General features: G+C 37.1%; 1 protein-coding gene across 6 annotated transcripts; it reads left to right on the top strand.

Annotated features, from left to right (window-relative positions):
• Positions 1-30,836: 30,836 nt before the first annotated feature.
• Positions 30,837-106,573, top strand: GABRA4 (gamma-aminobutyric acid type A receptor subunit alpha4; the record flags this gene model as incomplete). Of its 6 annotated transcripts, none has more annotated exons than XM_080918119.1 (9): positions 30,837-30,865; positions 31,368-31,486; positions 44,153-44,220; positions 45,961-46,181; positions 46,339-46,421; positions 48,815-48,958; positions 53,165-53,317; positions 61,052-61,311; positions 106,049-106,573. In XM_080918119.1, the coding sequence occupies 9 exons, from the start codon at positions 30,837-30,839 to the stop codon at positions 106,571-106,573; spliced, it is 1,602 nt and encodes a 533-aa protein (XP_080774245.1). The 6 variants fall into 6 exon arrangements, with proteins under 6 accessions (XP_080774245.1, XP_080774247.1, XP_080774244.1 ...); XM_080918118.1 differs by having other exon boundaries at positions 30,848-30,933; XM_080918117.1 differs by having other exon boundaries at positions 30,848-30,933; positions 31,368-31,567.
• Positions 106,574-144,179: the final 37,606 nt, after the last annotated feature.

Below are 144,179 nucleotides of genomic sequence, written 5' to 3'. Positions count from 1 at the left end.
TTTAGTAGAGGCAGGTATGTGCAATGAGGAAGGACTGGGAGAGGGTACCGTGATGAGAAATAACACACTCACGGGTGCTTGGCCCTGACCCTGAGCTGAGTGTCTGGATGCCAACCAAACCTCTAGGATTTTCTTCTTGTGCCTCAATATGCATCTCAAATATACACTTCCAATTCCTTGCCATTTCTATCTGGTTGACATTTAACTTCTCCCATTTTTAAAAATAGAGAATTAGAAATCTATCCATTTGTACTGATCCCTGAAATGATATAGCAAAAGTGTTACTACTTGAATAATTACCTAGGTATTTTTAAGGGATGAAATCAAAACTCAGAAACCATTGTTTCTTTAGATATTAAAGAATGATCGAACATTTCAAATAGCACTGCATTTTTTTTCAGTCACGTGCCACTTTTATTTTATTACATACTAATGCTGAATACACATTGGATGGAAGATTTGGTAAGATGCCCTTCTTGGATTTGTAAGTATATTAAGCATGGGCATAGGAAGGTTTAAAATTTGCCTTAAAAGGGGTAAATTCTATTTAATATGAACTCTCAAAGAAAAACGTAGATATGTAATAAAAATCACCAAGAAACAAGGACAGTGACCACAAAGAAGAGGAAATAAACGACATAAAAATAAAAACAAAGCCATTACAGAAAAGTGAGGCTACTTAAATGTGAGTATAATTGAGTTAAATAATGCATAATAAACAGAACACATAGCTGGGAGCAGACATGCACAAAACAAACAGGGGTCAGTGACACTAAGATGCAATGCTAAGTCTGACAGAAGAGTTTCCTATAGAAAGGAAGTGGTAAAGTTAGAGAGCTTATTAGTAAACTACATAATAAATAAAATCAAATATCTATTCAAGTGTCATTGGGGAAAGAGGCAGAAAGAGGAGGAAGAAGAGGAAGACGAAGGAAAAAGGAGGAAGGAGAGTGAGAAAGGAAAAAGAGGAAAAAGAGGAGGAAGAATAGAAGGAGGAAAAGGGAATGGAGGAGAAAAGGGAGGAAGAAGAAGAAAGAAGGTGGAGGACTAGGAGGTGTAGAAAGAAGAGGAGGATAGAGAGGAGGAGGAAAATAAAAAGGAGGAACAAGAAAGATACATCAAACATGGAAAAGTGAGGGGAAACAAAGTTATGAAAGAAGTTACATAACAAGAAAGCAGGGGGGAAAGGGGTGCAGAAATAGTTTAAAACTCAAAAATGCCCCAGAAACAGCAAAAAGTTTTAGTTTTATGATTGAATGGGTTCACTGAGTGTTAAACAGCATTAATTAGTCATAGTCTAGTGAAATTTCAGAGCATCTTGGATACAGAAAAATCCAAGATACTGAGAAAAATAAATCATCTCCATAGGAAAGGAAATAACTTGGCATTTTTCTTATCAGTGAAGTTAGCACCAGAAGACAGCAAAAAGTCTTAAAAATCACAGCAAGTATTCAAGTGTGAACTCTGTGCTCTAACCAACTAGCATTCCAGTGTGTTGACACCATAAACTCACTTCTAAACATAGAAGAACTGAGAAAGTGTTGGCCCAACAGATTCTTCCAGCAGAAAAGTTGATTCTTGTAAAAAAAAAAAAACCCCACAAATATGAACTAAATTTTTTGACACAAAGTGAAATGATAAGAAAATAGACGCTCAAGGCGTTATCTTGTGACGCAGCAGGAAGTGTGGAGCATAAATCAAGAATTACTCTGATCAGATAAGGCAGAGGTAAAGGTCAGAATATTGTCACTTGGAGAAAATGCCGTGAAACTGACAGGTTGTGAAGAAGGAAGGAACAGATAATTTGAGAAACATACATACACACTTCTTAAGTGCACGTTGCATTTACTGAGCATTTGTCACAAGCCAAGAACTGCTTGAAGTTTTCTTCATGTATATTACGGCATTTATGCCTAACATCTCTAAATCTTAACACATCACTTTGAGTACCTTTCACTTTACAATAAAATGGTTATTTTATTTATTTACATGGCAGATGTTGTCCCCCTTTTTGGTTTCCCCTCTGCAAATCCATCATTTCATCCCTCCTCCCCTTTGCCTCGAAGAGGGTGCTCCCCCACCTACCTCCCCACCCACTCCCACCTCACCACTCTATCCCTACACAGAGTCATCAAACCTCCCAAGGACATAGGGTCAAACACTATGAGGAGGAAGGCTAAAATGAACCAGAGAAGTCAAGGACACCATAAGAAAACATACAAAATCAACTAACCCAAGCCCAAAGGGACTCACTGTGGCTAAAGTACCCACCAGGAGCATGCATGTGGTGGAGCACGCATATGGCAGACCTAGGCTCCTACACACATGTAGCAGATGTGCAGAGCGGTTTCCATATGGAGCAGAGGTTGTCTTAAACTCTCTCTACTGCTTGCCTTTGCAACCTTTTCCCTAGGCAAGCTGTTGTGACTAGCCTCAGTAGGAGAAGATGTGCCTAGTTATAGTTAAACTTAAGATGCAAAGGCTGCTTGATATCCATGAGAAGCCTCCCCTACTTTGAAGAGAAAAAGAGGAGGGAGGGGAGAAGAGAGTGAGGGACTAGAAGGACAGAAAAGAGGGGAAGCTGTGAGAGAGATATTAAATAAATAAATTGATAAGGAAAGAAAGAAAGAAAGGAAGAAAGAAAAAAAGAAAGAAAGAAAGAAAGAAAGAAAGAAAGAAAATACAGTGATAAAAATAGACTTGTTTTGTCAGCGACATGGCTTTTGTGGGACCAAGAATAAAAAGAGCAGTATTTTGTAAATAATTTTTCCTTTTTTTCTTTTAGGAGGATAAACTTATAGCTCATGGTTAGAGAAGTAGTTTAGCATGTGGAGCAATAGAGCTTGACCCTAGTTCTACAAAACCCTAAGAATGTTTGGTTTTGCAGTTTGGTTTTATTTGGTTTAAAATACCATGCTGTGTCTTTATCTGTAGAAAACTATGTATGCTCTTTGACCTTTGTGCATTTATGATTTTTTGTGTGTGTTATGAATTGCTTCCCTCTTGCCATGTGCTTGCTATCTAATTAGCATTAGGTTACTCTGATATACATAAACACACCACACACACACACACACACACACACACACACACACACACACACACACACACACATATATATGGAGAGAGAAGAAGCAATATATAATTTTCCCACTTCATATAATCCCTACAAATAATGTCTATGATAGCATCTAACAAAAATATGACACACTGTGGAAGCTCAGATATGTTTTAAGTAAAATAAGAATGGAATACACAAAAACATCCCTGGTACAATGAAATAGAAAAGCCTCAATAAGTTCTATTATTAAACACAGGAATTCAGCATGTTTCAAAACTCTCATTTGTCTGTTGATAACAAACAAATCTTTACAAATTAGAAGAAGCAGTTGCTATACAACCTTTGTCATCAATGTCTATGAAAATGTATACTATTCATGTTGAATGTTACTGATGAAAAATGCATACTGAAATATTCTTTACACCTGTATATAATTCAGAGACTGTACAATTTAGAATTCTCTCATGATTTTGCTTTCAACCTGAAAAGTTCCTGAAAACAAAGATTTGTTTGGACTAATTCATTTGGCCCCTTTATTGAGTTCAGTTGCTATTGTAGAGCAAGTATGTGTTGTGTGTATATGTGTATCTCTGTAAGTGTCTCTCTGTATGTAGGTGCAGGCACACATTTGTAATGTTTTCAATTTTAAAAAAAAGTTCAAGAATTACTAAATCTCTTAGACTCTCTAAAGGGATTTGCACTTTATATACTACTGAGATAATTTATGGCCCGAGCTCCTGGATAGCTTCATGAAAGTGGCTGGTTTCCAGGGGAACCAATTTTTAATTAGAGGGTTGAAAAGTTCAGTCTGGCTTCTCACTTCCTTCCATTAGGAAAGAAGGCCAAATGTTCAGGTGATCACCAATGTTTATTGATTAAATCAGTCTTAGGACTTTTCAAGAAATTCTACAAAGGACAGTTGCATAGCTTATGGATTGATTACCAAATGGAGGTGCTGGTAAGTGCCTAAACAAGCTTTGGAAACATTGGTGCCTTTTTCTATAGCATGCTCCAAACCCATTTCTAACCTCTTTAACATTTTTGTAGTCTACAATCAATAGTTGGTAATTAAAAAAAAAAAATCACTCTCCAGAGTTGTATGGTCCATTTTAGTCAATCTAGAAAAGTTAGTTATAGAAAGTAGGAAGGTTAGTTATGGAAAGATCTGATGTATATCTCTTGGGTTAGAAGGACAGAAAATGACCTGGACTTTCCATTGGTATCTGAATGGATACTGATTATTCTGTTTTGCAAGCCTTTATAACTCATGGGAGCAATTTCTACTCTAAATAAATTGTTGTAGACTTAAGTCACAAAAATTCAACTGGTATCTATTGAGGAGGCTGACTTGGGATGTGTGGAATAAGGACATTCAAGAACAGAGATGAATATTTTCTCTAAATATAAGAATTTGTAGAGAGAAAGCCACAAATTTTTATTACTGATAGAAAGTCAATATAACACACTTTTCTGTCTAAGTAGCAATGCAATTCCATTAAAATACAAACAGCTTCTTTGAAAACTTGTAATGTTAAAAAATAATGACAATTGTGCAACAAAGAACAGCTAAAAGAATATATAGAAGAGCAGAAAAGGATGGATATGAGAGACACAGCCTGGTCACAGCCATCAGAACTCAGGGCCTAACTGTAACTGCTGAGCACCCAGGAGAGCCTCAGAAGCACCTGAGCCCACAGGTGAGCACCCACTCCCCTCCCCCACTGACTATGTGAGGAGAGACAACAAGCTGTCTTGAGACATAGGTGGCACAGTGCTCTCTGGGAATAATCTGTTCCATCCCAGAGACAGAACCAGATCACCGGCATCAGAACTCACTGCCTGCTCAAAGAGAGCCAATCACCCAGGAGCAAACTTCTTCCTGAGCCCATGAGCCCTCAGACCCACAGGAGAGAAAAGTGACAGTCAGAAACAAAAAGAACACCTAACATCACAGATAACAAGATGGCAAGGGGCAAGCACAAGAACGTAAGCAATGGAAACCAAGACAACCTGGCAACAACAGAATCCAGTGCTTCCACCCCAGCAAGTAGTGGATATCCCAATACACCAGAAAAACCAGATATGGACTTAAAATCATACTTCATAATGATGATTGAGGTCCTCAAGAAGTGCATAAATACTTCCTTAAAAAATTACAGGACAACACACATAAACAAAAAGAAGCCTCTCAAGAGGAAAAACAAAAATCACTTAAAGAAGTACAGGAAAGCACAACCAAACAGGTGAAGGAATTGAAGTAGAAAGAGAAGCAATAAAGAAACCACAAAAGGAGACAACCCTGGAAATAGAAAACCTAGGAAAGAAATCAGGAGTCATAGATTCAAGCACCACCAACAAACTACAAAAGGTAGAAACAGAGGATCTCAGGGGCAGAAGACAACATAGAAATTATTGACACGAGAGTCAGAGAAAATGCAAAAATAAAAAAGTTCCTAACCCAAAACATCCAGGATATCCAGGACACAATGGGAATACCAAACCTAAGTATAATAACTACAGAAGAGAGAGAAAACTCCCAACTAAAAGGTCCACTAAATATATTCAATAAAAATATAGAAGAAAACTTCTCTAAACCTAAAGAACAAGATGACTATGAACATAAAAGGAGACTACAGAATTCCAAATAGATTGGACCAGAAAAGAAACACCTCCTGACACATAATAGTCAAAACACCGAATGTTCAAAACAATGAAAGGATACTAAAAGCAGTAACGGAACAAGTAACATATAAAGGCAGACCAGTCAGACTTACACCAGACTCCTCAACAGAGACTGTAAAAACGAAAAGATCCTGGACAGATTTCATACAGAACCTAAAAGAACACAAAAGCCAAGCCAGGCTACCATATCCAGCAAAACTCCCAATTACCATAGATGGAGAATCCAAGATATTCCAGGACAAAACCAAAATTACACAATATCTGTCCACAAATCCATGCCTATAAAAAATAATAGATGGAAGACTCTGACACAAGGAGGGAAGCTACACCCAAGGCTAAGCAGGAAAATAATCTTGCAACAAAACTAAAAGAAGAAAAGCACAAAAACATAATTTTACCTATAACATCAAAAATAACAGGATATAACAATCACTATTTCTTAATATCTATTAACCTCAAGGAACTCAGTTCCCTAATAAAAAGACATAGATAATCAGATTGGATAGATAAACAGGATCCAGCTTTTTGCTGCATACAAGAAACTCATCACAGTGACAAAGACAGACATTACCTCTGAGGAAAAGGCTGGGAAAAAAACTTTCCAAGCAAATGGTCCCAAGCAACAATCTGGAGGAGCCATTCTAATATCGATTAAAACTGATTTTCAACCAAAAGTTATTAAAAAGGATAAGGAAGAACACGTTTTACTCATCACAGAAAAAAATTGAGAGGATGAACTCTCAATTCTGAACATCTATGCTCCAAATACAAGGGCACCCACATTCATAAAAAAAACCCTACTAAATTTCAAAGCATATATCATACCACATATAATAATAGTGGGAGACTTCATCATCCCACTCTCATCAACAGAGAGACCATGGAAGCAAAAACTGAAAAGAGGCACAGTGAAACTAACAGAGGTTATGAACCAAGTGGATTTAACAGACATCTATAGACTATTTCATGCTAAAACAAAAGAATATACCTTCTTCTCAGCACCTCACAGTACCTTCTCCAAGGTGTCAACTAATATAAGAAGGCTGAAATATTTCCATGCAACCTATCAGATCATAATGGACTAAGGTTGCTCTTTAGTAACAACAAAAACAACAAAAAAGGGCACAAGCAAATGGAAGCTGAACAATGCTCTGCTCAATGATAACATGGCCAAAAAAGAAATAAGTAAAGAAATTAAGGACTTTTTAGAATTAAACAAAAATGAAGGCACAACATACTCAAACTTATGGGGCGCAATGAAAGCAGTACTAGGAGAAAACTCATACCTCTGAGTGCCTTCGAAGAGAAACCAGAGAAGGCATACACTAGCAGCTTGACAGCACACCTGAAAGTTCTAGAAAAAAAAAATGGAAGAGGAGGACACAGCAGGAAATAATCAAACTCAGAGCTGAAATTAACCAAATAGAAACAAAAAGAACTATACAAAGAATCAACAAAACCAGAAGCTGGTTCTTTGAGAAAATCAACAAGATAGATAAACCCTTAGCTAGACTAACTAGAGGGCATTGAAGTGGTGACATAACAATTAAAACTGAGGAAATTCAAGAAATTATCAGATTCTACTACAAAAGCCTATACTCAACAAAATTTGAAAATCTAAAGGAAATGGACAACTTCATAGACTGATACCATGTACCAAAGTTAAATCAGGCTCTGATTAACTATCTAAGCAGTTCCATAACCCCCTAAGAAACAGAAGCAGTCATCAAAAGCCTCCCAACAACAACAACAACAAAATCCCAGGACAAAATGGATTCAGTGCAGAATTCTATCAGAATTACATAGAAGACATAATACCAATAGTCCCCAATCTATTCCACAAAATAGACACAGAGGGAATATTACCCAACTCATTCGTTGAAGCCACAATTATTCTCATTCCTAAACCACACAAAGACCCTACAAAGAAACAGAACTTTAGACCAATTTCTATCAGTAACATAGGTGCAAAATTACTCAATAAAATTCTTGCAAACCAAATCCAAGAACACATCAAAACAGTCATTCATCTTGATCAAGTAGGCTTCATTTCAGGTATGCAGGGATGGGTCAATATACAGAAATACATCCACATAATCCACTATATAAACAAAAATCAAAGAAAAAAAAAACACATGATTATCTCTTTAGATGCTGAGAAAGCATTTGACAAAATTCAAGACTCTTTCATGTTAAATGTCTTGGAAAGATCAGGAATTCAAGGCCAATATCTAAACATCGTAAAAGCAATATACAGACAACCAGTAGCCAACGTCAACCTAAATGATAAGAAACTTGAAGCAATCCCACTAAAATCATTACTGTCTATTGCCAATTTGTATTGTTCCATCCTAGAATGTAACAGGAAGACATCATTGTTGAAGATAGCATATGCTTGATTGAATATGTAACATAAAGAGTATTGACTCACTTGGTTTCCTCAACTTTTCTGGGTAGCTTTCATAGTGCTGAAAATGTAACTGTCAATTTTGCCCAGGAGTGAACTCTGAGAACTACAATGATGACTGGCCTGGCAAAATATGGCCACTGGTTTAATAGTGGCATGAATGTCATTGGAGTAACCAACCCTTCTCTGATTAGATGTATGCCTGTTCCACAAGATAAAACCTGTGCTTACCTTCATTTCTCAGTCCATGAACCTGTGACTAAACAATTCATTGCCCCAGAGAAGAACCTATTATTATTTTCCTGCTAAGTTGACGAAGTGTTAAACTTACTCCTAGTGACTTCTCATTATACGCCCAGATTACTGTATCTTTCAACTCTTGTCTGGAAAACCTTTTTTTTTTTTAATAGTTGGTTATTAACACAGAACCTACAACTGGTCAAGGTTCAGAAAATAAAGAAACTTGGGAATTCTCAGCCCTACCTAGGACATTGGTATAACACTCCTTCCTGGAAGAAGAGGAAGTAAGATTAGAAGAGTCAGAGGCGTTCAGTGACTACAAATAAGCAACATTTTCTAAACACAGCAGGGCATTTACATATATATAAACGTATAGAACAGTGGTTACCATCACTCCCAGTACTGTAACCCTTCAATAAAGTTCCTCATGTTGTGGTGGCCCAAAATATAAAATTATTTTTGTTGCTACTTCATTACTGTAATTTTGCTACTGTTAGGAATCATAATGTAAATATCTGTGTTTTCCAATGTACTTAGCCTCTGTGAATGTGTTCTTTGACCTCCAAGGAGCCCCTGTTATAGCCATTCTTACAGTGTGCACCAGACCTATACAAGTTCAATCCAGACAAGATTTCAATAAGCCAGGGGAGGTGGACAGGATAGCCCACTCCTATTGAGAAGCTATTGGTAATTGATAGTATCTGAGAGAGGAAGAGTCAGTGTTCTTTAATGGTGTGGCCTTTGGAAGCCAACTATTCTCAAATGAACACTTGCACATGCTAGGACAGAGGGGAAACCAAAATTGAACTCGATGAACTTTTTTCATTATTGTTATTATTTAAATAATTTTAAAAAGGATACAAAGTTGGATAAAAAAAAAGAGGGTATGAATTGGAAAGGAGTGAGGGGAGGGAGGAAATATGATAAAAATGCACTATAAATTCTCAAAGAACTATTGTTTTTAACTTCAAACATTAAAAGAATCAAATCTAAAATATGTTTAAAGATTAATTTTTAATGACTAGCATGGTTTTGGTTAATTTTGAAATATTAGATGGAAGATTAAGCACTGTTCATTTGACAGACCTAGGCATTAGCTGTAAGATTGTAAAAAGGCCATCTTCCTTCCTCTTTGCTCAGAAGATGTATCTTACTTGTAGACTATGAATGTATGAGCTGCTTTGGTATTGAAATCTCTTAAAAAATGCAATTAAGTACATAGTTTAGACAAACCATTCACAAGTCCCCCACCTCCTGGCAGGAGTTTTGAGACACATTCAACCCAGAGAACAGCTGTGTGTGCTCAGAAATCATTTACTTGGGAACAATATGCTCCTGATGGCTTTTAGTTTCCTAGTCGACCATGACCAGTTGCCTCACCTTGAACCTGTTCTCATGTTTTTTTTTTTTTTTTTTTTTTGGTCTAGTTTTCAGCTCCAGGCAAGCAGTATATGAGTACAAAGCTCTTGGATCGGCCCACAAGCTTCTTGGTGCCAGGTTTTCATAGTAACTCCTGCCCAGACAGTTCACAGCTGGGTTGGGTGTCTACTAGAGGCCTTGCATTCTGAAGCAGGATGACAGATTGGGGACCAGCTATACTGCTGGGCTCAATTTTTTTTTCAGCAATGATAATTGAGAGCCTTGAGCAAAATTAGAGACTTTGAAGTTTGTCTCTGAACTTCCAACTCCTTTGTTGTTAATATTTCTCATTCAGGCACATTTCTACTCATAGTTTAAGTACCGTGACCTCTGGACTATACACTGTAGAAGCTATATACTTTTATGTCCTTATTTTTACTTTAACTAAAAATTAATCACATCCAGTGTGTTAATGTCCTAATGGTTAAATATATTTAAGCATTTTATCTCTAACTTATGAAGGACTCTCCATTAGTGGCAATGATTTAAAAAAAGTGTCAGTTCTAACAAAACAACAGTCCAATGTGTTAGTTATTAATACAGCTAACACTTTGCTAGTATTTGATATATTTTGAACACTCTTCAAAATCTCTTAACATGCATTAGCACATCTCATCCTTGCTAACAATCATAAAAAATAGGTGCTTATCATTGTCCCTACTTTGCAAATGATGACACCTAGTCTCACAGTAAGAAGACATCATCACTCCTAGGGTTCCTAAGACCCTACGTAAGTTAGAATGTGTATGAAGCATTAATATCCCAGCTTTTGGGGAGATTTTGTGGGGTAAGTTGGCTAAGTTAATGCAATACACAGTGATAACCTGATCCCCCAGCAATAAATGGTAGCAAAGAATGTGACAAAATTTCAATTGATCATATTTATATGTACTAATAGAATAAGGACATTTCTACTTCTCTTACCAAATTTCTTTCATTAGCATTTAAGAGAATAATCACTGTACAGCCATTTCTCAGACAGCCTTGGAAGAGGAGCTGAGTACTTTCTCTGCTGGTCACTGGGTATGGGTGTGACCTTCAGCTTATACTTAAGCTCTTGGGGCTTTAGTTTTTTTGCATGTAAATCAAGACAGAAAATTCATGTTTTTAAATGTTCATTTGTCTTTTGCAATAAACTTGCTATATCAGAAACATACACAACTTTGTTTGTATCTTTTCACAATGTCAGAATTTATTAAATAACGAATTCCCAAGGTACAGCAGGGCTCAACTTTCCAGATAGTCTTCCTTTCCTTGATAACCCTGCTCAAGGCAAATACAGAGTCTTTTATGCCAATCTTAATTACTAATATTAAATTTTAAATATTAAGTATATATCATGCATTAAATCTGTCTACCTATCCATCTATCATCTATCAATGTATCTATGTATCCACACGTGTATGTATGTATGTAATATGTATGTATGTATTTACCTATTTACATATATATGTATGATCGTGTGTATGTATGTATGTATGCATGTATGTATATATGTATGTATCTATTTATCTATCTATTGTGAATGTGTGTGTTTTTAAAAAAATAACCTGAATGGAATTTAAGAGGTAAGGAGTTTCTGAATGGCCAAAGATATTAAAATGATAAAGATAAAAGGTTCTCGGCATTGACAACAAAAAGCTGACCAGACAGTCATGGACATATCTGATGTGGCTGTTGGCCTTAGAGTTAGGCTGCAACTGTTGCTGCTGTGGCATGGATTTAAGTAGAGCTGCTGGGTGGAATTCAAAGGAGAAAGGGTAGGAGTGACTGGATCCACACAAATAAATAAGCAAAGGATAAAGGGCATGTCAGATGGCCATGCAGGACAATGGCAAGTGGCAATTAATGTAGGCCACATCAACAGTAATGATCATGCCAAGGTGAAGACTCTAAGAAATGCAAGAGATCTCTGCCTGTTGGTCCTTGATACAGTGGGGGTTGTCACTATAACAGTGTATGATATCTGCCTCTTTATGTAGTCTAGGTGAAGAAGTGTGTGCTGGTTAGTTTCGGTCAACTTGATACAAACCAGAGTCACCTTGAAAGAAGTAGTGTCAATCGTTAATCGAAGAATTACCTCTACCAGCTTGGACTGTATGCATAGGTGTGCAACATTTTCTTGATGAATGAATGAAGTAAGATATCCCATCCCACTGGTGAGTGGTGCTATCCCAAGCAGGTGTCCCTAGTTTGTTAAAATATATATAAGCAAGGCATGGAGTGCAAGTCATTAAGGAGGATTCCTTTAGGTTCTTGCTTGAGTTCTTGTCCTGACTTCCCTCATTTATAGACTGTGATTAAGAGGTGCAAGCCAAATAAACCCCATCTCCTAGTTGCTTTTTGGTCAAGATGTTTATTGTTGTAATAAAAAACAAAGAAGAACAAAGTTGCAGCCCTTTCTTCATCTGGTGGGTCTTTGTGCCTGGCTTCTCTGATAGGATTTTAATATGTTAGTATATCCTTACTGTCCCAATTTACCTCAATGACTTAGTATGTTGACAGATGGTACAATTTACATGTCAAACCCAAGCACAGCCTTTCTCCAGCCTCACAAATGTCAAAACTTGTAGGACCAGCAGCCTGCCCACAGGTGGCTAGGCACTCAGAAGAGCTACAGGAGGGCTCTCTTCTGAGCCCAGATGTGAGTCTGCACTCCCTTCCCACTATCTATTTCAGGAGAGGCCACCCAGAACTCACAGGCTATGGGTAGCAGTATTGCCTGGGAACAGATATATCCTGCCTGAGGCCAGACCTGGCCCAGTTGCATCAGGACCCAGCACCACCATCTGAGCTCACAGCCTACCCAGACATCCAAACACACAGGAGCAATCTTCATCCAAAGGCCAGGGGCCCAAAGACTGACAGGGGAGACAAGCTCCAGTCAGAGACAATAAGATCACCTAGGAGCACTGATAATAAGATGGCAAGAGGCAAGCACAAGAACCTAAGAAATAAAAACCAAGACAAACTGGTAACATCAGAACCCAGTTCTCCCACCACAGCAAATAGTGGATACCCCATCACACCAGAAGAACAAGATTTAGACTTAAAATCGTATTTCATGATGATGATGGGACCCTCCAGAAGCACATAAATAACACATGTAAAGAAGTACAGGAAAGCAAGGAGAACACTCGAAAACAACTTTTAGCCCTTAAAGATGAAACACAGAAGACACAAAAATCACATAAAGAACTACAGGAAAGCACAGCCAAACAGGTGAAGGAATTGAAAACAGAAATAGAAACAATGATGAAATCACAAAAGGAGACAACCCTGAAATTGGAAAACCTAGGAAAAATATCGGGAGTCATAGATGCTAACATCAAAAAGAGAATACAAGAGATGGAAGAGAGAATATCAGAAGCAGAAGATACCATATAAATCATTGACACAACAGTCAGAGAAAATGCAAAAATTAAAAAAGCTTCCAAACCAAAAACATCCAAAAAATCTAGGACAAAATGAGAAGACCAAACCTAAGGATAATAGGTATAGAAGAGAGAGAAGACTTCCAACTAAAAGGCCCAGTAAATATCTTCAACAAAATTATAGAAGAAAACTTTCTTAACATAAAGAAATGACCATGAATATACAAGAAGCATACAGAAACCCAAATAAATTGGACCAGAAAAGAAATTCTTCCAGATACATGATAGTTTTGAACAAATATTCAAAACAAAGAAAGAATACTAAAAACAGTAGGGGAAAAATTTACAGGTAAGATTTACAATCAGAATTACACTAGCCTTTTCAACAGAGACTATGAAAGCAAGGAGAACCTGGACTTATGTTATACAGACTGTAAGAGAACACAAATGCCATCTCAGGTTACTATATCCAGCAAAACTCTCAGTTTCCATAGATGGGGAAATCAAGATATTCCAGGACAAGAGAAAATTTACACAATATCTGTCCACAAATCCAGCCCTACAAAGAATAATAGAAGGAAAACTCCATCACAAAGAGGGAAACTTCACTATAGGAAAAGTAAGAAATTCTTCTTGCAACAAATCTCAAAGAAAAGCATACAAACATAATTCTACCTCTACCAACAACAACATCAGGAAACAACAATCATTATTTCTTAACATCAATGGACTCAATTCCTCAATAAAAAGACATAAACTATCAGACTGGATACACAAACATAATCCAGCATTTTGCTGCATACAGGAAACTCATTTCAGCAACAAAGACAGACATTACCTCAGAGTAAAAGGTTGAGAAAAAAAACCTCCCAAGCAAATGGTCCCAAGAAACAAGCTGGAGAATCGACCCTAATAAAAAATAAAATAGATTTTCAACCAAAACTCATCAAAAAAGACAAGGAAGGTGTGATGGTTTATATATGCTTGGGCCAAGGAATGGCACTATTAGGAGGTGTGGCCTTGTTGGAATAAGTGTGTCACTGTGGGCATGGTCTTAAGACCCTAATCCTTGCTGCTTGGTAGTTAGTCTTATACTAGCAGCCTTCAGATGAAGATGTAGAACTCTCAGCTCCTCCTGCACCATGCCTGCCTGGATTCTTCCATGCTCTCATCTTGATAATACTGAACTGAACCTCTGAATTTGTAAGCCAGCCCCAATTAAATGTTGTTTTTCATAAGACTTGCCATGGTCATGGATCTCTTCACAGCAGTAAGACCCTAACTAAGACAGAAGAACACTTTTTATTCATCAAAGGAAACATCTATCAAGATGAACTCTCAATTCTGAACATCTATGCTCCAAATACAAGGTGCCCACATTCATAAAAGAAATTCTACTAAAGCTCAGAGCATATATTGCACCCCACACAATAATAGTGGGAGACTTCAACATCCCACTCTCATCAACAGACAGATTATGGAAGCAGAAATTGAACAGAGACACAGTGAAACTAACAGAAATAATGAACCAAATTGATTTAACAGACATCTATAGAATATTTCATCCTAAAACAAAAGGGTATACCTTCGTCTCAGCACCTCATGCAACCTTCTCCAAAACTGACCATATAGTTGGTCATAAAAAGACTGAAGGAGCTAACAGGGTCTGCAACCCTATGGGAAAAACAAAATCATCAACTAACCAAATGCACCACAGCTCCCAGGGACTAAAACACCAACCAATGAGTTCTCATGGAAAGACCCATAGCCTCAGGTGCAGCAGAGGATAACATTCTCTGGCATCAATGGAAGGAGAGGCCTTTGGTCCAGTGAAGGCTCGTTTTCCCAGTGTAGAGGAACACCAAAGTGCTGAAATGGGAGAGGGCAGTTGGGAGAGAGAGCACCCTCATGGAGGCAATGGGAGGGGGGAGGAATGGGATTGGGGAAAGGGGATAACATCTGAAATGTAAATGCAGATAATATCAAATAAAATGGGGAGAAATAATAATGATATTTCAAAAAGTCAAAAGCTGCTTGTAAAATGGAGCCTCTAAGAACAAGAGGAGGTCCAAGAAGAGGCTGTTTTATGTGATATGGAGTAACCTGAGGACATAGACAAGGTGATCTCAGATCCTTTCTCTTTCCTGTCCCCACCTCTGCATCACTTCTATGCCATTCAGTCTTCCTTCTCTTGCTATTTATTTTTGTTAGGGTCTCTTTCTGTAGTCCAAGGTGGCCTTGAACTCATGTTCCTACTGTTCAGCCTTTGGGGTGTTACAACTATAGTCACAAGTCATTATTTCCATCACTAAAGATTCTTCCTACTATAATATTCAGTGAATGTTCTTGGTTTGGTTTTGTTGATTTGGGTGAGCATTATATTTTGTTAGAACTACCAGCAGTTGAAAGTTCTTACTGTTCTTGTGGAAGACCTGAGATCAGTTCCCAACACCCACACCAGACTAACAACCAACTCTAACTGTACTTACAGGATGTCTGACATTTTCAAGGGCACCTGAACATATGTGGTACAAATAAACCTAGACAACCACACACAGATGTATAGATGGTATATAGAGAGATGATATATAAATATCATACGATATGTAGATCATATATAGATAAATGACATATAGTTAAATAATGGATGGTAGATGATATATAAATAGATGGGTGATAGTAAATCTTTTATAATTTGCTGCTCAGAAAGATTTCTTTTTAAAAGTGGGAGAAGGCTAACCTAAATGTCTATGTATACTATTCCTTTTCAGGTTTTTATAACAACTTCTGAGTCGTAATCCATGGTAACCAGCCATTCATGACACCGCTGCTGATTCAGATGTGAAAATAGTATTATACTATTTAGACGAATGCAAGATGGGCACTTGTGGAAATGGCTGAAGATTTCCAAGTTAGCAGCAGAGAGTGGAAAGGAGAAGTGGGCATGGAGGCAGACATGAATGATAAAAACTCAGATGTAAAGTGGAAGACATAGATGATGATAGGTGAAGGGAACAGCAAATTGGACACTGGGACCTATGAAACTCAAAGAGAAGAAAGGCCCAAAGGTGGATGCCCCAGTCCTTAGATGGAAGAACAAACGAAATGTTCATGGGAAGAAATAAAGGAACAAATAGAGGAGCAGGGATTGGAGAAAAGACCATCCAGAGAAGACTCACTCCCAATGTGCAATTCTAACATTAAAGTTCACTGCAATTTGAACAAGGATCAGGACAAATTCCAGTAAAGGTAAGGAGTAACATGAATCAGTAAGCAAGAAGTCACATGAGAATCTGTATGGGAAACTGCAACCTAGGACACTATGTGTGGAGAGATGCCACTCTCTGGGCAAGAACAAAGAGAAGATCCAGATCCAAATCTTGGTTGTGAGTGAGATTCTGAAGCTCAGCTTATAAAGTTAGACTGAGGCTGGTTCATCCTAGGAGAGAGCAGCAGCATTTGATTTGTGCAGGGTACACATGCCCATTTCATGCTAGTGGACTTCTGCATTGGGAAATTGTCCCGCAGCTCCTGCTTCACTGATCTCTTCCCTGCGCAAAGGAGGCCATGGTAGGGTAGGCCACGAATTATGAGAGTGTCCTTGATACTCACCAAAGGTGAGACTGAATCCATGTTTGAAATACAACAACCCAATTCACTTAGAGTCCAGCAGGAACCTGATGAGATGGCAACTGTGGTAGGGGAAGAATTAGATTACCTGCATGGATGTACACAGCCCATACCAATATCTTGTGTGAACTGCTTGGCAATGATACTGGAAATTTACGATGCATAAATATATCTTTTCTTTTCAAAATTTACTATTTTTTTAAAAAAATGTACACATAGTTATAAAGTAGTGACCATTATACTCTTTTCTGCTTTCTTTTATTTTCTCTGCCACCCCTCCACTACCCCCTTCCCCTGGCCGCCCTTTCTAGCCTTTTCCCACTGTTGCTCAATGTGATGGTCTGCATAGGCTCATTTCAGTTAGTGGCACTATTAGATGGCATGGCCTAGTTAGAAGAAATGTGTCACTGTGGGGGTGGGCTTGGAAGATGCCCACTCTGTTCCTGGCTTCCTTCAAATGAAGATGTAAAACTCTTAGCTCCTCCTGAATCATGCCTTCCTGGACACTGCCATGCTCCCACCTTGATGACAATAGACCGAAACTCTGACCCTGTAAGCGAGCCCCAATTAAATGTCATTTATAAGACTTGCCTTGGTCATGATATCTGTTCACAGCAGTCAAACCCTAATGAAGACACTCATTATGTTCTGTAATTCCATCTGGAAGATGAAAATGTTCTTTTTCCCCTCCTATCTTTATTACTGAATAAGATCTGAAATCCTCCAACTGGAATGACAACTTCTCTACGTGAATGGTCAAGCTGTAAATCATGATTTTGTGGGCTAGCTTCTTAACATAATCGAAACTCCAGGAGCCTTTTGTCAGTTGCCGTAATCAAGGGGCTACAATTAGACTCACTACCAAGAGCATATTTCTTTTCACTTGCCAATTTTGAACGAGAGAGATAGTAAGTACAAGCTAAGGCTGATCTTCACCTGGGGGCAATTATCCAGCCTCAGGCTCCCAAGGGCTCTGATGATAAGAGTACCTGGCATCTTCTTTTAGAAAAATAAGAAAATAAAATAAATTAAGCCTTATTTGAGCATACACATTAAACTTAGTAGGTGGCTATTTGCCATTAACAGTGAAAGTATTAATATTTTATTCATTTAAAGTACATGAATTTAAACTGTAGAGTACATATGTCACAATTGTGGTATTCTTAAAAAATACAAGTAATACTATACAAGCTGAGAAAGTTATATTTAGGAAAAACTAAATATATACCTATATGAATGTGTAAAAGTTAAAAAAAAAAAAAAAAAAAAAAAAAAAGGCCAAGCATTTGAAAGAGAGCAAAGAAAACCATATGAGAGGGTTTGAAGGGAGGAAAGAGAAGAGGCAAACTATATAATTAAACCATAATCTCAAAAAGAAAAAAAATACCTCCTCAAAATATTCCCTTATTACTTTGTGATTGGAGATTTTTTAATTTTCTGGGGATTTTATTGATTATAAATTATAAAGTGATAAGGAAAAGCATTTTATTTTTCTGAAATGATAACACTCATAACTAGGCATATCTTTAATTCTATAACCCCCGTGTGTGTCCTGCATGTGCCAAGCATGACCACAGAGCTACATCCTCAACCATCTTCTAATTTGTATTTTGTTGTTGCTTTACTTTTCTGAGACAGAACTTCACATATTCCAGGCTGACCTCAAACTGGCTGTGCATCCAAAAGGAGCCTGGCCTTGAACTCTCGATCATCCTCCTCTGAGGTCTTCCCAGGTTTGGAGATTATAAATAAGTACCACCCCCACACCCAGCATTTAATGAAGATGAATAACAAAACAAAAGAATACGGAACTGGGCAGTCATTTTGTTGTTACCAAATCCCAGCTATTCCTTCCATGCTGCATGAATAATTTTCTTCTAAGTCTTTCAGTTGCATGCACCACTACTGCCACTGGACTAAAAACCTGCAGTTCGGGAACTTTATAGTTTAGGCAGCCCTTCCTATCAACAATATTACAAAGGCTAACTGGCCTCCTGGGCTCCATGATTTTACACACACACACACACACACACACACACACACACACAAAACTCAACATTCTTGTTTTCATCATCACAGCTGCAACAACTTAGAATTGTACACTTGATGGATAATGGCATATATATCAATTCCATACCATATATATATGGTATATATATATATATATATATATATATGATATATATAATCATTTTGCTAATGTATAAATATCTTAAGTGCTAAGCCTCCTCAAATTGGATCACACCTTTCTGGCTCCTTGCTCCAATTTTTCTCCATTCCCTGGAAGTTTTGTTCTGACTTTTTTGCTACTGACGTCAGTCTTAATTTAATAGTAGTAAAAGTACAGGTTTGTTATTATCTCATCCTCTTGAAATTTACTTGGTACCCCAGATGTGGTCAGCTTAGTGATGTTCTGTATCAATCCAGAGCATTATATGCCACACTTATTAGGTCCAGTATCCCTCCATATTAGTAATGAGTTTATTACCAGTGCTGTTGATTATTTTCAATATGTTCACAACAGCTTATCTATTTCTTCATTAGACACTGAGAAGTGTGTGTTAAGATCTCTCAGTGTGATTAAGGATCTCATTTTTTTGTTAGTTTTGTGACATGATTACAGGTGTCACACAAAAGTTCATGTCCTTGGAAGTCTGTCCCCCATTTGGAGTTGTAGAAATGTGTAGATGCTTGAAAGGAGAAGTCTTCTGTGAGGTCCTCAGTACGAGTCTGAGATGGTGTGCATGGAAGGGGCTGGGGGGGAGGTAATGATGTAATCATATTTTAGTTCGTTTAAAAGACAAATCCTGTCATTTCCTCTTGTGATGACTCTTGGTTGCCAACTGGGGATATTAAGTTTACATCTCAGGATGTGGCTATGTAGTTCTCTCAGATGTGGCGCGACAAAGCCATGTATTGGTTTTTTTTCCAAATTGAAACATTGCTTCTAGAAAGAAATTCAATGACTATTCCTGGTTGTCCGCTTCACTATATCTGGAATGAATTACAATCCAGAAATGGAGGGCTCACCTGGGATCCAGATCTCAAGGTTGGAAGACACAAGTTTTTGACCTGGATATTGAGACATCTTGGCATGGAGATCTTGAGACAAAGTGGCCAGGACAAGCCTAGTCTCAGGTGAGGTAGTATACACCTTTAAGCACAGGATATTGAGGCAAAGAGATCTCTGCATTGAAGGCCAGCCTGGGACAAAGCAAGTCCCAGATCTAGGTGTGGAAGTACACCCCTTTGATCTGGACCACATCTTCTGCTGGAGGCCTGCACAAAGACATTGGAAGAAGGAAGATTCGCTCTTCTTTGCCTGCTTGCACTTACTTGCCAGCAGGTTTGTTAGAACCTACTTCTACAGCAGACCAAATGAAAGAACTAGCCTCGTGGGACTGAGCAACAACTAGATTCTTGGGCGTTCCATCCATAACTGCCCATTGTGAGGTTAGTTGGACTACACATTGTAAGTCATCACAATAAATTACCTCAATATAGAGAGACATTACAGAAGGTCTGAGACTCTAGAGAACCCTGATGCATACAGGGAGAAAAACTCTCATTAGGCTGAGGCAATATATGAAATCCATAAGTCTCTGCAGAGTTGAAACTTAAAGAACTCACAGTCAGGAAATGTGAATGTCCCACCAGTCACCTTCCTGAGATGAGAGTCTTGCACGGGACTCTAGAGGGATGCCCAAGGCCAATCTGACCTTCTGGTGTTGCATTCTTTGCATCAGCCACTGTCTTGTAAATGATTTTCAGTCACACCAGTGTAAGAAACCCCAACAACCCCATTTCTTCTTCAAAGTACTGTATGGTGGAACCTTTACTTTGGCCTGTCATGGGTCCCCTACCTGGAGGAAGTAGACATTTGTTCCTGTCTACCCAGGGGAAGCCACTCAAAAATAATCACACTGAATATAGATGCTGCTCTCTGTCCTTACACTGGGGCCCACATAAAGGGTAAAAGGAGTGCACCTGTTAAAATGGACATTCTTTGTTGGATTCATGAGCTGACAGACTCTGCCATTCATTTCCTGCCATGACGGATTGAAGCCAGGAACTTATGCAAGTTAACATCTAACTAATGCATTTTTACCCTTGGAATATACACTTATTAAAGATGAATTTGCAAAATAAATAATTATAACTTGCTGAGCATATCTCTTTATCAATATAAAATATCCCTGTTTATTACTCATATGTTTTACAGATAAACTACTCCCTAATATTAATACAGGAAGAACCTGGTAGATATTCTACCTTAAAGTTTTGTGTCTTTACATTTAAAGTTTATTTTTAGTGACAGATACGTGAGCTTTGTTTTCTTCCTCAGAGCAGCCAGTTTGCTTTAAGTTGCATTATTTATATACAATGTGAGAATTGACACATTTGGGTTAAATCTGACACTTTTTAAAACTTTTTAGCTATTCTCCTTATTCTATGCTATTTGGATTTGCTCATTGTAGAATTCTGAGTTTTCAAGCAAGAGCAAAATAGTGAGTGAATTCATATACCTCTATATTCATGGCCCAAGACATATTACTGCTCTCCTAAAGCTTCTGTCTTTATTATTTTATGTGGTAAATTTACACCTTTTTTCTGATATTATTCCTGTGACTTTTGTGGGCTATGTCAGCCTGTCCAAATTAAATGACAATATAAAATGTCAAATGCCTTCTCCAAAACTCAGAACAACAGACTTATGAAATCTCTGCAACTGAAGATTAAAATCTATGGTCATAACTTGATAAGCCAAAAAAAAAAAAAAAGAGAGAGAGAGAGAGAGAGAGAGAGAAAGAAAGAAAGAAAAAAAGAAAGAAAGAAAAAAGAAAAGGAAAGAAAAAAAAAACCACTTTGCATTGAAAATATCTTGTAAACCACCCAACATAAGGCATTCCATTCATAAAAGATGTTGAAACAAGTTGGGAGACTGGAAATTCATCTCACCCATCTATGCAAAATTAGGAGATGTGATCACTCTATGGGTCAATTTGAAAACACAGGATTACACTCCAAATCCAAATATGCAGCTTTTAAGTACATTATTTTCAAAGGCTTAAGTGAAAGAACTAAAAACATTTTTTTTTTTTTTTTTTTTTTTTTTAGTAAAAGAAGGAAAGACTGAAAGTTCTGTAAGTTGGCTGTCAAAAAACCAGAACAGACAGGAATGAAAATTAACCTAGGGCATGGTTAGACTTGGGAGGGCTAGCAGAAGAAGCAGCTCTGAACTGAAACCTGGCAGAGGGAAACAACATTTACCTTGATTAGCCAACCAGTTCCCCAGCCATGGGCTTTTGACTTTGTGTTGGACCAAAATTCCAGATAGAAAGCTGCTAATGCGTCTGTGCTTCTCTAGTGACCACATCTTCCCCAGCAGGTCATTACTACAGCTCACAGGGCTACTGTGCAAAGACAGTTGATGCCCTTTGTACCCCAGCAGCCAACACATCATTGCCAATATTAGAGTTTAGCTGTTACTGAGGCACTTTCCAGTCCACTTTCTGCTTGAATATCTATGTTTTACGGCCAAAGGATACAAGGCCTTTAGTCATAGGGTCTGGAACTTCACAGTAAGACCTTCTTACTGAATTAAAATCTCTCAATAGACATGTAATTTTAAGGACAAACTTATTCTTAGAACTAAGCTCATTCCTAAATCAGAGAAAATCAAAACAGCAGAATAAAACCTTCAAAAATTATCATTACATTTATTTTGGTGATTTTATGTCTATGTTGATGTGTGTGTGTGGGGGGGGGGGGTTATGACACTGTATGTATGTAGAGGCCAAAAGACAACCTGTAGGATTAGATTCTCTGCTTCTACTACGCAAGGTCCAGGCATGAAATTCAGGTCACTTCAGGTTTGTTAGCAAGTCCTTTACCTGGCAAGCCATTTCTCCTTTCCATCCTTTTCAAAAAAAGATCTTAAATCTGGTTATTTTGGCACACACCTTAATCGTAACATCTAAGAGGCTAAAACAGGAGAATTGCCATGATTATAAATATTATTTCCTGTCTGGTAAAACAGAATGTCATGATAGAGAGTTGAAAACTGGGATTCAAAACTTCAAATTGTTTTTAATTTTAGAAACTTGGGGAAAATCAGGTTTTCCATTTCGGTTTCAGTTCCCCTTCCAAGTGATGCAATGCAGCCGGGTGGTTTCTATGGTTACATTTGGCTCTGAAGTTGCAAGACGCCAGCAGACGTGGTATATGCAAGGTCAATATGGCTATTTCCCCTCTCTGGCATCTAATGCTAAAGTTGCTTTGGTATCTGATAAGCCAGCACTGTGACAAGTTGCGTTTGGTTTAAGCTCTACATAACAGAAGGCTCCTCCTTGATTCATTCCTTATATAAATAAACACAAAATATTTAGGACTCGAACCCTGGGGGAATAAACAAACTACCATTTTCATTGTTGGGAACCTCACCAGGAAACTGTTATGCAAATGAGTGACACATGTTCAACATGACAGATGTTCAACAACTGTCTATAAGCAAAAAAATTAGGAAACCCTTACCTGGTAGTCAGAAATTCTTAAATGCAGTGCTGTGTGAAATATAATTTAAAGACAAATCATAGTTTACGAGTAGATAAAACAATAGGGCATGTCTATGACAAATGACACAGGAGTTTGTGTGTATGACTAAAAAATGTAATAGATTCTGAACATAGTCGCTAAAAGAAAAAAAACATTACTGGTCTTATCTTTTTGTGTTATAAAACAAATAAAAGTGACTTACAATCTCATTTTTTTTCTGTATCCTACTTATTAGACTTTGAACTTTTACTCATTACATCATTGCTTCCAGTGAATAAGATTTTTCAGCATTGAATTTTCATGGTAAAGGAAATTTATAAATGAAATGTATTATGCCCATCCTGCCCCATTTTTAAAATATTGTCAATTGTGCTAACGTTCCCTCTGTTCTTAGGCATGACACTCAACCTCTTTAACCCCGTTTTAAAATTATGGTAATGTCTCTCCGTGCAGTAGCCACCAGATGGTGATGAAGAGCAATTTGGCTTCACACATTACCACTGGGCTCTGTTCAGGCATCACACGTTTGGGTAGAAGATTAGTTTTGATCCCTGTGCTCACTTGATAGCAGGCTGTGTATACCTACGTTGCTCAGATTGATTAATCAAAGTGCCTTAACTCATGTGACAACTTCTGAGAGAGAGAGAGAGAGAGAGAGAGAGAGACAGAGAGACAGAGAGACAGAGAGACAGAGACAGACAGACAGACAGAGACAGTCTGAGAGAGAGGGAGAGAGAGAGAGAGATAGAGAGAGAGAGAGAGAGAGAGAGAGGGAGGGAGGGAGGGAGGGAGGGAGGGGGGAGGAAGGGAGGGAGGGAGGGAGGGAGGGAGGGAGGGAGAAAAAGAGGGAAGGAGGGAGGAAGGGGGGAAATGAAAGCAGAGAAAATGGCATAAAATAACCCACCACTTCTTTTCCTTAAGAGTTATTTTTATTTAAACATTTGAAATGCCCAATGTTTGTGTATAGAACAAGGAGTGGAAATACACAAAAACATCAGGCTGAACTGCTGTTTCATTCTAATTATGAGCATTTCCGAAGTATTAATGATTCTTTCATTCACAGTTTAAGCGAACTGATAGAGAAGCATATACTATGTAAACGCTTTAATGTGATTGCAGAAAATAGAGTAATTTCTATGTTTTTGCCTTTCGGACCTATTTATTTGCTAAATATTCTCAGCCATGGCTGTTCTCCCAAAGTTCATAAGGCGGGCCTTTAAGGTTTGTATGGGTATCTTTATTTTATTGGTGTGTGTGTGTGTGTGTGTGTGTGTGTGTGTGTGTGTGTGTGTATGTGTGTGTGTGTGTGTGTGTGTGTGTGTGTGTGTGTATGTGTGTGTGTGTACCAATGCCTTGATTTGGAGTTACAGGTGGCCATAACTCTCCAGGGGGTTCTTGGAACCAAGCTTAGTTCCTTTGCAAAACAGGCAAACATTCTTAAATACTGAGCCATCTCTCAAGCCCCTGCGGTAGTATTTCTTTGGGAAAGGATTAGACCATTTGTTGCTTATAATATACATTTTTAAATTGTGGTAATTAAATAATTATGTTAAAAATAATTTGCTCCTATTTGCTAGAAGTTTTTATTTTCCAGTGATTTATAATTACAGGTGCAGTACTTGGAAAAAATATTTAAAGAGACCAAAGAAAAATATGGTGACTAATTTAGCATATTTCATATCTATGCATACTTCTGTCACATATAAATATGTCATGAGTGACTGTCTGTTTCAAAAAATTCATTATTTAAAGATAAATAAGAAGATAATCTGTTAGAAGTGTGTAGGATCTTTAGAAACTTCACATCATCTTTGGAACAAGTCATTGGCACTTGGAAAGCAGAAAAATGTAATTTAACTCAAATATCAAAATATTAGCAGAGCCTAAGGGGTTAGAGGAATATTTAGCCTAATATTCCTGTATTATCTATGCTATCTTTCTCCAAAGAAATGACGCAGTAGAATATAGATAATCTATTACTTACCGTCGTCCACTTATCCATGCACATTTCAAGTTACTTAATTAGTTTTTATGAATGTCATGAGTCAGGGCATGCTGGGGCGCAAACAGGACAGCAGACATTAGACCCCTCAGATGGCAAGTATTTGCAAGCCACCCAATGTGGATTATGGGAAGAAAATCCAGGTTCTTGGCAAGAACAGTAGTGTTCTTAACCACTGGACCACCTCTCCAGCATCATGCATCTTCACTTTGAAGAACTAATATTCCTGTCAGACCCATAGGTGCACATCTTCAATCACAGCATGCAAAAGACGGAGCAGGTGGGTTTCTAGGAATCCAAGGCAATTGTGTTCCAGGCCCAACCAGCCACACCTACACAGTGAGATCCTGTCTCAAAAACAACAGAACTAACCCATGATCTGGAAAAGCCTACCATAAGCTAAATGTGCTGGATGCTTGGTCATCTAAGAAAAAATAGTGATATTGGAACTCAAGACCACAGCAGAATCCTTTTTCCAGGGCAGTTCGTCATTGTCTGCAGAAGTCTCCAAACCATGGAATGAAGTACAGTCACGGTTTGGAACGTAATCTATTTATTTGGTGTCTCATAGTTTAGTTTGAATCTTAGCATATGAGACTGGGTTCACTGGTGATGTTTGCCATCTCAGCACCCATTAAATATTTTTTAGGGTTTGTTTTTCTCTCCTATGGAATGATGTGAGCATCTAAAACATGTGTATGGTCATAGCTACAATTCAAAGACAGTCAACAAATATCCCTCAGTATTTTTATCTTTATAAATCCTCTTAGACCTTATAATCTGTTTTGGCCAGTAGAAAGATCCTCTGTAGTTTGAAGATTTTTGTTGAGGAGTCTCTTGCTTCAGCTTGGCTGTGTGGGAAGGGCAGACAGATCTAAGGAGTCTCACTATCTTTAGACTACCATCTTGTGAGGAGCAGAGAAAGAGGTGTGACTAGCAGCCAACTCCTCCCCAGTTGTTTCAGATAGGCCAGCTAGGTGTCTATCAGATAAAGGTATAGCAGTGTCTTATACCAGGAACAGGTATAGATCAATCTCACTGTTTGACTCTAGTCATATTATGGACCTTCATGGAGAATTGCTGTAGCCAGACTACAAATCATTGTTTTAACATATCAAGTTTGCTGCATACGAACAGTTGTTCAAGCCAAAGAGTAACACAAGCAATAACAACAAACAAAATGTGAAACAGATAACAGCAGAAAGTTCCAGGAAATCTTCAACATCCACATCCTTCCCCCTACATCTGGAAAATGTTGACATGTTCCTTGTTTCCTTCAGAATTTTTTTTTTCACTGAAAGAAGGCATTCCGTAGTCTAAGGCAACAATCCTCACTTTTGCTTCATCATTCTTTTATTTCACAGACACTATCTAAAATTTTGTGGTTTCTCTTTATGAAAATTTGCTGAAGTGGCTAGATTTATGCCGGTGCATAAATCACCGAGTTACCTACCACTTTATTCATTTTAAATGGATATTTTCCTGAAAGTATTTTTTTCTGCCTTTTACTTTGCATATATTTTGGCAAATACCTCTAGACAGATGAATGTGTAGATAGGCAGGTAGATGAATCTTATTTCATTTTAATTGCTGCAGAAGTATAATATTTGGTTTGAGCATGCTCCCCAAGAGTTATCAGTGCAAAAGTTGTCCCTCAGTGTTGTGAGCATGGCAGAGCCTTTAAAAGGTTGGATCCATAAACATGACATTGCTATTTGAGGCATCATCTTCTAAAGAGTTCAGGGGGTTCTTCTATGAACCTGGTAAATTATTATGATAGGATAGTGAGAAAAAACAGAGTAAGTCTGGCTTGTCCTTGCTTTGCTTTGGCTTCCTGTCTCAATATGTGACCTGCTCCTCTCATAAACTCCCATCAAGAAATTTGGAAACTTGGACATATATATCTATACCATATGAATTTATTAACACAGTTAATGGAGAATTTATTCTAACACTTAAAGCACAATAGTAACTTTATAGAATATTTGCACAGCAAATCATTATGGATGTTTTGCGGGAATTTCTGTGGTGGTTTTAATGAGAATTTCCCCCATGGACTTTAGCATTTGAACATGTGGTAATCACTTGGATGTGCTTGTGATGTTTAGGAAGAGGTATGTCACTGGAGGTGACTCTAAGAGTCTAAAGACGTATAATTTTCAGGTGTTCTATTTCTCCCTGCTTCTTACTTAAGGTCTTGGCTCTAGGTGACATACCTCTGCTTTGCCACCACAGACTCTAAGCTCTGGACTTGTACTTCAAATAAACTCAACCTTCTGTAAATTGCTCTGGTCATGGTGTTTTAGAAGGGTAATCATTAGGACTTCCGTACTCAATGTGAAGCCATTTAATTACTCAAATTCTAAGAAAATAATTGTTCTCTGTTATTAACTATTTACAAAGCAGCAGATTACTTACAATTTGGTGATTACTTGTGTCTTAGTCAGGGTTTCTATTCCTGAACAAAGCATCATGACTAAGAAGCAAGTTGGGGAGGAAAGGGTTTATTCAGTTCACACTTCCACATTGCTGTTCATCACCAAAGGAAGTCAGGACTGGAACTCACACAGGGCAGGATCTTGGAGGCAGGAGCTGATGCAGAGGACATGCATGGAGGCGTGCTTTTCCCTGGTTTGCTCAGCCTGGTTTCTTATAGAACCCAGGACTACTAGACCAGGGATGGCATCACCCACAATGGATGCTCCCCACCCCTTTATCATTACTTGAGAAAATGCCTTACAGCTGGATCTCATGAATGCATTTTCTCAAGGAAGACTCCTTTCTCTGTGATAACTCCATCTTCTGTATAGTTAATACACAAAACCAGCCAGTATGACTAGCTTTAAATTTTATTCTTTCTTTTCCTTAGAAAACATCAGATTTTTAAATAAATCAAAGGTTTGTATTGGAATCAGAGTATTTCCCACATTATCGTGGGACCTTAGAAACGATTAAGTACAAAATCAAAGTGTCAGTGACAAACTCAATTATAGATAAATATATGAACAAATTAGTGATTCAAAAACCCTAAGAATGTTAACTTTGTAAATTTCATGAATAGGTTTATTATTAAAATAAGATGCCAATACTATCCAAAATTTTAATTTCTCTTTCAAATAATCATACTAAAACAACTAAGTCTGTCATAAAAATAACTGCTTGGACAATAGTAACATCATGAAATTTGGTTAAAATCTCCAGATTAGTGGAAGGTCCTACACTGTGTCTGAGACTGAACACAACCATTATAGAAACCACCAGGGACTGAGCTAGTATATAATCTAGGAATCCCAATGCTGGCCAGTAACTACTACAGCAATCACACAGTCTACTGTGAGCATTGTATCTCTTAGCTACAATGGATGGAAAATGCACACAATGTTTTCAGGGCATGTTTCATGTTTGCTGTGTAGAGGGATTCTTCAGCTGTTTTCCCAGAGGAGAGAGGATGCCATTCACCAGAATCAGTCAGAAAGATCTCTGACTATGGAAGTCACTGATTATTAGTCCATAGTTACTGATATTCTCTACACCCTGTGCTATATAACAAGAGTCAAACGCAGGAATGGCAAATGAGACTCCAGATTACAGTCAGTAGGAGAAGAGCATCAGAGATAGAACTATGGTGTGTGTGTGGGGTGGGGGTAATAAATTCCACAAGGCAGCAGTTCAGAATCCAGATTACAGTCAATAGGAGAAAATCAGAGATGGAACTATGGTGTGTGTGTGTGGGGGGGGTTGGGGGTAATAAATTCCACAAGGCAGCAGTTCAGAACCCAGATTATAGTCAATAGGAGAAGAGCATCAGAGATGGAACTATGGTGTGTGTGGGGAAGGTGGGGGGTGGCGTTAATAAATTCCACAAGGCAGCAGTTCAGAATCCAGACTGCCATAGCTCTTCACTTTATAGACACTATATGCCTTCTTTTGGAAAGAAAAACAATTAAGAAATTGAATAAAGGAACACCCCCACACCCCCAGAACACTTTTCTAAATTTTCCATATGTTAGCACCCCACTAGTCATAAAATTTGAGCAACACATTAGTGTTCTAAACAGAACACAATAGTATGGAAATTACTTATGCCACTGACACATATATCGAAACAGTACTTTGCATCACATTAAAGTAAAGGACACTCCCCCCAATAATTAGTAATTAGTGTTCTTTCTAAAGGCTTGTTCCATGTATTTGTTTTTATTCCATAAATCATTAAAGGTATCCTGCTTAGGGTTCTCTTTCAAGTTGTGAAAGAAACCACCTCTCTGTCTTTGTCTCTGTTTCTGTCTGTCTCTGCTTCTGACTCCCTCCCTTTCTCCCTCTTTCCCTTCCTCACTTTCACATCCTTTTTTCTTCCATCCCTCTCACCCTCTCTCATCCTCTTCCTCGCCTCCCCCTTCCCTCCATCCTTCTACACCTCTCAACCTCCTCTTTCTCTTTTCTCCCCTGCCAACCCAGCCACCTTTGCCTCCTTCATTAAGCTGCCAACTTCTGGAATTCAATCAGTTCCATTCCGAAACAGAAGGGTTTCAAGAGGTAGCAGGTCTGTATGCCCATAGTTCCTGGGTAGAGTTGCAAAAGGAAGTGGTGGGGGTGGGGGGTGGGTAGGACCTAGTGTGCGTTGATCTGGGTAGAGCAAAGTAAGAAAATCTGTTATCTTTAAAACGCTATCTCCACAGATGCACAGTATTCTCCTTATCTGTCCAACAGTTTGGCAAAAGTTCTCCCAGGTTAGTAGAAAGAATCTCCCCTTCCCATAGTTGCCAGGCCTCCTAGAGTTCCCCCTCCCTTACCCCTTCCCCGCCCCGAACGGGAGGTCCCAGAGGCTGTGGTACCCACGTGGGTTCTCTTCTTGTCCCCTAACCTCCCACCGCCCCGCCCCGCATTGCCTCTCATCCCGCCCTTTCTCCACCTACATCCTCCGCAGTGGGCACAGGCAAGTCCTCAAACAACCTATGAGAAAGGCGCTTCCTTGTTTCCAACCAAAACCCTGGTGAAGGGAGGGAGACCAGCAGAAAGAAGGGAAGTCTGGCCAGGCCAGTGGCGAGGAACCCACTTGGGGTTGGGGTTGTGGAATCGCTGACCCTGAGCAGGGACCAAGGACCTTGGGTAGCATCCCCTGAGTTACAGGTTGGAACAAACTTGCCTAGCTTCGCGTGGCAGGAGCTCCCAAGTTCACTGGTGAGCAGCGCTTGCAGGCTGGACAAGGTACGGAGCTGAGCGCCCAGCTCCAGCTCGCCCTGGGCTCGAGCAGCGAGGGAGGGGGCGGGCGCGCAGGTCCCGCCTCCCTTGGCCGCGTGCACACACACGCCCACCGCAGCTAGGCTGGAGGAGCGCGGGCGAGTGTGAGCGCGGGCGAGTGTGAGCGCGAGTGTGCGCACGCCGCGGGAGCCACTCTGCCCTCTCCTCGCACCCTGCACAGGGCATCTTGAGAGGCTGGAAACGTGAACAGGCTTAAAGTATGGCATGTTGCGAAGATGGTTTCTGTCCAGAAGGTACCCGCGATCGCGCTGTGCTCCGGGGTCAGTCTCGCCCTCCTGCACTTCCTGTGCCTGGCGGCTTGGTGAGTTCTGAGAGGGGGTCAAAGCATGGGGTGGGGGTGCATGGGGAAGGTGGACAAGTGTCCACATCCAAAATACCCTTCTGGCCATTCTTCCTTTCCCAGAGAACCAGATCTTCCCGTCTTCAGTGCCATCTGGGCTGAAGCCAAGCTTTCCTTTAACCGAGTAGACTCAGAGACCCCTGGGAAGTCTGGTACAGGAAGCGCGGGTGATGGGCTACTTGCTGCCTGGGGGTGCCTGCTGCCTAGGGATGCTCTTTTCCTGACCATTTTGGTTCTCCACATCCCAACCCCCCCAACCCCCCTTTAGCTTAAGGCCAGCGACTCTTTCCCTAGAAGGTACCCCGTTTCCACCTGTTCTCAGCTCCATTCTTAAAATAGTCTTTCCCACCCCCTGTTTTTTTTTTTTTTTTTTTTTTTTTTTTTTGCGCTTGCAGTTTAAACGAATCTCCAGGACAGAATTCAAAGGACGAGAAATTGTGCCCGGAAAATTTTACCCGTATCCTGGACAGTTTGCTGGATGGTTATGACAACAGGCTGCGTCCTGGATTTGGGGGTACGGATTGTTTCAAAACATGCGAGTGTGCTCTGTCTGTCCGTCTCTGGTCTGCCTGTCTATTTGTGGAAATATCATTAGGTACGCCTCACGTGCAAAAAATGAAAACCAGTCATTCTCTAGAGCGCCTCCCCCCCCCCCCTTTCTCTCTTCCTCTCCTCAGTGAGACCTATGACAAGAAGACCGCCTCCACCGTACTTTCCTATCTCCCTGCCCCCTCAGGAGCTTGGCCTCCCCCACACTAATTACCTCTAGAGACCTGACTGCAGGATGGGGGAGGCTGGGAAGTCAAAAATGAACTCAGAGCTGCTGTCCCATGGCTGCTTGGCTTCTCTGAGACCGAGCACGGATTTTCCTTGAATCTGCACACTTTGCCCAGGTACACTGTTGCTCCAGCAGCAGCTAGCCCCAGGTCTCTTCCTCCCACGTGTCCCTGTCTCTGCCAAAGGTTCACCCTGTGTTCTACCTAGGACAGGAATCTGGGGCACAGCAATGAAGCTGGCTGCTCTGCTGGGGAGCCCAGTCCTTTCCAGCTATCTTCTTGCTTTCATTGAGGATCAGGTCTTTGGTCTTTCTCCTCCTCCTGGAAGGCTTCAGAAGTGATTAGCTTTATTTCCTCCTTCAGTCAATACCCATAAAAGGCGTAGTTAGAGAGACACACATTCACAGCACTTTGGTTCTCATACCAGGTTTCCTTTGCATATTCAACGGGTTTCTGTAGGGCAAGCTTGCTGCTAGACTCTGAATCCAGAAAGAACTCAACCTCAATCTAGCCAAGCAGTCTTGTTCATCAGAGAGACGTAACTGGCTAAGAAAGACACCACTTGGCTTGGTTCACTCTTCTGAATGCAAAGCCCTGCTCTTTCTTCTGTGATCCAGTTAAACCAGAGAGCCTCAGACTTAAAGTAACCCAAAGTCTAGAACTGATAGGAATTCTAACAATGACAACCATTGCTAATGTGATTGTTTAATTAGGTTCAACAAGATTGGCATTTTGTGTCCTTTACCCTTAACTCAGGACAGCTTCAAGAAAAAGCTGTTGCTGACCCCATTTGACCGGCTCGGAAAGTTAAACTTGAGTTTATGGACTTGAACTCCGGGTGGCATTTTGTACTTCCAGGACAAAGATAGTAGATTGACTGGATGTCCTACACTGGGTGGTGTAATGAGTAAAAGGTGAGCCTACAGCATGGGGGCAGGGCTCTGTGCCTCCAGCTGAGGCTGTGGAGGAGGGAAGGAGTGGGAGAACAGATAAAATAGGATCCCGGAGTGGGGAGCACATGGGCTATGAGTTAGAAGGAGTGTGGACTGAGAAAGGATCATGGGGTAAAGCAGACTTGGATAGACTGGGGCGAGGACAGGGCAGAGGAGGACATTAAAGGAGAAAGTTCCACGGGACACATAACACATTAGTTAAAGGCTGAAATCTGGTCTCCAGCATTCAAATCCATCAGTCCATTTCTTTGCATTTTTTTTTTTTGTGGGTGGGAGGAGTCTATAAAGTAGTGAGGTGATGTCTTTGGTGTCTGTGTATTGCCAGTGGTAAAGAAGGTTGGGAAAGATGGAAGTTTCTCCCGCTCTTGTTCCCGTTGTTTCTCCAGGTATAGTTTGCCCACACTACCTTTGCCTTCATGCATATCTGAAGAGAGACTTCATTAGAGAAATGAATCATTTGTCAAAGTATGAGCTCTCCTAAGTGACTAGAAAATTATCATTTTAGATCAAAAATAGTTTTGTGGAGAATGTTCCAGATCATGCGATACCACTTGAATCTGTAGAATGTCAGTAAAAGAGGCTTTATCTTCCCAGAAAGGTTTTTAAGCTCACATTTTAAATACAAAAGTAAGGAAAATATAACTCATGTACCTTAAATATTCATAAACGAAAGCACAATTTATAGCTGGTTCTAGATGTCTTTATTAGTAAGTGTTGAAAGTAAAAATATGCTCTCTTGGCTGTAAGACAACTTATTAAAAAAGCAAAGAAAGGGATCTGCTGTAGAGGAGCATTTTTACCATGTACTCTCTCCCATAACACTGGGTAGACCAGAATATGAGTGTTAGAGTCAGGTCAACTGTAATGTGCCTAAGTAGCTCAAGGCCATTATCATTTTACTGAATATTGCTGAGACATCATCCTTATTCATCTGGCCATCACTGTAAACCATCGTCATACTTTGAGTGTTAGCTGATAATTACTAATGAAGTTACCAGAAGAAACACCATCTAAGGGATATCCATGGTGAAAGCTGTCCTGATATGGGCCATTCTCTGTAAGCACATAGTGTCCCCATGTGACAGCAGGATAATTATCACCTGCAGGACATGGATTATCTGTTAACATGAAGGTTCTGTTGTAAACTATGGAAAATAAAATGAAACATTACTGTTCCTACATACATTTTTATATGCCAAACTTTTATCCTTTTTGTGACTTGACATTTAATACTTTGCCGAAAGTTTGGCATTTAAAAATAAGATAAAAACCATTCAGATTTTGACCACAGTACACTATAAATATGGATTCGCTTCCTGCTTCCTTTAATCCCATTTCTGCTCTTTGTGGGACATTTACTTTTTATCTGTTTATACAACTTAGCTGGGTTCAATTTCAAATAAAGCTAAAAGCAAAGATGTGAATTGTAACCGGGATGGTTTGTGACTACACAGTCGGCCAGGCAGAGGTTGAAATAGATTTGGAAACCAAATTATGTATTTTTAACTCAGCAGCACAGCTTGCTGTGGGGAGATAAAGGGAGCTGAAATGATTCTCTTCTCTTCATCCCTCCAGGAACTCCTCTCTCTGATCTTCACATTCGCCTGTTGGGGAGGCAAAGGGGAGAGGTGAACAGAGCAGGGACAGTGGAGAGAACCTTCTGAAGGGCACAAGTCTTTCAGCTTCTGATGAGTCAGTTCCTATCTTGCTGATATAGCTTGTTCCTGCTTAGAAGTGGCACCCACATTGACTTTGTCATAGAGGAACTAGAAAGTCGTCCTTTCTGTCTCTTGTCCACTTTGACCACAGTTGTATGGATTCATAAAATGAAGTAGCTGACCACAAGGAGATAGTTTAGGAATTCTGCCTTTCTCTAGTTTCTACTTCTCTAAGGCACCCGTAGAGCCTTGGGGAATCTAATCTCAAGAAATCAATACTAAAAATATAGGCGGTTGCTTTAGATGCTCTTCCATAACCTTACATTGATATGGAAACAAGACAGCCATTAATTTCACAAGGTTGCTCACTAGTATAGTAGTGTTTCTTATATCATGGTCATAAATAATAAGATTGTTTCAGAAACACCGAGATGCTCCAGACAGGCATTATCCCTCTGCTAGAAAAGAGGCTGAGAGAGCATCTATAAAATTGTCCATAATAGCTAAGGTTAATAATGTACAAAGTCATAGGTCACATCCCATCTTCCACCTTTAGTCAAGACGGCTGATGTGTATGTCCATTTTCAAGGCATTCTCACACAATACTGTGTACCAAGAGTCAGTTGTCCTGAACATAACTCTCCTTACTTGGTTAAGGTAAAATAAGCAATTATAACTTCCAAAAGAGAAAAATAATAGTATTTAAAATGGAGAAGAAAGCATAGAAACTTGTATTCATTTGGGTGAACTTGGTCTATTTCTCTGACACGAACTGAATTGTTCTTATGAAGGTTTCAGATGACCTGTGTCTGAATCTGAAAGTCCCTGTGTCATGTGCTAGCTTAATTAATTGAATGTCAAACCATGATTAATAATCATAAACCAAATGAATATTTCAAAGTAGAGGAACAGAAAGAGATAGTGACATTCTCAGAGTCGCCGATTGGCATATTTGTTCATTTGTTATACCAGTGGGCAGATACTGTATCAAGTAGAAGGAGTAATCTCAGGCCAATGTAGTAGCATCAAAAAAAAAAAAAAAAAGAATGTGGAAAAGGAATCTAATCTACATAGAGATGATGATCAAACAAATCTTTCAAATTAATAGTAAAGGGTGCCAGGAAGGAAAGGGTAAGAGAAAAGTTATCCCTGGGCAAGTAGACAACCATCAAAGCCAAAGCAACTCAACAAGCAGACAAACAAAACAAATGAAATATGAATAAATGGAAAATAGGTTGGTGTGATTATGAGAATGAATGATTTCTGAAGCCCTTCTTGTTCGAATGTAGGGCCAGGATTATTATGGTGTTAGATGGGAATTGCAAGCAGAAGCCACGTTAATAAAAGACCAATGGTGAATTTTATGAAGTACTCTGGATGATTTTCTTAGTAAACCTGTGATCCACTGGAGGTAAAGCATTAACTTCCCATGACCTACTCGTGAAAGGACCCGTCTAGGTGACAACTGAAGAAAGGTTTAGAAGCAGAGGAAACCACGCGACACATGAAAGCAGTGTTTGTGCTGCAGGGTTGTATTGTTATTGTTGTTCTTCATCGTTATGTAGATGATGAAGATGTAGGAAAGATGGACATAAATGGACAAAGATGAGATATTTTGGGGATTTTAATTCAACAAAATGATGACATATTTAATATGAATGATCAAGGGAAGTAAAAATAGCTCCATGATTTCTATTCTGAGAAACTGAGCAAGTGTGGTGTTTGAAGTTATAGGGGACAGTCCAGGTTTCCTCCCTGGCTCACTTGCTAGTAGAAGAGACAGAAAATTAAAACACAAAATGAACTAAGTAGTGTAAGTAGAGTCGGTGAATGGAAAACGTGGCAGGGGATGTGGGTTTAATTCTACAGTTAGGAAGTCTTTGTTGATAAAGTGGTACCTGAACCCTGGTCACAGAGGCATGAGAACATGGGGCACATTTCTGGTAAGCAAGGGCTCTTGGAACAATCCTGGGAAGCCTGAAAGTCAGAGCTGGTGCTGTGCACATAAAAGTTCTCAGGAAGAAAGGGTCATAACAAAGAAGAGGTCTGTAAAGCTCTGTAGGCAGGCATGTCAACTTTGTTTTTATTCTAAGTCATACTAGATTCAATTGGCTTGGCAGGATTATATCAGGGCCACATTCTGAATTTGTGAGGTTTGAAAAGGCTCATTAGGGAGGTTGTGTCAAGAACAGAAAGAAGAGGGAATGGATGGGAACTTTTTACAATCACTCAGGCACGGGATGGTTAACACTTGAACCAACCTAGTAGCAGAGTAAGATTACTAAGACTTGGTTGTCTTCCACCTGTTTTGTCTTTTAAGATGGAGAATGACAGTTATAATGCAGGATTTGTGAGAAATGGAAGAAATGAGACTGAGTAAAGTTTTGGCTTAAATAGCTAAAGGAATACCTTTAGGTGTTATAGTAGAAGCCCTTGCATGTGCATACAATAAAGTCATGGTTACTTAATTCCAAAGAGAATATCCTGCATGTGTGTCAACACACATGGTATTTGCTATCTTAAGACAAAAGAGGTTGCAAGAGATTAAAGATGATACAGAAATGCACAAATACTTATATTTGAGCTCTGATGGCTCCAGTGTTAAGAGGCACAGAACTAGAAGGGAGTCTGAGCAGAGAGAGGTATTCTATGATGTGTTAGTAGGAGAATAAGGCTTTAGGAGTGTAATTTAGGAGAAATGATAGTTGCTAACAAACAGACCAATAGAGACATTGGCTTAAAATGACCACTAGATTTCACGATTTGTATGAGGTAGATGACTTGGACAAAAGCAGTTTTGTGGCATAATGTGCATTGGTGAAGTATGTGTGTGTGTGTGTGTGTGTGTGTGTGAGAGAGAGAGAGAGAGAGAGAGAGAGAGAGAGAGAGAGAGAGAGAGAGAGAGAGACAGACAGAGAGAGACAGAGACAGAGAGAGACAGAGAGACAGAGAGACAGACAGAGACAGACACAGAGACACAGAGACAGACAGAGATCACTTGGGGACACAGGCATCTGTACTAATGAGTAGAGAAATGGTGTAGATAGAATCAACTGACCATTTTTGAAATAATCTTTTTTTATAGTTTATTTTTGGCAAAAGATATACATGCTGATTGTCACTTTGAGATTGTAGCCTAAGTATAGAACATTACATAGTGTGTTTCACGAACTAGAACTTTGTATTTAAAATGGGAGAGAAAGCATAGCTTTTAAAGTTGGTGAGAACAATGGAGTTGCTAGGGGAAAACTCATGGTTCCGAGAGAAATTTCAGTGAATCAGAATACAGCAGAGAGGGGGGAAGGGACAGGAAGGAAGATTTGGGGCAGTTTGTACTGATGTTTTTTCCCAGAAATATAAATGGGAGAAGGATATTTTTAAATAATATGGAAATAAATATTTGGAATACTTTGAAAGTATTTTTTAAGGTTAGAAATATAAATTGTATAACTGATAATGAAAAATGCTTACTGGAACAGAATGAAGGAGCATGTGGAAGAAAGATGACTTTACCCAAGTTTATAAGAAAACAAGCATTTTAATGCTATCAGATATAAAATTTTTTTGGAATACAAACATATTAATACTAATACATCTGGTATATCCTGAAATAAACTATGTCAAATATAGATCATAGGATATTGATCAATTGGTGCGGTTCTAGGTAAAGCTTCAGTGAGTCTTCAGATTGTATATAAAAACATTTTAGCTTATATTTATACATTGTTAAATAGTGTTGCTTTGTATTCTAGACATTTTGAATATATTTAAAGATGTCTTAGGTACATAATGTTTGTTTAATAATATATTTCTACTATAATCTATACGTAACTATAATCTATATGTAACTTGTTTTCATCCCTCCACTCATTGATTCATTAAATAAAGTAACCATACTCATTCAACAGCATCCAGCCCAAAGAGCAGACCCTAATATGAACTTTAGTTTGCTACCCATCTCCTCAAACCTCTCCTCATGTTTCTCCTCTTCCCCTCTCTATTTTCTCATTACTTTATTCCCAGCCTTTCTCTAATCGGTGTTTTAGGTTATCCTTATTTTTTTTTTTACAGTGTACTTAAAGCATGTGACTGTCTTTAATTAATTTGCTATACATAAGCTTTTGCCATGCCTTAGACCTAATGGTGCCTTGCTAAGATTCATTCTTTTTGGTTGCCTAGTGCTATTGATTCTTTCTTTGCTTGTTATGTGATGTGATGTTTGCATTGCATAAGAACTGTCTTATTCGTCTGCTCTGTTGGCAGTGAGGTTTTTTTTTTTTTTTTTTGCTTGTTTCCCAGATTGTATTGCTGTGAATATTCTGGCCCAAATTTCCTGCTGTAAATGTGCAAGAGTTTCTTTTGCGTGTATATCAAAGAGTGGATTATTCTGGCTCTTAGTGTAAGTGGGAGTTCAACTTGACGATACAATGCCAAACTGTTTCTCTATGGTGCATTTACAAAATTAATCTCTGTCTTACAATGAACATAAATTCTAGATCCACATATAATTTGGTACTGGGAGAAAAAGGTGGGGGGTTGAAAATGTTTGAAATAGCGTTATATTTTGAGATAATTTTAATATTTATTGTTTTCATCATGTTCAAATAACAACGAACATCTTTTAAAATCTTTATTGCATACAGGAATGTTTATTTTATAAATTTGCTTTAATGTTTTATTCGTACTGCATAGAGTCTTTTGCTTCTGTTATTGAAAATGTTTACTGCTTGCACCGTAAAGAATATTGTTAGAAGGGTGATAAAATATAGAAAGCACTGATTTTTAATGTCTTCTAAGAGCAAGGAATCTTCTAGAACCCTGAGCTATTTTTTGCTTTGTTGATGAAATCAATGGGTATCTGTTGTCTTTCTAATCTCCAGTAACTACCCTATTTTCATACCTTGTTAATGTGAAGAAAAAATTGGAAACATATTTATAATCTCTCTGCAAATTTTGTGTTGTTGCTGGTTTTTTTTCTGCCTAAGTTTATAAAGTTTCATTAGTTTGGGGTATCCCTTGAGCTTTGTAAGATGCTGGTATACTTGTGGTGTTGATGGCTGAAAAGTAGGAATGTTTTCTCAGGGGCATTGCTGGCAAGATAAAATGGAAAAGTAGGACTGACAAATCCTTATGATGTGACAGCAAATGTTACAGAATTATTGGAGATGAAATCAGGTGTTGATAGCTTTAACTAGGCCTCCCAGTGTTGAGTAAATTGTTGGAGATTATCTTATACTTTCTTAATCACCTCCCCAGCCAGTTAAATAGGACCATTTTCCTAAACCTAATATTAACAGTCTTGTCTGATTGACACTTGGTGAAGATCACTCTCTTTGCCTAACAGACATGCAGGGTCAACATGCCACCTCACCGAAAGATTTAAAAGGTATTTTAATATATCTCCTGTATAAATGAAGTAGGATTTTTGTGTGTGGGGGGGTTGGTGTCTTTGATGTTCTCCAAATACGTCTACAATCATAGGAAGAAATCTTTCTAATCTCAAATTGTGTAGTTTCTATGCACTTAAGCACTTTGCGAGGTTGCTTTGAACATCTTAACTAGTAGTATTAGAGGAAGCGTCTCTAAAAGTTATTCTTAATTACATAGCTAACATTATTCGATGACAACTGATTTAACAGAGACCTATAGCACTTCAAGTGGCAGATTATTTTTTTTGTGAGAATAGAAATATAAACCAGACAGTTTCTGCTTTAATTGGGAAATGTTTTTAGCTTATGCAGCGTCTAAGTCTTACTTTTTTTTTTTTTTTTTTTGCTCTGGAAGCATTGGAAAATTATTACTGATGATATTAGCAACATAAGTAAACAATTGTTCAGCACCTCATTTCTACATATTTGGGACTTGAAAGGGACTGAGATTTCATCTCAGTCATTAATGTTGAAAAGGCAGATTCTAAGGGTCTAAAGTAAAACACCAAAGGATCTCAAGAAGATTGAGAGACTATTTTGAATAAAGAGAATGTACAGATAGCCATCAGCCTCTGGGAAGCCAGTTTCTATACATATACAGTTCTCATAGTTATGATAGCAGTTTGGGAGGGTTGAATAACGATTAAAATATCAGATTAAAAAATCTAGATTTTTTTGTGGTGTAAAAATAGAGTTTAAATACATAATTATTTTTTTTTTTTGCTCTTTATATCTTGGTTAAGTAAAGCACCCTCTGTAAGCTACTGTACACAACACATGCCCTGTGATTTGTCCACATTCTATCCCCATTCTGGACTCTGGCCCTGATGACTTGAGTAGGTTAACGACCTCTTATATGGACCTTTTCCTGCTCTTTGCCTCCCTATAAATCATTTTCCACCCTGAGCCTATGTGTTTCTTTTAAAAACTATATAAATAATTTGATCATATATCTCCTTCTTACTTTGATGGTCTGCCAGTAGTTATGGGGTCCATGTCCTTACTGCAGTCTGCATTCATGTTAGAGTGAAACTGAACAGCAGACAAAAACCCCAGAGAGAGACAAGAAGGAAAATGACATCTTAGATGCTCATTTTTGCAGGACTTCCTTAAGAAAATATGACAGAGCAGTTAGCTAAAACTGCAGAGGCTCATTTCTTTACAAGCCTGAAGGCATCAGCAAGCTCGGTTTGTTTGTCTGGAGAAAGTGTCTTCTGTGTATCTGTGTTGCTTCTCACTTGGTGGGTTTCTATGTTCTCATCTCTCCTTTTTATAAAGCCACCAGTCGATCATATTGAATTGGGTGCCAAGACCTCCTTTTAATGCAATTACATTATTAGAGCACTGTCTCCAAAAGTAGTTGTTAGAAGTCACTGAGAGTTAGGACTCTGACATGTGAATGTGAGGGGAACATAACTTAAGTCCACAGAATTCTTGTTTTTCATCTCCAGACCATCCCTTGGCAGTCTGTAAGCCATATTGCTTGTGGTTTAAACAGTAGTCAGTGTAACATGTGTGATAAATGTGTTACTTAAAATATGCCAATTTTTAAAAAAGGGCTCAGGAGTAGGTAGTTGGCTCCATCTATGGCACCCTGGTTTTATTTCTTGGTGGCTTCGATTCCTTAGCAGTGTCCCACTCTGTTTTGTCCCGCTGGCCCCTTGTTTAGTCCTTGAAAACAGTAATACCTTTTTTTCTTTTTTTTGCTTGCTATTGCCCCAGCCCTTTCCAGCATATATATATATATATATATATATATGCTCCAGGACTTATCTGAAGTTCAACGTTCTGAAGCAGCAGTTCTGAACACAACCGTAAACTTACTTTCAATGTCTCTGCTTTTCCTCCATGTCTGGACTCCATCCTCCAGTAACTACGTCCTCATATCGTTTATTGCTTTGCCGCTTAATCTCTGACTCTCGCAGCTGCATGGTGTGTTCTTGAAACAAAGAACTCCTCTAGAATCTGGAAGGTAGCTGCTGCTCATGCAAAAATGTATTGAGTGCATGTCCTAAGATGTTTCTTTACTAGTCACATGCATTTTGAATCTCACTCTATCTCAAAGCACAGCATAATCAATTAACAAATGTCAGATAATGTCACACACAAAAACTAAGATTGTGATTCTGAATGGAGAACAGTATTTTGGAACTATTGCAAAGTAGTAGAAATTAGGGAGATAATGTATAATGTGTTTTCTTATCATGGGCTGATTACAGCCCCCAGATTAGCAGAAACTCACACAAGTGACAAGCTGATAATAAGGAAAATAAACTATTGTCCCTGTTCTTCTCCCGAAGGCTCCTGTCACACTCACTGTCTGCACATCTGTGAGGTCAGCGTTTCATAGGAAACTTTGTAAACACAGTATGGAAAACATCTGGAGTGGTTGTAAACAAAAGAAAACTGGACAGTTGCTTTTTATAAATTGCAAATTCTTAGGTCCAACCTTCTCCCTACCATGTCACCAGATCCAGGGTTTTGTCTAGCAATTTGTCCTTAACCATCTATCCAGGTGATTCTCAGGTGATGTTGGAGGAACAGTAAGTCAAATCTATCCCAGAAATAACTTTCACTTTACCAAAATTGGTAAAGCAGACATCTGTCAGGATATTGTCCATTTTTAATTGTTTGTGTGAGCTGGCCTCCCACGGCCCCCATTTTGCAAGGAAAGATTTTTGCCTTTTGATACCTTTGACATTGTTGCTAAAGAAATGACAGTGGTTCTGAGCCAATTTGAATGAAATTTCAGTCTTCTGTGGTTCAAAAGTTATAAATTCCTTGGTTCGTGAATTACCTGTTCGAGTTTAATGAGCTTATTTATCACCATTGGTGGTTGATTCCAGTTTCCCAATGAAAGAGAAGCTTAATTAATGTCTATGCTTTCTAAGGGGCTGCACTTTATATAATGTAAAAATAAAAGCATGCACCATGCTACATCTTGTTCTCATTATACTTCCAAAAGCTGTGTGTTTCTTAGGATATTTATTCCATAAATAATTTTCTCGTTCTCCCTAGATCTGCCTTTCTGCGGCCAAGCCCTCCATTTGTAGAGGGAAGGAATAGATTCAGTTTCATGAGGCTGACTTCAAACCTACAGCTTCATGGGCCAAAATTGTTCTTTGCCTTTTTCTTTTCATTATTCCAATTTCCCAACAGCGTTCAAGTGATATTCTACTTTAATTGCGGATGTTATAATATCTTGTTATCTAGCCAGGCAGCATTATCAACCATCATTTAAGGAAACAATGTTTGGGAGGTCAACAATTTACATATTTTTATTGGTGGTAAAAAGCTGAATTATCTGTAATAACTACTGTCACAATTTTAGCTAATATGTCTGATACTTGCTAAAATCTTTGCACTTGAAAATTGGACTAAATTTGTCCAACTGGAAAAAACCATGAGTTAGATTCCGAACTACAGATACTCCCAGATTGGAAGCATATTTTTAAATCCATAGAGTGATGGTATTCTTTTATTATGTGTGTCAGCAATATTGGCATCCTGACCTTTCCCTCTGGGCTAAACATTCACATACTTGCTCTCAGTGGAGATTTATTTAGTTAGTGGAGAATCAGTAGCATCTGAGGGAAACTGATATGAAATGTGCTTTGCTCCATTCCATACAAGTGAGCTGCTACACTCAGCATTCCGTGTGATTGCTGTAAAAACTCTGAGAGACAGGTGTGGGTGCTGCAATGGTGCCAGTGAGTAGCTTGCTGAAGATGGAGAAGCCTACAGGTGGTACAGCCCGCATGGTTATAACTGACAAAGGACCTTGTCTCAGATCCCACTCACCAGTGGATGATGCGCCTATTGTTAAAGGTGACATTAATCATTTTGGAAGTCATTTAGGAGGATCCTCAGCTCCCCAAAGACACACTGCTTTCAAATGCCACTTCTCAGCACAGTGTTGCTTCTCTTCACACCTGCACCCTGCTGTTTCTTCCTCTGAACAGCTCACTTCTTTTTAGAGGCCAATCAGATGATGGACTCTTAAAAAGAAAAAAAAATCACTAAGGCTAAAAAGCTTTTGTGTCTGTGCTGCCTGTCATAATAGTGCTCAGGGGTGATGTATCTTTGTAGATACATGTTCTTGGTAAGTAATGGGGTGTCTATTTGCCTTTTATGCAAACACTGTTTTTCTTTCTCTTTTTCTTTTGGATTGATTTGGTTGCATTTTAAACTAAACTTTACACTTTTTATTTTATATAAAAACAGATTCGTTGTCTCAATGGAAAGTCAAAATGCATGCAAAAACATGACATTTCTTATTTGTATTCACTTTTTAATTATCTAATCCTCCAAGGCTGTAATGTTGGTAATTATTTTTTCACACCTATTTACTTCATACTTACTAGGTCCTGTTACAGAAGTGAAAACTGATATATATGTCACCAGCTTTGGACCCGTGTCTGATGTGGAAATGGTAGGTATTTGCGGTTTGAAGAAAAATAAGCCAGAAAAGAGGCAATTAATATTTATTGTCAACCACACAAAGCCAATGCTTGGTTAGAAGTCTATAAAGAGCAAGATTTCCCATCTGCATTGCAAAGCTATAAGTTCGAGCATCTATTGAGTTGGAATCTTTCTCAGTAGAGAGAGCCTTTCCTTGACCTGTTTTCACAGCCAGTTAATGGAAGTTAACGTGGAGGAGACACTGAGAGGTCACCAGTAGTTTAGATGAGAATTAGTTGTGTGCACAATAGTATACTTCTAACTGCCCTGATATCGTCCTCACTGGCCCAGTTGATCTCTTCCTACACTCTGCTTCTATTTCTCTCTCGTTTAAAGAAGTCAAAAGGGCCAGTGATGGTCGGGAAGACTTCTTCCCTTTAGTTGTGCTTACATTGAATACACTTAATAAGTAATGATGAGTCTGCTTTATATTTTTTCTTTACTTTAGGACTCATTTTTTTCCTCTTTGAATTGTTTTTCAACAACTTTATTTTAAAAGAACAAAGATAAATGTACAGATTTTAAAGGCATTTTTGCATAAAACTGTATGAATATGTTTTTGTCAGTACTTGATTTTTTAAAGGTTTTAAAGTATTACTTGAAAGCTTACAAGTTATAATGAGCATAAAGTAGATATAAAACAAAAAGTAACATGGAACTAGTCAAAGTTCTCTTGGTGTGTAAAGATTAAACACAATGATTTTTCAATATCAAGGATTGCCACAAGACTGCATCCTTAGCTCTTGCATTATGAATGATTTAAGGCCTAGGTTTACCCCACTCTAAGAGGATGCTATACACTTTTTTCTAAGACGGGCTAAGGGTTTCAAATTTTGGCCTTCCTTCTTTTTGAGCTTCATATACTCTGTGAGTTGTTTCTTGGGTATTCAGAGCTTTCTGGGGCTAGTATCCAATTATCAGTAACTGCATATCATGTTTGTTCTTTTGTGACTGGGTACTTCACCCAGGATGATATTCTCTAGTTCCAACCATTTGCCTAGGAATTACGTCAAGTCATTGTTTCTAGTAGCTGAGTAGTACTCTATTGTGTAAATATACCAACCACACTTTTTGTATCTATTCCTCTACTGAAGGATATCTGGTACTTTCCAGCTTCTGGCTATTACAAATAGGGCTGCTATGAACATGGTGGAGCATGTGTCCTTGTTATATGTTGGAGTATCTTTGGGGTATATGCCCAGAAGTGGAATAGCTGGGTCTTCGGGTAGTTCTATGTCGAATTTTCTGAGGAACAGACTGATTTCCAGAGTAACTATTGGACTCCTAATGGGTTGAAACCATGGGTTCTTTGGATAACTTTTAATATACTCATGAAAAAAACTTTATCCTTTAAAAAGAAAATTGGCTTCATCTTAAAGAAATACCTGTAATTTTATGAACAATTATATAATGGGACTTGTTACATGTTAAGTGGTTTTCCTCTCTGATATAATGTAATGCACAGCCATAATTATCTGGTGTTGGCAGTTTTGATTTAGTTGCAGTAATTAGTCCTTGGTTACTAATATATATGATGACTTTCTTCTTATTAATGCAGAAGAAGCTGAAGGGACGAGATGTATGCTACAGAGTATAGTTGCTGTGAATCTATTGTTTTATCTCTGCTTCTGGTAGTTTCTTCTGGTGCATTTTTCATATAACTATGTGTAGTCACCTGTGACTTCACTGTGTCTCACACTAATTCCCCTAGGAATACACAATGGATGTGTTCTTCAGACAGACATGGATTGACAAAAGACTAAAATATGATGGCCCCATTGAAATCTTGAGGTTGAACAATATGATGGTCACCAAGGTTTGGACTCCTGATACCTTCTTCAGGAATGGAAAGAAATCTGTCTCACATAATATGACCGCTCCAAATAAGCTCTTCAGAATTATGAGAAATGGCACAATTTTATACACAATGAGGTAACAGACTTTTCTTTTTATTCTTCACCCCAATACTCTCTTCCTTCCTGTACTCTTCTTCCATTCCTCCTTGCTTTCAATCTCTTTGTTTTAGCAATATGTAATATTAGTTTTAAAAAAGGTTGACTTTACTTCCTTGCATTTTTTTTCATAACAGGCTCACCATAAGTGCGGAGTGTCCCATGAGACTGGTGGACTTTCCTATGGATGGACATGCCTGCCCATTGAAATTTGGGAGCTGTAAGTTATCGTCAAAGGGTTGTTCACATGCCGGATTGTACTGTTTATTCTTATGTTTATGCGTCTGTGCAATGTCAACTATCCAGCATTGAACTCCTCTGTTCGAGAAGTTGTACAAAGCTGGAGTTTTAGGAAACTAATAAAGTAACAAACTAAGTTACTTTTTTAAAAACAGGCAGCTGTGGAAGACTGGGAATAACTAATAAGTGTGTGGACACATTTAAAACTTAGGGATACAGGGACAGTTGGTCAGGTACATGGCACAGGTAGTTTGCTGTGAAGGGGTATGATTTAATAGTTTCTACAGCAAATATAATCATTTAAAGAACGCTTGGGAAAGGGTAGGTAGTGTTAGTGACTTAGTAACTGGGCTCTCATAAATCTCTAGTTGAGGTGTGAAATGAATTCGGTGGTTGATATACCTTTGACTATGCTAAGGAGTGTGACTCCATCTTGATGCTGAACCGGGATGATTTAGAAAGTTCTTACAAAGAGATGCAGCCTCATTGACAGATTATTTTTAGTAAGAGTGGCCTAAAGAGGTCTCCGAATAGAGCATGGGAGAGCTAGTGCCTGCTGTCATGTGATCAAAGCTTGCAGTGGGTCAGGCACAAAAGGAGCAAATGTGGAATGGCTGTGCTTGGAACCCTTAGTAGAGATGGGGGCACCAGGGGGACATAAGTGGGTAGTAAAGAAGAAGCAGCTTCTTTTCCTCAAGCTCCTTTCTCTGAGATAACAACACAGTGCGATTGCTCTTGTGAGGTCAGCTTTCAACATCCGAGTCAATCAGATCCTACCAAAAATAGATGGCAGTCTTACTACTGCTCCAGACTTCCTTCCACTGATTGGGAAACCAGTGTTCTTGCTCGTTGCTCGACTTAATGAGGATCGGCAGTCATCACTCTTTTTATAACCCTAGTAATCACCACACTCAGTGGTGCAAACTTGAGGCTGGAGAAAGTCGTTTGCTCTCTGACCAGTCATTTAATGAGACAAATGAGAAACAGAAAAAAACATAGAGTGATTTTCCTGGGGTCAGAAAGTCTTCTCTCCAGACCTCTCTAATTCTCACTGAAGCATGCTCTTCCAAAGACTACAGCAAAGCTGCTGCTCTCTGGCTTTGAATATGATTAAGGAACCACAGGTTGGAAAGGATTTTGGTTTTCTAGACTAAGAATTTAAAGGGAGGTATGCCATACCAGAAAGTGATGTTTTTTTCGGAGTAAGTTAATTCTTAACTTTTTTGGAAAGAGAAAAATCTTTATTAAATTAAGCCTAAAATAAAAGGAATATGAAAGACAATGCAAGAAAAAGGTTATTCTGTCAACATGGTGCATTTGATAGATGATTCCCAATGCAAAAAAAAAATCATAAATAAGAATACAGTCTGCAAAAGTTTAAATCTGTAAAACTGAATACACTTTCAGAGATAAATGCTGATATGATGCTATGTGGTGCTGGATGATAACTCAAGGCTCATAGTTTGTTTGTCAAGGTCATCTGTAAGGAAAACCTCTGTGGGTACAGATTCCTTTTGTAGAATTAAACAAGTTCACAGAGGACCTTCTACGTTCCAGCCATTTTAAGGATGCTTGTAGAGGAGGATGACACCTAATTTGTTCTGGTTCTTTTGAACTTATTTGTGCATGAACGAAGCCATCTCTTCTGGGTAGAGTGGTATGCAAACAGCTGTTCTCCCTTTGCACTGAACAGGGAATAACAGAAAATGTACTGGAATTGCCACTGGGGAGGGTTCTTTGAAGATAGCAGGGAAAGTGCCTTAATTGCAGGATTCAGATGGTACTGGAACTGGTTGTGTAACTCTGCACCCTGGAGAGCTTTGCAGCCAGCATAGTCTGAACTCTGCAGAATGCTTTTCAAATGGCCTCAGCACTGGCCAGAAGCAGAGTCTAGAAGAGGTGAGCCCTGGAGAGCACTCTCACAAGGAACTTTGTTTTGGTTCTGTTTGTGTTACTGGAGGCAGCATTATCCATTTCTAGAAGACAGAACTGTATGGTGTGAAAGAAGTCAGGTCTTCTCAAGTACAGACAGATAAGACTTGAAAGACACAGGAGTCTGGCTACAGTTTAGGGGATTTGCTCAGTCTGCTTTTCAAACTATCTGCCTTATTGGAATAAAAACAGGACCAGATGCACCGATACAAAAGTAGCTTTACAGTTGTTTAAGGTTTTGTCACCTCATCAGCCATAAAAACAACACACCCTGTAATTTGATTAAGATCTGCAGTTTCCTAAATTACAAACATGATTGAAAAAATCCTGATGAGCATTGTTTTCCAGTTGTTTATTGTTTGAGCATTTATGACACTGTTATTTTTTATTATATGCAAGGGAGGAGTCCTGACGGTCAGCATACTCTCTGCTCTTATTTAGATGCATATCCCAAGAGTGAGATGATCTACACCTGGACCAAAGGCCCTGAGAAGTCAGTGGAGGTGCCCAAAGAGTCGTCAAGCCTAGTTCAGTATGACCTCATTGGGCAGACTGTATCAAGTGAGACAATCAAATCCATTACAGGTGAGATTGCATGCACATATGCATGTGTGTGTTTGTGTGTGTGTGTGTTCATACTTATGTGTGCATCCATGTGTATGGGGACATGTCTGTGCATAGGAAAAGAAGACTCAAAGAGAGTTATTACACAGGGTCCACCCATGTCCTAATTTGGTCTTCTACTTCTTTGGAGCTTGCTGAGAAAAGTAGACAGACAGGTTACTGAGCCAGAGTATCTAATCTCTGCTTCCCCAGTCGGGTATTACAAGCCTCTTGCCTCCTCAGGCTGTTTTTTTTTTTTAAATGGTTTCAACTTAGATATTTATGTTTTTATGGCAATAACTCCTTGTTCTCCCGTCTCTCTCCCTGTGAGATTCTTAATGGCAAAAGTCAATGGGCTACTTGGAATCAGCAATAGAGTTTTATACTATCGCTTTCATTGAAATATTCAGTGTTTTCCAGAAATAGAGCTGATATATTTATAATCTTACTTCAGTTTAAAATAAACTCTGAGTTGGTGAGACAGGAAGAATGAATAGATTATTCTTACTTAGAAACAAAAGCCAATTATTAAATATATTAAGACTATTTTCAACAAAATATGAGCAAACAAGTTGAGCTTAGATTTGGTGGTGCTTTTCAACAACTGTTTTAATACTGCCCGATTTTATGGTGCCGTTTTTGCTCAAAGTAAAAGCAAAACCAAAAGAATACTTGCGAATTATATTTAGAGTATATATTAAAATCGTCAAACAAGTGGGTTGGAGACTAGAGTGTTGATTTTTGAATTTTGAAATACGAATAGACTGAACCTTAAGATTTAGCTTCTCATCTAATGATAAAATTGGCTACTTGCACCTTCTTCCAAAATGATGTTCCTTCCATGCACAATATTTCCAGGAAAAAAATTAATGGTAATTATCTTAATGTACTTAAAATGTGGTACGAAAATATCACAAATTTGGTATTCATATAAAGAACAGCAGTTTGTTTCTTAAGTCTAGGATCTGGAAACATCAAAGTTAGGGTGCCAGAGGACTCAGAATTGCTGAGAGCTTTTTTTCCTGTTACACAGAAGAGTCCTTTCTCACGTAGTCCTTACATGGTTTGATTAAAATGGTGATGCTGTCCTTGAGTTCTTTACCCTCCTACCCTAACTGCCTATGAAAGACTAGTTCCTACTGGAAGAACATTGAAGAATAGGTTTGAATAGTGATTCCCTACCTTTCTTTTGTTAACAGAATGTCAATATATAGTCCAGGTTATCTTGAAACTTACTAGGTAGCAGAGGCTAGCCTTAAACTGGAGTTTCTTTATCTTCAGCCTGTGGAGTGCTGGAATTCCAGGTGTGCCTTTGTGCCAGACAGAGTATGATCTTTTAAACCAATATTTAGAGAATGGGGGTGTTTAAAATGTATTCATCAGTTATCATCTTACTGGGATCACTTCTAATCCCTCCCTTGTATTAAATTCTGATGGAAATGGTAGCCATGGAAATGGTACCAAGGCCGTCTCAATTTTCCTACTGGGAGATATGTAAATATAATGCATTTAAGTGCATTGATAAATATATTTTCTTGCTCATTCAGTTATTCAATATCAAAGGCCAAAATTCATAGATCTTGTCTGCTCTGTAAACTTTTTCAGAAGCCTTGGGATGTCATTGTATCAGTAAAGCAAGCAAAAGTAGAGTACTTATGGAAGGATCTTGAACAATGCTGTGAAGCAAAGAAAAATATTTTTTCTTTGTTCATTTTAAGATATATACTGATAAAATGCTCATGTGAAGGGGTTTTCTAAAAGGTCAAGTTCACAATTTCATCCATGCAAAGTTAGTAATCTTGGGAGTTACTGGCCACTTGGTGCATATTGTTAATAATTTGTAAAGAAGACAGATAACCAGTGTTTCTATCACAAACATACAGAAGCAAGGTGCTCAAGGTAAAACCTTTTGCAGATGGTGGATGTCTTTATGAGAGGCTGGCAAGCTGTGGTCTGCCATTTTTACTGATGAATACTTGTCTCCAAAATATGTTAAAATGTACAGTATTTTAAACACAATTATTTATATTCCCAAGGAAAATGAATTAGAAGTAAGTGACAAGAAATGAGAAGAATTTAATTCTTTTTCTAAAGTATAGAATATTTTATTCAGGGCATGGGGAGGGGAGCTGAGGGAGTAAGGTCAGAGAAAGGAATGGGGGGGGAGTAGAGGTAGGCCATGAGCAAGTGGAGAGAGGGTGGAGGGGAATGTGGAGAGAAGGGAGCAGGAGCAAGGAGGCTAGGACAAATTTGCTTCTTAAAATGTAAAATTAAGTCATGAGAATGCTCATGGTGAAATATTTTATCTTATTATCCAGTGGTTTGGAATTGCTTTGTAGAAAACCAGACACCCTGTTAAAAAATTACTAACACTGTTTCTCTCCCTGAAACGCCCATATTTGTTCTTGTTTTCATTTTTTAATTTTCGAAATCATAATTACATTTATCCTGTCTACTTCATCCCTTCAAAACCATACCATATACCTGTCCATATTCTTCAAATTCATGGCCTCTGCTTTGGCTCATTGTTCTTAGGTGCATATGGGTGTGTGTGTGTGTGTGTGCTTATTCCTGAATACAAATTTTTTAGTTATGTTTCTATAATGTTATGTATGTGCACATATGTGTTCAGGGCTGTGTACTTGGCACTGAACAAGGAGTTGGTGAGTTCCTCCAGGGGACGACCTCCCCTTCTACTCCTCACTCTCCTCACTGGCTGACAGTTCTATGTGTAGGGTTGAGGTCTCATGAGGCTTCCATCTTTCAGTGTGTTGCATCCACTAGGATTGTCCTTGTTCAGTACATGTATGGGCAGCCATGATGGTAAGACATTAAGGGCTTGGCCTCAGTTAATATTACGAGACAAAATGTCACAGCTTTTACAGTCTTACTGCTTCTTTGACAATGTTCACAAATTCCAGTACCTTGGGTCTTTCTAATGCCCATCTCATGCATCATCATTTTGGGGAGATCATCTTTACATTAATTATTAAACAACACTTTGGTCTCCTAACAGAGTGCTTTGTGCTGACTTTTACCATCTGTGCATTTGAAAAACACATCTGAAAGTAGAGATTTGTAAATTTTTTATGTAGTTGTGAATGTTCACTTGATTCCATTGTCTATGTATTCCTTCAAGTAAGACTGCTTATTGAAAAGTTTATTGTTTATTTACTTGCTGGCTTTTAAAGTTATCTCTCTGTTAAACCTATTTGTACTTTTACTCCTGTATGCTGCATTTAGAAAGGCAGTTAACCTAGCTTCTCTCTATACTTATTATGTACATGTACAGGTATAAATTATGTTTGAAAAAATATTCATATTTATTTAGAATTTTTAAAATGCTGTGCATTCCATGTCCTTCCAAACTTAAGTTCTTCATTTTATATGTATATATGTTTGTGTTTTTACATTTTTAAGTTTTATCTCCTATTAATAACAAACCTAAGTTTTGCTTTTAAAATGGTGAAGATTGCAATTGGATAGATTGCTCAGTGGACTAATATGTCGGGGTAGAAGCATAGGGACTTGAGTTCAGTTCCCCAGAATCCACATGGATAGACATCATCAGTGACACAATCATGAGACCCTAGCACTGTGTAAGCAGAGACAGATCACAGATGTTCCTTGGCCAACCAGTCTTAAGAACTGCTGCTGATCTCAAGGTTCACTGACAGAAATCAATCAATCAATTAATCAATCAATCAATCGAGTGAACAGCTACAGAATAAATAACACAATGTCTAAGGACTGGCCTCTGGCTTCCACATTAAAGTGAACATTCAGTATGCACAAAAACACATGCACACACACACATACACACACACTCACATGGACATGGACATCAGCAATATATATATATATACATGTGTATATATATATATAAATGCATATGCAAATGCTAAACATGAAAGCTAATTGCTTTGGCATATTAAACCTTAAAACACTGGTATTTTTCTGTAATCATAGCTTAAGTATTAAATTGCTAAATGTAAACATAGGGAAGCATCATCTTTCTAAATATTAATGATCTTCAAAGCCATCCTTACTTTTGTTCTCCCACCCGTACTATGGATGCATTTAATTCTCATTGAAATATGCATGGTAGATAGTATATCATAATGATCATGAAGTGATTAAATAATTGCCCACAGGACCAGTAATCTATTTTCTTCATTTTTATGACAGGTGAATACATTGTTATGACAGTTTACTTCCACCTCAGACGGAAGATGGGATATTTTATGATTCAGACATATATCCCATGCATCATGACAGTGATCCTTTCTCAAGTTTCCTTCTGGATCAATAAGGAGTCTGTTCCAGCTAGAACTGTATTTGGTAATTTCCATTTATTTTATGGGAGGGGGATATTTTTGTCCACATTACAGTTTTGATGATGATTCATGGAAAGAACCCTTTGATACTTCTAAGAAAATATTATATACTAGTTCACCAAACTAAACCGAATAAGGAACTATTTATGCTTTCACTTCTATGTCAACATAACACACTGCTGCTTAGGGAAAAGGGCAGTCTGTCCCTTCTGATGGCTTCGCAGATTTCCCTTTTGAGAACCAGATGGAAATGTGGGTATAATTTCACCCTCAGTGACATCCTTGGGCTTCTAGCATAATGCTGTGTAATTGAATTAAAATTATGTCTAGGTGTTAAAATGGAATGCACAGACAGCTTAAAACAAAACAAATCAAAGACACGGCCGACTGCACATGAAAGCCTTAGAGCAACTTAGGTTTTAGTGAAGAGAAGCAAAATCCCAATGGCTTAAGTAGATGGAAAGGGAAGGTATTCTTTGTATAGTCTGTCTGCTCTACTGCAATCTGTGAGCAGGACTTCCATTGTTTGCTAAACCAGTATTTATTTTCTTATTGTGGTTCCTCTACAGTATTTCATATGTTAAGCCACTTGAAACGTATAGGTCTAACACTTTTGTGTTAAGTCTATTTTGTGTAAGTTTTTGCATCAGGGTTACATTTATATCATGATAGTTATAGTTAAATCTATTTTGATACAGTTATCTGTTTTTTTATGCTTTATCAATTTTATCAACATTATCCAGTGTTGAGAAAAGAAGAAAATGATCAGACGTTTTCCAGGATAGAGATAGGTCTCCCAAGATATTCTGATTTTTTTTTCAGTTATTAGAATTTAATTGTGGGCACAACGTTTATAATAATATAACTGTGGAAAGGCTGGTGAGGAGCTTGTGTGAACCTTCGATCTTACTTGGCTATGACCACAATACCCAACCAAAAGCCCAGCAGGCAAAGGTTTGTTATGGCTCATTGTTTAAGACAATACAAAGCAGCAGAGCTGACCCAAAAAGGAGAATAAAACACCTGTTGTCATGGTGATGGAGAAAATGCATTCCGCCCAACACCAGGATTCAGGTATCTCTCACAAGCTCTCTAATGATGGACTCCATCAGCCTCCTAATGTTTCCTCAGCCTTCACCACAGCACTATGAGCTGAGGATAGAAAATTCAAAAATGATCCTCTGGGAACATTTCAGACTCAACCACATCATTTGCTATCTTCAGAATGTTGGGGTGTCCTTTAGAAACTTGCAGTACTCCTACAAATGTATTTCTTCCACATCTATCAGTGTGTATGTAAATTTGAAAGTATTTGAATTATTATCAAAACTTATACATTGAGCTGGTGTTAGAGACAGGGTTTGATCTAAGGCAGATAGTGAGCAGGAATGGATGTTCTAGCTACTTCATAATGTTATGAAAATTTAATTAAATAATTGCAAATTGCAACTGTAAAATTCCCTGCTAAATATATATGTAAAATGAAATGTTCATCTAAGGATTAGATAATAACATTGAAAGGATAGAATTTAAAATGTAAATATTTCACATATTTTCCATGAATTATGTTAATATATTTTCCATTAGGAAGTAGTGAAGATTTTAAAAATATTTTATTACATTTTTTAAAAAAAATTCCAATACTATCCTTTGGTAAAAATCACCACTACCAACAATTCCATCTCACTCCTCCCACAGTGAGCCTTTGCCATTTTTCCTCTTTCAAATTTATGTCCTTTGTCATTTTAGAAATAATAACCCACAAAGTTCAACCACACTTATTACCCGGGCCACACTCTTAGAGAAAACAAACACTTCCTCATCAAGGAACCATCAACTGTCAGTGAACATCAGTGAGGGTGTGGGACATGTGATCCTCTTCCTACTAGAATATTGACTGCCTTGATCCATGCAAGCAACCAGAATTGTGGTGAGCTCATGTCATGTCCAGAAGACACTGTATTGAGCCAGCACTCAACATATTGCTTAATGTTTCTTATCTATCTATCTATCTATCTATCTATCTATCTATCTATCTATCTATTTATCTATCTACCTATCTATCTATCTATCTTTCTATCTACCTATCTGCCTATCTATCTATTAGGCTTTCTGCTTATCCTCTCCTCTGTTATCTATCTATCTATCTATCTATCTATCTATCTATCTATCTATCCATCCACCCATTTATCCATCCATCCATCCATCCATCCATCCATCCATCCATCCATCTATCATCTATCTATCTTCATACAACAGAATTCAGTAGGCACTAATTACACAGAGGAAAATGTGCCTCCTCCCACCCCCAAAGCAGAAACCATATATTGTCAAATAAAAAGTGCTGTGCCAGATGTGGGATAACACCCCTCAAATTGTTGCTTAGGTATGTTTCGGAAACTCTCCCAAGTAATACAGGTTGTTGATACAGAACACAATAGTAAGAACCTGACCCTATCAATAAAAATAGAGGATACTTTAGTCACCCAACATGGAGGAATCAGGTTGGTATTGAGAAGAAGTTTTCTTTTTGCCAGCAAGCTTTTATAGTACTGGAGGTGGTGTTGTAGCTGGGGAGGAATGTCATCAGCAGTCTCACCCAGCTGTGAACTCTATGAACTACAACAATGGTGAAAATGGCAAGATATTTCTATGGGTATAATAGTGGCATGAACATTGTGGGGGCAACAAAGCACTTTCTGATCGCATTTCAGGCCTGCTCTCTAGGAGAAAGCTCCAGGGGTGAACCTACTACTATGATTACGCTAAGTGCATATAATATTAAACTGCCTCTAAGTTTGTATTTCCATAGCCATGAATTAGTGTAGCTTTCAAACACTATCAGAGTGATTTCATTGTGCAGTGGACATCGTAAATACTCACATTTGAACAAACAGCAGTTAATAATATAGACGGAAGAATCATTCACAAATGGGACATCAATATTAATCATATCCTCAAAAACCTCAGAGACAATCACAGAAGCAGGGGTTGTCGTATTCAAAGAACTCAACTCCTGAGGGTTTAAAGAATGCTTAATATAGCATACTTCTTCTATATTCTCTCCCTTGCATACCTGGCAAAGAGGAGAGTCCTTTTCTTCTATTTCCATAGTTGTAAAGAAATTGTTTTTCTGTGTGCACCTCAATATAGTCTCTAGTTCTTAGCATTCTTCATCTTATTTAATTATTTGGAGCCTTTACAAACCATGTTCAGAGGCTGCCTGACTGGTCAAACAGGGCTAAGAACAATATGCAAGTCCTTTAGCTTGCTTGTTCTGGTATAGAATAGTCAAGGGGTCAGGAAAATGGTTCTCTTCCTGAGTTTGGATCCTCAGCATCCATGTGACATTATGGACAGTGGCAAGTTGTGTAAAAGGCTTGCACTATTGAGGGTGGTTGACCAGATAAGCAAATCCTTGGAGCTCTCTGGCCAGACTGCATAGTCAAGACCTCGAGGTTCAGGCTAAGTGGCAGTCTGTCACAGAAATTAAGGTCATAAGAAAAACAACAACCATTTTCCTTGGCCTCAATGAGTAAGCTCACATGCAGACATATACCACATTCTCACACAAAACTTAAACTTTCTGCACCTGACATCATGAAAATGTTTAAATTCTGTATTTCTACTAAAATTTACCAATAAATTCACTAGGATATATATCACACTTATGTGCCCTTGAGAGTTTAGCAGGAAATCATGGCCTCCCATTGATATCCATGAAGGTCAGGAAGTGATGTTACACATACCGATGTTTGATTCTGACCCTGGTGCCAGCTAGTCACTATGCTGTTCGGTAGGTTACTTCTGCCTGCTTACTCACATGTTCCTACAGGCTGAATTGCTTCAGCTCTTGGTGTTACTGTAAAGATTAAATGCATTCATCTCAGTAAAACATTTGAAAAATTTTAGCCAATAATATATATATAATTTCATTATAGCTGGTTGATAAATTTACTTGTCTGTAGGTAACAGAAATATCCAATGATGTGGGAGGAGAGCATCAGAGAGAAGCTGAAACAGCAGACCTCAGCCATTTCCTGTAAACACAGGACAAGAAATTAAGCAGTGTAGAAAAATACTAATAGTACTGGCTTCAATAGTGAGCCAATGAACACTGTGGGGTCCTATTTCTTTACATTCACAATAGTTCAGCAAGATGGGTATCCTCAAACTTTATAGATAATGGAAGGAATACAAGGATAATAGAAATGTTTATCAAGCCATGTACTTGTCAGTGGTACACCTAAGAGATTATGGACCACAGAGAAGTCAGTCATACTATACTCACAGCAGGTATGAGCATGTAGAATTGAAGAAGGGGCTTGTGAAGAATTCCAGAACTTCCAACTGAGAATAATTTGCCAGTAGAATTTTTCATTTTGAATCTGAAATCTGCCTGCTTGCCTTAGCCTAGATCAATAATAGTTTTGATCAATCAGGAAAATCACAGCAATAATTAAGTCTTCCAAAACATAGGTTATCACAATTGTAATTATTAGACTGTTCATTGACATAGAAGTAAAGCCCTATGTGGTTGGGATCATTGACCATTTACTCTGTATAAGATACAGCTGGCTGTGAACTCAAGGTTAGCACTGAGTCACTCGCCATTTACTCTGTATGTGAGACAAGTGACTGTGAACTCCAGGTGAGCACTGTTCTTCATCTCTAGACAAACCACCTTTTCGCTCACAGACTCAGTGAGCTGGGTCACAGATAACACCAGGGAGAATGAAACTCCAAAACAGCAAAAATCTGAGAAACAGGATATGTGGAATTCTTTCCAAAGGCCTTCTATCTTGAAATTTGTCTGACTCTAAGGTTTTTTTTTTTAATTATTCCAATATGGTTAAACATTAAACGCAAGTAGAAGCCAGCTGGCATATTGAAATCATTGCTATTTCATTTTCTAGGAATGGCCAGCCAAAAATTCACTCTTGTGTACAGTCTTAGCCTACTCCTTCATTTCCTCTCTCAGCTCCTGGGCCAGCCAATATGGTGCCTATTCAGCATTCTAAATTCACAGATTGGCATCAATAGTTGAACACACAAAAATAATTATGCCTTTGAAATATCTTCAGGGTGAGATTCTTACCCAGAGAGTTGGCGTCTGTGTGCTGCTCCATCCGTGTTTATTTTGCTGAGAGCTCTACCTGAAATTAAAGGGGATAAGCACATGCCTACATTTCTACTATTTGCTTCATATCTGAACACAAGATGGAGGACATTTTAATATCTAAAATGATTGCATGTTTTAAAGCAATTTTGAGACACCTTATCTTGTTGTCAACCAACATTCCTAACTTTCCCAACATTTATATGACAACCATACTATCTAGAGGGTCATTCCATAAACAAAACAACAGTGAAAGAGAAAATGAGGACAGCAATACATTGCATGCTTTTATATTGGCATAAGCAATATGATTTAATGTAAGCTATCATCCTGATTCTGAGAAGTTGGATGTTATTACTAAAATCGTAACTCAGGAATGACCTTAGTCTTTTCCTTCTCCACTATCACCTAGGAAGTTTTTCATATTGGCAGTAGCAGGAGAATTCTTAAGCTTCTCATATTTCAGTGTCTTTTATGGTCAGCCCAGTGTGGTTTCCGGAGGCTTTTCTGAGCACAGAGTAGTGCTTTTATTCAGAACATATTCATGTTTCTACTTGCAAGTGCTTTTAACATCATTTCTGTGGCATTAGAAGAAATCCACTGCTTACACTTAGCAGAATTTGTGGAAAGATTTTATACATTTTTATGATTCTATTTCCATTATTTTCATGTGTATTACTCTTTGGCCTATGTGTATGTCTGTGTGAGGGTGTCAGATCCCTTTGAACTTGAGTTACACACCATTGTATTCTGCCATGTGGGTGCTGGGAATTGAACCCAGGTACTCTGGACACATAACCAGTGCTCTTTTGAAACATCTCTCCAGACCCCACTTTTGAAATATTGATGGTCCATTATAGACAAATTGTTATTAATGGGAGGAAATAAAATCATTATAATTTGAAAATTTATACAGTTACGTTGGTAGTTATCTATTTCACAGTCTTCTGGAGAATTGTGCCTTTCCTGTGACATTTATTTTAATTTTATTAGATACTCTCTGCATTTACATTTGAATGATATCCCCCACCCTGCTCCCATCTTTCCTCCCCCTCCTCTTGTCTTCACGAAGGTTCCCTCTCTCCTAATCACCCTCTCCACTTCAGTGCCTTGGCATTCCCCTACATTGGGAAAACATGCCCTCCTTGGACCAAAAGCCTCTTCTCACATTGAGGCCTATAGGCTTTTTCTTCTGGAAAAAGACCAACAAAGTCATTATGAGCTAGTGTGCCATTAGAGAAGACATAGAGTCAATCTACCTGTATAAATGGAACAATGTCTTTAAAAATATACTTCAGGGGCTGAAGAGATAGATGACTTAGGTGTTAAAAGTACTTCCTGCTATGCTAGAGGACTCACATGTTTTCCAGCATCCACATCAAGAAGTTTATAATAGATTGTCACTCTAGCTCCAGGGGATCCAATAGGCCAGTGTGGCCTTTGGTCATCTGCACATATGGCTGACACATCATATATACCCATTTGTGTATATATGCATACACATATGCATATTATAAACATATATATATATATATATATATATATATATATATATATATACACATAATTCTCACAATTTACTTTAGGCTAAAAGATGCTTAAGATCGCCAAAGAACTTATGTAATATACATTTATGTATACATTTATAATGTGCTTCAAAATTTTGTAGCTCACGTGATATACAGAGGCTCTGAATTTTCATCTTCTAGGAACCAATAGCTTAGGAAGGGACTGGAACTGGCGAAAAGATTGGGCACAATCCAAACAGCCATTTTTGCTCATTGCCCATTTGAGATGCATCTGGCATGACTGATGATTCCTCAAGCAGTATTCAACATGGTGTCTCTTAAGTACACTCCACCCAATCAAACTGGAAGCAGGCTGTGTAGATATTTTTCCCCAAAGACCTTCTAACTTGAAATTTGTCTATGTCTGCTAATTATTCCAGCATGGCTAAGCCTTAAACATGAATGGAGCATATTGAAACCATTGCTTTCATCTCCTTGGAACGGTCTTAGGCTAGTCCCACATTCCTATCTAAGCTCACATGTGAGAAATAGTAAAGAAGACAGTACAGGGTAGAATATGATCAGAGCCTAAGTTCAAGACACAGTATTGATTCTTGGAATCAAAATAGAAATATTCCTTTACTTCTGGAAAGTTTTTCTATATATCCAGTGTGCCCAGTTTTCCATTCCTATCTGAGAGTCACTGTTTCAATTAATCAACGTTCTTGGGAGGCATAAATTCTTCAGGTATACTGTTTCAGATTCCAATATACAATCAATGTAGTCTATATGGCTTACGTATGTCTATTCCCATAGAACACTTAGAATGTACAAAGAAGTCCCAGTGAATTTTCCAATCTTGAGTCAGTTTACATTAAACTGATGATTACAGGATCCAGGCATTGAGCATATCTGTCTCTTATTCCAAAATCTGTGCTAATTTCACTGAAACAGAAGAACCCAATTCCTCTCTCAAAGGTGGTGGGTTTCAGTCAATAATTTTGACAACTCCATCCCACCTCTTCCTTTTGGGTTAGCCTTTTTTTTCCCTCACTCTCTCTCATAAAACCAGCAATCCAATGTTTTATCTCTTTGCTTTTTTGCATTAAAGGAATAACTACAGTCCTCACGATGACCACCCTAAGCATCAGTGCGCGGCATTCTTTGCCCAAAGTGTCCTATGCGACTGCCATGGATTGGTTCATAGCTGTCTGTTTTGCTTTTGTATTTTCGGCTCTTATTGAGTTTGCTGCTGTCAACTATTTCACCAACATTCAAATGCAAAAAGCCAAAAAGAAGATCTCAAAGCCTCCTCCAGAAGTCCCTGCTGCTCCAGTGCTGAGGGAAAAACATACAGAAACAGCTCTTCAGGTATTTGACTTTATTTCCTTTTTTTCTGAGGTCTTGTCTGCTTGGTCGAATTTTTTGTTGCCAAAGGAGGCAGAGAGCATGAAAATATCAAAGACAATTTCAAAGAACGGTTGAGGTTTAGGAAAGTATAAAGTGATAATATGTACATTGATATTTTATTTTTGCAATTGTTCTAGTTATTCGAGGTTATGATATACTATATTTTGATAACATTTACCCTGATTCTAATTCGTCCCAAGGTCCAACTCTCTTTCTGTACACACCCAAATTTGTGTACTTTTATTTTTTAAAAAATCAAATATAATTTGTGCTGGTTATATATTCTTTGATGTATGACTTTCTTTGACACCTGGCCTACTTACCAGGGTACACAGTTTAAAAAGAAAGCTAACTTTCACTCTCCCAGAAGCTATCGGTTGCAAATCTTCTCTCCACGCTGGGATTTTATCCAATTTGAGCTGCAACAGGTCTTGTTGTGTGTTTTCATAACAACTCTATTTTCTTATGTGATGTCTGTACTTCTAAATTCACAACAGTGTTTCCTGGTAGTCATTCATCACCTTGGGAGCTTATATTCTTTCTGTTCCCTAAGCCATAATGATCCCTGGGTCTTGGGAACAAGGGAATGTTAATATCGATATTACGTTTAAGGCTGAGTATTTTGCTCTTATTCTTTGTACCTTAATGTGTCTCAGTGTGTCAATCACCATCTACAGGAAGAAGAAATTTAGTCTGAACAGGGTTGAAAGATTCAGTGTGAATTTAAGGAGTTACAAAGAGTCTATCCAACACTATGGCCAGTTAGTAGACTATAACGTTTATAACTTACCTAGGTCAAGGTTCTTGACTCCCGTAATGGAGCCAGGTACATGTTTTATCTTGTGGGCTGGACCTTAAGTCTAATCAGAAACTGAGTAGTACTACTATGCTATTATGGCCATTATTGAGTGGATGGGTTTATCCTGTCAGGCCAGGTATTGTAACTCTCAGACTTCATAGCTGCAAACACTGGTAAATCTCTTTCTTCTGAACTACCATTAAAAGTACCTTCTAAAATGATGGAACCTAATCCATAGGGACGAAACAACCATCTCATTACTAGTTTGATTTCTTCATGTTCTATGAGTTAAGTATCTGATGTTCCTAGCAACAGGGTCTTACTGTCAAGTCCTGAAGAGTAACCAAGAAAAATATCAATACCCTCTAATGTTTGGGGTCAGTGGGACCCTGCTGACCAGGAACCCTGAAAGAAATAGACCATTCTTTCATAAAAGCTTTTACAAAATAATTTGTTAACGTGTGGTGTCTTTTTTTTTTTCATTTTCTTTTTTTTTAATTTATTTAAAAAAAACAAATATAAAAGACCAAATTTTAAGCATTTTTGCATAAATGTATACGAATACATTTTTGTCAGTGATTGGCTTTTTTTTTTTTAAAGGATTGATATTCTGCATTAAGGTCTTACTAGTTACAATGAGCAAAAAGTACATGTAAGACAGGATGTAATTCAAAATTAGTCAAAGTATTCTTGGTGTGTAAGGACTGAGTATAATTTTTTTTTCTCTTGAACTTCACACAGTCTCTGAGTTGTTTCTGGGGTAGGCTGAGCTTTCTGGGGTTAGTATCCCATTATCAGTGACTGCATATTATGTCTGTTCTTTTGTGACTGGGTTATCTCACTCAGGATGATATTCTCTAGATGCAACCATTTTCTTAAGAATTTGGTTAAGTCATTGTTTCTGATAGCTGAGTTGTACTCCATTGTGTAAATGTACCACAATTTTTTTATCCATTCATCTACTGAAGGACATCTGGGTTCTTTCCAGCTTCTGGCTATTATAAATAGAGCTGCTATGAACATTGTGGTGCATGCGTCTTTGTTGTATATTGGAGTGTCTCGGGGTATATGCCTAGTAGTGGAATAGCTGGATCTTCAGGTAGTACTATGTCCAATTTTCTGAGGAATCTCCAGACTGATTTCCAGAGTGGTTGTATCAGTTTACAACCCCACCAACAGTGGAGAAGTGTTCCTCTTTCTCCACAACCTCATCAGCATCTGCTGTCATCTGAGTTTTGGATCTTGGCCAATCTGACTGGTGTGAGGTGGAATCTCAGGGTTGTTTTGATTTGCATTTCCCTGGTGGCTAAGGATGCTGAGCACTTCCTTAGATGTTTCTCAGCCATTCGATATTCCTCAATTGAGAACGTTTTGTTTAGCTCTGTACCCCAATTTTAATAGGGTTGTTTGATGCTCTGGTGTTTAGCTTTTTGAGTTTTTTGTATACCTTGGATATTAGGCCTCTATCTAATGTGGAGTTGGTAAAGATCTTTTCCCATTCTGTTGGCTGCCGTTTTGTTTTCTTGACAGTGTCCTTAGCCTTACAGAAACTTGGTAATCTCATTAAGTCCCATTTGTTAATCTTTGACCTTAGAACACGAGCCATTGGTGTTTTGTTCAGAAAATTTTCTCCTGTGCCTATGTGTTCTAAGGTTTCCCCTACTTTCTCATATAGTTTCAGTGTATCTTAACCTGTGGTGTCTTGTAGATGCTTTATCAACCCATTATAGAATAACTCTATTCATTCATTTATTTATTTATTTATTTATTTATTTATTTATTCATATTTTAGAAATCTTCTATGGTGGTAAGCTTCCATATGACTTTTTGAAAGGTATTTATAATAAATTATTTTTCTGATACCTCACCCCTACCTTGCACTCCAAACCTCAACCCGGAACTTGAACAGTTGTTTCTAATATATTGGTATTTTAAAGCAGTGGTCATAGATGATGTATATGTGACCATGATAGGTCACTCAAGGATATTTTATATGTTTGTTTGTATGAAAGATATTTTGATTTTTTACAGAAATGGGTAAAATGGAACACACCCTGTTAGGGAGAACCTGTGATGATGTTGAGAGAGCTGCAAAGGCCGTGTTTTGTAGATTTTATTGGCCAAAGTAAAATGGTGATCCTTTATTACTGTGTCCCTGCATTTCCTATGGGACTGCTTGAATGTATTAAAGAAGAAGAAGAATTCTAGCAACAAAGGATCCATAGTTATAGCTGATCTATATACAAATAAGTAGCTCATTCTCCAAGGGACATACAAATCTAAGAGAATGTAGAAAACACAACAAAACCAACTGTGTTTTTTTTTTTCATCTTACTTATCAAAGATTCATTTTTTAATTGAATACTTTTGCACATGGATCTTATTGTATAGAAGCGACAAGATGTACAAGGACATGGATAATCAGGCAGGAAGAATCTTCTCCCCTTTCCTTCCTCTCAAACTACTCTGCTTTGTCTCTATGGCTGTCTTTAATTTCCTTCTATCTGTCTTCTTTTTCGGATAAACAGACAGATCTCAGAGGTAAACTACACCTAGGCAATTGTAATGTCCACAAATAGCACCATAAAGCCGCTTGGGTTGCACTGACCCAACCCAAAATGTACTAGCAATCATCAACTGTTTTTCCTTTGGAAAGTGATAGCTCTTTTGTGCACTTTTTGATAGCACCCTGCGTTTGTACACTTACTCATTATACACATAGGTCTTTAAGGGCAGCGATGGTCCAGACTACAAATCAGGAATCAGGAATGTATATCTTAAAGCCAGCAAACATTCTACCCTATGGAAATTCCATTTATTTCTAAGTGGCAAGGGAGTGGAGACACATGGTTCATTTTAATGTGAGCAATGAAACATTTGGAATATTAAACACAGAGCTATGAAGGGTCAGAAGTGGTTCGAGATTGTTGACTCTACATTTTCAATGTTAACTCTTCTGTAGGACACCCTGCACAGAGGGGGTTTCCTTTACAGAGACATCGTTAATTGGGCCAAGAAGAAGGTTAAGGTGACAACTTCCTGACTCAGACAGGAAAATGGCAGAAGCTGACCTTGCAAGTTTAACTTGTGAGAAAAGTGGTAGGGCTGTCTTAGAATCTGTATATGTTGCTCAAACATGTTAATTGGGTGAGTCAAAGAGGGGCTTTTGGTTGCTGGATTTCAATACTTTGATAGCTGAACCTTGGTAGTCAACTTCAGGAGACAAAATGGCCAAATAAAGGAACCCTCGTGGGTAGCTTTAGCAATGTAATATAATGGTTTTATTAAGGCAGAGAGAATGGGAGAGTAGGGCAAGACCTGCCAGAATCATGTTGGCCAGAGTTCCTTCAACCATTGCAGGATCAGTTTACTCAGATTTCCCCACATGCAGATGCCTTCCTCTAAGAATAAAACAAAGAACAGCTAAGAAACTGAATGCTTTACCTTAAGTTGTTTAAATAGTTTAGATTTTCATCTAAATAAACTCAAGATTTTCAGTAGGTTAGAATGTATTTGGCACACTGTTTTTCGCTTTAAAAATTACCTTTCAAGCTTTTTTCACTTGCTCTGGTAAACTCACAGCCTCCGTCTTTTGTTGATGTTCTATTATGATTCAATCTGCCATATTGAAACTACATAATCTATTTCTTGCTTCTTTTGGGTCACCAAATCTTGGGTATAGTTTACTGTTTATTATTTTTCTTTTTCTTTGCAAATATTCTATTTCTTTTATTAACTTTTATCTATTTATTAAGATAAGATTTCTCTGTGTAGTTCCAGCTATCTCAAAATTTGCTCTGTAGACCAGGCTGGCTTTGAACTCAGAGATACATCTGTATTTGCCTCAGTCCTTTACATACTGGGATTAAAGGCATGCACCACCACTGCCCAGCCCATGTGTGTTATTTTCTAATGATTGATTCATGAGTTAATTCAATTATATCTTTCTACAGATTAAATTTGTTACATTTTCAAGATATTTGTACATAAATCATATTAACTCATTTCCATTATTATTTATGAATAAAATTTCTTTTACTGAATTCACATCTATTCTAGATAGAATCCTATGATTCAAAATTTTGTGATTAATATCAGAAATATTTGCTATGTATTCTGGAGTAAAAGTTATTTGCCCCTTTGTGATAAGAATATAGAGATAATATTGAAATTTCTAGGTGTGATTTTTATTTAACTCTGCTAATTCTTTTATTGTATGCCTTCAGAAATATTTTTATTTTCTCCTGATTTAAGTTAAAAGTTATTAAAATTTAATTTTACTTAAATCACTCTTTCTTCACTTTACAAAATCCCTCATAGCCTTGACAATTTCTGAAATATGTCAAAAATTTTCCTCATAAATATTTACAGTTGCTGGTTTTTTTTTTAAATTGGACTATTTTTCACATGTGTTGAAATCAATGATTTCCAGCAGGCAAAGGTTCATAATTGCTTTACTACTGTATCAGTTTATGAATGGAGTCATAAAATAAAATGTTTTTTCCTTCCACATTAATGACTTTCCCTTGAATCCTGTTTGATTTTTAATTCTAACATCCCTCCTTCCCTCCCATCTTCTCTCCTTCCTTCTATCCTATGATCTGAGCATCAGATCTAGGCCTGTGAACATTGGGCAGGTGCTGCTGCTGAGCTAGACTCTTAGAATCCATCTTGACATTTCCGATAACATTTTCCTTCTCGATATTAACTCTTCTAATGTTTTCTGCTATTAAAGTTGTCATTTTCTCCTTTTCCTTCTGAACTCGGGAAACTCTGTCACGTTTTTATGCTGCTAGTAGTTGACTTTAAGGCCTAACGCAATGTTTTATTTGTTTTTTCCCCCAAAAGTAATTTCTTACATCTTGTCATTTTCTAACAGTATTAAAATTATAAAATAGAATAAATGTCCAGTTTAAATATTAGCTCCCCTAGCTCCAAAATGGCTTTATTCTAAGGCTCTGAAGGTTTTGAAATATATTTCATGCAACACAGGCATAGTGCTGTACACCTAAATTCATGCAACATGAAAGACTGGGGGCAAATCACATGTTTGATTTGGATACAGGCTATGCAATAAGATCTTATCTTTAAAAACTCCATTTATAATGAATTGATTCTGTTCCTTTTTGTATTTGCACCTGATGAGATTCACTGCACTGATGTAACATGGAAATATCAATGATTTAAAGTACCAGGTACTTCAACTAATCTCCCATTTGCTTTCTGCAAAATAGCTCTTGACTACAGTCCTTGCCATCTGTAGTAAAGCTTGGCTGAACTCATCAGCTTGGCTCAGTTATGATTCAGAAACTTCTCTGTGGCACAGCACACATATGTGTGCTTATAACATAAGCAGGGAACAAGAAGAAATGTATTTGAAAAAAGTTGAAGACTCAAACCACCTTAGGCTTGACAAAGATTTTAAAATAAACCCAGTCAAAGTAGTCATCCTATGTTTTCTGTCCTCTATAATGAGCACCTTGCAATCACTTAGATCTTTATGGCAATTTACTTCAAAGTGCCTGTGCTTCAGAGGCAGTGACAAATGACTTAATGCAACTAAGTTTGGCTCCCTGCTTGGCCTCAGTGACAAGTACAGCTTCCTAGGTCAAGAATATGTCAAATGGGAAATGAAATTGAGGGACAGATTCATAGAGAGAAGAAAGTACAGAAATGAAGTGGATGTGTTAGGAAAAAAAAACAAAATTTAATGTATTCCTGAAATGAAATATCCTAAGAACCCATATTGGATTAGTTTTGGACTGCCAGTAGACATTCTAATCAGACAGCCCAAACTTGTTTATTCAAACATGTTTTCTAAAACATATCATCAATTACTTCTTTGATACAAACTCTGCTTAAAACATGGTCGAGCACCTCCTTTGTAAGACCTTTTTGTTTAATGACATTTAGTTCAATGGTCCTTTTGGAGTTCTCTAGCAGTTTGGTTTATTTGACCTATAGGCTGTTAGTGGCTAGGCAGAGGCTTATGGTGACTATTTTTTTCCTCTAAGTATTGAAAAGATTATAGCTTAAAGGAATATTCATAAAAAGTAGAAAACTTTTTCTAGCAGGCAAGAGTACCTCTCAGTATCTCAATATACCTTTGGATATTTTAAGTGGCACAAATCATCTGTTCTGTTTCTGCTCATCTTTATCTTAACCCCTGACTTGAATTGATACATGAGTACCCACCATCCCTGTGACTTTTTCTCCTATATACTTACATATCTTCTTAACATAATCACTTTCTCATGGATACAGACAATTAGGATGGATGGAATGATTTGAAAGGTAATTACATATAGAATTCAAACCATCAAAGCTTTCTTAACAATGTTATATATGAATTGTTAAAGTTGGGGATTGGAGATGTGACCTAGAGGTTGAAAGGTATGAGATAGTACCTCAGGTTAGTTCGTAGCATTCACACTAGGCATTTTACAATTCCCTTTAATTCACATCCAAGGATCTATTCCTTCATCTGGCCCTTTTGGATATCTTCTCACTCATACACCCATACATATACATTTACACAGATGCATACATGGATTTTATTGGAAGTTATATCCTTTAGCCATTTTAATCTATTAAAGATGCATTAATGTTAACATGCTATATCTTATGTAAAACTGACCAGTGATGCAATTAGGATGGCAAATACTAACTGAGCTTGTAAGTCAGGTTTTACATGATGTACTCTACATGTCTTACATACCTGCAAGCACACAAGAGCTATTTTACGAAAGAAGAAACAATTATTATTCACTAACTAAGTTATATGGTCATCATAACACAGATCCAGTGTGGTAAATACAATACTAAAATTGTTCTAAATGTGTTTTATTGAAGACCTTGCATTAGAAATGTGTGTGTGTGTGGCATTTAGCAAATAAAACATAGGTATTAGAATGTTGGTGTATACATATACATATTTATATATATTCAAATATTTTATACAAGAATATACATGTATATAAATGTACATACAGAAAGAGACAGAGACAGTGATAAGCCTATGCTAGTCTTTTGTTCATAATTTTTAAATTTTCATCATTCTTTGACTCAGTTATAATGTATTTTGATAAATTTTACTTCTATTAACACGTCTCATCATTTTCCAGCTCTCACAGAACCTGTACTTACTTTCAAAAAGTTCCTCTCAATGTCATGACTTCTTAAAATGGTTTTCTCTTCATGTTTTTGTGACTCACTGAAGTCAAATTAGAGTTGCTTACATGAGAATAGGTGGGACTTCATTCAGTAGAACATGGTAACTTATCACCAGCTAAACCACTGAAGAAACGTCACCCTCCCAGTCAACAACCACTGTCAGTTGTCCCTGGGGAAAGGTTGTGCTTATAAGCACTCCCTCCATTAGCTGTGTGGTGTTAGCAGGTCATCTGTGCAGGTCTTATGCAAGTAATTGTTGCTGCAGTGACTTCATGCAATGCAACGGTCCTGTTTTACTCATACTTTTTATGAATACTTGATAATTGTATAGTATTATATATCTTTTCATTTCACACCTGATGATTTCATTGTATTGTGAGTCCTTCTGACAATAAAAGAAACTGGTATAAATAATTGAATTTACTTCTAATCATCTACAAAACAGTCACTAATTTTATCCATGTTTCACCAAAGAGGAAGTTATAAGAGTCAAGTATTCTGCCTCTCTATCCGGTAAGTGGCAAGGCTGAGATGACTGGCTGCGGTGACTGATTAGATGGGTTGGATCAGGGACATTGAGGATGGATGGATGGTGTTGACATCACTTACTAGGCAAGTGATGGGGAATGAAGTACACCTGCTGAAAAAACTAATCAGTTCAGGTTTTCACAGCAGAGCTTCATCCTTTATCACCATAGTGATGACTTTCTTTGTCTCTTCCTCAATGCATACCTCTCCCCTACATACACATCCTTCCCCATCCACCTCACTCATTTTCTCTCCTTACTTTCATTTCACTATTCTATAGTGAATGCTTTTCAGTTTTAAAGATTGGAGTCTTGCAGAGCTATTTTAAAACCAAAGAATTGTTTCTTCTGCTAGAGTCTTAAATAAAAAGATTATGTAAATAATCCAAGATGTACCCTGCATGCCCTTCTGAGACCTAAAATTTATTCTTTAGAGTCAAGCTCTAACTTTATTTCCTACATGGACTCCATTCTGTGTCGGGTTTTGAATCTCAAAGACATGGTCTTAAATGTCTTTATAAAGCTGGGGCAAGGAAAGGGCTTACTAGAGAGGCAAATACTGAGTCTCATTACATTATGTAGGTAAAATATTCAACATGGCGTTCAGTGCCTAGCAGATCATGCCCATGGTCAGTTCCTCCTTAAACTTCTCAGGCACTCTCAATGTTTAAAGTATGGCTGACCTCATTTATCACTTTATCATGTTCTGTGGAATTTTGTTTCCATTGGTTCCTATATGATTGCTGTTTACTTTGGCAGATGTAAATTCACTTATAAGTAGAGAATGGGTTCATTGTATTTTCTATGAATCAGTTGGGATACTATTATATGAACTTGTGTTTTTAAGAAAAGAAATCAATGTATTTATCACTAGTTTTCAATGTGTGTCTTTTACATAAAATTCATTTTACTTGGAATAAATGTGAACAGAAGGCAGTATTGAGTTAAAACATTGCCATCGTAAGCTTCTGAGAGAATAGAAACTTATTTTTCATGTATCTTCACTTATTCTTCTTGGTTTTTAAATGTTGAAATGCTCTAAAATTTACTTTTTTATCATTATAAAAATTATTTGTATATGTGGCTGAAGATTCTGGCAGAGGCTGGAGGCAGCTGTTCCTACTGTAGCTGTGATTGGGTTGATTGTGATCTGCCTGACTTGGTTCTTGTGATCTGAGTTTGTGTTCTAAAACTATGAGCCATCTCTTTTGTCCCTTTTCATGTGACTGCTCATAAGAATTGTACTCACTTATGTACCACACCATGTAACTCTAGTTCATGCAAAACTGTGCAGTAATCAAATTTGCGGCACATTTGTCAACAGTTATAATTAGCTAATGGACAGCAATAGAGTTCTGATAAAGGACACTTAGAAAAGTAGCCAAAGACATAACAACCACACAGGGCTCTTCAGGATGAAGAAAGAAGAGCCAGTGTCTTTGATTACTTTAGTCATTTTACTTTCACAAGTGTCAGAACCTATGATGTGCTAAATGCAGCTACTTCCTGGTGGTAGGTAATATGCAAGCCTCATTCCATTCCTAAAAGTTGCAGAAATGGGTCAGCTTCAAATTTAACTTGAATCATCCTCAAAGAAGTGCTGTTTAAAAGCCCCTCTTAGAAGTGTTCTTTAAATAGTTTCAACTAAATGCCACAAAGCAGCACAGAGCAACTCTCCCTTTGTTCTTATGCCTTTCATAACTTAACTTCTTTCAACATTTCCTACCTTGGCTGCTTAAAAAAGGACATAGATTAGTGCTGTCATTTCATTTGACATTTAGGCATGTTTGTAACAAGAATTTAATGATATCTTTAAATCTTGTTTAGCTACATACTTCCCAATCTCAAAGCTTTTTAAGTACGAAATGTTCTATAATTAGTAATATTTTTTTAGTCCATTAATGTTTTGTTTTTAATTTTACACATATTAAACCCAGCCATTTATATAAAGAAACCAGAATTCTATTTCATGTTGCACCTTGTTTTGTGTGTGCAGACGTATCTTCCTAATGTTCGCAGCTTATGAGTTATAAGCATAAATCAGCCACCTATTGCAGCCAATCACTGAGGATCTGAAGACAAAAATTCACAGCATTACTTCAGTAATATAACATAAATTGTTATATATTTTAAAAGTCAAGCATGCTGATAGTAATGTAAATTTACTCTTAGATATTTACAGTCTATCCTAGATAGACTGTAATAGTGGAGAAGTAACTACATTCAATTACAAACTGTAAATCTGTTACAATTATGCATATGTTTATAGAAAAAATATTCAAATTGCTAAGTTGGGAATATTGTGGGTTTTCTATAGGTATGAAGATGCTGAGAATGCTAGCTGTTGAACCAGTAAAACTTAGCAATCTACTGTGGAGCTGCAGAAAGAGGCAAATAAAGAATCACATCAGAGAAGGTTAAGCTGAGATACCAACTTAGTTCTGGAAATGCAAAAAGTTATAAATTACTGGATTGCATTCAGGTGATGAAGGGGAGAGAGTAATCACTCTTTGAAGATTACTGAAGCAATATTCTGCATATTTTGATAATGGTTGTTAATCATGTTACATAGAGCTAAAAATAACCCGTACTCTCATCCTACCTGAAGATTCTTCTTCAGAGATAAATATGCCATAAATTTAACAGTTCAGGAGGAAGCCACATATATTAGCTAGTGTTTAGGGAAGAAGGGAATACACCATCACAATGTAGCACAGTGAGCAGAGGGTATGTGAGCTGACTTGGGCTCATAGCATAGTTGTTCATTTCTTCCATATCCTCAGGTTTTAGAGATCACATGATAGAAGAAGTAGCAGCAGAGTTACTACCTATAGAGTCTGAGAAATCAGAATTAGTAAAGTATCATGCTGGTGATGGCTATCAATGTCATTATTCTTAAAAGAGATATATGTATGAGTCAAGTCCTTTGCCTATGTTTATGTATGTGTACCACATGCGTGCTGGTCTCTGAGGAGGTCAGAAGAGGTCATTAGATCCCCTGAAACTGGAGTTAAAGATGGTTGCCAGTCATCATGTGGGTGCTGGAGGTGAACCTGGGTCATCTGCAGAAGCAGCCAAGAGTCTTAACCACCAAACGATCTTTCCAGCCTTTATGGCAGTTTCTCGAGCTCCTTGTTGTGTGTAACACATTGTGTGAGTTGCCACACACATGTCTAAGCTTAGCATCAGAAAGCTAGATAATTCCAGGTCATGTTGCTGTCCCTTCCTAAGAATCACCAAACAAGATGTTGTCTCACCTTCAAGTTTCCTATTTTTGGCTTGGCCAGATAACTCAGTACTTAGATTTCCATGTTTCTGTTAGCTTGTTCACGTAAACTAGAATATATCTCAATCTGTTTTAATTGAGATGTCTGTGTCACTACATGCTTTCTGATCTCTGAGTTAATGCACTATCTACTCTGTACTCTTTGACATGGAAGTATTTCATTACATATGACATGTTAAGAGCTGATTAAATGGAGGATAGTTTCCTGGAATTATTGATTCGGCTACAATTAAATATTCGGGTTATATTTTATTCCCCCATACACCCATAATCTTCCACCTGTAATAAAAACACCACTTATATTGCACTTTTCTTGTGCCATAAAGTATTTGAAGATATATATATATATATATATATATATATATATATATATATATATATATATATATATATATATATATATATATATATGTATATATATATCTTCATGGCCATAGAGCATTTTAAGATATATATATTTCTTCACAGCAGTCCTTTTTATAGATGAGAAAATTGAAATGACAACAGGTCTAAGTGATTCACCCAAAGTCACACAGCTGCTATGTAACAGAGCCAAGATTTAAAGCCAGATACACTGTGTTCAAATATATGTTCAGAAGCTGGTACAGACTGTTGCCCTTCACTTTTAACCCTCTGATGGTCTCCATTCTGTCTCTGCTCTGACACAGTCTCCCACCTCATTTCTCGTTTCTCTGAAAGTTATGTCAATGTTCACATCATTAAAAATGTCAATCTTTAGTTAAAATTCTATCTCACTTATGAATAAGTTATTACTTAGCATAGTTCAGCAATGTCACAGAAATGTAATGTACCTTCCCAAGCTCTAGCATTGCATGAAATATGTGTAGATTGTTAAAGCCCTAAGTCATCAATTAATTTGACAGGAAATTTAATCTCATAAATTAATTCACAATTTGTTGTGAGTTTTTCAATTTTAAACATTAAGGAACAAACTGGAGCAACTACTTTTCTGAACTTTTACTTGAAATGTACTATTTTATATGTATTCATTTATCCAATAAGGGTTATTTATTTCTAACATATGATCAAGGGAGTGTTGTGAGGATATCTTTACAGAATCACTGTTTGCTCTTACAGAATGTGTGCTATATTGGGTGAGAGAATATTGGTATATAAAGATGAGAGAGAGAAACAGTTATTCTACAGGAACAAAGGGCTCTCTCAAAAATGCACTAAACCTTAGGGTATGATGGGTGTCAGCAGAATTTAGGTGATTAATCTTGCATTCTACTGGTATTCAACAGATGAAATTAAACATCACAGAAATGAGTCAGATCATCACTGTAATTATCAATAGTCAGTTTATGGTGTTCACAGTGTAGAGAAAGAATCATTTTAGAATTGCCATATAATTGATAAAGAATTAGTATGTTGTTAGGGTTTTTATTTCTCAGCTTACCATACTTCTTTTGAATGATTTTTTTCATAGCTTCTGAGAAAAAAACCTCTTGATTGATTTCATTGCTTATATAGAGTAGATCCTACAAATGGCAGCACATGTGAGACCCTCACATTCTCACTGGGAAAAGTCTGTATTAGTTTAAATTAACGTTTATTTGACCTTTCCCCATCTGTGTTAACAGTATGGGTGGATCAACATTTCTTTATCTGATAGAAAAATAAACAGATTTCAGATACACAATGCTACAAACGAACTTCTCTCAGTGTTTAGATATATTTTGGAGCAACTTCTAGTCTGTAAGCTACTGAGTAAAATTATTCATTCCTTCTGGTTTATTTGACTAAGCTGCCAATTTTCTCCTTGCTATTTTGAGGAGCTAATTTTCCCACAACATAATATACAGCTCTAAATTTCCAGATTTTTGCTCAGCCTCAGATGATTTAGCAGTTTCAAGATGCATCAGTTTGGGTATGACTTATTTCATTTTGCTTAAGTGAATTAGAGCATTTTATGTAAGGAAAAATGTCTTTTGTAATATATATATATATGTGTGTGTGTGTGTGTGTGTGTATTAAGAATGTGTTTGTGTTTTGGTTAATTTCCCATTAGTTTTAAGAAGGCAGAACTTTTCACTTAACTTGTTTATGAGACACTTACTTAATATTTTCTTATAGCTGAATCCACAAGACATTTGCCCCACCCAGGTTTCCATTATGGACGGTACATGATAGGCTCCCCCAACGTGCCTTTCTTGTCCTTTTCAGTGATCTTAAATGCTCACATCTCACATTTGGCCACTTTTGCACCTTCTGTCTATTCAGATGCTTGGTGCTTTGCTTGTGAATTAACAACTGTCAAAGGATAGTGGAAATTCTGTAATACAAGAAGTAGAAAGCCAAATTTTGTATACAAAATGGGTATGCTATTATCATTAGTTCAAAAAAACTGTGAGTCCATGTGAATAAATGGTGTTGGTATATTGGATGTAGTTTCAAAAGATTATTACTATTAAGACTAATATTTAGCCTAGATCCTAACACTTTAATATTCATTGACCAATGAGTGAAAACCATGAAGAAATCAACTGCTGTCTCTTTAAACTATTAATCATAACAGACATCTTGGGTCAAAACAATATCACATAAGATTCCAATTAATCTATCCCAACATTGTTATTTTATTTTCTTTCATTTTGAGTTTCGAGACCTATGTAAGGATCTGGAGTAACTGAAGGAAATTTAGATGACTCCTTATTAACATCAAACAACCTGCCTTTTTGTTTTTGTTTTCGTTTTTTAACTCTCCTTTATGAGGCAAGTGTTGTCCTTGCTCTCCTGTTGGATATAGCATTGAGTTTTATTTTGGAGTGTGTGGGTTATATATCCTCTCCATGACAGAAGGGCACTAGCTAGAAAGACAGCTAGAGATACTGAATTATTCGGGTTATGTTATTCCTGGAACATACAGACATGCTCTTTGCATGCAGAAAGATCTTGGTGCTGGATCTTCTGAAGACTGGTTTAGAGAGTCTCTGACATGGGTGTTCTGTTTGGAGGGTGGCCAATCTGGATTTTGTATGGTCTTTTTCTAAAATAGAAATAAGGACCTGGCAACCACTGAGTAACCTGAAAGTTACTTACCTCCAGCAGCTCTTTAGCTAAAAAGCAGGGAGGGCTGTGGGTGGCCAGTGTGTACAGCCAGTTGTGTGTGAGACTCCCAGTGGTTCATGAGTCAGTGAAAATGATGACCTGTTGGGATTGTGTTTTCCTGTATAAAAGCCTGAGTTTATAGGTTGAAGCTCTATGGTAGTGTCACCATTTCCTGGCTGCGTGGTTACAGAAGGCTGGGTGCTGATAATCTTTTGAAATATAGATGAGGCAGATATGACTGATAATTTTTTCCCATATTCTCAACTGTGATAGTAAATTAATTAATTAATTAATAAGGCTTTTTCTCAGTGATTACAATTGCTAACACTTATAAGTTTGCTTTGGTTTTTTCACTGAGTCTTGTTTTTACAACTGGAATGTTATAAATTTGGAGTGTGCCAGAGCTAGAGGAGAGTAAGCCATTTGTGGACATCTCACTGTTCTCCACAGGGCTGTCTGTAGTTTGACTTGCAGCAGCAGAGGTTTGTATAAATTTCAAGCTTCAACAGGCACGCTCCCATGTGCTCAGCTCAGCATTTGCTGCTTCTGCGAGAAACCCCCTGTGCTTCAGCAGATCCTGAAAAATGCTCACATGCTGTCTGCCTAATGTCTGCTAATGGGGCTGTTCTAAAAATGGCACCAAGGAGGTTACCTATTATCCACAGAACAAGAATACATTTTGGGACTTAAATAGATTATAGTCAATGGGGACCTGAGCTGCTGAGAGAAAGTTATTTTAGTATCCTCCTGCAATTCATAAGAAACAGAATGAGAGTTTTGTATAGGGATTCCTGTTTGTTTGCTGTTCATTAAAAATAAGTTCTGTAGAATGCTTAATATTTCATTTGTATTACTTAAACTTATTTTCCCACTTTTTATTTATTAATTATATTCATCTTTCAAAATTCACCAATCATTCAGTATTCTATTTCTGTAATGAGTGATATTCAATGTAGCACAGCAAATTCTTTTTATCTAATACATTACTATAAATGCATGTACTAAATATATCAGGAACAAAAAAGAAGTACAGCAATACATCATTGAGCTAGAATATAGATAGGCATATTCAAACCACTTTTTTTATTGATAAGAATAGTTTTATACAAGAGACTCAGTTATAGCATATAAGAAAAAATTCTCAAATAGCATGTAATGAATATGCTAATATTTTAATGTGTGCCTGATAGTGTTTACATTTATGACTTTTGTCTTTAAGGTCAAACAAGTTTAGCATTTTTTTTCTGGCAGAAGTGCCTTGCCTTGACCACTGAAATTGGCAAAAAATTTAATCTCAGATAGTAATATAGATATATGTGACTATAATTGTTATGTTATAATAGAGGGAATCGCAAAAATTCATTTGATAGAGGATTCCAGAAACCCACAAGACAATTTCAAAAAATTATGATACACAACTAATTTTCTGATTGCTATACAGTTATAGCAGTTTCTGCGTTCCTTCTAAGAGAAGGACACACACACACACACACACACACACACACCCTCACAAACAGGTAGACAGATGGTCACACTCACACGCAGAGAGGAGTGATGGCCGGAGGGGAGAAAGATGAAACTCTCAAAGCCTTTTACCGTGCTACAGTGATTATATAAAACACTAGAAAATTGTTTTAGGAGACAGAACACATCAGCATTTCATTCTCAGGAATTTTGTTGGACTGTTTTCCTCATCTAAAACAAATCTACAAAGTGGATTTTTGGCCATTACAGAGGCAAGACAAGAACAGTGAAGTAAAAATTATGAATGTGAGAAGAGGAATCTTGAGGCCCACTGTCTGGTCTTTTCCTTCTGAGAGATGCCTTGTTCACTAAATGCTTTCATTTGGGGGGATGTTTTATGGAGCATGTAGGAGGTCCTAAAAGGGTTAATCCTGGTTGTTGGTCTGAATAAGATTATACCATGGACTCACATTAGAAAGGGATTGGTATGAGCTCAAGTATGCCATTCCGGGAAGAGCACTCTTGCTTGGATTGTGGTTTTACTGATAGACCTGATTTAGCACAGTGTTCAGTGCAGCTCACCTCTGAAATTGCTACCTGAAATAAAGCATCATGAATGTTTATTCAGGGCCAATCTGCAGGCACAGTAGAGTGTTCACCGTCACATACTCCCAGTAATGCAAGCAATGAGACGTGATTCCGCTCCTTTCTTACTAGCTCACCATAATGTTCCTCTCTAGTTGGCATGCTCTTTACAGCCTGATGACTGGGTTCACTCCTCTGTGTTCTTGCATCGTGGCGTGAAGATCCTATTTGCTCTAGCTGAGGGTCTCTGTCTTTACTGTAATGGTTTGATAGATTTCCAAAAGATAAAAACAGTGGTTGTTTGTGGTTAAAGTGATTGGATGCTCAGTGCAAGTCTTAATCTTGAGCAGACTCATGATTCAGGCCCATTTAGATTCACAGGCAGAATATTTTGGAATTCTGAAAACTTTCATTCTCTAGCAATACTGAGCAAAGGTAATGGAATAAAAAGATAAGGAGACAACTTCAAGCGGCTGTACACAGCACCCTTGCAATAACCATTCACTGGCTGTTCCTAGCTTCAATATATTGTCGGATAGGCAGGCTGGCAAAGCAAGAATCAGTTGTGAGGCATTGGGGTAAAGATATGTTCAGGGTGATTTGGACCCCAGCCACTTTACAGCCATCAAGCAAGAGGCTGTTAAAGTTCTATAGTTGAGTGCTAGGATCTCGGGGGCTGCTGATTTTCTGCACTGTTCTGGGGCCGGTGCTTATGCTGCAGCACGTCATAAGAAAACCCCTCGTTTCAACTCACCTGTATCCAGGCGCACAGGTTTCTGCCTTTTGCTAATTAGCATGTCTCCCAATATCTTCAATTTTACTAATTCTTTTTTTTTTCATTTGAGAGACGCTCAAGCTGTATCACAGCAGGTGTCCTGTGTTTCCTTATTTTCCTTCCTTTCACCCTGCCTTTTCATCTTCTGTCCTTCTAACACTCTTCCTTCCTCTCCCTTTGCTTCCCTTCTTTCCCACTGACATTCAACTGCGTGCAGCTGCTTTGGTGGTAGGCCATTTCAAACTGGAATATGTTAGTGCCAGGTGTGGATTTAATTGGACTTTTACTTAGCACACAGGCAGACAGTATTCAGGATGCCCACCCCGAACCCCCAGTGAAAACTGCTGAATCACCGGTTCCAAAATCAGCATAAAATATGTTCAGACCTTCTAGAAGCTGTGTATGTAATGAGATCGGGTGCCTTGGGGGACTGGGGTAAACAACATTTTGAAAAAGGAATGTTTTCATCGGTTTGAGTTGAATGGGATCATACTGCATTCCGCTCAGGCGAAAAATATCTTAAAAAGCTAGATAAAGGAAAGGAAGGCATGAGCAACATGTTATTTGTAGGAATGACACACATTATCCCCTTGGCAACTGCAGGGTGGCATGCAATTTGGAAATCTGTGTTGTGTCCTCTTGGATCCCTGGAAGTCACTGTTTCCTACGGAAACAAAGGAAAGAACAACATGAGAAAAAAAAAAAGAGTGCTGATTTCAGTCTGCTGGAGAGGTATTTTTAAACCAAGGAACCAGCAGGATTTCACAGTATACAAGAGCTCAAAATGCCATTGCATTTTCATTTACTAATTCCACAAGGCTTTATAATATGAATAAATTTGATTTAATCCAATGGCTCTTTAATCACGCTATGATGAGATGAGGCCTTATGACATCTGTGTGGACTTTTCAGTGCCCTCAAAGGAATCTTGGTCTCACACTTGTGCACATGCATTTGTCTGGACTTTCAAGAAATGTTTGTTAAATGCTTTGTTCGTGACAGGTGCCACGCAAGGCACCAGACTGTGTGGACTTCTGTTTATATATCATAAGCCATCCTGTCGAGCCCACAGGATGCTGGCCATTTCTTCATCTGATGTGAATCAACACTTCACCAAGTATCCACTTAGTTCCAGCTTCGAGACACGGTTATGTAAGAAGCTAAAATTTAGCAAAACATGAACCATAGGACTTTCATAACACTCAGTGGAATACAAAACAGTTCTCATGATGCTCTTTCTTTGGCCAGTGATTTCTGGGATCTTCCAAGGATACAATCAGCTAGATTTTATCAATAGCTTCAGAATAAAGAGCTTCAAAATAAAAAATAATAGTGACTGCTATTCAATATAATTTCACGGGTTAAGTCATTTGTCAGGACTGAGATAGAATATTTTAAGCAAGCAGAACGTGAGTTGCAATGCAGAAGGCCACAGTCTGAAAGTTCTCACCTCCACAGTCCAAGGAAGTATTGACAGTGTACATTGAAGCAAAGAGATCCTAAAGGACTCTAGTGGGATGGCTTGATCACAGCAGGAAGACAATACCCCTGCTTGCAGAAAATTAAAGCATCCTATAATTGTCACTAGAATCATCTGTACATTAGTGGAATTCTTTAGGTCCCCACTTAAAATTCTGGGGGAAAATGATGGGTTCGGGTTGACTAGTATAACCAGTGGGGTTCTCTCTTCAACTCTCCACAGTGATGACTATACATCTCTCCATCTGCCTAGTATCTAGCAAATTGCTTTGAGGGCTTATTCCCCATCTATTTCCAATTTTATCCTAACAGAAAGTGAGACATTTCTTCACATTTCCAGAGCCTATTAAAAACAATGACTTAAAAACAGTATGCAAAGAATCTACCAGAGTCTTAGGAAGTTGCCTTAAGGTTGACTTTCCTAGTAATTTCAGGTGTTTTTCTACCTCTGAGGAAAAGTCATATGTCTGATTTTATGATTTCCACATTAAATTAACAACTATATATCATTTCCTATATTTTTCTCTCATGGGGTCATATTTTACTATGTCCTTCCTGAGAGCATGATTTCAGTTTAATTTTTTCTTGGTTTTGTTGAGATATTCATGGAAGTTTTAAATAGCATTGCAGCTGTTCAGAAAAGCTGTTCTAGTGTGTGCTTTGAAAGTCAGCTTTTCAATAAACGATAGCTTCAGATGATTGAAAAGCGGAGAAATAGTCTTGTTAAACAAGCTTCTGCAGCCACTGGCTACATGTGTCAAAGCATCCTGGAAGAGACGTTCTCCTGTATCTCTCCATTTTGCTACTGGAAAAGCAGGTTAGTCTCATGAGTCTCACACCTCTCTGGAGTGACACCAAACAACAGGAGGATGGGGACATGGTCATAGTTTCTAAGGCAGATGTTCAAACCAAGAGAGGAAAAGCTTTATGTTTGGTTATCATTTAATATCCAGGATTGGCTCATTAACTAATTCATTAACTACTATACTATCTCAGGAAGTGTAATCTGTATAGAATAAACGGCTGTCATCTGGTTTTCAAAGAGACTTAAATGTGCTGCTTTTGAGCTGTATTCTTTGCCAGCTACCTATCTCCTGAGACTTGTGAGTGAACTAATTTCTGCTATTTTGTGTGCGCAGAAGTTGATTTTGCTGCTAATTATTTTAGTACAATTACTCACCATTTTTTTAATATCCACTCAACTTACCTTTATAGAAGAATTTTTAGAGTCGGGTACTGCTTGTTGATGAAGGAAGGTAAATAGTAAGGCACCATGTAGACCTAAGAAACAGTGCAGAAAGATGTTTACACAAGCATGCTAAGTATTAGTCTAGAAAAGGCATTTGGTGTTATGTAAAGGTACCATAGCTTTCGTTTAAATTTCTGTGGTGAAGGATTTTTGTGAAGGTGGTCACAATGCCACATTAAACATGTCAGGGAAATCAGTGTTTAGATCTGTCTTAAAAGTGGGTTGGGGGGAGCGAAGTAGAGGGAAGAAAGAAGTCAGAAGAGAATGTGCAAAGATACTGAAACAAGAGAACATGGCCTGTGTTGCGAGAATTTAAGTAAGGCATAGTACCTAGACATCTAATGTTTTAATCTGAGTTTCTCCATGAGTTAACTCTCTTGTAAACATTTACTAGATTCCGATTTACTTTTAGACATGATCCTGTACTAATTTACTTCTCTGTTCCTATGATAAAACACTGACCAGAACCAAGTCACCAGAGGAGAGTTTATTTGGTTTGTAGGCTACAGTCAATCATCACGGAACGCCAGGGCAGGAGCTCCAGGCAGACCGTGAAGCAGAGATTATAGACACTAGAATCTAGTGGAATGCTGCTTCCTAGTTTGCTTCCCCAGGCTTGCTCAACTACCTTCCTCGTTTAGCGTAGCCCCACCAGCCTAGGGATTGCACTATTTGTGGTGGACTGGGCCCTGATACATCAATTGGCAATTAAGAAAATGTATTACATGAGCTAATCTATTCCAGGTGATCCTTCAGGTAAGGTCTCCTTTCCCATGTTTGTGTCAAGTTGATATCTAGTGTTAACTGGGGAGATCTCAATATAACAATGAGACAGGACAGGTGGAAGGGAAGGAAAAGGCAACTTGGTAACATTAATAGGTTGAATCTCCAATATGCCCTACATGCTAGAGACCCATATAGAGTATATATGTTGAACAAGCTTCAGAACTGTCCCACTTGGTGGCAAAGAAGCTGGCCTACTTACTTTCTAACTCTTTACTCTTGTTGTTTGGTCCACTCAGATATAGATTATTCTTTAAAATGATATATTGAAGGTCTATGATATTTTGTTGTATGTAGATAGTAAAATTTGTACAAATTGACTATATCAAATTATCCTATTCTTTATATGGTGGGAACAATAAAGGCCTGCTGTCTTTGTGTTTTAGATATGTACAATAGAGCTAAAAAGTAGAGTTCTACAGATATGCATTTGATTTTTAGAATTTATTTAGCTTGCACAACTCAAACCTTTTCTTTTTGAGAATTAAGTACCTCCCTACTTCTTCACTCTGTGTTCTGTTCCAGCAACTAGCACTCTGCTCTTTCCTTTCATGAATTCAGCATTTTAAGAATCCACATAAGAAACTTAGGAGCAGTTAGGAGCACATGCTCCTCTTATAGAAGACCTCTATTCAGTTCCCAGGACAGACATTGGGTAGACCACAACCACATGCAACTCTGACACCCATTTCTAGTCTCTCTGGTCAGTTACACAGATGTGTTACTCACACAGATGACCCCCCACACACATTAAAATAGTGGGCCCACATGTATGTGAGATCACAAACTGACTTTCCTTCTCACCTTTCTTGCCAAAGCATTTTCTCTACCCTAGTCTCAGAGCACCCTACAGCAAGAAAGACAGGAAAGGACCAATAAATGTATGAGACACTGATAGAATATATCATATCAGATTACCCGGGCATCTGAGAGAGGGCTTGGTGGTTGAGGGTCAAGGTGTGAGTGGACTGTGGTCAGAATCATGTTGAATATATATATGCATATAGATATATATACACATATGCATTTTCCACTAGGAAACAAAATGGTTTCATTTCAGTAGAGAGTGGAGAGAGGGAAAGTATACAAAGATGCTTGTTCAGAGAATGTTAACTGCCCATGCAGTAGCCACATGAGAAATGATCAGATTTTTATAATAACTATGGATAAACAGTTTGAAAAGATATTGAGGAGGTTGGGTAGAAGTTATAGAACAGAAAAAGTTTTGTCTTTTGGAAAAATGGCAGAATATGGAATATAGCAGTAGAAATGTATTAGCTTAAACAAATTTTTTTTTTCATTTGATGTCAATAACCCTATACATAGGTTAGACTTTAGAAATGAGAAAGCAATAAAAATTCCATAATAGCAGGATTTACTGTTCTTGAACATACATCACAGTTGCCAAAACACATAAATATTTATTGCATAATTGAATGAAATTCGTAGATAGATGAATAAGCTATGACATAGTGTATCTAAAGTATATGGTTGGGTTATTTCTTTAAATATATGCCTAGAAGCTAGAGGAAATTTGAGGTAATAAATTTTAATCTGATGATATTGATATTAAAATTATAACAAAGGCTATTGGACAGACTTCATTTTATGAAATTGGGCACACTAAATTATCTGAGAATTGTAAATTGGAGAAAAATTATTTCAGAAATAGATGAGAAGAATTCTTCCTCTGGAAGCCAAGAAATGTAAGTATAATTTTCTTCTTCACTAAAATATACAGTTATAAAGAAACAAGGAGAGACTAATAGTGTTACATATAACTAAGACAGTTTGTGATGCAGAATTTAAAAAGTCCTCACTGTGATAAGCTGAAACTTTCAAAGGAATATGAGAGACGAATCCCATAAGGCTGACAGGTAGAGCAAAGACTGATGGAGCAGTAAAAGCAGTAGTTGTCGATGATAGTAGATCAGTAGGTACAACTACTAGTTGGATTGAAATGTGAGGAGTCTTCAAAGCTCACATTTGTCTCTGCTTATTTATGAAGAGTGTGAAATTTTAACATACTATAGCATCAAAGAAATATTTAAAATATATGCTAACCATATTAAATAAAACGAGATTCACAGAATGTAGGCCTGTCTTGAAGCATCTGCTAACCCAATGGGCATTTTAAAATGAGTCCTTTATTATTTATTCTGTCAACTAGCAAATCAGGACTAGTTTGGTTTTAACTAGTTCTTAGCCTCGCCCTAAGGAATAATGCTGAATGACTCCACCAATAAATAACAGCAAAGATTAATTCTGAGCAGGGGATAGCTGTCGAAATTCCCTCAGTTGTGTGTTTCCTGCTCTAACTGGCAGTGCAAACTTGAGAGCTGGGGCCTGAAAATTAAGCAGACTAAAATCTCATGGAACACCCAACTTTATTTAGAGAATCAGAAAATTTATACTCTGAGGGTTAAGAAGAGTAACTTGAATAAAATATACAACCGCAAGGACAATCCATCCCTAGCAGAACCATGTCTTTTCCATAAAGGCCAAAGGAGAAAAAACATAAAAATAAACTCAGTCCTGTGTGCTACACCCGGAAGGAGCAAAAGAACATTCCAAAAACAATTCTATGTTTTTGAAGAAACCCATGACAAAAGACTTGTTATTTTGGAGTTTTCCCCAAGCACTCAGAATTCTCACAGGACTTTATTCTTGGACTGTGTACCAAGAACAGTATTCATTCACCATCCAGTTCTTTGGAGAAAAGTAGAGCGAATATAAAATAAAAAGAATAGAATCCTCTATATTAATATTTTACTCCATAAGAAGAATCTATGTATCTGTCTCTAATCAGAAATGTAGCCAATATAATAGCATTTGAGTTTGTATCATCGACTCAGTGATTGCATACTTCACTAATATTTTCCCATGAAAAACTCAAAGAGTCCTACTTATTACTCTCTTCAGTATATGCAGAACACGTGTCAAACCTAGACATGCTAAGTTCTAGTAGTATCTAGTAGATTCAAAGGGTGTCTAGCTAGTTTTTTAATCTGTGGTTAACATTATTATTTTTTTTTGTAGCCAATATACTATCATGTAAAAATGACAATGATGCTTGATACCTTTGAAGTTTAGGATTTGTTCCGTAGAAGTTGGTAGAGTCTTATTTCCCTTGCTGCCTAAGTAATGTTTGTGTTTTCTACTTTCCTGCTTGCCTCACTGAAGGGGTTATCTTGGTAGTAAACATTAATGCACTGATGAGCCATTTGCCAGAAATTGAAACTCAGCTACTGGTTCAATTCATGCTAAATTTACAATCTGACTGTGCCAAAGTGCAAAATTGCCTTTCTTGTCACAAAGTGATAGAACATGCAAAATGCACTAATACCTTATTTTCTAGCTGAAGTGAAATTAGCTTAGGATCATACAAAGTTGTTTTAGAATGTTTTTCCTTTCAGATGAACAGCTGTTCTGGCATCAGAGGCTTATTAAGTGCTGAATGATTTTGATAATGCTCTATTGGAAACAGCAGCTGATACCATGGGGGCTTACCCCTTAGGACAAAAAAGGTTATGTACTTGATAATGTAAGCGCTGTGAGATGTCATGGAACCATGCAAATTTGTTATGCCTAATTAATATACTATTTAACTGTAGGTAGAGTAGATTTGGACCATATTTCGGTAGCACGAGAATTTAACATATGCCTTCTGAAAACCTTACCAGGCTTCAGTGTATACATTGTAATGGATTTAAAGTATAGAGGTTGTGTGCATCCTGTGTTGTGGCATCTGCTTGTCACTGTGACGGTTGAGTCAGGAGGATCTAAGTTTAAAGGCTAACTTCAGTTGTAGAGATAGCTCAAGGCTAGTCTGGGGATATGGTAAGATCTTGTTCTTAAAAAGAGATAATTTATACAATTATTTTTTAACTCATCTTCTGCTACATATGCCAGTGTCTATGGAATTAACTTACCTATAAATTGTTTCATGTGTTGCTGAATTTCATTGGCTTCTCATATGGAACTAAGATGTTTTGAGACTCATTCTCCAGTTTGAAACTAAGGATATTACTGATTTAAAGCTATCTGTGGGCTCCAGACAGAGTTGAATATCTGTCAAGCACAGACGTGCTAAGTTCCTCCAATGTACACAAGTCGTATCTAGTAGATTCAAAGTGTGTCAACCTGGTTTTATAATCTGGGGTTCTAATGTTAATTTCTTTAGCAGCTAACATATTATCATATAAAAATTGTAATAAGGCTTGATAGCTTTGAAGTTTAGGATTTATTTTGTAGTTGTCACTTGCCAGAGTGAACAGTCTCTTGCACCAGCTTTATTGTGTATTTTGAATAGTGAACTTATAAACAGATATTTTAAGTGCTGTGATGAAGTGTAAGAATTTGTTAAAGCACATTTGGGAAAAGCTTCTCTTAGGAGTAACGTGCAAAAATTTTATTAGATATAGAAAATGCAGATTTTGAGTGGCAAATTCAATTTACTTTTTCATCAAATCAAAACTTTCTTCAATTAAGAAAAGAAAATTCTATTTGTTTATGGTGCTCTTGTCTTCAATCTCAATACTTATGAGACTAGGATATTGAATTTGAGGTCAGCTAGGACCATATAGCAAGATCTGTCTCTAGAAACCAAATAGCAGAACAGAAAACAGAAGAGAAAAAAATTCTTAACAAAGTTGCATTTGTTGCTAAGATAAAACTTTCTGCAAAACACATTATGTGAGTGTAGTCCTATTTATAAGCATGTAGGCTGGAGCCTAGGCAGTATTTGTTATATGGAATCGGTAAACATTTTATGATAATCAAGTAACAAAGACAGCATATTTTGTGTAGGTATAAGACAAGGAAGCAGTTTTCTACACACTGGAAAGACATATTGTCAACCTGAAGAGGTAATTATCTGGCAAACAAAGTCTTAGAATTGGTGTTTAGTCTTTAGTCAAACCACATACTGTTGAATTCTGATCTGAAAACATGTTGTTTACTAACTTCACAGATTTAGCTGGATTGTTGTAGATATAGTTCAGTAAAATGCACTTGTGCTTTAAAAGGCTCCCAAACATATGAGTTTACAGTTTCTAACAGACTCCAAGAGTGGTTAAGAGTATCATCTGGAATTCAAATTACGGCTCTAAATATTTTAACTGAGTGACTCTGGAAGATCTCACCATTATCCTGACTCAGAGAATAAAAGCACTAATACAATTTCTTGAGTCATAGCAACAAGCTGAAGTTTCTCGTAACTTTGTTTAGTGTATCTTGACCCTGTATGTGCTCAGTACATTGTAGAGATATAGGTAATGATTCAATATTTCTGACTGCTGTTTGTAGATATAATTTTGAGTAAAATGTACACAGTTGCCCAAAGTAATTATTTCATGGAAAAATAAGACAGAAAGGAGAAAGGGGAGATTTTTAGAAAGTCAAGAGAGCTGAAATTTTTATTCTCAAGTAGAGGCTTCCTTCTTTCTCATCTTTGTATTACTGAAACAAGTCTTTAGAAATTGTTCCTGGCATGTCCAGGTGCCTTCTTCCCTTGTCCCTGAGCCTCTTTCAACTTCCTTCTTTAATATCCTAGCATAGTTGTCACATTGACCAGGACACTATCTCAGCTCAAAGGCTAATCCATGTACCTCTGATTGACACCTGGTGTTTATCTATAGTATTTACTTATTATCACGATGTTTAATAAATCCTGGGTAAATTTTTTAAGACATAAACATTTCTACCCTTTGTTCCTCCAAAGCTCAGAGAAATAGCTTGAAGGAAAATTAGACTCTCAGTACAAACTTTTTGACTTAGTAAATACATGCTTTTAGTCGATGCCTTCAATAAAGCATTTAGAATATTACATTAATTATAGATTTTTTTATAAAATTTTTCTAGACAGCAATATCCAAGAGTGGATGAAACATGAAGTTTGTCAATTTTCCCCTAAAAAATAATCTTTGTTAAAAGTATATAAATATTTAGAGTCTTTAGATTAAAATGACAGAGATTTCAAAGCAATTCAGTATGCATAACTCATGAAAAACATCTTTATATGCCTTTATATGTCATAACTATTCTGTTCTAAAGGGATATGCCAGGTTATAGGGGGTGTTTTTTTGTTTGTTCGATTGTTTGTTTTATTTTGTTTTCTGTCTATGTGTGCTGGGGATCTGGTCTTGATGAATAACTGTTTTGTAGACAGTGCTCCTAGTATCTGTTAATACAGATAAAATTGTGACTCAGACTATTGCTACAACAACTTCCTAAAGGGTTGGCATAGACCCGAATCTTCCTGAATAACTACTTGTTATAGCACAATTTTATTATGGTCAAATTATATCAACTGTACATGAAGAATAAAATTGCACCTTGCTTTTGGTGTAATTTGGTAAATGTTCTGAGGCTGAAACAAATCATTTACATAAGGCAATGTTAGATTAAAAGAGTGAGTTTAGTGAACCTTTCAATTTTGTCGAAAACTTAGAATCCACATTTTCAGATTAAATACTTAATTTGTATATGAAAGTATAGATATTTATGGGGCTGGGGTATGGTGATAATTTTTATTTCTTTCAAAAACACAGAAATACTATGGGAATATGTGTTTACCTTAATCCTAGGTGTAGGATATTGAGCATCTTCAGGTTTCCCACGTAGCTGACAATAATTTTCCCCATGCAGGGGCATGAATTTGCCAGCTGCAAATGGTTTTATGTGATTGTTTGATGCTCAGAGGGTGTGTAAATGCTAGGTCCCCAGTAGGCCGCATTGTTGTTGGCTGTTGGTTGGCTGTTGGTTGGTTGTTGGTTAGTTACAGTTTGGTAAGTGGTTATGTACAAAGAAAAAAGAAGAAGAGATTAGATAACCTTCCAGCAAAGATCAAAGTTGCCAGGAGGAACTTGACTCCCCTAATCAACAGGAAGTAGTCTAATAATAGATAATGTTGCCATCTTTCCCCCCTCTATCCTACTCTCTCTTCTATCTAGGTTTAGGGGGTTGAAAAGGTGGGAAAAAACAGGTGGAGGAATTTGGAAAAAGGAGGAATTCACAAAGTATTTAAAGTCTGGTTAAAGATGAATAAACACATGAGAGCACTTGATGTTCAAGCAAGAAGACCTGAGTTGGAATTCGTAATACTCACATAAAATCTGCCTGTGGTTATATATACATGTAACCCCAAGTTTGGAGTGTGGAAACAGATCCTGGAATCTCACTGACTAGCCTGTTCCCAAACATCATGCTTTAGGTTCAGTGAGAGACCTTGTCCCATCAAACATGGCAGAGAAAGACAGAAGAAGACACCAAACATTCTCCTCTGGCCCCAAAATACACACACATGTGCACATAGCATACCACCGCACACACACAGAGTTATACATATTTCAGGTTTATTATTTGTTGTGTGCATTGTTTAACCCCCACATGAGGAAAGACATACCTGTCTTTTCAAACCTCAACCAGTCTTTCTGACTAAAAGATTCAACATTTTAGCTTTTTTAAAAATTACTTACTGTATCTATGGAGTCATGTTTATTTTGCAATGGTTTTTCAGCTATTGTGTATCAGAGCTCCACTTTAAGGATTAAAAACATACATGGCACAGAGAAAGAGAAAATAACAAATCATTTTGTCAGATATCATTTTTAATATTTAAATAAACCCACTTTAAAAAACCCAATACATGTGCTTAGCAATACTTGAGTCATAATTTGAAAGGAGGTGTAAATATTTAGGGGAAAGTGTTGGGTGATTGAAAAGAGAGCTGGGGCTAACTCCTAAGTAGATTAAATAAACATGGCAGCTAACTTTATCCCATTGATATAGAGGAATAGCTAAAACAAATTATCAAGACATACTTGGGGTAATCTAATACCTAGGCTATCTTAAACACTTAGGCAGAAAATGTGCAAACTGCACAGATTTTTAAAAATATGTTCTTGCTTCCAGCACAAATAAGAGTATGTAAAGACAATTACTGCTTCATTTTTAACAAAGGCCTTTCTGTTGCTCAGCATCCACTGTATCTTGGCACTACCTCTCTGTCTCCTACTATCTTTCTGGCCCCTCTTCAGCAGATTCCCCCAGCTATGCCCAATGTTTACCTATGGGTCTCAGCATCTGTTCCCATCAGCTATTGAATGAAGCCTCTATGAGCAATTGGACTAGGCACCAATCTGTTAGTATTGCAGGATATTACTAGGAATCAATTCATTGACATTATTATTATTATTATTATTATTATTGTTATTATTATTATTATTATTATTATTATTATTATTATTATCCTCCAGTCATATTTGGTTGTATTCTAGGGTCTAGTCTCTGAGTCTAGACATCCAGGGACATTCAGGGGTGGACTTCCTTCCATGCCATGGGTCTCATGTTGGGGGAGTCATTGGTTAGCCATTCCCAAAAGTTCTGCTCTTTTTATGGTTTCTGTATCATGGTGACTGTGGCCTCATAAAATGAATTTGGCAGTGTTTCTTCTGTTTATAATTTGTGAAATAATTTGTTATCTCTTCTTTGAAAGTCTGGTTAAATTCTATGCTAAAACTGTCTCTGTTGTTGTTGTTGGGTGACTTTTAATGACTGCTACTATATTCTTAGAAGTTATAGATCTTTTAAAAATGTTTATCAATCTTGACTTAACTTTGATAAGTAATATCTATCAAGAGAATTATCCTTTTCTTTTAGATTTTCTACTTTTTTAGAGTACAGATATTTGACATATAACATGATCCTTTGGATTTCTTTGGTATCTTTTGTTCTGCTTCCCTTTTCATTTCTGATTTTGTTAATTTAGATATTATTCCTCCTATTCTTAGTTATTTTGGGTAAGGATCTGTCTATTTTGCTGATTTTCTCAAAAAACTCAATTCCTTGTTTTATTGATTTTTTATATTGTCCTTTTTGCTTCTATTTTATTGATTTCGTCTTTCAGTTTGATTATTTCCTGCCATATAATCTTCTTGGGGAGTGTTTGTTTCCTGTTCTTCTAGAGTTTACAGGTGTGCTGCTAAGTTGTGAGTATGAAATCCCTGTAACTTCCTTCATTTAATTTATTCATTCCTCACATATTAATTACAAATCATTGTAGTTTTCCCTCCCTGCCTGCACCAGTCTCTCTCTCCCTCCCTCCCCCTCCATCCCTCCCTCCTACCTTCCATCCCTCCCTCCCTCCCCCCTCTCTCCTGCCTCCTATTTCCTCTAGATCCCTCTCCCAAGAAAGTGCAGAACTCACAGAGATATCAAAAAAACACAGTAGAACAAGCTAACAGGGTACAATAAAACCAGGCATCAAGACTGGATCAGACAGCTAAGTAGGAGGAAACAGGTCTCAAAGGCAGGCAAAAGAGTCAGGGACATCCCTTATTCCCTGTCTGGAATCACACGAACAACACCAAGCTGCACAACTGTAACACATATGCCATGGACCTAGGTCAGATGCATACACACTCCTTGATTTCTCTGAGCCCACTTGAGTTCCAGTTCGTTGGAACTTTGTTCTTCTGGCTTTGTTCTTGTGGTGTCTTTGAACCCTCTGGCTTCTACAATTCTTCCTCCCCTGTTCCACAGGTCCTTCTAAGTTCTACTCAATATTTGGCTATGAGACTCTGCAGCTACTCCCATCAGTTGCTGGATGAAGTCTCTCTGATAATGATTATGCTAGGTTCCAGTCCCAGTATATCTTACATTCAGGAAAAACTGTAGGTCAGTGCTTTGTGGTGGGATTGGTTTCCCAATGCCTCCACTTGAGGCCTTGATTGGTGACAGAGGATGGCAGGTTCAGGCTCCTTTCCCCCATTACTAAAAGTCTTACATAGTGTTGTTCTCATAGATTGCATGGAATTTCTATTGCACTAGGTTTCTACCACACTCCCAAAATGCCCTCAATTTCAGTCATTTCTCCAAGCATTCCACCCCTTACCCAATTCTTTCTGTTCCCATCCCCTCCTGCCCCCAGTCTATACTTGAAATCTATTCTATTTCTCTTTGCATCCTCCATAAGTCCTCTTTGTTACTTGGTCTATTTAGGTCTGTGGGTAGTAGCATGAATATTCTTTTCTTTACAGCTAATATCCACTTATATGAGACTACATATCATGTTTGTATTTCTAGGACTGAGTTACTTCACTAAGGATAATTTTTTTCTAGTTCCATCTATTTCCTTGAAATTTTCATGATGTAATTTTTTAATAGCTGAGTAATATTCTATTGTGTAAATGAACCACATTTTTTTTTTATCCATTCTGTGGTTTAGGGACATTTAGGTTGTTTCCAGTTTCTGAGAGAAAATTGGAGAGATCTCACAGTTCCAAATTAACAGTTTACCTGAAAGTTTTAGAGCAAATCAAGCAACCACACTCAAGAAGAGCAGATGGCAGAAAATAATCAAACTGAATATGAAATCAATAAAATAGAAAAAAAAAGTAATACAGAGAATTGTTGAAACATAGTTGGATCGATTTCTTTTATGTAGACACCTAGTTTTGTGAACTTTACTCTTCGCTACACTTTCATTGTGTCCCTAAAATATGGGTATGTTTTTTCTTCATTTTCATTGAATTCTAGAAAGTACTTTTTCTTTCTTTCTTTCTTTCTTTCTTTCTTTCTTTCTTTCTTTCTTTCTTTTTTCTTTCTTTCTTTCTTTTCTCTCTTTCTCTCTTTTCTCCTCCTCCCTTTCTTTCTATTTTTCTACCTTAATCCAGTGGTTATTCAGTAGAGGGTTGTTCAGTTTGCATGAGTCTGTGGGCTTTCTGTTGTTTCTGTTGTTGAAATCCAGTTTTAATCCATGGTAGTTTGATAAGATGCAGGTTGTTTCAGTTTTCTTGTATCTCTTGAGACTTGCTTTGTAACTGAGTATGTGGTCAAATTGGAGAATATATACTCTTTTTGATCTACACATCATTGCCTGCTAATGTTTATTTCAATGAATCATTAGTTTGGTAGGAGGTGTCTGGCTTCTGCTACTAGAACCTCACTAGGACTCCTCTTTGATGTTCTGTAATTGCCATGTGTCATGGAGATAATCCCTCCATCTCTCCTGCTCCCACACCCTGAGGGCTGACTCACCTGCAACACACCCATCCCGACTATTCCTTCTGCAACCTTGGCCAGCTCTACACTACTACCCAGGTGAGGTTTAGGGTCCATTGTTCTGAGTGCTGCAACAGGAGAGGGGCAGGGATAGCTCTCCTACTTGTAGGACTCCAGGGCCAGGTCTCCTACCTGCTGCAGGTGGTCACAGTTGAGGAAGAAGGAGAGTAGCTTTCTCTTTTCCATAATACAGCAGGGGAGAGAAATAACAGGGTCAGCTCTCTCAAGCTCATATCTGTTTTGGTAAATATTAAAAAGACATTGGTTACTGGTTTCAGTTCATGTCACCGTTCCACACTTAGCCCCAGGTACTCCCTGACCTAGGTGGTCTCACCCATGTTATTTCCGACACTGGAGGGCCATACGGAACTAACACTAATTCATCTCAGCTGCAGCCGCCCTCTGGTTAGTGTCTCTACCAGCTGCCTTTTTACTAGCTGAAAATTCCACCCACATTCTCTGCTGTCACCCCCTGATTCCAGGTGACTACTCTCTCACAATTCCCTTGGCCAGTTGCTACCATACCATGTCTACACCTCCCAATTCTGTGGCGGGCTTGGTGCATCCCATCGCTGTACCTTCTCTTAAACTCAATTGAGTCATTGTGTGAATTAAACACACACACACACACACACACACACACACAATAAACTCTGATCTAATTGGTATGATATAATTTTCCCACCTAAACAAGACAAGACAAATCATCCTATACAAATCGGTCCCTTGTAACATAACAACCAGCATTTATACAGAGATGCATTGAGAAGACTATTTGTGTCTTCCTTCATCTTTCTCCTCCTGCCTTTTCCTCCCTTCCTCTTACTAAAACTTTGTTCCTGCCTACCCTTTTTTCTCGTCTAATGACAGGCCTCATGCCTGCCCTCATTTAAGTCTAACCATACATATTATTCGGGCTGGTTCACCTCCAACCTACACAATGTCCCATCTCCCAAGTATTGCAGCTGACAAGAGTGAGGTCATCTCTCTTTTTCTTACACCTATAGGTGCCAACTCTCCCATGATGCCCAGGCATGGCATGGGACCAGTTCTACACAGTCCTCAGATATAACATTTCCTGAGGTACCACTCAAATCAGGATTTCTGCCTGGTCTTTGGTGGTGATAGACCCCTGCTGCTGTAGGGCACGAACTAAGATGTGGCTTCTGGTGGCAGCAAAGGCCAGGATCCCACCATGGTCCCAGGTGGCATCAAACTGTTTCTTATACCAGCTACTCATATTAGGCAGTTCCTCACTATGGTGGAGTCTCGAGTTATGACTATTCCTTGTGTCCACATCCTTCTGTTTCTCTTTTTCTTCCATTTCTATACTGCTTTGTTTGAATTTTTAGTGGCACCTGGGGGTTCTGAGTGTATGGGATTGTTTCCAAATTGGTTTCAGGAGTGTCCTATTTGTGTACTATGACAAATGGCAGGGGTCATCTCAAGTATGGTCTGCCTGCCCTCCCAGGCCTGCACAGTGCCTGTCATCTCAGACTAGCTTCATATCCAGGCCCTATGATGCAAGGCTGATGGTTGTCTTGCCCAGGTTGGCCTGAGTGGCCCCATATGAGGGTCATTTGTCTTGGGCTCACTTCTGTGGTCCCATGGTTCTAGGCCAGGTTCTTCTAGTCTCTAACTAGCTTTCTGTCCTGGGAGCTCATCTGGGCCTGAGCCCATAGGAATTTGAGGAGCACAGAGTTTAAATAGCAGAGACTAAACTATGATTGTTTACATTTATGACTTTCTTTGATACCTGTTCCCTTTTACTCTCATATTTGTTAACCTCATTCCTTCATTCTTATGAATACTATAATTGAAATCAGAAATAAAGAAAAAAGTTGACTGTAGAACACCAGAGAACTATGTTTACAGATGCAATTATTTTGAATATTCAGTTATATTTAGAAAATGGTCTACCTAGTCTGGAATGGTAAGCTAATACTGTCTTACCATAGTATTATGAAGTATTAAGTTCTGAGGGAACATAGGTTATAGCTGTATTCTAGCCAGTTTTGTTTTCAGGATGATTCGGTTTTTACCAGTAACTTGTAAAACACCAAAGGGACAAAGATCTGATATAATAATGCAGGCATATATAACTTACACCTTTAAAGATTTGTTGGTATAGTTTTTCCTATATGGAGCGTGGCATTGATTGACTGGCCTGAGTTAGCCAAAGCCTGTGAGCATCATGTCAGCTATGAGAGAAACACATCATTTTCTTTGTTGTAGTGTGCTTCTAGTTCCCCTCAAATTGCATTTTTATTTGCTTTGCACACAAGTTAATTCTCATCTTTACTATCAATACAATTTTATGTTTATTCATATTTATTTCTTATCTAACTAACAACATACTTTCTTTGTATGACTTCACAAGAGCCTATTCCTTGCTTTAATCACCAACTGATTTTCTAAATATTTGTTCAAAAATTATAGATCATTAAAATGTCTCATAAATTTTATTTATTACAATTATTCTTTTCTGATTTTTTAAATTTTTCACACAGACTCTTATCTCTGAGCTCAGCCAGATTAACGTTTTGAATTCTATTTAGTTGATGTCTACTGCATGCTGGGTATTCTGCTAAGTACTTATATGTATAGTCTCATTTATTCATTATGAGAAAAAACACATTATTACTCTGGTTAATATGGAGTCTGTAGTTTTGAGATATTATATAACTTGCTACCATAACTATAAAATAACAGACTCAGTATTAGTTTGAGAATGTCTGGTTTGAGAATCAAAAGTCTAACCAGTTTTCCAGTATTTAGAAAAGAAAACTAAGTCACATAACTAATGCACAAACTGTTTACAAATACAGCCTGAGTCATCATTTTCCTGCAGTTGAGAGTATTCTTATCAGCACTTTAGATGACTACATTACCCCATAACCTCATTGAATTAGATTCATTTACCTCAGAGTTTAGGTTTTAGGAAAGCTGGGTTTGCTTGACCCTCTTCTGTCTGTGGGATAAATTGGCAAAACCGATAAAAAAATCCAAAAGCATAAAAAACAAACAAACAAACAAACAAATCAACCCAGACAGCATTCTGGAGACATCCACTTGACTCAGCTGAGAATTTCTGCTCTGACTGTTCAAGTTGCCGACACAGTACCTTTTTCCACTGTGGACATATATAATATACAAAGTGCTCAGGAATAAAAAGAAACACCAGGAATTGCTCTGAAATAAAATTGACCACAAAAGCACCTATCTCAAAGAAATCCTAGTGATTCAAGCCCTCAAATACGAAACAGACAAAATGAAGTGTCAAAGAACCCAGGAAGTAGTTGGTGACTCCAAATAGAAGATAGACGTTTGTTCCAGTCCCTGGCACTGAAGGTAATGTCTCTATATCTTTTGAAAATGCAAATATTGGATTAGTGCTAACACTGGGAGGAAATGAAATATAATAAATTGGAAATCCAGTGTTTTCATTTCTACATTCTGCAGCTCAATATGTGATAGAATCCCTTGGTAACCATTTATGAAATATTTAGCATGTTTATTTGGAAGTAATGTTTTTCATTTCTATATGAGAGAACTTTCTGAAGCCACTATGGGCAGATTTCTGTAAATCATTTCTGGGCATATTTTTAGCAGCTCACCATACTTATTTACTCTTCTAAAATAAGATGAAGTGACCACCCTTCCAACCTGCATGACTAGCCTTGAATAAATGTCTTTACATTATTTGATTTTTATTTGGTGTGCATCTGACTCATTGATTTTTTTTTGGAAGATGAACCTGTTCATTATTAGCCTTGTTAGTTTTCAATTTAGGAGTGCTAGATTTCATTTTATTGAACTTCATTAGCTTCTCTGGCAAGGAATATGAATGTAGAGGCTCTCGTTCTGCAAAACCAATCTTTCTTGCTTTACATATTTACTGCAGAGTAATAGTTTGAGATGAATTTTATTTTTTTATGAGTTACAATACTTGAGGGATTGTGCCGGATCACAGACATGACTGATGGATTGCTGGATCTGAGGCCATTTTCTGCTTACTCTGCTTAATTTGTTGGCATGCTTCAATCTGTGACCTTCAATCTGTGACCTTCAATCTGTGACCTTCAATCTGTGACCTCCTATTTCTGTCCCACTAAGTTGTTTGTTTGGTTTCTTTTTTTTTTCACCCTTTAGGCTATTATGACTAATGTAAAAATGATTTCAAATTAAATCATTTTTAATTCAGAATATGTGTAGATTTTTGTTGGAAACTACTGTGTGTTTGTAGAATACTAATAGAGATTTCTGAATTCTATGTGAATCATGACTAATATTAATCATGTTTAATCTTTGTGTTAGTGTTGGTGTTCTTGTTTTTTGTTTTGTTTTATATTGTTGGGTTTTTTTTTTTTCTTTTTGAGTCAGGATTTAGCTGTGTAACAGCTCTGGGTGTCCTGGGACTTACTTTGTACACAAGGCTGGCCTCAGACACTCAGAGATCCCCTGTTCTACCTCTCTGGTGCTAGGATTAAAGTCCTGTGCCACCAGGCCTGGCCATTCAGACTACTCTTTACACAGTCAACCTTCAGATACAAATAGAAGATAATTTAAATAGCATTTGCTTGCTTGTCAAAGATTTAAGTCTCAAGTTAGCCATTTCCTTCTAAGAGTAGGGATAATGGATACTATTGAGAATTCTTAGTCCTTTACATTCAGACTTACATTTTTTTTTAAACGACTTTATTTTGCAAAACAAAGATACATGTAAAGATGTTAAACATTTTTTGCTTAAAATTATACATTTTTGTCAGTACTGTTTTTTCAGACATTAAAATAAATTTTACATAAAACCATGTGAATATGTTTTTTAGTCAGTACTTGATTTTTTTCAAGGGCTTGACAGTATGCATTGAAAACCTACTAGTTGCAATAAGCGTAAAGTACATGCAAAACAAAACGCAACATGGAAATAGTCAAAGTCTTCTTGTTTTTTGAATATATGTATATTTTTTTGTTTTCTTTATTTCTTGGACTTCATAGAGTCTGTGAGTTGTTTCTGGGGGAGTGCAAGCCTCTGGGGTTAGCATCCCACTATCAGTGACTGCATATTATGTCTGTTCTTTTGTGACTGGGTTATCTCACTCAGGATGATCTTCTCTAGATGCAGCCATTTTCTTAAGAATTTGGTTAAGTCATTGTTTCTGGTGGCTGAGTAGTATTCCATTGTGTATATGTACCACAATTTTTGTATCCATTCGTCTTCTGAAGGACATCTGGGTTCCTTCCAGCTTCTGGCTATTATAAATAGAGCCGCTATGAACATTGTGGTGCATATATCTTTGTTGTGTATTAAAGTGTCAGACTTACATTTAAATTCAGATATTTCATTTACTTTTTGTATTACCTACAGTTGTCAAAAGTCAACTGCACGAATAAAGAGTAAGATTGGAACCAGGTGTAAATTCTTTTTCTGAAAACATTTGAAGGATATTGGCTTTTTATCTTTGTTTCATCTTGGTGCAGTGATCAGTGGGTTTGAAATCAGTCAGGGTTCCTCAGAAAATTGGACATAGTCCTACCTGAAGACCCAGTTATTCCACGTCTAGGCATATACCCTAGAGATGCTTCAACATACAGTAAAGGCACATGCATCACAATGTTCAGAGCAGCCCTATTTATAATAGCCAAAAGCTGAAAAGAACCCAGATGTCCTTCAGTAGATGAATGGATACAAAAATTGAGGTGTATTTACACAATGGCGTAAACTAAGCTATCAGAAACAATGACTTTTTGAAATTCCTAGGAAAATGGATGCATCTAGAGAAGATCATCCTGAGTGAGATAACAAAAGAACAGACATAATATGCAGTCACTGATAATTGGATACTAACTCCAGAAAGCTCTGAGTTAGGAAAATATAAATGTATAGCACCCTCTCAGAGTGTGGTTCACCTGGACCTTAAATCATTAATAATCCAAGATTTAAGAATATAGCCTTGTGGCAATTTTTGTTATTCAACGATCATTATGCTTAATTTATACTCACCAAGAAAACTGCTTCCATGTTATGTTCTGTCCTACATGTACTTAATGCTGATGGTAACTAGTGGGATTTCAATGCATGCTATCAAACCTCTAAAAGAATTAAGTACTGACAAAAAATATTCAAATAGTGTTATACCAAAATGCCTTTAAAATCTGTATATGTACCCCTCTTTTTTAAAAAAATAAAGTTGTAAGAGAGATAAAAAATAAATAAATAAGACATACTTTATGCTCTAAACACTCATTAACATATTTAATCTAGACAGATACATTTGGTTTTCATTTCTATACAGCAATCTTAATGATATTTTCTAATTTCTTCCTTCTCGTTGCTTCTTGTCTTGTTAATGCATCCTTCTAAATGCCCTTCTCTCTGTCTCTGTCTCTGTCTCTGTCCCTCTCTCTCTCTCTCTCTCTCTCTCTCTCTCTCTCTCTCTCTCTGTGTGTGTGTGTGTGTGTGTGTGTGTATTCATCAAAATATAGTTTTTAAACTATCATAAATTTACTTCTACAAATGCCTGATGTATGTATAACAAGATTTGTTCAATACATTAATCAACCACTTACGTTGAAAACTAGCTCAAAATCTTCTGGTGAAATGGTAATTTGTATCTGGATAATAGTGTGGAGGGTGGAATTTCATGTGACAGGTCATGCAGAGGGAAACTTCAGATGTTTGTCCCTGCTTTACACTGTGTCTTGAAGCAAACTCTTTGTTGCTCAGTACTGTGTACACAAGCTGTCTGTCTTACAGGCTTCTAGCCGTCCTCCTGCCTGTAGTATCTTGCCATAGTATTCCTGGGGTTATGAATGTCTTCAACTACTCCTTGGCTTTATGATCAGGAATTTAAACTTAGACACTCACACTTGTGTCAAAAGCACTTTTCCTTACTGAATGAACCATTGTGACAGCCTCTTGGAAGCCTTTTTGAAAACGAATGCATTCTAAAATTCAATCGGTATGTTTTTCAGGCCACATGGGGAAAGAAAACCACAAACACTGCCGATATTTTCTGCTGGGTATGAAGGTACAACTTAACATGGAAACTTAATAGTATTGAGTCACTAACCCAATGATAAATAGCAGAATTTACACTCAGGGAAATTATGGGGAAAAAAATCTCACATCCTTTGAATGATCTGGTGATCCATACACCTTTATAACACTGAAAAAAAAATACAATCCTTCTCATTTCCAAGTCTTGAATAAAGTTCTGAATGCCTTCATCACATTTCTGAGTTGAAAGCTTTTCAGTACAGCAAATTTACCACCAAAACACTTGATATGACTTCCACTCCATCAGGACCTATGTACTCTTATTTTCCTTCTCAACAAAGTAAAGCAACACTGAAATTCCTCCCAGGTGAAAGGACTGTAATTTCATTTATCAAGCACAGATGGAATTCTGAAAAACAACACACATGTTGGTCATTTAGCAAGTGTGTGACAACTTCGGCAACAGCATCCCTTAAAAGTCCTCTAGGGGTGCTGGGTAAAGCTACCTTTTCCTTAGCTTAAAAGGTTGAAAGATCTTCTCATAAGAGAGGCTTGGAAACAACTCCTGAACATTATTTTATTAGTGTTCAAATGTTAAACTGTTGAAGGAACAATGCTGCCTAATAAGTCTTAACAATAGTTATGCATATACAGCAAATATTTACTTCTTCTTTCAATACTGTGGATTGGTGTAAAATTTTTGCTTGTGCTGACTTAGGTTGCTTAGGCTGTTTACATTATTCTCTTAGCTGGAACAGACATCACCATGTTGTTTGGTCTCATTGGGGTAAGTGATTTGCGCCAAAGTTCACTTATGCTACAAGTTAAGTTGAGTGTTTTACACATTGTTTTGGTTCTTCATCATTCAAGCTTGATGAAATAATTGAGAATTCTCCAGGTAGTTTTGTATATGACATACTATCACTACCACACTGCACACTATTGGCTAAGGGAAGATGAACGCAACTTATGAAGAAATTGACTCCATTTCCTGGTGGGGGAGGAGTGTGCACATTACATGGGGCATGGCTATAAAGATATACTTGGCTTGCAATCAGTTTTATAACCTGCCCCCAACAGAGAGTATAAGATTCACGGGACTTCAAGGAGTTCTAGTAGATAACCCATTGATAGGGAATCTTTAAGAGGCTCTTATATATTCTTCCACTTTGTTCTGGAGAACAGATTGGTGTCCATTTCATCTTCTGACCTTGCTGTTATATTTCATGAATAATCAGTAGAGACATTAGACCTTCTGTTAAAGTTTAGAACTGTTCATCCCATATGCCTGGAGTAAAGCCTTTCTGAGTTGGTATTGACCCTTAAATCCAGCTAATGGGAACACTCATTTCTTATACTTGTGTCTGCATCTTGTCAAGCACAATTTCTCTTTTTCCATTTTTCTTTTTTATTGGATATTCTCTGTATGTACATTTCCCATTTCCCCCTACTATGATCCTCCATTCGCCTTCATTTGCCTCCATGAAGGTGCTCCCTCTCCCAAACATCTGCTCCCACCAGAGTGCCTTGGCATTCCCCTACACTGGAAAAATGAGCCTTCACTGGACCAAAGGCCTCTCCTCCCTTTGATGCCAGAGAATGTTATCCTCTGCTACATATGCAACTGGAGCTTTGGGTCTCTTGATGTGTGCTCATTGGTTGGTGTTTTAGTCCCTGGGACATCTGGAGGCTTTGGTTGGTTGATAATGTTCTTCTCATGGGGTTGCAGACCCTTTCAGCTCCTTCAGACATTTTTCTAGCTCCTTCATTGGGGTCCCTGTGTTCAATCCGATGGTTAGCTGTGAGCTTTCTCATCTGTATCAGTATGGTTCTGGCAGAGCCTCTAAGGAGGCATCCAAATCATGTTCCTATGAGTAAGCACTTTTTGGTATCAGCAATAGTGCTTGGGTTCAGTGACTGCATATGGGGTGAATCCCCTGGTCAGGCAGTCTCTGGATGATCTTTTCTTCAGTCCCTGCTCTTCTATTTGTCCCTGTATTGCCTCCCATGATTGTTTTGTTCACCCTTCTGAGAACTGAGGCATCCACATTCTGGCCTTCCTTCCATTGAGCTACATAAGATCTGTGAATTTTTTTGTGGGTATTCCAAGTTTTTTGGGCTAGTATCTGCTTATCAGTGAGTGCATTTCATAGTGTTCTTTTGTGACTAGGTTATCTCACTCAGGAGGAGAGCTTCTAGTTCCATCCATTTGCCTAAGAATTTCATGAAGTCATTGTTTTTAATGGCTGAGTAGTACTTCTTTGTGTAAATGTACCACAATATTTGTATCCATTCTTCTGTTGAAGGGCATCTAGATTCTTTCCAGCTTCAGGCTATTATAAATAAGGCTGCTATAAACATGGTGGAGCATGTATCCTTGTTATATGTTGGAGCATTTTTGGGTATATGTCCAGGAGTGGAATAGCTGGGTCTTCAGGTAGTACTATGTCCAATTTTCTGAGGAACTGCCAGACTGATTTCCAGAGTATACCAGCTTAAAATCCTACTCATAATGGAGGAGTCTTTTGGATTCTCCACATCCTCACCAGCATCTGCTGTCACCTGAGTTTTTGTTCTTAGCTATTCTGACTGATGTGAGGTAGAATCTCAGGGGTGTTTTAATTTGTATTTTCCTGATGACTGGGATATTGAGCATTTCTTTAGGTGCTTCTCGGCCATTCGATATTCTTCAGTTGAGAATTCTTTGTTTAGCTTTGTGCCCCACTTTTTAATAGGATTATTTGATTCTCTGGAGTCTAACTTCTTTAGTTCCCTGCATATATTGGATATTAGTCCTCTATCAGGTGTAGAATTGGTAAAGATATTTTCCCAATCTGTTGGTTGCTGTTTTGTCCTTTTGGCAGTTCCTTTGCCTTACAGAACCTTTGCAATTTTGTGAGGTCCCATTTGTAGATTCTTAATCTTAGAGCATAAGCTATTGGTGTTCTGTTCAGGAAAATTTCCTCTGTGCCTATGTGTTGAACCAGCACCATTTGTTAAAGAGGCTGTTCTTTTTCCATTGAATCTTTTTAGCTCCTTCGTCAAAGATCAAGTGACCATAGGAGTGTGGATTTATTTCTGGGTCTTCAGTTCTATTCTATTGATCTACCTGCCGGTCTCTGTACCAATATCATGTGGTTTTTATCAAAATTGATCTGTAATAGAGTTTGAGGTCAGAGAGGGTGATTCCCCTAGAGGTTCTTTTGTTGTTCATTAGTTTTGACTATCCTGGATATTTGCAAATTGCTCTTTTTAGCTTTATAAAGAATTGAATTGGAATTTTAATGAGGATTACATTGAATCTGTAGATTGCTTTCGGGCAAGATAGCCATTTTTACTTTGTCGATCCTTCAGATTCATGAGCATAGGAGATCTTTCTGTCTTCTGAGGTCTTCTTTAATTTTCTTCTTCAGAAACTTGAAGTTCTTGTCATATGGATCCTAGGCAGACATCATACAGATGCTAAGCGAACACAAATGCCAGCCTAGGTTACTATATCCAGCAAAACTCTCAATTACCTTAGATGGAAAAACCATGATATTCCACAACAAAACCAAGTTTACAGTTTTCTTCTATACTTTCTCCTCTGGTTTGTTTATTTGTTTGTTCTATTTTTTTTTTGTCTTGGTGAAATACTTTTTGCTCATCAGCTGTTTATGACTGCACATCACTCAGTTTAGACTTTTGGATCTTTCTTCAACTTTTGTCTCTTACATGATTTGTCCTGTAAATGCTGGCCACTGGTAGCTCCCACAGAGTCTCAAGTCGTCTGTTTCAATTTGTTCTGGGTTAACTTTTGTTTCCTGCACCCCAATATGAATAGTGTCAGGTTCTTCTCTCACAGCGACTCCCATTGTTTGTTGTTTGATATCTGTGTTTCTGACTTGTGTTGCATATTATTTTTTTAGTTTTTTTAAAAAAAATAAACAACTATATTTTAAAAAACAGAGATAAATGTACAGATTTTAAAAACATTTTTGCATAAAACTATATGAATATATTTTTTGTCAGTACTTGATTTTTTTAAAGGTTTGATAGTATACATTGAAAACTCACTAGGTACAATGAGCATAAAGTACATATTAAACAAAACATAACATGGGAATGTATCCAAATTCTTCCTCATCATTTTAACCAAGAAAGAAAAGCCAGTCTCTGTTATGGAGTTAGAAGTCATCCATGTTTAGGGTTAGTTGTAGAGAAAATAAGGCTTTCTACACACTCCAACATTTTGTAGAAGAAAACAGTGGGAAACTATCAAGCTGAAAACAGAAATACACACACACACACACACACACACACACACACACACACACACACCTCCATGTATTCAATTAATAATTCCTCACTTTTTTATTTTCCATGTACTTTCAGTTATTTAACTTCAATTTACATATTGTATGTGTGTGTGTGTGTGCGCGCGCACGCGTGCGTGCACATAATGTAGTGATCAGAAAACAACTTGAACAACTTTCTGGAGTCAGTTGTCTCATTTCACCATGAGGGTTCTGGGAGTGGAACCCCAGGCATTTGTCAGCAAATGCCTTGTCCCATTTCGACCTTCAGTCTATTTACTGTCTTATATTCTTTCTGTTTCATGATATATGGGTTTACATCATTTATTTCCAGCAATGGTATATACACTTCAAAAATATTCTTGTTCTTTTCAATGTTCATAAGATTATAGAATAAGTTAAAATTTATTATTTTTTAATGAAATGGGATTTTAAAATAGAGGGAAAGTTCAGGGTACATAATGGTATCTTCAGCTTGGTTCAGGTTGGTTTTGGTTTCAGTTGTCTCTACTGAAATTAGCTGCCATATGTTGGGTTACAAGTTCTCATTAGTTCAGCTGCAATCTGCTTGGAAGAATACTCCAGAACGATGTGAAGAATGTGTTCTAAGCCTCTCCAAGTTTGCTTTCTTCTGTTTTCAAACTCAATTCATTGACCTTGAAGTTGTGATTCACAAGAACATGAGATATGGAGTGAAACTTTAAAAAATGTCCAAGAGGAGTACTGAGAAATATAGCTCTAAAAATGCTTCTCTTGAATGTGAGCTCACATTTATACATATACACTACACACACGCACACACACACACACATGTATATCTATATATATAAATACATGTGTATATATATATATATATATATATATATATATATATATATATATATATATATATATATTTGATGGTCTATGTGGCCTGCTTTTTTCAGTCATCCATTTATAAGCTTATAACTTCTTCTCAATTCTCTGGACTTCTCAGTGTCTTTACTTACTATTTAATATGGCTAGAAATAAACAATGCTATCTAATTAAATGGCTACAATAAATTTTAAATGGTTATTTCATAGACCCAAACAGTCTCATATTTTATCTTTGAATCCTGTATGCAGCAACTCACATAATCCATGTAATTCTTAATGTATCTTTTCAGAATACACATGCCAATTTGAACATGAGGAAAAGAACAAATGCCTTGGTCCACTCTGAATCAGATAGCCACAGCAGAACTGAGGTGGGAAACCATTCCAGCAAGACCACCACTGTCCAGGAGTCTTCTGAAGCCACACCGAAGGCACACTTAGCTTCCAGTCCAAACCCATTCAGCAGGGCAAATGCAGCTGAGACTATATCTGCAGCAGCAAGGGGCCTTTCATCTTCAGCATCACCCTCTCCTCATGGCACACTACGGCCAGCTTCTTTGGGGTCGTCTTCTGCTCGCCCTGCCTTTGGAGCTAGACTCGGGCGAATTAAGACAACAGTTAATACCACTGGGGTGGCAGGGAATGTATCAGCCGCACCCCCTCCCTCTGCTCCACCACCTTCTGGATCTGGCACAAGTAAAATAGACAAGTATGCTCGTATTCTCTTTCCAGTTACCTTTGGGGCATTCAACATGGTCTACTGGGTGGTTTATTTATCTAAGGACACCATGGAGAAATCAGAAAGTCTAATGTGATTTTGTTGCTATGGTAATTTTATAATGATGATGGAAATACAGACTCTTTTTAACTGTTTTTAAAGGTAAGTATTCTTATCAACATAAAAATTCTATGTCATTTTTTTTCACGTTAAAAAAAAAAAAAACAAAAACTACAAGCCAGATATGGAGAGAGTTAATTAATTCTTCAGTGGCTAGAAAGTGAACTGTCTTTCCTTTTAGAAAGATGGTTTCAAAAGAATTTATTCAGTGTTCAAATTGGATGGAACACAGAGCATTATAGAAGGTTAGAGGAGAACTAGAGGCAGGAGATATATATGATATAGAACAGATTTTTGCATTGAAATTTGAAAAACAAAAGATTGTGAGTTTTTTTTAAATATACCCTATGAAATTAAACAGTCACTGAAAGCTTCCTATTGGCGCTGTCTTTAACCAGAACTGTGCGCTGGAAGTCATATCAGTGACCTTTGCAGTTCTTCATAATTCCTGCAAAATAAGACCTTCTCTGTTAGACAAAACATGGAGAAGAGGAAAACAAAGAGAAGCAAACACTGATCAATACAGTGACACCTCTGCTGCATCAATAACAGACACTGACCAGGGTAAATGTGTTTTCTGGCACATAATTGGTCAAACTACTTAACAGTTGACTTGTGCTCTGAGCCAAAGTTAAATTCATTGTATAAATTCTTTTTCCTAGTGATTCATTCAGTTTTGTACTGTATACATTGACCACATAGTTCCTCAGAACCTGGAACCTAGTGTGTTCTAGGTGCTGTTTAGAGAATCATCTAAGGAAGCCCTCTCACCTTTAGAAAGATACTTCAATAGTAGGACAGTCAGTGCATGTAAAGAACAATAATTTAGCTGAGGACATTATGTTCTTTAACGAAGGCAATTTAGTTAGAGTCAGACAACATAGCTGATATATTTGTGTCTCCTGAGCTGACAGAGGAAAACAAATCAAGTTCCAATAGCAGCTTGGAGACAAGTACATCTTAGTACAATCTAGATGACTGGTTTTCAAACTATAAGGAAATACTCATATGGGTTGTTCTGTAGGTGAAAAAGCATTATATACCTGAAACATACAAATCTGGGCACTGGAAAATCTAAGAGGTTGCCTGTGTCAAATTTGATTCAGGTCACATCATAGATTGTCCACTGTACCAGGATCATCCAAATGAAAGTGTGCACAGGCCTTTTGTCTGCTTATCCCAATAGAGAGCAATATTAGCTGCTGAACTGCTAATGTCCTCGCAAGCTTCTGTGCTCTTAACATCTGTATGTCTGGCATGTTTTGTATTTGTTTTTCTGAGAGTTTGATAAGATTTTATAACCAAGCTACTTTCAAAATTAAAGGAGCAACTAGAAGAAGAAGAAAATAAAAATGTCATAGCCTTAGTGGGATGTCAGTGAGTGTTATGCCAGGTATCTGGGTTTTCAACTATTGATTTTCATTATGGAGGCTTAAACCTAATTGAATTTTTGAAGCTTTTAAAATAGGTCAATCCTGGTTGATATTTTTGGTGTTTCACTTCCAGACTCTTTTTTTTTTTTTCTGTATCGCTACCTGTTTTTGGTCTGTGTAAATGAATGTATTCTGGGTTTGGGGGAAGGGAAACATTTGATAAAAATGTCCATCTTATAGACTGAATCTCTTATTTTCTGGGTGAAAAGTATATTGATTAATATGAACTTTTGAATTACTACATTGGTTGCCCATGAGACTTATAAAAATTGAAAATGTCAAATTTTAATTGACCTCCACCTGCGAATGTCTTTTTTTTTATTTCTAAATATTTTATAGAATTAAATCCACTTTAAAATTGAAAGGTGTTAAAGACATCTTTACTTATAAATTGATTCTAGCAAATGGGGCTTGGGAAAAATCTGTAAATATGTTTATACATTTAATAAAAAGTACTTGTACATAAAAACTTATAATAAAATTATTTCATGAGTGTAAAAAATAGTTTTGGCCTGTGGCCAATGCTTAGAGCTACGATGGGAAACCACTGTCACTTTTGTACCAATGTACCAATGCATGACCTTATTGATTTAGAGAGAAATACTCTTTCCTTCTATCTTTCTTTCCATTGTCTTTCTTCTTAAAATTTCATTATTTCTCTGTAAAATTTAAACACCTTATTGTCCTCTCTTCAAAGATACTCTCTTAAATTTTATGGGTTTTAAATGAATTTAAAATAGCTGACTCTTCCTAGCTTGATAGTTTAAGCCTGTGATCCCATTTTTGGGGAGGCTAAAGGGGAGGAAAGTTTGAGGCTACAGAAAGAGTTCTAGGACGTTCTGGGAGAGAGTGAAAATCAGTCTTCAAAAAAAAAAAAGAAAGAAAAAATAGAACCAAGACGAGAAAGGACTTTCTAGCCAAAGAGCTTCATTTTCACTTGAAGACTACCTTTACCAAAATTTTTGATTCCTAGTATATAGAATTTATCTCATTTGCATATGGTATTTTTGATAATAACAATTGCCTTGTTGCATTCAGATTCTTCATTATATTTTGTTCATCATTTATATCTTCCTTATACCTTGGAGGTATATTGGGTATTCCTGCGTGAAGATTTAGTCATTTTCCCCATCATTTGTAAGAATGACCATGGGTTCTCAAAGTACTGACCACTACAAGGTTGGAGGATAAATCTGTCTGAGAATGATATCTTTGGTGTAACTGCATCTTTAAAGCTTAAATTTAGAATGATTTATATTTTACTGGAGAATACATTAATCTCGGTTTTCATTTCCATGTTGATGGATGATAGTTGTATAATAACTTCTAATTTTCTCCAGGCATGTATAAAATAATTTCCACAACTAATTGATAGTGGGAAAAAAATGACGTGTTTCTGTGCACAGACCTAATGCTTTCGGTAATATAGACTTTAAATTGAGCTTCACAAATCCTAAAGGGGAACACAGCATCACCCTCTATGATAGGAGAGATGAGTCACAGATCAGTTACTAATGAAGATAAATGCAGTAGGCTGGAATGAACTTCTGAAAGGTCATTTTTCAATCATCTACCTTAACAGGGATGCTATTTCATGTAATACATAAAATATGTGTGTGTTTTATGTTTTCTAAAAGCCAACCAATTATTTCTGGTCCTAGAAAGAGGGTAGAAAAGGTCTCCATTCTCCAGCTTCCTGATTCAACTGCTTTTCATCTCCAGTTGAGAATAATTTTCAGTGGGAAATAAAAAGGAGGATGCACTTGTTTTGTGTTCTGACCACACTGATGTTTAGAATGAGTCCTGCAACCAGCCCAGGGATAAAAATGAGGATATGAACAATCTTCAAACTTTGTATAAATTTCAATATTATTTGAATATAATAGTAAATATGAGACTGTTTTTACAATAGATACACCCTATACCTTGAGCCACAAATACATCATTAGTAGAAGTTATATATCATTGCTTCAAGCTGTGGTTTATTTCCAAGTAAGATGTCTTTATGATTGAAACAAAGTAAAAAAATTCCTTGTTCTGTATATTAACCATTTGCTCCCCCATGAAAGATTTTACTATTTAAAGATAAAAGAATGTTGAGTTTTTTTCCCCTTTCTCTGTCTTTCTTATCACTCAGTGAGCTCCCACTCAATGTTAATTTAATTTTAAGACTGGGATAAAACATGGCCATTCTATGAAGATAGTCACAGTCTACCATTGAATACGTACCTAGATTAGGAACTGCTGTGTGTGATAAATGTGCTAAGTGCAGAGCCCGGCCAAGATCAGGACTCTTGAAGCTACAATCATCAAGATATTAGAAGCCAGTGCCTTAAAAATAAAATTACTGCAGAAACCAGACACACAAGGTATAAATAAGTGGACTCGTCTCAATAGTGTTTTCTTTTGTCTCATGCTCTAAACTCTGTCTAATATTAATAAGGAAAGAATGTGTGCCCAACTGTGACTTTGGCAAGGAAGGTTCTGACAGATCAAGCTACACAGAAGTGGCCAGGAACTGAAGTTCATGATCTGCAGTTCTGGCTCGTCTCTCTCAACACCCACAGTTGAAAGTACATTTTCTTTTTATCATTACCTGGAACATGAAGGATTTAAAATGTCAAGCTCAGTTCTTCATATATAGATAAAAATTTGATTCTGGGGAAGTGTAAGTTGTTTGTAGTAGCAAGAAGCAGTAGAGATAGAGACGGGAGAATATGTTGGAAATTACTGAATAAGATTGAACTTTACTCAGATTAGTGATGATGGGTTAAAAATATTAAAGGGTATTAAGGAAAGACTAATACATTTCTGCTTCTGTTTGAAGAAACCCCACTGACTGCTGCTGGAACTTTGGGTTGGAGAAGATCAAGTGAGCCTTCATCTACAGTTTTTCAATTAAACATTGGTTTCCGATTCTTTTTCAATCCTGATAATTTCACTATTATTTTTATAAATGAAATTTGTTTACTATAATAAAAGGTCATTGAACAAAGAAGGCAAGTTCTGATATCTGTGTTATCCATGTGCATACTGAGTAATTTGCATTTATGTCTTTAGTAACCTGCCTATCATCTGTCTAAATAGATGCAGAGATAAAGATGTATATGTGTATCTCACACGTATACATTAAAATGATTGAAGTAAAGAAGTCATGAACTTGAGAGAGAGCAAGGGGTGCATGGAAGTGATTGGAGGGAGGGAAACTGATAGAATTATGTCAGAATTTTTAAAAGTACATAGTAAAAACAGTAATAAAAATTAAATGTAAATGGTCTGGAGGATCTCCATAAGATAAAAGTTGAAGGCTGACTTAGTCTACAGCTCAGAGAGTTCAAGGCCAGGCTAATCTGTGTATAAAAAAATCTGTCTTCAAAAGCCTTGCCTCTTTTTCTAAATAACACACACACACACACACACACACACACACACACACACATACACACACAATTATAAACACACACACACACACACACACACACACACACACTTAAACAGTTAAAAATGCAGAAAATAAGAACCAGTGGAGTCATACTAAGGTGAGCGTTACATTTCATAAGCAGGGTGACAGATACCCCTGTAACAAGCTTGTGGAGAATGGTAGAATGGTTAAAAGGCACCACTTACAGACTATATGAAGTTCAAAACAAACAAACAAAAAAAAAAAAAAAAACAAAAAACAAAAGCCAAAAACAAAGAAAAATCATTATGCTTAATCTTTACACACCAAGAAAACTTTGACTATTTCCAGGTTACATCTTGTTTTACATGTACTTTATGCTCATTGTAAGTAGTAAGATTTTAATGCATACTATCAAACCTTTAAAAAAAATCAAGTACTGACAAAAATTTATTCGTATACTTTTATGCAAAAATGCTTTTAAAATCTGTACATTTATCTTTGGTTTTTAAAACAAAGTTGTTCAATTAAAAAAATGAAATAAAATAAACCTATCAGTACAAAATGGAAACAAATAAATTGAGAAAGAAATCACTTTAGTCAATACGTCTTGCCCAGTCTCATGTACTTCAAATTACCCTACAAATACAGCAAGATAAGTTTAAATCCGAGGCATAGTAAAGTAATTTCAGTGAGGCAATGATGGTTATTAATTAACAAAGTATCTTTAAAAAAACAAAGGCACCGTCTTCTAAGTGGGGAGTCAAGTGTGCAATTGTCAAATATTAAAAAGTGAAGATGATTTTTTCCCCTCAGCATTGGAATAGGAAGCCCGAGCTGCAGCTTGTGATAGGCAAGTATGCTGTCACCTCATTATTCATACCAGCCCTGCCTGCTCAGATGGTGGACAGATCTTGACCTTGGACTCTCTTTCCTCAGCTTCCCAGCTAGCTAGGGATGATTAATATTTTCTAGTTAATCTATGGAAGATTACTTTTTGATTTTAAGATTTATTTATATATACGCTAGCTTTGAATTCATAACTCTCCTGACTTATTCTCTTAAGGACTGGGATTATTATACTTCATTTATGTAGATAATTGTTTTTCTCAGGTTAAGAACAGGAAAAATCAAATGTTGGTATTTAGTTTTCTTCAAAGCAAGAGGATTTGCAATGCTGGTTCTTTTATTCGAGATTTCTATTTCAGGAAAGTTTTCCCTTCTTACATGTTTAAATAAGCTTTTCTTGGGTGGGAGATTAAGACTAACATGAAATCCCTTTCTGTGAATTTCTAAATTTATTATGTATCTTTTCACATTTCAGACCGTTTCAACTATACTTGATGGGTTCTCAGCTGTAGTCATTCACATTTATAACTTGTAATTTCCAACTTAATAATGGTTTCACTGCTTTCATTGTGTTTTCTCAACGGTTTTCTTTTCTATCGTTATGTTTTTTTTTTTTTTTTTTTGCTTTATTGAAACATAATATGTCATCTTTGAGCTTTTCAATCTGTTATATTAATGAGATATTTATGGTTTTATTTTTGTGACTGGAGAGAGCTATTCATGTTAGCTTTCTGTTTCTTGAGAAATCATTCTTTTTTCTCATCTGATTTTTCATTGTACATTTACTGATTTTGCCTCTTTTCTGGGTTACTTTTATTCTATTAATCATAGAATTAAGCTAGCTATTTACTGAGCTACAGTGTGGGAAGTGGTGGGCGTGTGAGTCAGAGCAGCCCACAGAAGCTATTTAAATCAAAAGCTAGCCCACCTCCCAAAATCTGTTTCAATTTTCAGCTCCGAGACCATGTTCTTTACTGCGCTGGGATGTCTGGGAGGTCTGCATTGTTCACAGCTCGAGCTTCCCCGTTTACTTGCTCTGTGGATCTTGTTATTGCTCCCTCCCCTGCCTATCTTTTCTTTCTTCTAGCAGTTTAAATGTTACCCAGCAGAATGGTTTAACGAAAAAAATCTCAGTGTTTTCCCCTGTGCCTGATCTTCCGCGATTCTGGAATACATAAAAGGGAATTATATAAAAAAGAAGTTTTCTTTTAATGTTGTTTGTGCATGTTCCATTCAAGGGCATCTTCAAACTGAGAAACTCTGGGGTATCTCAGTTCTGTAATACTCACTGGAATCTGTATCATTCCCAAGATAGGTGCCATCCAGCTTACAGTGTCTTCTGCGAGGAAAAAAAAAATGTTTCTCTGTTGGAAAGATGCCTGTCATAGTGTGTTATCAATTACTTAATTTGATTAAAGATATGGCATCAACTTTTGCCTCGAAATTTCAATATCTATGCAATTCTAGAGTTTGCTGTAGGGGAGATGGATTTAAATATATTTATTCCATCATCTTTAATGGGATTACCTCCTGTGGTATCACTTTGCTCTAGACCTGCAACAGAACTGAATATACCTCATAGCTAAAGTGACCAGAGCTAAATGGTTCCTGCCTTCCAGGTAGAAGATGTCATTAAACCTGGGTGTTATGCTTGAAGTATATTAGTGTTAAATCAGCCATGTAGCTCCCAAGAATACTGCAAAAAAAGGGGGGGGGGAACTCAGAGAAAGGATGGAGGTGAGAGAAACCATGGCTTTTGCAAGCATCCTTCACTTCCTTTAGGAGTCTCAGATGAATTCTTGTGAGAACTCTCATTCTCTTATTTGTTTTCAAGCCTCCCCCTCCTAAGGGATTCACTTTTCAGTATTTGGCTTGTAGTTTGAGCTAATTTTAATTCATTGATCATATTTTGTTGTTCTCAAATTCATCAAATGACTAGTAATTTGACAATATTTTTTATCCAAGAGAACAAAACCCCTTCTTTTTTTAAAAAAAGTAAATCATAAATTTAATAAATATTTGGAAATGTTTATACTTTTTAATGGTATAATTTTTCTATGAGCAATTTATATCCTTAAATTATAAAGGATGGACTGAGGAAATAACATCAGGTAAGAGCATCTGCTATGCTACTATGCCTGAGTTCAGCTCCCAACAATCACATAAAATGGCTGATTCACTTACTTGTGTGTTCACAACACAAGTACTGCTAGGAGAGGAGCCAGGGAGATGACTGTCAACAGATTTGTTTCAAGTCCAGTTGGAGACCCACTGTCAAGAGAAGAAGGCAGATAACCATTGAACAGAACACCAGGAGTTCTGCAAAAGAAAAAAAACAAATGTCAACGAAATTCTATGTAACATAAAGAAGTGATACATATTTATACTAAGAAAATGTTCTCATATGCATTTCATAATTTGTATGTGAATATTACAATGTGAGTTATAGTTAGAAAGTTTTTCAGTGTATGTCCATGTCATCTGTTTGATGGCAGTAATTTTCTGAATTGATACTGTTTATTTTTCCATATATGCCCAATTTTTATTTTTAGAATAAAATTAATTACAAATGTAGGGGGACCCCAATGGAGGAGTTAGAGAAAGGATGGTAAGAGCTGAAGGAGTTTGTAATTTCATAGGAAGAACAGCAATATCAACCAACCAAACCACCCCCAAGGCTCTTAGGGAGAAACCACTAACCAAGGAGTACATATGGAATGACCCATAGCCCCAACTGTTTATGTAAAAGAGGATGGCATTGTCTGGAATCAGTGGGAGGAGAGGTCCTGGTCCTGTGAAGGCTTGATCTCCCAGTGTAGGAGAATACCAGGGTGGAAAGGTTGGAGTGGGTGGGTGGGAGAGGAAACACCCTCGTAAAAGCAGGGGAAGAGAGTATGGGAGAAGGGAAAACCAGAAATGTAGATTAAAAATTGAAATGAGAATACATAAACTATCCAATTTTTAAAAAATGTACATGAACATGGAATGAAATCAGAATGTTCCTGATTTTAAAACTTTACCATTTATTAGATGTATAAAAGTATTTTAAATATTAATATATAGATTATTTATTTACATGAGCATTTGAAAAATTTTTACACAGAATTGCTTGAAAGTACATATCTTAGGGGGTAGAAAATGTAATTCTGATAACAGAAAAATGTAGATGAATACAGTTAATCTTTGATCAGCATAATCTTTTTCAGATGCTGTTTGCTAACTATATATTGTCTAGATTCTCTCTTTGCCAATATTATTAATAAAGTGTAGAGTTGTCACTTTTAATGATTATTTTTATTGTTTCCTAGTACAGTATACAGTACACATTATGGGAGTTATCATTTATCAGAAAGCAGAAGCATTGTTACTTGTTAATAAGTTAAGAAACTATTGTTTTATGAGGCTTTGCATTGAATAATGAATAAGAATCCAGTTGCCATGTGATCTATATTTGTACAGCATAACATGGGATACATAGACTATGAGACAATAGTTTGGACTTTTCACCAGTTTGTTACTAGTAATAGAGATGCTCGGATACTGTAATGATGAAACTGTGAAGAACATGTAAAAGCCAAGGTTTTTGTTTCTTTCTGTTTTTCAATAGCACTTTGGCAAAAAGTGAGGAATACAAAGACATTGAAATCTCTTCCTCCTCTGTTGGTATAATTTTTAATTGCTTAGGTTTACAGTAGAAAATATTTTTATATTGAAGTGAAGAAAAATATTGTACATGGTATCAGATTACAACAACAAAGTTTGAGTTTCTCCAAGTTTAATTATTGTTTTGCTAGGTGAATAAAAATGTAAACTGTTATCTTTACAAGGGTTAAGTCTGTGATTCTAGGTGTTTGGATTGATTTTACATGGCCTGTCACCTTCCTATAAATATGCAGTTGAACTTTGAACCATCCCACTGACATCCTTAAGAATGGGGATCTTTATCTTAGTGTTGCTCTGGCTTTCTATAGGGCAATAGAGTGAAAATACTTTGTGCAAATTTTTCTTTTGAGATAAGAGGTGTCAAGTTGATATAGTAAATATTTGATTTACAAACTGATTTCTATATGTCATATCTTTAAGTAAACTCATTTATGAATACCTCTTTTTGTATCTTAATAAAAAATTTAGACCTCTCCTAATGACATAGGTGTCCTGCTAATTAATTTAATGATGAGGAACATGGGAAGCAAAAGCTTTCTTCTGTGCAAAGCACTCATGCCTCAATATGTCACTGAAAATATATATTTAAAGTAGTACTAATGAGATAAATTCTATACAATATATTAACAGGTACTTGTATTTTAAGATAAATCTGAGAAAACTAAACTCCAGAACCAGTAAAATACAAAATAGTGTTTCTTATTTTAGAACAATGAAAATATGTCCTGGAGCTTTTATCTTAATAACAATTTATTATGTGTATGAAACTTCTACTAAACTGGCCACAATCTGATAGCTGATATAATATTTTTCATTTGAATTCCTACTACCGTTACAGCCTTAATATCTGTTAGCCTGAAATTTCCCACATGAGCAATAATCTGTAGATTTCAGCTATGGCAAGTTTTAATTTTTAAAAAATGTGACAAAAAAGAAGACAAATTATAGGATTGATTATAGCTCCTATGACATGAAAACTCAACAATTTATACTGCAATGTTCTCTCTCTCTCTCTCTCTCTCTCTCTCTCTCTCTCGTGAGCATGCACAGGTGGGTGCGTGCAAACATGTGCATGTATTTATTGTTGACTGGATCAAACAAAGAAAATGATTTCAAATAACTAAAGTAATCAATCAATTATTTGAACATAACTCTAAAGAACATACTTAATGACTGATAAATTGAATGAAATTAATCACATAGATTATAATTTTCAATATATATCTTGAGGTATTATTAATTGTAGAGGATTTTTAATCCAGACACATGGCTTCTCTGGCAAGGGGATCACATTAAAAGTCCTAGGTCTATGTGATCAGGCAGGAATACAGACACATACTTAGTTCACACCTTTAATCCAAACCACTGGAGGTGAAGTTAGTCAGTAGGAGGAAGTACCCATATTTGAATGTGATGTCTACTTGAGGGGCAAAGGTATAAAGCAGAGAAAAATTTGACAGAATGAGTCAGAGATAACATACACCAAACTCTTAGAATAGGCAGGAAAGAGAAGTAACTTCAGAGAACAGCTCAGCAAGCAAGGGGCGGGGAGAAGAAGAGAGTGAGGAAGGGAGAAAGGGAAGGAGGGAAGGAAGCAGGCAGAGGGGAGAGGTAACAGAGTGTGAGAGAGGGACTGAGAGAGAGAGACAGACAGACAGACAGAGAGAGACAGACTGAGAGAGAGCACAGCAGTTTTACCAAGACAGTTTTACAGAGACAGGTTGTAGATGAAGACAGATAGAACCAGATTAGACCAGATTGCCATAAGAAGTTTGAGACCAAGCAGAGCAATTCAGTACAACCATGAGAAGCCAGATTCAATCAGTTAGATTGGAAAAAAAAAATGTTTGGGCTTTAATAGCTGACTTGAACCAGCCAGCCAGTGTTCAGAAAGAACAAGAAAAGATGAGCTAATTGAATATTAAGTTTCAAAGGCAGAAAATGTCTTGGTTTAAATTAGCAGGCAGAAGCAGAAGCTATGGCTGAAGATTTCAAAGTCTGGACTTGATGAAGGTTAGATTTATGGAGGCTAGAAGCCTCTAGGCCTAGGAATAGTAAGAGAAACAAATGCTCTGAGCTCTGGTCAAACTTTGTATCATAAAACTGGGATATGATTCTCATCTCATTACTTAATCTGAGAAAATAAAAGCGATATTCACATTTATGATTAATTATTTGGGTGACAAGAGCCACTTTAAATAACACAGGAAAAAGATATCCTTCACAATAATGACAAAACTATGAAATACCTTGGTATGACTCTAACTAAGCAAGTGAAGGACCTGTATGACAAGATCTTCAAAGCTCTAAAAAAGGAAATTGAGGAAGATCTCAGAAAATGGAAACATCTCCCATGTTCATGGATTTGAAGGATCAACATTTTGAAAATGGCCATCTTACCAAAAGCAATCTACAGATTCAATGCAATCCCCATCAAAATTCCAACCCAAATTCTTCATTGAGTTGGACAGAGCAATTAGCAATTTCATCTGGAATAACAAAAGACCTAGAATAGCAAAATCCATCCTCAACAACAAGAAAACATCTGCAGGAATCACCATTTCTGACCTCAAGCTATATTACAAGGCAATTGTGCTAAAAACTGCATGGTACTGGTACAGAAATAGGCACGTGGATCAATGGAATAGAATAGAAGATCCAGAAATGAGCCCTCACGTACATGGTCACCTGATTTTTGACACTTTAATACACAACAAAGATATATGCACCACAATGTTCATAGCAGCTCTATTTATAATAGCCAGAAGCTAAAAAGAACCCAGATGTCCTTCAGAAGATGAATGGATACAAAAATTGTGGTACATTTACACAATGGAATACTACTCAGCCACCAGAAACAATGACTTAACCAAATTCTTAAGAAAATGGCTGCATCTAGAGAATATCATCTTGAGTGAGATAACCCAGTCACAAAAGAACAGACATAATATGCAGTCACTGATAGTGGGATGCTAACCCCAGAGGCTTGCACTCCCCCAGAAACAACTCACAGACTGTATGAAGTCCAAGAAATAAAGAAAACAAAACAAAAAAAATATTTACAAAACAAGAAGACTTTGACTATTTCCATGTTGTGTTTTGTTTTGCATGTACTTTACGCTCATTGTAACTATTAGGTTTTCAATGCATACTGTCAAGACCTTGAAAAAATCAAGTACGGACTAAAAAATATATTCACATAGTTTTATGTAAAAATTATTTTAATATCTGAAAAAACAGTACTGACAAAAATGTATAATTTTAAGCAAAAATTTTTTAAATCTGTACATTTATCTTTGTTTTGTAAAATAAAGTCATTTAAAAAAAACGTTCAAAAAAAGAGAAAAAAAACAAAAACATATATAATGTTAGAAAATTTTGAATGCAATCTGTTACATACAGACATTTCTAGGTGTATGTAAACACATTAATAAAGCATATCCTCAAATGATTATTATAGTCTTCACCTGAATAACAATATATAAATCTTTCCATATTTATTTATTAATTAATTATGCATGGTACTCAACTCTAACAAGATAATGTTAATTTCAGCTTTAATACTTAAAATATACATCCACTTTACTACATGGCTTGAGCTTATACAAATATTTAATTTCTTAGGGTATATTAATTATAAAACTGTCGTTACAATGGAATTAAATACTCCTTAGAAAATGTCACCTTTTTATCTTACATGTATATAAAGACAAGCATAGGCAAGCATAGGAGAGATGTCTTCTTCAGAAAGAGCACTTGTTGCTCTTGCAGAGTATCAGAGTTCAGTTTTAGGATCCATGTGTGGCAGCTAACAATTTTCTGTATCTCCATTTTTAGGGTAATGGTTTCCAATTTGTGGGCTAGAACGCTAAAGAAGTTGCATATCATATATTTGTAGTACAATCCATCCTCAACAACAAGAAAACATCTGCGGGAATCACTATCCCTGACCTCAAGCTATATTACAAGGCAATTGTGCTGAAAACTGCATGGTACTGGTACAGAAATAGGCATGTGGATCAATGGAATAGAATAGAAGATCCAGAAATGAGCCCTCACGTATATGGTCACTTGATTTTTGACAAAGGAGCCGTAAACATTCAATGGAAAAAGACAGCCTATTCAACAAATGTTGCTGGTCCAACTGGCACTCAGCATGCAAAAGTATGAAAATAGACCCTTTCTTATCTCCTTGTACAAAGCTCAAGTGTAAGTGGATCAAAGATCTCCACACTAAACCAGATACACTGAAACTATTAGGTGAGAAAGTAGGGAAAACCTTAGAACACATAGGCACAGGAGAAAATTTTCTGAACAAAACACCAATGGCTCAAGCTCTAAGGTCAAAGATTAACAAATGGGACTTAATGAGATTGCAATGTTTCTGTAAGGCTAAGGACACTGTCAAGGAAACAAAACGGCAGCCAGGAGATTCTAAAAAGATCATTACCAACCCCACATCAGATAGAGGCATAAGATCCAAGGTATACAAAGAACTCAAAAAGCTAGACACCAGAGAATCGAACAACCCTATTAACAAATGGGGTACAGAGGTAAACAAAACGTTCTCAATTGAGGAATATTGAATGACTGAGAGACATCTAAGGAAGTGCTCAGCATCCTTAGCCATCAGGGAAATGCAAATCAAAATAACCCTGAGATTCCACCTCACACCAGTCAGATTGGCCAAGATCCAAAACTCAGATGACAGCAGATGCTGGCGAGATTACGGAGAAATAGGAACACTTCTCCACTGTTGGTGGGGTTGTAAACTGATACAACCACTCTGGAAATCAGTCTGGCAATACCTCAGAAAATTGGACATAGTACTACCTGAAGACCCAGCTATTCCACTTCTGAGCATATACCCCAGAGACACTTTAATATACAACAAAGATACATGCACAACAATGTTCATAGCAGCTCTATTTATAATAGCCAGAAGCTGGAAAGAACCTAGATGTTCTTCAGTAGATGAATGAATACAAAAATTGTGGTACATTTACACAATGGAATACTACTCAGCCACCAGAAACAATGACTTAACCAAATTCTTAAGAAAATGGCTGCATCTAGAGAATATATCATCCTGAGTGAGATTACCCAGTCACAAAAGAACAGACATAATATGCAGTCACTGATAGTGGGATACTAACCCCAGAGGCTCGCACTGCCCCAGAAACAACTCACAGACAGTGTGAAGTCCAAGAAAAAAACAAAACAAAACAAAACAAAACAAAAAAAAAGTCATGCTCAATCCTTACACACCAAGAACACATTGACAAATTCCGGGTTAAACCCTGTATTACATATACTTTTTCCTCACTGTAAAAAAAAATTGTATTGATTGATATTTTCTACAACATTTTTTCTTCTTGTTAAACTCTCTAAAATGTTTTTCTAATGTCTTGGACAACCAGGGGACTATTGCCTGCAAATTTTTCACTGCCTTATTTACCATGTGGAAAGAGTTTGGTTAAATTCTGTGTACTAGAAACACTGTGCTTCTCCTTTAGATGTTTTGTGTACTATTGTTCTTTCTAGGAAACCCCACTGTGGTTTGTATTGTTTCTATGTACCCTTTTAACAATAAAAGATGGTCTATGAAAAAAAAAAAAGAAAAAAGAGATAAAAAAACAAAAAAAAAAAAGAAGTAGCAATAAAAAAGTTTCAGAGGAGTCAACAGAACATGAGGAACTGTATTAAATGACCACAGCATTAAAAAGATTTAGAATCACTGTGCTAAGTGATCTGACTCTTTTTTCTGACATTTGTGGGGAACTTTACACACAAGAACATATACACAATTAAGTGTGTGCTAGTGCACACACACACAAATAATAAATAATTAACTTAAATGTGTCGTGGATTGTCCTTCAGCCATTTGTATTTTTATGTTAATGTCTCTTTCCCAAGAAGGGCTGCCTAGTCAAATACTGAGGTTTCTTCATCAGAATCTTCTTCCATTTAATTAGTAAAATTAGCAAGAGCCAGTGACTGGGCAGGGGAAGGGAAGGTGGAGAGAGAGGATCAGAGAAGAAAAAGGAGGGACAGAAGGAGGTTCAAGATGGAGCTTAAGAAAAATAAGCTGGGTCCATTTGGACTTAATTGGTGAGGTAGTTATGAATATTTTAAAGATTTTATAGGTTTTATCGTATATGGAAGGGCAGTTTGTATCTTTGTCTATTGAATGTAATCCTATTGTATAGAGGGTTTGTGGACTGAGCATTGAATATATAAGCCTGTATGAAAATCTATTCAGCATTGGAGTCATGTTTGTGCTGGACAGGGCAGTAATTCTACCCAGGACAGAGGCAGTAGGACAGGTGGAACAAACCACCGGAGAAGGGGACAGTGCAGAGATTATGGCTTGTGGACCTAGTGACAGAGTCTGTGTACCCAGCTTTATAGGAGAAGCGTACCCACTGAGTGAAACTGCGGGGTCGAAAAAGAGTTAAACCAGTTTATTATTTAATATCCAGGGAAACATAAATGGTTATAGAGAATGAGAAACCAAAAATTTACAACCAACACCTAGCCACATATTCAAGCAAAAATAGAAATGTGAGACTCATGGATTGGCAGGAATAATGTAGTAAAAGTAATGTAGTAAAAAATTTTTGCCAAAAGCAAGCTACCGATTCAGTGCAATCCCCATCAAAAGTCCAACTCAATTCTTCATAGAGTTAGAAAGAGCAATTTGCAAACTCATTTGGAATAACAAAAATCGCAGGATAGTGAAAACTATTCTCAACAATAAAAGAATTTCTGGGGGAATTACCACCCCTGACCTCAAACATTATTACAGAGCAATCATGATAAAAACTGTATGGTATTGGTACAGAGATAGGCAGGAAGAGAAGTGGAATAGAGTTGAAGACCCAGAAATGACCCCACACACCTGTGGTCACTTGATCTTTGACAAAAGTGCTAAAAACATCTAGTGGAAAACAGACAGCGTTTTCAAAAAATGTTGCTGGTTCAACTGGCAGTCAGCATGCAGAAGAATGCAAATCGATTCTTTCCTATCTCCTAATACAAAGTTCAAGTCCAAGTGGATCAAGGACCTCCATGTAAAACCAGGTTACTGAAACTAATAGAGGAAAAAGTGGGGAAAAGCTTAAAACACATAGGTACAGGGGAAATTCTTATGAACAGAACATCAATGGCTTACACTCTAAGATAAAGAAATGACAAATGGGACATTATAAAATTGCAAAGCTTCTGCAAGGCACTGTAAATTGGACAAAATTGCAACCAACATGTTGAGAAAAGGTCTTTACCAACCCTACATCTGATAGAAGGTTAATATCCAATATATACAAAGAAATCAAGAAGTTAGACTCCAGAGAATCTAATAACCCTATTATAAATCAGGGGCAGAGCTAAAAACAGAATTCTCAACTGAGGAAGAATGAATGGCCAAGCACCTAAAGAAATGTCCAACATCTTTAGTCATTAGGAAAATTCAAATCAAACCAACCCTGAGATCTACCTTACATCAGTCAGAACGGCTAAGATTAAACACTCAAGTGACAGCAGATGCTGGCTAGGATGTGAAGACAGAGGAACACTCCTTCATTGTTGGTGGCATTGCAAGCTGGTACAACCACTCTGGAAATAAGTCTTGCAGTTCTTCAGAAAATTGGACATAGTACTACCCAAGGACCTGGCTATATCACTTCTCTCTGCATCTACCCCAAAGAAAACATATAGCAGGGACACGTGCTCCAGTATTTTCACAGAAGCCTTATTTATAGTGAGAAGCTGGAAAGAACCCAGATGTCCTTCAACAGAGGAATGGATACAGAAAATGTGGTACATTTACACAATGGAGTACTTACTACTCAGCTATTAGAAACAATGAATTCATGATATTCTTAGGCAAATAGATAGAACTAGAAAATCATTCTAAGTGAGATAACCTAGTCACAAAAGAACACACATGGTGTGCACTCACTGAATAGTAAATATTAGCTCAAAAGCTCAGAATATCCAAGATACAATCCACAGACTACATGAAGTTCAAGAAGAAAGAAGACCAAAGAGTGGATGCTTCAGTCTTTTTTAGAAGGGGGAACAAAATACTCACAGGAGAAAATAAGGATATAAAATGTGGATCAAAGACTTACAGGAAGGTTATTCAGAGAATGCCTCACCTAGAGATTCTTCCCATATTCAGCCACCGAATCCAGATACTATTGCTGATGCCAAGAAGTGCTTGCTGACAGGAGCCTGATACAGCTGTGTCTTGAGAGGCTCTGTTAGAGCCTAACAAATACAAAGCTGAATGCTCTCAGCCAACCATTGGAAAATAACTGGATTTCCAATGGAGGAGTTATAAAAAGGACTGAAGAAGCTGAAGGCATTTGCAACCTCATAGGAAGAACAATAATATCAACCAACCAAACCCCCCAGGGTTCCCAGAGACTAAACCACCAACCAATGAGTACACACGGAGGGACCCATGGCTCCAACAGCATATATAGCAGAGGATGGCCTTATAGAGCATCAATGGGAGGAGAAGGCCCTTGGTCCTCTCAAGGCTAGATGTAGTGTAGTGTAGATGTAGTATAGAGGAATGCCAGTGTGGGGAGATGAGAGGGAGTATACGGGTGGGGAGGGAGTATATGGGTAGGTGCAGACACACTTTCCTAGAGTCAGGATGAAGGAGTGATGTGCTAGGATTCAGAAGGGGAAGCCAGGAAAGGGGATAACATTTGAAATGTAAGTAAAGAAAATATCCAACTGCCCCCCTCAATTAAAAAAAAAAAAACTCACAGAATACATTGTGAGGTAATGACCTTTCAGTTATTTCAGTTACGTTTGTTTTATTTTTCCATGCTCATGCTTAGAGCAGTGTAACCATCAGAGGTCAATCTTCTTCCCTAACTGGATGCTGAAGCTCATTGCCTGTCTCCTGGTTATGAGCATAATAAACCTTCTGTCATTCAGTAATTTGTGAATGTATTCACAATGTTACCAAATTTTCATTATCCTTTGTATTCCTTAAAATTAATCTCAGAAGAAAAATTTCAATAAGTTCTTCCTATTAAATTCTGGTATGTTTTGCTAATGTCAAATATACATTTACCTTGTGAATTCTTAAATGATATTCCTTTCATTTTATTCTAGTAAATGTAAAAAATATCATATATTTAATAATACAACTGTAATTACTTTAATTTTGGTATTCTAGGCAAAGAGATCTTGAATATGTGTCATTAGTATTAAGACAAAATCTAATCTGCTATACCCTTTTATTAAGTAAGTTTTGCAGGAGTTTTTAATCCAATAATATTGTTGTCAAAATGGCTTACAAGCATGTTTCAGTTGAAAACCAAACAGACTGATACATGCATAATTCTAAAAGAATGTATGCATTAGATCATTCCACCATTTTGAAAGCTTTTCTTCTTTAATTTCTGTTTCTCCACATTGCTTCTTAGTGTACATAAAGATTGTGTAATGTTAAAGCTATATTCTTCATCATCTATGGTCTCACTGTCACAGAGAAAAAAGCAAAAATCCCTGTTGCTCTTGTTTTCAAAATGACAAAGGTGAATAGATTCTATTTTTGTTTATTATGAACTCTGTACTTTTAAAATCACTCACTTCACTGTATAATAGATAATGCTTCTCCATAAATGAGAACAATGTATTCTGCACTCAGAAATAAAAATAGGACGAATGTTTCTTCCAGCCAAAATAAATAAATAAATAAAATAAAAATAAAAGCAAATATGAGGGGGGAAGTTATTGCCCTTTTATTTTGAAAAAGATTGAATTGTGAATAAAATTATGCCTCTGGCCACTCTAAGAATAAACTATACATAGAATTGAAAATACCCTTTAGGGACCTTGCTAACTAAATTATTCAAATACTTCCCTCAAAGAACAGTCCTAAAAGTGCTAGTGTTCCTCATAAAAGTTGACTGATATGTAATCTGTTCTTCATTATTTCTTGCACTTCTGCTCAAGAGTTGACCTTCTTTCAGGCTTCTAGATCTCATCTTTTGAGATCCTCCCATTCTACTGAATGATGTCAGACTACATCTAAAGAGCATTTCCTTTCATTTCACACTTGCTATAGAATTGCTGGCAGTTCCCCATCAAATGAGATAAAATATGAATCACTCACTGACATGCAGGGACAACACAATTCAACCTAAGGTCAGCTGTGACCCATCATTTCATCTTTTCAATGGTTTACTCTTCCAGAGCACATGAAAATTCCCTGAATATAACTTGTGTGACCTTAGGATCTGGTGAATCAATCCTCTTCCCGGATGGCCTTTCTCCTGCTCTTGTGTTGCCAGGAGCTTCCTGCATGTCCATAGCACCTTCATTTGCTGAGAGCATCTGTGACTACATCAAGGGGAATCGATTTTGACATTTTCTTTCTGCTATATGTTCTTTTGTATGACCTTTCATGATTTTCTGTTGCTACATTTTCTTAAAGTTCTATATTTTAACATGATGAGCTGCCATTTTCTTCTTCTACATGTTCATGTCTTTATCTCAGAAGTTTAGTGTCGATATTAATGCCAAGAGATTAAAATTGATGTCAATATACCAATTTGCCTGATGACAAACAGGATTCTTGCTTAGTGACAAGTTAAACTAGATAATTTGAATTCAGAATGGGTTGATGCTGAAAAGTATAAATGACTTCAACAAAATGAAACCACAAACTTTGTATCTGTTTGTTGGATCTGTTGCCAAAGTATTTTATTAAAAATGTTTTAATTAATATACTCATCAATGTCATCCAGTGTCTCGCACAACCATCTTGCCAGCAAGAACGATGCGGCACACGAGTAGGATTCTTCTGCGGTAAAGCTTTAATGCATCTCGAGAGGCAGAGCATAAGCTTGCAACAAGTGAAGATGAAGACCCCGAACTATCTAGGCCGTCCCCTTATATAGGAATCAGTCCTCGCCTTGGACGTGGAGCCCCCTGATTGGTTGAAACTCATCAGGCCCTATGACGCCACAGGAGAGGCAGAGCTCAAGGAGTGGAAAGTTACCCAGTGCGTGCGCACATGATTTGTTTACTGCTAACTCCAGCCGGATGTCAGTGCCATCTTGTAATGGAGAATGTGCAGGCAGCGCCCCACAATCCAGATGTTTTATTAATAAAATTATGAAGAGATTTCTTATAAGTCTAAAAGTGATCTGTTCTATGTGAGCATTATCATTCATTTTATAGTACATTTTAATAACTTCACTTAATTGTATAAAAAAGACCAGAAATCTAATTACTTATAAAGTTTCAATTTGAAACTTTCAATGTTTACTATGACTAAGCAATAATTTTTCTGGTTTGTTCCAGAATTATGATCCTAGTTATAACATTTATTAGAAAAGTTGGCAGATGGTGAAATGTTCATGATTAAATGGATGTAAACATTTATACTAGTGAGAAAATAATTTAAATTTGCCATTTTTGACTTTTTCATTCACCTGTAACTTGATGAGAGGATATAGAAAATAAATTAATTTATTTCATACTAGCATCTTGGGAACTATCCCTGTCCTTAATACCATGAAGAATGTACATTTGTCTGCTAAATGTGCCAATCTATTAGTGAAACATTAACAATAATTATTCATTGACTTAGAGGTATTCTGCACTTGAATAACAAAAATAATTTTGCAATACATTTTGATGAGTAGTTACATGTACAAGAAGTACAGACATTTATTGTGGTACTCCTGGGGTCATGATTAAATTACTGATGATTGAGATACTTCTATTTGGCAGTGTTAGATTCATAGGCATGACTGTAAAACTCATTCAGCTACTTAACTTACTTGTTATCTGATTGGTAAGAAATGTCTTCCTGAGAATACAAATGAAGCTTTTTACTATTGCATAAGAAGATCTTAAAGGACCAAAACTGAATGGTTGGAAATGAAAAAAAAAATGGCTAAACAATTCTGAGATTAAAAGGCATACAAAACAAATTAACATTTCTATTTTAAATAATGATTTGTCATATTCAATATTCCTTTTATTATCATGCCTTTGGATGAATTCTTAACACCTCTCAGTTATGAACATTTCCAGAGAAGATTAAATGTAAATTTTATATTTTATTTTACTTTCTGTATTTTCTAACACTGCGGTTTCAGACACTATTATCTGTTTAAATATTGTATGGAAATTAGACACTATACATGAGATTTATTTCAGTTAGAAGATTTTGAATTTATTCTTTGAGAGAAGTGATATATCTGAACTGTGTAAACAACCATTCAAATACACGTAACATCACAATTATTTACTCCTGGCTGCACTTAATTGAATTCTAATATTTCTGATATATTGTAATATACATTCATATCAGGTGGTTTTTATATTAATAATACATGCTTTACTTTCATATTTTAGTGTATTCATGTTGTGTACACATTTATCTGATTTAATAAAGATGAATATATATATGATACATTATTCAATGTTAGCATGAATCATTAAACAATCACAGTCAGAAACAAATAATATTGTACATATTATCATTTGACATTGTATGATAGCATTGTATGATAGCATTATATGATAGTTACTACATGGGGGTAGATTTATGGTGCTGATCCAAGAGTTTAGATTCATAACACTTACCAGTATATGTGAAAATATTTTTGGCATATTCAATTTTCCCACTGCTTGGTTGCTTCATGAATTAAAATAATGTCTCATCTCAGATGACTTTTAGACCCACTGTACCACTCTCTAGGAGTTTACATTTAAAAGGATGTGCATAAAGTTGTACTCAGCAAAGATGCACTATTATTCTTGGTATCTCTTGCAGTTTCATTAGCATGACTGAAATTTAATTTTGTACAACAGAATGGTGGTGTCATCATTGTTCTGTGGGTTCCTCTGGAAGGTTTTTATTAGCAGTCTCTTTATCTCATGGCGTGTTAGTCTAAGAAGCCTGGGTTCTTCCTCAGTAAGCTTCTTCTTCTTCTTCATTATTATTATTATTATTATTATTATTATTATTAATTATTATTCATGAAAGGAGTGGTAAAAATAGTACTTAGTGACTAGCACATAAATGGGCACAAATTTCTGCTATTCTTCTACTGGTCAAAGTTCTTCAAAGAAAGAAGATACAGAATTTAGCTTGATGGAATGAAAGTGAACAATCATGGACATCTCTGATAATCATATATTGATACAATTCAGCATTCAATTTAGTGAATGGGAGATTTTATATCTTTTTGTCAGTTGACACATTTCTATTGAATTTAGTTACTATTACCATATATTTAATTTAGAGGTATTAAAATGATCTTTGACTAATTAATCTTATAATTAGTACAGAATTAAAGTCCCTGGAACTTAGCCATGGTCTATTCTGTTGTATGGTGTAAACATCGTGGGCTGGGACAATTTAGTACTCAAATCATCAAGACTAATAGATACAGAAGAACCACATATTTTTCAACAAAACTTACAGGAGATACATGACTCCAGACTTGTAATATGTGAAATGACATTGCAAGAGATTTTTTCTATAGATATTGCTATAAGTATGGTGTCAAAACTCAAAGTTATTCTGGTTAGTAAAAACCTGAACATAGGACCATATTTTATGAGCCTTAGTTTTTCAGCAGCTTAGTGAAAATCAATGGGACCTTGAAACAGTAGAATATTGACATCGTAATAATACAAGATGTTCCTTGTTGATAGACAGGTTTTCTAATCTTCCCTTTGCTTAGGTCAGTTAACTCTAGACTTGGGGTGCATAGACAAGTGAGCAAGTTTCAAGTGAGACTTGAACCATAGCAACCTGAAAAGAGTTACTTAGACAGAATCTCAAGAATTCAGAGTTTATAACATATGATGTTCTGAATAAATAGGATTCATAGCTGTCAAATAACTTGTGAACCATTGGTTTTAAAAGTGAAAATGTAACAAGAAGCAAAACAACAATAACAACAACAACAAAACAAACAAGCAAACAAACAAAAACAAAACCCAAAAACACCCCAGTGCTTTTACAAAGTACTTGAATGAATGGTCATGCTCAAGGAGAGTGTAGAGTGCTATGGTAAATGTAGGATGAGGTCCTTATAAAACAAGGTGGATCGAGCCTATTGGATGAGAAGGAAAGGTAAGCAGGGAAAAGTTGAGAGAGGAGAAAGGAGAAGGAGAAGTGGAAGATTCAAGATGGAAGATGAGGATGACTCCTAGTAGCCAATTTATCTTATCTAGGTGGGCGCTTTATCTTTATCGAAGGTTGTAAGCTTTTTGTGTAGAGGAATTTTGGATTGAGAATTTAACATATAAATCTGTCGGGTAAGTTATTGATTGTTGAGTCGAGATTCTACTGGGCTGTGGAGGACAGTGTGTGAAAGCAATGGCTATGAGGCAGCTGGAACTAACAGTTGCCCTTGCAAGGTGAGGGTGGGCAGAGCCAATGGAATGAGATGTGTAGGCTTTGGAACTGATTGCCTAGGGGATTGGAACTGCTTATGACTAGAGTGGTTCCTGTGGAGCGAGACCATCAGGCAGAATCCAACAAAGCCTTTTTTAAATTTAATATTTAACACAACAGGGAAACATGATCATGCTGTAGGATAGAGTGTAGCAACCTGTGGTAAATTTATTTTGCAAATATTAAAATATATGCAACATTATTTTATACTTGAACTCCTTTTGGGCCAAGATATTAGTTTATCAAAATGTCCTTCGAGTAATGTTTATTGTTCTTTTGTTTTTGTCCAGTTACAATTATGGAGCTTCAGCGTGTCTAGAATGTCACACCATATATTTTTCTGTTCTCCTAGAGTAGAATTTCATCCTGGTTTGGTCGATGTGCAAGCCATTGAGACACAAGACCACTGAGATCCAAAATGAGGCCCAAGTGGGTTTGGTGGAGTATAGTAAATTTAAAGCACACAAAATCTTTCTGGAAAGTTGAAGCTGACTTAAGTGGATCTCCCAACCACACCCAGCAGTGTGAGTATCCTTGACACATGGATTTTGTCACTCACTGGCTTCATAAATGGTAATAGTTTATTATTTAGTAAAACTTCTTTCAATACTATGGTAAACCTTTCCAGTAGCAATGAGCTCTCAAAAGTTCAACAAATGATACTCCTACTAAGGCTTGTCTGAAGAATTTTGACTTATGGAGTGTGTAGAATACAGAGTGCACATCACCATCTCTGTCTATTATGATATCATTATGGAATCACTGTGAAACCTTGGGAAAATGTGCAAAAGAATCAGCCAAAAAAGCTGAGTTTCTTATGTGATTCTCTGACTGACTGATGAAAAATAGTATTAGAAAATAAAAAACTTACAACTTGAAAGACATATTTTAATTCACTGGTCCCCACCTCAAACTAGAATCCAAATATATTATATTTTTCTCCTTTTTTTTTACTGTTGTGTTTGTTTTTAGGAGTCAATATTGTGCAGCTCTGACTAGCTTGTGGTTATGTCGATCAGGGGACACTAAAAGTTTTTTCAGTTTTCTCCCGGTGTCTTCTGAGTACTGTGATTAGGAGTATGTGCCACCATCCCCAGCAGACTATACAGAATTTTTACAATGGAATTTTTCTCCCAGGTTTCAGTTAAGTTCATTTGTTTTACATCTTTGCGACCTCATTGAGACAGTCTCCTTCTGCATCCCAGATCGTCTGAATCTCACTATATAGCCCAGGCTTGTGAGGAACATGGGGCTAATCCTTCTGCCTTAGACTTCTGGGTAGTGGAATTACAGTTATAAGTAAACACATTGTACACAACTGTGTGTCATGCTGTACTGGGAATCAAGCCTAATGACTTGAACTAGGCTCTCAGTTTGTGATTGAAACATGCCCCTAATCCTCATCATCTGGATAGAGCTCATAAGACATTAACCTTGTTTTTTTATGTTGGTATCAGCTATAGGAGCCCTACTTCTTATTTTCTTACTCAGCTGATACATAGAAAGTATGAAACTGCATCTTAATGGCTTACCATGTGATTTTTTGTTCTATGTACAGGAACAAAACTGGAGAATGCCTTCAAACATATTGTAAATAATGAACACTTTGTTTATGTCTGAAGACAAGTACTTTGAATAGAGGCAAAATTTATGGGTAAACTTGGGCTGAAAATGCATAAACTGTAAGGTGTCCTTTACAATGAAAATTAAATTGATGATGTAAATAGGTTCATATGTATCAACTATGAAATTCACAGTTTGTCATGGTTAACATTACATTTAATGTTTAGATTTCCTATGATTGTGAGAACAAAAAGAAAAGAAAAGCCTCTAGTATGTTAGCCCCTACCTAGCACAGGCTGTACCCTGTTAGCCTACTCTCCTCTGTTCCAGAAGTTAAAGACTATTCTCAAACTGACTGATTTTGAAAAATGTACTGTTCTAGCAAGATTATAGGTCATCAAGACTACCTGAAGTTTCTGCTTTTGCACTCAAATTCACCTTACTCTAGTCAAAGAGATGATGAAGACAGCTTTAAGAAAGATATGTTAAAATTACACCCTGCCTATAAATAGGCAAAGTATATGTAACCTTGTGGGTTTTGTCTTTAAACTCTTTGGATTAACAGTAGCCAAGAACTTGTCTAGAAAACTCTCTGGTGCTGGCCAGGTATTTATTTATTTATTTATTTATTTATTCATTCATTCATTCATTCATCCATCCATCCATCCATTCATTCATTCATTCATTCATTCAAATAGCAGGCCCATATCTGACTAAAATTAAACCTGAGTCAGACTGGTGAATCTCTAGTGACACCAGACCCATGACAAGTTAAGAAAACTGAAGGATTTCTTAGTTACTTTCTATTTCTGTGATAAAACACTATGGCCACTGCAACTTACAAAAGAAAGCCTTTAATTTGGGGCATAGAATTTCAGAAAGTCAGAGTTCATGACTGTCCTGGCATGGACCATAGCAATTGGTAGGACTGGTTTTGGAACAGTAGCTAGAGATTACCTCTTGACCTACAAGCAGGAGGCAGAGAACGCTAATGGGGAGTGGCGGGAATGGCTTGTGATTTTGACAGCTCAAAGGCCATCTAGACAAACCTGCTCCAATAAAGCCACACCTCCTCCAACAAGACCATACCCCATTCAATGAGGGTACTGCTCATTAGGTTTTACAAGTAATTTCACCAACCAGCCTCCAAGTCTTCAGATCTCTCAGCCGATGGGCGTCATTATCTTTGAAACCATCACAAGAAATTGTTTTAAATCATTTAACAGACATAATATTATATCAAAATATGTTCCCCAGAAAGTATTAGTGACAGTATTAAAGACTTTAAAGCTGATATACTTGTTAAAACACATCAACATATGGTAATGATTTTTAATATTGTTTTAAATATATATTATAAACAGAAAAGTTGAGGGTTTTTGCCGTTAATATAAATAATATCCTGTCATATTTTAGTATTTTAGAAATAATTTAGTTTGCAATAATTTATTTAGGTTTATCACAGTCACATTGTATAATCTGAAACTCCTGGAATTCTAAATAGTTATATTTCTATTTTCTCCTTCAAGGATTCCATCTTGGACACAAGACGATTTTGTTACCATGATAAGCATCTTGAAATAGGAGAAGCCAGATAGTTATAAGGCGCTTTGACCTCCCTTTGTGGTTTTAAAAATATTCCCAGAGTTCCCTCATAACTGAGTGTAATAAAACTATAATTGAGAGAAAAACCATGGGCTTGTCGGAGAGTTCTGTGGTTTTGAAGAGAAGAAATATCAACAAAAAAAAAAAAAATGATGCACTGGAGTGTGAGGTTGCGTATCTTCAAACTTTTCAATTATACAGGGATATTTGATGCATTAAAGAGTCCCAATGCCAGTCTCCTTGGCACTTTTCCTATAAAGGTAATGAGGTCATTTGATTGGTCAGTTTGAAAAGTTGAAAAGTGTCATCTTCACACGTGCCACGCCTCTTCCTTTCCTCTAGGGCGGGCGCTACGCAGGAAGTGCCTCCTTAACTGAGCAGTTATTGACAGGTACTGGATTTACCTCGGCGCCATCTTATTTTGGCTTGTGCCTGTGGCGTAGCTGGTAAGTACAGTTTCGGGGTTCAGTTATTTTATCAGTAGTTTGCATAGATCATCTCTATTTGTTAATAACTAGCTGTACAACTAAGTTCTGAGGGCTTTCTTGGTTAACTGCTTGTCGCCTCCCTGCTGCACCCACCCCCAAAGGGAAGGGGATCACGTCTTAGGATGTAGAGTGAGTGTGGAAGGAAAATTCTGTTTCAGAGTGAATCATTACACGACATCAGTTTATTTTATTTTTGTTTGTGGAGACGGCCTGCCTGTTCAGTTCATTGGTAGCCCAGTTTAGCTTCGACTTCAAAGCATAGCTTCTGAGCACTGTGGTCCAGGCTGGCCCTGCAACGCTCAGCCGTAGTTGCAAGCAGCAGGTAGTGGGTCAGGTACCTGGCTAGGGGTTGTTTTCTGTAGTGGGTGATTTGTCCACTGAGACATGGCGGTTTTTATAGACGCTTACGCCGTCTTCTATAGAGTCAAGAATGGGCACCATGATCTGTAAAAAAGGCTAAAAAACTGAACAGCACAGCAAGTGCAGTCTACTCAGGAGTGGAAGTTTGCTGTATCAAATGAGCCCGGAACTCTTTTCCAGTGCTGAACCTGGTCTGACAATCTGCAAAAATTTATTTTTAAAGTCACTTTGTATGAGGCAAAAATGTGGTTTGCATGGAAATTTTTTAAAGTCACTTTGTATGAGGCAAAGATGTGATTTGCATGGAAGCAGTTTAGAACTCAAAGGTTTTTGTTTTGTTGTTTTTTTTGTTTTCTACATCAGGAGGAGTATCTTCCTGGAAATATTTAGTGTCAATCGTAAGTAGGTGACATAGGAAGTAGATTTTGCTTACTTTTCTATCATTTTATTATTCAGTCAAGGGAGCGAATTACAGAAGAACACGTCTTGGACATATAGGACTTGTATACAGGTTTTATTTATTTTATTTTATTTTATTTTTTTAAAACGACTTTATTTTACAAAACAAAGCTAAATGTACAGATTTTAAACATTTTTTGCTTAAGGTTTTAAAGTGGCTCCTAGCTTCTAATCTTCAGTTGGCATTGTATTTGATACTTCTGTCCCCTCTTTCCAGTGATTTTGAGTATTGAAATCTAAACTTACTTGACCACAGGAACTGCCTAAAGATAACAAATTCTGAAGCTGTAATTCTGAAGTCAGTTATATAAGGAATGAGGGCTGTCCATTCTAGTGCTCAGTTTCCATAGCATTTAATAAGATAGTTTAAACTTTGTGCTTCAATCTTAACTTATAGCAATGGAAGAACACAGACAGTATGGATATGAGCCAGAGGAAAACTTCTACAGGGAGAAAATAAAAGTTTTACTAGAGATGACCTAGAAATGAAATTTGAAGTAGATACCTTTAAGAAGGAAGCAGCTTCACGGAAGGTCCAGAGGAATGAAGCAGAGAGTTAGGAAGAGGACACTGCTAGTGGATACTTGGTTGAAACAAGACTGATTCCAAATCAGCCTGTGTTGGAGGTATTTACGCAAAAGAAGTTTCAGAGAGCCATCTAAGGAAATGATAAAAATGTTTTCATATAGTTCAGGACCATCATTTTACTACAGAAGTAAATATGGTAAAGGCTGGGAAACTAGAAAGAGGCTCACAAGAACACAGACACATACACACAGACACACACACACACACACACACACATACAAGTATTAATGATGCTTTAATAGGAGACAGGGGAGTAATAAAACATTAGAAATGAAAGCAGATGTATAATCAGGATACTGGGTGTATCATTAGAAATGAAAGCAGATCTATAATCAGGATAAAGGGCACAGAGCAGGAGAAGGTGCAGGAGAGTGATGGAGTGGGCCACTTGAACCAAAACTAAGTTTGTATTAAAATGCCATAGGAAGTTCTGGTGCCATGGGAGTTTTGGAGGGTTTGGTTGGTTGATAATGTTGTTCTTTCTAAAACACCAACCATTGAACACACGTTGAGAGACCTATGACTCCAAGTGCATATGTAGCTGAAGATAGCAGTGTCTGGCATCAATGTGAGAAGAGGCCTTTGGTCCAGGGAGGGCACATTTTCCCAATGTAGGGGAATGCTACTGTAATGGGGTGGAGAGGGTGATTAGGAGGGAGTGCACCTTCGGGAAGGCAAATGGAGGAAGAGGGAGGATAACACGTCAAATGTAAATGCAGAGTATGTAATAAAAAAAAGGTCAAATGCTTTGTAAGCTAATAGAAAAATAAAACTACAAAAGGAAAATCTTAGCAGATTTGTGAGTATATGAACTATCCAATGATTTTCTTTCAAGGTATATAGCTACTGTGGAATTTGAATGTAAATGTATTTGGTGTTTTGAACAAATATTTTCATAGTAGTTAGAATAAGACTTAGCACATGTATGTATATACACACACACACACACACATATATTACTTAAGAACATTTTTTATTCTGCTCTCATTCTTTATACGCCAGTCTCAGTTTCCTCTTCCTTCACTCTTCTCTGCCACCCCACCCCCACCTCCCCTCTCCCCCAGATCCATTCTTTCATTCATGTCAGAAAGAGAGAACAGAAGCAGGCATCCGAGGGATACCGACCTGACATGGTATACTGAGTTACAATAAGACAAAGCCTCATACCAAGGCACCCGAGTAGGAGGAAAGAGTCCCAAGAGAAAAGAATCAAAGATGCCCCTTATTCCCAGTGTTAGGAGTTCCAGTACACCAAGCTACAAAGCATAACATGTATGCAGAGGACCGGGTACAGATCTGTGCAGGCTGTGTGCTGGTCACTTCAGTTTCTGTGTGCACCTAGGAGCTCTGCTTTGTTGATTCTGTGCTCTAGGGGATGTGTTTTCCTGGTGTCTGGAACCCCTCTGGCTCCTAGGATTTATCTTCTTTCAGTGGGGTTTTCTATGGGGTTCCTCTGGCTCCCCCTAGTGTTTGGCTCTGCATCTGCTCCTATAAGCTGTTGGATGACTCTTAATGACATCTATGGCACTGATCTATGAGTATAGCAAGATATCATTAGGATTCATTTCATTGATTCTTTATGCTAGTAATGTGTGATTCTATCCTGGGTCTCTGGATGGTAAGCCTCTGGTTTCTGGGTATCCAAGCAGTGTCAGTTGAATGGCTTGGGTCTCTATTTGGACCAGTAATTGGTTTTCCAGTTCCACACGTTCTCAGTCATCTTTATTCACCCCAACAGATCTTGCAGGCAGGACAGAATGTAGGTCAGAGGTTCTGTGATACACTCTGCTGTAAGAGGCCAGCCTGTAGTATAAGTTAAATGTTGGATGGGCTTGTCATCTAGCCCGAGAAAAGTTTTTTCTTGCAATTCTTAATTCCCATGAGGTATATGTGTGTGAGATGAAGGTGGTATTTGAAATGCAGATACTTGCGGTAAACTCAAGATGAAGGCATTTTTATTGTTAGTAGTAGAGCAAACTGGACTTTAAGAATATAGATAGGTATATCTTACAAAAAATGCAAAGTTAAGAAAATTAAAAGCACAGAAGGCAAATACTCATTTGGAAAAAAAGTGGCATTAATTTGTTGTGTGATAGAGAAGAGGGAAATAAACTAAGCAGTTGGAAAGTTCAGAAATGTAGAGTGAAACCAGGGCCCAAGGGCCCAGCTCTGAGCACTATATTCATAGTCCACAACCTCTTAAATATTCTTAACTTAAATAAAGGTACAAAGTGTAGATGAAGGCTAGGTAGAACAAAATGACAACAGTCCTGGCTTGTACAGAAAAAAAACTAGTGGTGAAGAATGGTGTTCCGTGTGTGAACAATTGGCAATGCCTGAAGGAGCACATGAAGGAGAAACTGATTCACATTGGCCACCTAGGGCAGCGTGCTTCAGGGGCACCATTGCAGCTCCTGTTCAGCATCCAGAGTGGCTTTGTAGCTGAAACGAAGGCCTTCCCTAAGAGGCACACTTCACCAGCGTAGGGCTTCTCTAGTCAGTAGAAAGATACTTGGTTGAGTGTGCCTGTCTACTAGAGAGAGAGGCTGTTCTATTTTTAAAAAGTGTATTTCCATTAGCACCGAAACAATTTCAGCAACAAAGACATTTAAAAAAATAAATACTAAGAATAAAAATGGACTTTCATCATCACACACAAGTTAAATCAGAATATATGCTGGAGAAATGAATGATTCAGATTATACCAAAAACCCCCACAAAAACTAAACTAAACTAAACTTGTTGCTGTTGGCAGTGTGGGGTAGGTACAGTTTTTAAAAAGGAAAAAAAAAAAAGAACAAAAAATACTTTAAGAAAATAAGTCAGTGGTAAATTGAATATGGAACAATGGAAGTCAGGAAGACCAATTAGGGAAATACTGGAATAATACAAACAAGAAATGATGAGAACATCTAATGTAATTTTGGCTTTGAGAACAGAGAATTCAAAGGAATACAATTTTTATAGGCTTAATTTATGAGTATGGGGAATGAGGTAATTTAGAAATAACTTTTTGATTAGAGAAATGAATACAAATTTAGAAAGGAAATGGGAAAATTAATCATAATGTTTGTCTATAGGCCAATGAGTATATTTGGGATAAAGAGTTTTCTAGGTAGTGAACCTGAGGTACTGAGTTGTTGGCCACAGGTACAATTTTAGAGTTCACTAAAATCAGTAATCATGAGAGTAAGGATGGCTTTAAATTAGAAGGCTGATAGAGGTTGGAGAAAACTATCCAGTGTTAAGGAAAACAAAATGTGAAAGATCATGGGAGCATAATTAAAGAAGCTGACATGATAGTGTTGTAAAATTAATATGCTTCACAGTAATAATTTTTATGTGAGATAAGAGAAATGAAGTCTAGGCAGTCTATTTACCTGATTTGCAATGCTCCCAGAGTGTGTACTGGAGATACCTGAGCCTATTGTTAATGCAAATACACACTTTTAAGATGGCCATATTTATATATTTATATATGTGATTATATATATATATATATAAATAATTTTGTCAGGTAGTATGGGACTGAGCTGCTTAATTTGAGAAGTGGAGGTGATGATGAGAGAGCTACGCTGATCTGATTATGTGAGAGATAGCTGAGAGTACATGGAATAAGTGTGTGTCCTTGTATCTCTTGATTCCTCTAGGTATCACGAATTTCTGTTTCTTAACAGAAGCCTCTGTTATCTGTTTAAAGAGTATAAATTAAAGTCACTTAAAAAAAACTAATACTCAGAAGCTCATATGGTTAATATTCTGTTTCAGAGAGAATACAGCTGAGCCAGTGGTATAGGATTTGACATCTTTATGTTGATAACAGTGAGGAAAAAGATGTAATGGTTTTTCTCCCCACCCCTGCTCCATTCTTCCCCCTTGTTTCCCTGCGCGTGTATTTGTGTATGCACATCTTTTTGACTGTCTGTCTGTCTCTTTTTTGTGTAAAGGTCTGAAACAGTGGTGGTAGCCAGAGAGAAGAGTTTCAGAACCTTAATTTTAAAACACAGCTAACAATTCATGACAAGGCCTACAGCCTGAGTGACCTGTATTCCCAGGCAGTTGCCCCTGTCTTGACCCTGTTTGTTTCTGGTTCAGTTGTCTGTGCCCCTGAGGTGAAACAAAAATAGAGGACAATTGGGAGCCAGCCATGGACTATAAAATAAGCCTTCAATTGTCATTTTAATGGGTCTACCATTTACCCTAATTTAATTTCCTTCCCCCAAGAATATATCTTGTATTGTAAGTTCACAAGGTGACACATCATCCAGCAAAACGATTTATTTTCCCTATCTTCTTCACACAAAGACTAAGATTATTCTTGCAACAGTAATCAAGATCTTCTGTCTTGGGTTTGTGAAGAAAATGCATTCGTCTGTAGTTGAAAGAGAAAATTGAAATTCTGCTACAGATGATAAAGCACATTCTCCCCCTTTTCAATTTTGTCTGTTCATATCAGCTGAACTGCATTAATAATAGCAAAGATGCCTGTTGCTAGTCATGGCAAAATTGACATTTGGTCGCCTCAAACTAAATGAGGTATGAGGAGGTTTACTCTTCTTGTGGAATCCTATGCTTTGAGGTTTCTTTCTCCTGCCTTCTTTCCTATAATTAATTTATGGTTTTGAGTGCTAGATGGCATGAAACGAACCAGTAAAATAGCCTCTAGACGATTTAACATTAGCTGTTATAGCTGAGCAGTGTGAATCTTCCAAAAATTATCTCAACTGTGCTCTGCCTTCTTATGTGCTTGCTGTAGCCATTCTATGTTACTGATGATGATTCCAGGAAACAGTCCAATAGGTTTATTAGGATGGATTACTCTAGCTTTAGTGATTTATCACATTTATCTACTATGTGAGCCACGAAATGACCCTATGTACACTTACTTAGAGTATAGCCATCACAATAATAAAAAGCTTCCAAAAAGAAAAGTAGGTGGGTGCTTTGGAAATAAAATTCTATAAATGAAACTATATACTAGACTTTTCTTTTCTCATGAGATTGTCTCATACTCATGACAATTGGGAAATCATAGTCAGATTTAAAGAAGAAAAGGCTAAGGACCAAGGAAGTTTTATATGCATAAGTACTTAATAAGTCTTTTTAATGAGACCTATAACAGGAAGCCAGTGGCACATTTCTAGGCAAAAGAAGTTTAAATATTTTAATTTCAGGTATGTCTGCTTGATTGTTTTTGGCATATCTAGAGGGCTTACTAGGTTTTATCTCTTTCCTCTAAATTTATTCTTATAAGGAGATGAAATTGTCTCTGAGTTTTAATTGGTAGTGATGATGACGTTGAGGAAAAAGGCTTTGAAAACAGTCAGCCCCATTTCAAGTTGAAATAGAATATTTTCTAGTTAAGTGTATTTTAATTAATAGTGTTTCCTTTATTGAGATCAGTATTTCATACAGACTGAAGCTTATATAGTTTGAGAAACCTTAAAATACATAATATAAATATGAATATATTTGCATAGATTTGTTTCAAAATGTCAAATGCAATAAAATGCAAAAACAATATCTATAGCCTTCATCGGTACATTTGTTTAAACTTCATACAGTATATTTTGATCCTATTCATTTTTCTCCCAAACTCCTTCCATACAGTCCTCCTCCTCACTGTCCTCCTAACTTCAGGTTTTCACTCTCCAGTCAAACAGCAACTGGAGTCCAGTTTGTATTGTTTGTCTGCTCCTGGGGGTGGGGCCTGTTCTGTAGAGTAATTAGTATACTAAGTGTCTTTCTATCAGAATGTCAATTTCCCTCACCCAGCAGCAATTTAATGGCATCAGATCCTTGTCTAATGGTGGGACTTTGTGTCCACCCTCTTTTCTCTATCCTGGGATTTTGACTGGCTTTAGTTTTGCAGGTCATGTGCATGTTATCAGTCTCTGTACATTCAAATGCGCATCTTTTTTTTTTTTTTTTTTTTTTTTTTTTTTTGTCAGGGAATCAGGGAAATACTGTTTTTTTGAAATCATTCACTAACTCTTGTTCTTAAAATCTTTCCAATACCCTCTCCTGCATATATCTCTGAGCCTTAAGGAAAGTGTTGTGATACAGAGATTCTCTTTTAGGCCTGAAATTCTCTAATTCTCCGCATGTTGATAAGTTGTGGATCTCTGTATTTATTGCCATTTACTAATAGAAGCTTTTCCTTGTTTTTTCTTCTCCTTTCTATTTTTTCATTGGATGTTTTATTTATTTACATTTCAAGTGTTCTCCCCTTTCTGTTTTCCCCTCTGGAAACCACCTATCCCATTCCCCCCACCCCTCCCCCGCCTCTATGAGGTTGCTCCTTCATCCATCCACTCAACCCTGCCTCACTGCCCTGGCATTTCTCTACATTGAACCTTCCCAGCACCAAGGGCCTCTCCTTCCATTGATGTCCGACAAGGCCATCCTCTGCTACATATGTGGCTGGTGCCATGTGTACTCTTTGGTTGATGGTTTAGTCCCTGGGAGCTCTAGGGGAGGGAGGTCTGGTTGGTTGATATTGTTGTTTTTCCTATGGGTTGTCCTCGCAGCCAACCATTAGATTAAGCACAGGGTCCCCAATGGAGGAGTTAGAGAAAGGACTGAAGGAGCTGAAGGGGTTTGCAATGGAAGCTTTTCTATGAGAGTTGAGCAATGCTCTGTGGTACAGGTATAGCATAAGTCATTAGGTGTCACATTCTATTACTACGTTCTTTTAGCAGAGTAATCATAGTAGGTTTTCCCATAGGGCCCGTGACCTAACCTCAAGTTTTGGCTTCATTAACAGTGATAAGCATTGGTTCCATCTCATGGAGCAGGCCTTACATGTAAAAAGCTGGTTATTTTGACAACATTCAGGCCCATATTGTGCCATTGCACCAATAGGCCTATCTGTCTGTGTTAGCAATTTATGTAGATTGCAACATTTATATCTGGGTCACTTTGAGGATTATTTCTCTCCTGAGATATCATAAAGAGGAATCCTCAGCCCTGTGAATACTAGCCTGTGGAGATAAAGCCTCCAGTTGAGCATCAGCTGGCTGTCTCCGTGTCCTATGTCATGGGTATGCAGAGTCTTCAGTATAGGATCTTATGGTCACGTTCTGGAGGGTGACCGATAGTTTTGGTACAGGCTGTAGTTTGGGGCAGTTGCTTCAGTCTCGTCTTTACCAATATTTCTTATAGCCCATATTGTTAGCTAAATACTACTTGATTTTTTCATCTGTAGGGAAAAGTAAACTATAACTCTCATTTTATTTTGTTCTGTAATTTAGCTGTGCCTCTGAGTTGTAATACTCCACCATAATCTCTAACATGCTGGGATTATAGGCATGTGATATTGTGCTTGGCTTTATTTTTATCTTAAAAACCAAAGCTCGTAATTTTTCTCAAGTTGTACACCTTTCTTCTGCATTAGCACTCCTGTTTTGAAATTCCACATATTTGACTTTATTCAAAAGTGCTTGCTCAGATTCTATCTTGTTCTAATGAAGGCTCAACCAGAGTTCAGCATACTGAGATTTCAATTTTTTCCGCTATCTATACTGAAGCTGCTACAGGAGCCAACCTTCCCTGGCTGGGCTCTCATATTCTGAAAACGACGGATCATATTAACAAAATGTTTGTTAATTTAATCACTGGTTCAGAACTCAGGCTTCAGTGCATTTTTCCAGTGTGTTTTTTTGTTGTTGTTTTTCCTTTTTTCTTTCCTGGTCCTGTACCTGGATCTAGATGAAGGATAAAGAAATTTGAAGTATAAGATTCTCTTCTTAGAGTTTCCAGACTAGTACAAGTAAATATTTTACAACAAGAAAAGTTCTACAACAAAATATAAGCAAAGGATTGTGTAAAAGGGGACTGGATTCAGTTGGTTAGAGTAGTAGAGATTACTTATTATTTTTTTCAATGTTTTCATTTTCAAAATAAATTTTCAAAACATTTTCTAGGAAACTTCCTATGAAACAAATTTGATAGCTACTAAATATGAAAAACCATAGTCTATATTCCTCTAACCAATCCTCATTATTTTCTTACCAAGTTAAGTACTTACTATCAACTTCACCCAAGAAAACTATTTAACTATGTAGATGTCACCTCACTTTATTTGATCTCAAAATTTTTTTATAGCAGCAAAGCAGTCCAGTAATGGTTGGGTCATAATGATACATTACAAACTTGGTTTACAAATATGTAGGGTTACTTTAACTTTCTCTCTCATACGGAATCTTTTTCTTCTTTTTCTATTTAACTGGATGCTATTGTGAGGTAAAAAAAACTAATTTAGAATAAAAGAGTCAAATATTTAGAAGATCCCATTTCCAAATACCCAAAGGTGGTGGCAGCTCTCTACAGGAGGAGCCATGTTTACATGGGCTTCAGTTTCTGTATTGCAGCCAGAGCAATAAACACGTCTTAGTTAATTGTGTTACAGACTGTGCAGTTAATATCAGGAGGATACACAGGAAGAGTCAGGAATGTACATTTCTGTTGCACTTGACTTCTCTGGAGAAAGAGGATCTCTCCCTTTATTATTGATAATGATAAGTTGCTGTTCATTAGATCATTGTGGATTTTACTCAGTCTTGGTTCTTTGGATTCATTTTTTTCCCATGTAATGATAGCTAAAAATATATTTAACTGAAATAGGTAAGAGAGTAAGGAAATGGACATACATAAGATGTCCTTTTACACAGAATGGTAACAAAAGAATTGTACTTACATAAGAGACTCATTTGTTTTTTCCT

The sequence above is a fragment of the Micromys minutus genome, assembly GCF_963924665.1.
Source record: "Micromys minutus genome assembly, chromosome: 1".
NCBI lineage: Eukaryota > Metazoa > Chordata > Mammalia > Rodentia > Muridae > Micromys > Micromys minutus.
Note: the sequence above shows the minus strand (reverse complement) of the source record. Positions and strands in the feature narration are given on the sequence as shown.